The following is a 115,999-nucleotide window of genomic DNA, read 5'->3' on the forward strand; positions in this document are numbered from 1 at the left end:
GTAAACTGTCAATTGTATTTTCTGATTTTTGTCTGTAGGGATAACGTTCCTATCAATAATGTCTTTCAGGACACTTTCCTCCGTTTTATAAGCCGTCGAAAAGAATTTCCCGTAAAACAGTCTAATAGGAGGTACAAGTGTTGGGCTAGTTGACTGAAGACTAGGCACACATCATGAACACTATATAACGCCTGGACCTCTCGCGACAAGATCGTCGTGATGGTCAAATAGAAAGTAGGATTTGAAATTATTTTATATAATCCTGAAAAATAAAGATAAAACAAACCAATATTTCCTAGGCCTAGTATAGTTCATATGTACTATATTAGGCCTTAGATAGCGTGTATTAGGCCTTGGATGGTCATGTTAAGTTAGGTTTCATTAGCAACATATACAACGTTTCCGGTTTGTCCAAATTTAAGTAGTCTTAATTGTGTAGTAGTAGTCTTAATTGTGTAGTAGTAGTCTTAATTGTGTAGTAGTAGTCTTAATTGTGTAGTAGTAGTCTTAATTGTGTAGTAGTAGTCTTAATTGCGTAGTAGTAGTAGTCTTAATAAGGAAAGTTAGGTGAAAGTTGTTAGGTGACAGTGTTTCCGTCTTTTTCAGGATGAGGTGAGCACAGTACAGGCAGCGAGATGGGAAGCGGCAGTAGCAAGAGAAAGGAGAAGGGCCACCTGCTGGAGGCGCTACAGGAGCACAGAGACAGCATCACGTGTCTGGTGTTGTCGGAGGACGGCTCCCTCATGGTCACGGGGTCCTACGACACCACCGCCTGCATGTGGAGCACCCTAGGGGACTACACCGAGTGTCTCGGCGTCCTCACGTATGTTGCTGCTCGCACACTGTGTGGTCCTGGCCACTACTCACACAGTGTGGGGCTCCTGGCCACTACTCACACAGTGTGGGGCTCCTGGCCACTACTCACACAGTGTGGGGCTCCTGGCCACTAACATTAACTCTAGGGCCAAAATGTTAACCTTGCACCCTAACCGAGGGCTACAATATTAACCCTACATACTAATCCCACGCACACCTTTTAACCGTACACACTAACACCAGAGACCAAAATGTTAACCTTGCACATTAACTCCAGGGGTCACAATGTTACCCTCCGGTATACTCCCCCAGGGATCACAATGTTACCCTCCGGTATACTCCCCCAGGGATCACAATGTTACCCTCCGGTATACTCCCCCAGGGGTCACAATGTTACCCCTGTGGTATACTCCCCCAGGGGTCACAATGTTACCCCTGTGGTATACTCCCCCAGGGGTCACAATGTTACCACTGTGGTATACTCCCCCAGGGGCCACAATGTTACCCCCACTGTGGTATACTCCCCCAGGGGCCACAATGTTACCCTCCGGTATACTCCCCCAGGGGCCACAATGTTACCCCTGTGGTATACTCCCCCAGGGGTCACAATGTTACCCTCCGGTATACTCCCCCAGGGGCCACAATGTTACCCTCCGGTATACTCCCCCAGGGGCCACAATGTTACCCCCACTGTGGTATACTCCCCAGGGGTCACAATGTTACCCTCCGGTATACTCCCCCAGGGGCCACAATGTTACTCCTGTGGTATACTCCCCCAGGGGCCACAATGTTACCCCTGTGGTATACTCCCCCAGGGGCCACAATGTTACCCTCCGGTATACTCCCCCCAGGGGCGACAATGTTACCCCCACTGTGGTATACTCCCCCAGGGGCCACAATGTTACCCCCACTGTGCTATACTCCCCCAGGGGCCACAATGTTACCCCCACTGTGGTATACTCCCCCAGGGGCCACACGGGGAGGATCATGTGCGCCGCCACCAGCAGGACCTTCGTGTTCACCGGGTCAGAGGACGCCACCGTCCGCAAGTGGGACATGTGCTCCATGGAGTGTATCTTCACCTACGTTGGTGAGTCTCGTGTGCTGGTGAAGCACTTTACCTTGGTACTGGAGAAGACAGTAGGTACTGGGGAAGACAGTAGGTACTGGGGAAGACAGTAGGTACTGGTGAAGACAGTAGGTACTGGGGAAGACAGTAGGTACTGGGGAAGACAGTAGGTACTGGGGAAGACAGTAGGTACTGGGGAAGACAGTGGGTACTGGGGAAGACAGTAGGTACTGGTGAAGACAGTAGGTGCTGGTAAAGACAGTAGGTACTGGTGAAGACAGTGGGTACTGGGGAAGACAGTAGGTACTGGGGAAGACAGTAGGTACTGGGGAAGACAGTAGGTACTGGGGAAGACAGTAGGTACTGGGGAAGACAGTGGGTACTGGTGAAGACAGTAGGTACTGGGGAAGACAGTAGGTACTGGTGAAGACAGTAGGTACTGGGGAAGACAGTAGGTACTGGGGAAGACAGTAGGTACTGGGGAAGACAGTGGGTACTGGGGAAGACAGTAGGTACTGGTGAAGACAGTAGGTGCTGGTAAAGACAGTAGGTACTGGTGAAGACAGTGGGTACTGGGGAAGACAGTAGGTACTGGGGAAGACAGTAGGTACTGGGGAAGACAGTAGGTACTGGGGAAGACAGTAGGTACTGGGGAAGACAGTAGGTACTGGTGAAGACAGTAGGTACTGGTGAAGACAGTAGGTACTGGGGAAGACAGTGGGTACTGGTGAAGACAGTAGGTACTGGGGAAGACAGTAGGTACTGGTGAAGACAGTAGGTACTGGGGAAGACAGTAGGTACTGGGGAAGACAGTAGGTACTGGGGAAGACAGTGGGTACTGGGGAAGACAGTAGGTACTGGTGAAGACAGTAGGTGCTGGTAAAGACAGTAGGTACTGGTGAAGACAGTTGGTACTGGGGAAGACAGTAGGTACTGGGGAAGACAGTAGGTACTGGGGAAGACAGTAGGTACTGGGGAAGACAGTAGGTACTGGGGAAGCCAGTAGGTACTGGGGAAGACAGTAGGTACTGGGGAAGACAGTAGGTACTGGGGAAGACAGTAGGTACTGGTGAAGACAGTGGGTACTGGGGAAGACAGTAGGTACTGGGGAAGACAGTAGGTACTGGGGAAGACAGTAGGTACTGGGGAAGACAGTAGGTACTGGGGAAGACAGTAGGTACTGGGGAAGACAGTAGGTGCTGGTGAAGACAGTAGGTGCTGGTGAAGACAGTAGGTACTGGGGAAGACAGTAGGTACTGGGGAAGACAGTGGGTACTGGGGAAGACAGTGGGTACTGGGGAAGACAGTAGGTACTGGGGAAGACAGTAGGTACTGGTGAAGACAGTAGGTGCTGGTGAAGACAGTAGGTGCTGGTGAAGACAGTGGGTACTGGTGAAGACAGTGGGTACTGGGGAAGACAGTGGGTACTGGTGAAGACAGTGGGTACTGGGGAAGACAGTAGGTACTGGGGAAGACAGTAGGTACTGGGGAAGACAGTAGGTGCTGGTGAAGACAGTAGGTGCTGGTGAAGACAGTGGGTACTGGGGAAGACAGTGGGTACTGGTGAAGACAGTGGGTACTGGGGAAGACAGTAGGTACTGGGGAAGACAGTAGGTACTGGGGAAGACAGTAGGTACTGGTGAAGACAGTGGGTACTGGTGAAGACAGTGGGTACTGGGAAGACAGTAGGTACTGGTGAAGACAGTGGGTACTGGGGAAGACAGTGGGTACTGGGGAAGACAGTAGGTACTGGGGAAGACAGTAGGTACTGGGGAAGACAGTAGGTACTGGGGAAGACAGTGGGTACTGGTGAAGACAGTGGGTACTGGTGAAGACAGTAGGTACTGGGGAAGACAGTAGGTACTGGGGAAGACAGTAGGTACTGGGGAAGACAGTGGGTACTGGTGAAGACAGTAGGTACTGGGGAAGACAGTGGGTGCTGGGGAAGACAGTGGGTACTGGTGAAGACAGTAGGTACTGGGGAAGACAGTGGGTACTGGGGAAGACAGTGGGTGCTGTGGAAGACAGTGGGTACTGGTGAAGACAGTAGGTACTGGGGAAGACAGTAGGTACTGGGGAAGACAGTGGGTACTGGTGAAGACAGTAGGTGCTGAGGAAGACAGTGGGTACTGGTGAAGACAGTAGGTGCTGAGGAAGACAGTGGGTACTGGTGAAGACAGTAGGTGCTGAGGAAGACAGTGGGTACTGGGGAAGACAGTAGGTGCTGAGGAAGACAGTGGGTACTGGGGAAGACAGTGGGTACCGGTGAAGACAGTGGGTGCTGGTGAAGACAGTGTACACCTCCTCCCACAGGTCACATGCAGCAGGTGCACCGAATCATCTGTGCTGGTGACTTCCTCTTCAGCACCTCCTACGACAAGACGGCCAAGGTGTGGTTCCTGGCCGCCGACAGCAACTGTTCCCAAGAAGAGGCCTGCATCCGCACCTTTGAGGTGAGGCACGACACCCTCCGCCCCACCTCCCGGACCTACCACCAGCTTCCTGGTCTCGCTCATCACACCCTAGTGCCCCATTCCTTCTGTAGTTCCCCACTCCCACTTCCCTCACCACTCCCAGCACCCTCTTCCCTCACCACTCCCCAGCACCCTCTTCCCTCACCACTCCCTAGGACCCTCTTCCACCTCTCATCATCCTCTTCCCATGCTCGCTCCCGCACTCCCCCAGCAGCAGATGGATGTGTGGGTTGCTTGTTTGTGGTATGCGGTTCGAAGCTCCGATGGTCCAAGTGAATGAAGTCTATGCAATAATAGAATGTCAGTCTGTCTGTACATTTGCATGTGCATGTGGTCAAAGTCGTGAGCCACATTTAGACTCCCACCATACATCAGGACGATGTTAAGAACTGCTCGCCAGCTGCACAGTTAAATATTTTAAAAATAAAATTTTCAAATTTATATTTTTTGCTTACGGTAATATGTACCATTATTCACTGATATCGGGAAAATTAACAAAAGTTTACTGCTGTTGATAATTTGCCTGTACTATCAGATAACAAACTATTCTTCCACAGTTTCAAATGTTTTTCAAGCCACAGTTCTGCATCAGAGTAAGGGGTAACTATTAATTGTTTAGTATTTCTCGTCTCTGAGCTCCTCTCCCTGGCGACCACCAGTACATCAGACAATTACATCTATACTATATGAGCGAATATCTCTTGTCTGTCTGTCTAAGCCAATGCCAAAATGTCTGGACTTCACCTGCTGATTGTTACTGGAGAGTACAAACCTGGATATATATATGGGGCTGTCAAGACCCACAACCTGAAAACCCACTTCGATCATTTAACCTGTCCTCCTACAACGTCGCTTTTCGCTCGTATGCATTACTAAGGCCTAAAATTGTCGTACTAGAAAATGAAAGCGGCTCGCGAAAGTGACGTACTGTCCCGTTTTCTGTTTTGGGTCCTCTGGCTTGGTCTGGTAGGTTTGGAGAGGACACTTTAAATTTTCCGTTTTATTGACGTTATGAAACCTTAGGAGAGCGGGCTGCATCATCAGCCACATACCTATACGCCCAAGTACAGACTGGCTAAGTGACTCAACTCGTTATCAACTCCAAACATTCCACAAGCCTTAAGGCTCCAAAGGAGTTTGTTGACTTACTGCAAGGAGTCGCAGGCATCAGGAGTAAGAGCGGCTCTTAATGTAGAGTCGTTGTTTACCAATGTGCTCGTGGATGAGATAATTACAATGATGATAGACATATTTTATGGGTATCCAATCAAACCAATCATCTCATCTCAAGATATCCAGCTTGTACGCCCCTTGACATCCCAGAAGGCACACTCGGGAAGCTACTAGAAGCATGTACCTAGAGGCACCCTCCCTGAGCCCTGATGGGTGCATGTATAAACAAGTAATAGGCGTTGCTATCGGGGGCCCCCCTCGGAGGGGGTGGGGGTCCCCCCCTTGGTGTCGTATTTGCTAATTTTTACATTGGTATCGTCGAACATAACTTGTGTATACTGTAGATATGTAGACGATATATTCCTTCAGCACTACCTGATATTGAGCACTTGCTGCTGCTTAAGGATGCATTCGAACAAAGTTCAGTGCTAAAGATCACTTACGAGATTGAGAGTGGAGGAAGACTACCTTTCCTAGATGTAATGGTCTCGGAAAGGAATGCGGGCGTTAACACTGCAGTCTGCACTAAGGGAACTAACTTGGGAATGTACCGTAATGCTGAGAGTGAGAGCCCTGATAGATACAAGCAGAGTGTAGTCAAAGTTTGTCACCGGCGCCATCTCATACAGCTCCAGATGGAAGCAGGTTGACGAGGAACTCAGTAGAGTAAGGCAGGTCCTGATCAATAATGGATACTCTAATGGATGCCTCGATATACTTATCAACATGAAGGGGAGCTGCCATGTGACTTCAGATACAACAGACAACAGCACATCATCGGCCACCGCTATTAAAACACTCTACAGGAACTTCACGGCCCACAAGACAAAAGAGAGGGTCCTGGAAAACATTGATAGACATGTGACCCCTACTGACACCAACCTGAAGATTAAACTAATAATATACTATAAGAGCTAGAAGACTGCCAACTTTATCATGAAGAACTCTCCTGACACGAAACAAACCCCATGAAAGAAAAAAATGTTGCCTATGCCTTCACATGCCCACTTGGGGACTGTCATTCCCAACGAATTTAATATGATAACAGCTTCCCTTTCAAGGCGCCTAACAATACACATGCAGCAAGGACCTATAAGAGAACATATAATATCTATAATTAACCAGACCATCACCAGAGATATACTCACAAACAACACCAATATAATCGACAGATACAGCGACATCAAAAGACTGGACATCGGCGAGGTATTACACATCAAGCAAACCAAGCCACGCTTCAGTAGCCAACTACACCACATTACATTCTGCCAACGTCCAGAACACGACGGAACACACAGCATACTGCACTAGCCATCATGTAAACACCAGAGTGACAAGATTCAATGGACCTGTAAGTGAAGTGCTTCTTCATCTCATCCCTGTCACCTCACTACCTTTACCTCATCACATTTACCTCATCATCTTCATCTCATCACATTCACCTCGTCGCCGTCACTTCATCCTGTGGTACATTTAATGCATCATGACAATTTGAAATCATTTCAACTCTGCCTTTGACAAGGTTAACAAGAATTAACGGAACGCCTCTTAGCGTTAAGCTAAATAAAATGATTTTGAAGAGTTAATTTTTCAACTTTCTTCTCAAGTGAAGAAAAATGTAAGGAAAATAGAGAAGACTCGCGCTAGAATCATTGATCTCGCCCTTTCTGTCACGTTCAATATATATGCCTACAGCAAAGACTGCTACCAAAATATACTAATATAAATATATTTAACAGTGAAATGACAATGACGTGATATATCAATATAAATCATTTTGAAGCAATGGAGTGACTCGGACTCGCGACCTGGTGATTACCCGACGCCTGCCTTAACCGCTCTGCCACGGTGGTACGGAAGTTGACTAAACAAGAACTCTACAGAGTTGGCTGGGAGGTTCTGGACCCCGAACCAGAGCCTCATGCATGCATTAAAATTATTTTTATTGACATATTTACATAGCCTTCCCGGTTTGGTGCCTTCTTTTGATAATTACTTACTTACTTACTTACTTACTTACTTTATTGACATATTTGTGATTCATTGCGATTTGACAATTGCAAAAATTGCAAATGCAGAATTGTGATTCATTGCAATCTGACTGGGGCATAAGATGCCCCAGTCATAAGACCCTTCTGAAGATGTATTATTAAATACGAAAGTACTTACGGAAATTCCTGTTTCACTTCTCCCTCCGTGGTCTGACACTGTCATATATATGACAGTGTCAGTATACATATATATATATATATATATATATATATATATATATATATATATATATATATATATATATATATATATATATATATATATATATATATATATATATATGAAAAAATATGTGGGCAGGTGTTGAGAGACGGGTCTCCCACAGGGCCACAGCAAGGCCGTCTACCCCATCCTCTTCATCCCCGGGCAGGACACCGGCGGCCTCAACGAGGAAGGCCTCAATATCAACCCCGCTGACCTCGTCATCACCGGCAGCACTGACGCCACTGCTCGTTCCTGGTCCCTTGACCTCGGCGTCTGTATTAAGGTCAGGAGAACTCTGTCAAGGCCAGGAGGGCTCTGTGAGAGGTCAGGAAGGCTCTGTGTGGGGTCTGGGATCAGGAGGGCTCTGTGTGGGGTCTGAGATCAGGAGGGCTCTGTGAGGGTCATGTGTGCAGTGTGAGAGTTAGGAACAATTATGAGTGAGTTTGGAGGGCACTGTGAGAGCGGTGATGAGTCCAATGTCAGGGGTCTGGAGGGTAGAGTGAATCAGAAGAATAATATGAACGTCATGTGGTCAGTGTGGGTGGTTAGGAGGGCTGCAGTACGATGGTCAGGAGGGCAATATGAGGGGTCAGATAGACGTGTTTTTGTCAGCTGAAGTAAGATAGCAAGGGAATCAAAGGATCAGTAGCAAGTGATATGAATTACAGGTTCATACAGGCTAACGTACACTGGCCCTGCAGGTCCAGCTCACACTCACAACCTTCTCTCCCTCAGACCTTCAGTAAACACACTGGGCCCATATCGTGCATGGACACGGGCTCTCAAGGCAAGCTGCTCTACACCGGCAGTAACGACAGTACCATCAGGGTGTGGGACATCTCCAGCGGCAGGTGTCTCAAGGTAGGACTCTACAATGTGTGGGACATTAAGGTAGGACTGTACCATCAGTGTGGGACATTAAGGTAGGACTGTACCATCAGTGTGGGACATTAAGGTAGGACTGTACCATCAGTGTGGAACATTAAGGTAGGACTGTACCATCAGTGTGGAACATTAAGGTAGGACTGTACCATCAGTGTGGGACATTAAGGTAGGACTGTACCATCAGTGTGGGATATTAAGGTAGGACTGTACCATCAGTGTGGGACATTAAGGTAGGACTGTACCATCAGTGTGGAACATTAAGGTAGGACTGTACTATCAGTGTGGGACATTAAGGTAGGACTGTACCATCAGTGTGGAACATTAAGGTAGGACTGTACCATCAGTGTGGAACATTAAGGTAGGACTGTACCATCAGTGTGGAACATTAAGGTAGGACTGTACCATCAGTGTGGAACATTAAGGTAGGACTGTACTATCAGTCTGGGACATTAAGGTAGGACTGTACCATCAGTGTGGAACATTAAGGTAGGACTGTACTATCAGTGTGGGACATTTAGGTAGGACTGTACCATCAGTGTGGAACATTAAGGTAGGACTGTACCATCAGTGTGGAACATTAAGGTAGGACTGTACTATCAGTGTGGGACATTAAGGTAGGACTGTACCATCAGTGTGGAACATTAAGGTAGGACTGTGCAAGTAGAAGAAATGACGACGGAACGGCGCCGTTTTAGATTTTAGCAAATTCGTCGTTTCAGGTCATCAAAATTATGGTGAAGGGATACTTAAAGGTTTAAGGCGCCGTTCTGTCGTCACCATTCAAAGGGTCCCTCTCAGGTCAGGTCAGAGTATTAGTTCTGCTCTCATAAAAATTTGCGTTAATCTAAATAAGGACAGAGTTGTAATTTTTGTGTCGTCTCATTTCAGGGTCTGTCTTGTGTCTGGCACTGTCGGACGTTAATTCTTGGGTCCGCCTCTAGATGTTATGCGTTATAATTTCGTTATTAATTGTTCAAATAAAATAAAATTTTAAGCAATCTTATTTTGAACGAAGTATGAGGAAAGAAGCTAGTTCATGATCTCCGCTTCTAGCTTTAGGACCCAGTTCATCTTAGTATTTTCTAAGTAGTAACCTAGACAAACATACCCTGTGGATGAGTTAGGGTCAGTGGTAACTTAGACAAGTATAGCCTGAGGATAAGTTAGGGTCAGTTTCGACTTAAACTGTGTGCGAATCGCATAACTCTAATTGCTTTACTCACCGCAAATTCAAATCATTGCCATTAGAACTTAAACACTTTACATAACCTACCCTAGGCCTAACTTTTGACAAAATTATATTATACATTAATTCTAACTTATATTCAAGAAAAAATATCTTTTCAGATCACACGATAAAAATATGTGTGTGGGGTGGGATTTTAATAACTTTGTAACAGAGGTGGCGGCGTTGCAGGTGCTGACGGAGCACAAGGACTCCGTGACGTGCCTGAAGGTGGTGAACCGTCTGCTGTACAGCGGGAGTCAGGACTCCAAGGTGAAGTGCTGGGTGCGGGAGGTGGGCGACTGCACCCGTACCTACAAGACCAACAGGAACCAGGGCAGCGTCACCTGCATCAAACTCCACAGAGGCATCCGTATGTCTTCCCACCCTTGTCGCCTCTACATTCATTATACATGCATTTATTTGATTGAATTCAAATCGATACATTAGCATGTATAATTGAGTAAACTGGAATGACGTCAATATGCAATTGAACGCTTAAATTCCTAATGACCTTGCCGAGATGTATAATTTAACTTAAACCTGGATCCGATGAATTGCAATGAAATTATTTAAAAGTGATGCCAAGATACTAGTAATTCCGTTGGTTGCAGGAGGTGTTCTATCACTGATTCTGTTCGCTGTCTCTTCCTCTGTAACCATCTCCTCCTCTCTTTCAATGTCTACCCAATCCCCATCTCTATGTATCTCCCCCTGTATACATGATATACATGTGACTGTAACCTTACACAGCACCATGGCTGGGGAGCAGAGGCAGGTCAGAGAAACACACAGCATGTTGGGGAGACTGAAGGATGATAACACAGCTTGTTGGGGAGACTGAAGGAGGATAACACAGCATGTTGGGGAGACTGAAGGAGGATAACACAGCATGTTGGGGAGACTGAAGGATGATAACACAGCTTGTTGGGGAGACTGAAGGAGGATAACACAGCATGTTGGGGAGACTGAAGGAGGATAACACAGAATGTTGGGGAGACTGAAGGATGATAACACAGCATGTTGATGACTGGCTATTTTAGTCTATTCAGAGACCTGCTGAACAATATTTTATTTACAATCGAAGGTGGCGGGGGCCACATGGAGGATGACATGGAAGCGTGCAAAGAATTTCCAGGAAATCTTTAAGCTGGAATCTGGTCTGCTTCTGAAGCTATGACCCCTCGTAGAATGGACATTCCCACTTGAATAATTCACTGAAATCCTAGTGAGACGAAAAAAAGTAAGGAAGCAACTACAGGAATTGAATGCGATAAAAGCTATTGGACCAAGTATGATTGTATATTTATATACCACGACCTTGTATATTAAAAGAGGCACCGGAAGCACTGCATAGTTCCTTTGTTATATATTATATAATCCCACTCAAAGAAAAGGAGAGGTTCTAGACACTTGTAAAATAGCTAATATGGAAGAAAGGCTGGCGACTAAAAACCACTAAACAAGGATCTCGGAGAGAAACAAGGAATAAGGGAAAGAGACTTCTGGAACATGCTGGCACAACAAAATAGACAAGCTAAATTTCGTCTTCAAACAGGAGAGAGGGAAGAGCATATCGTTTATTCCTCGACTGAAGAAAGTATTTGATACAGTCCAACAAAAGGGACTCCTCAGACTGGAGGAGTGTCGTATATTGGGTGAGAGGGAGAGTACCTGTCAGGAAGGCAGCAAAGGGTTACAGTGATAGCAGAGATGAGTAAAAAGAGATTACGAGCGACACAAGGGGCCTATAATAGTAATTAAATTTTAGACGATGCAAAACTGAGAAGAGTCAGGACAGAGAGACTGTGGCGCCCTGTATACTGGACACACTATCCTGTATACAGAAGTATGCGTGTGTGTGTACTCACTTAGTTGTGTTTGCGGGCGTTGAGCTCTGACTCTGTGTCTGGGGTGGGCTGTGGGGGAGGGGGATTCGAGGGGGGTAACATCGCCAGTACCCCCGTGTAGGGTTACGGAGAACAAGAAGCAGTGGGCTGGGTGGTGGTAATCAGTCAGCCAGACCAGTGCTGACCCAGAACGGTGTCGTCCGCAGTGTTCGCTGGCTACACCGACAACGCTGCTAGGGCCTTTGACGCCAAGAGTGGCACCCTGAAGCGGATCTTTCAGGGTCACATCGATACTGTCAACTGCCTGGCCGTCTTGGGCACCAAACTCTACACGGCTGGCTCCGACGGCGCCATAATGGTCTGGGACGCCTCCAAGATCAGGTAAGATACAGCAGCAGCAATCCACCATCCTATCCAGAGCTGAGGTCTCCTCTGGACCTGTACACGCAGTGGGATAGGCACTGGCACCTCTCGTTAAGGCTATGGTGTCCTCTGGTTAAACTCTCGCATTTTCTATACACACAACTGTTAGTTTCTGCTCGAGTTCTCTGTGTAAACATTGAATATGGTGAGGATGCCTGGGGTGTGTTAGTGGCGGGGGTCACGTCAACAGGTATACCTGGGGTGTGTTAGTGGCGGGGGTCACGTCAACAGGTATACCTGGGGTGTGGTGTTAATGGATCTTTTTAATAGAACTTAATGGATCTTATTTGGATCTTATTTTTTTTTAATTTCCACAAATAGAGCAGTTGTCATGTGCGCCGTTGTTGTTGCTTTTAGTTATTACACGTGTTGGCCTTGCCTAGCGTTGCATGTGTTGGTAGCAGGTGTTGCACATACCCACGCACAGTGGGCCTCCAGTTGCATGTGCCCTGATATATATTGCTACAATAATAAGAACGTGAGTTGCGTAGTTTTTATGTTTTTTAAAAGCTGAAGTTTTCATAATCTTGTCAATCAAAGAGGCTTTTAATTTTTTCTTTCGGTAATGGTGGTTTATTTCGGCACTCGCGTCTACTAAATATTATTTGCTTTTTAATTGTGTTATTTTATTCTCTGTAGAATTCAACATTACAATTATGGTCATGTGGGAAGTTGTAGATAAAATAGTGAGTATGCAAGAGTTGGGTTAGTACCTAACACCTAGGAAGGAGCTCCTAATCTGTTAGAAAGCAGCTAACATTTAGGAGGCAGCTGCTCACCTGAGTTAGAAAGCACCTAGGAGGCAGCTGCTCACCTGAGTTAGAAAGCACCTAGGAGGCAGCTGCTCACCTGAGTTAGGAAGCACCTAGGAGGCAGCTGCTCACCTGAGTTAGGAAGCACCTAGGAGGCAGCTGCTCACCTGAGTTAGGAAGCACCTAGGAGGCAGCTGCTCACCTGAGTTAGGAAGCACCTAGGAGGCAGCTGCTCACCTGAGTTAGGAAGCACCTAGGAGGCAGCTGCTCACCTGAGTTAGGAAGCACCTAGGAGGCAGCTGCTCACCTGAGTTAGGAAGCACCTAGGAGGCAGCTGCTCACCTGAGTTAGGAAGCACCTAGGAGGCAGCTGCTCACCTGAGTTAGGAAGCACCTAGGAGGAAGCTGCTCACTTGACCTGCGGGGAAGATGGAGCCAACGTCGTCCTGCGCCTAAACCTCTCATTTTTGCCTCCTCAGCTGACGTGGTAGTGAAGGGCCCGGGACTGGCTGCCGTGTACGGTGCCATCCAGTGTTGCAGTGTGTGTGTTCTATGTCTAGCCACAAGGCCACTGCTGCCTCATTTCTGTAGTATATTATGGGGGGGTCCTTCTCCTTAATCACTCCACACATTATTTATATCGTACTTTTAGGTTCGTTTGACGTTGATCCAAAGTGACATTAAAGCCTCTTTAATGCAATTGTTGTGTGTGTGTTAAGATGTGACCCAGATCTGATCTATGCCTGGCAGTTGGCACTCTTCATTAAATGTAAACTTCATCATACTCAATTTAATGTCAAAATGAACAAATCTGCAAAACCCAGTATTGATGTTGAGCAGAGCCTGGAGCCTCCCTCTGTCTTACAGTACAGACGAGGAGATGTTCCACTTGTCTGCCGCCACAACCACAGTCAAACGATCATCGGTGAGCCCCATGCTAGGGGAGATGCGGTAAGTCGCCTCTCACCATGTGCTGGTAAGTCAGCTCGGACCCCACTCACCAAGCATTTACGAGGCCATTTGCGAGATATGAAAAGTCGTATCTCGATTGCGGTGCCTCAGTCGGACTTTCCTGGAGAGTTTACAAGCTCAGAAGAGCTAAGTCGTGTTCTACCCAAGACTGGCATGGAGGACTTGGTAGTGGCTCACGGCTGATAAACACTTGGGCAAGCAGCGAGGAAGCGGCCGTGGTGGAGATACGAGCAACAAGTCTCGCAAGTGGACGGGTAGGTGGTCTGTGAGTTCGGGCCGGAAGCAGTAGAGACGTTGCAGCGCCGTGTGTGTACTGAGCCCACATCACCACACCAGTTAACGTCTACATACTTCCCTGTTGACCATCACTCAGCAGGTCAACCGCATGTGTTGCATTAAGCTGTGTTCTGACATGTAGCCTCACTTGTAGTCTAGTTCGCTTATGCAGATGGATGAAGAACTCCAATTTGTTGACAATGATCTCAGTTACGTATAAATTATGTATAGCAATCTGGGTCACACGAGTAAAAAGTAAAAAAGAAAATACCTTCATGTTTCTATGGCGTTTACATTTTGGAATAAAAACTCAACAATATTTCACATTTGGCGAGCAAATAATCTTTTTATCTTTTTTCATTGCAGCGATGAATCGTCGACCACCGACGACTCCGAGGACGAGTTCCACAAAGTTGACTTGAACTTTGACCTTGAGCAATACTTGGCCGACGACGTCGATCCGACCAGCCGACCTGATGAGTGATCATAGCAAACTGGTAGAATAGTCGACGGCCAAGTGTACCCGACCTGAAGAGCTCGAACGAGGAACTAATACAATGTAAACCATTACAACGGACACGATGAACACATGACAGTCCCAAGGCACGGAACCCATGGCCGAGCACAGAGCCATCTACACTATACAGACAAGTAACCATTACATCATGAAATAAACAGTTTAAATGAAGGTTTATGTGTCTTAGTTTTAATAACTTTATTTGGGAGAAAACAAAACACTGGAATTCGTGTAAGCCAAGCTGTGTTAGCGCTAACTTCCAATACCACAGAAATTTCAATTGACAAATATTTATTAAGCTTTGCGTGTTAACATAGAGTGACTCCATGTCTCACGTTTACTAGAGGAGACCCGGGCCAGCCTTTCTATAAGGTCTGAGAAGTGTCAAGACTAGTAAATTCCTGCGTGTATCTGCTGGTGTTGAGTGACCAAGGTGGTGTGTCTGCTGGTGCTGAGTGGCCAAGGTGGTGTGTCTGCTGGTGCTGAGTGACCAAGGTGTGTCTGCTGGTGTTGAGTGACCAAGGTGGTGTGTCTGCTGGTGTTGAGTGACCAAGGTGGTGTGTCTGCTGGTGCTGAGTGACCAAGGTGGTGTGTCTGCTGGTGCTGAGTGACTAAGGTGTGTCTGCTGGTGTTGAGTGACCAAGGTGGTGTGTCTGCTGGTGCTGAGTGACCAAGGTGGTGTGTCTGCTGGTGCTGAGTGACTAAGGTGTGTCTACTGGTGCTGAGTGACCAAGGTGTGTCTGCTGGTGCTGAGTGACCAAGGTGTGTCTGCTGGTGCTGAGTGATCAAGGTGTGTCTGCTGGTGCTGAGTGACCAAGGTGTGTCTCCTGGTGCTGAGTGACCAAGGTGTGTCTGCTGGTGCTGAGTGACCAAGCTGTGTCTGCTGGCGTTGAGTGACCAAGGTGTGTCTGCTGGTGTTGAGTGACCAAGGTGTGTCTGCTGGCGTTGAGTGACCAAGGTGTGTCTGCTGGCGTTGAGTGACCAAGGTGTGTCTGCTGGCGTTGGGTGACCAAGGTGTGTCTGCTGGTGCTGAGTGACCAAGGTGGTGTATCTGCTGGTGCTGAGTGACCAAGGTGTGTCTGCTGGTGCTGAGTGACCAAGGTGTGTCTGCTGGTGTTCCGTGACCAAGGTGTGTCTGCAGGTGTTCCGTGACCAAGGTGTGTCTGCTGGTGTTCCGTGACCAAGGTGGTGTGTCTGCTGGCGTTGAGTGACCAAGGTGTGTCTGCTGGTGCTGAGTGACCAAGGTGTGTCTGCTGGTGCTGAGTGACCAAGGTGTGTCTGCTGGTGCTGAGTGACCAAGGTGTGTCTGCTGGTGCTGAGTGACCAAGGTGGTGTGTCTGCTGGTGCTGAGTGACCAAGGTGTGTCTGCTGGTGCTGAGTGACCAAGGTGTGTCTGCTGGTGCAGAGTGACCAAGGTGTGTCTGCTGGTGCTGAGTGACCAAGGTGTGTCTGCTGGTGCTGAGTGACCAAGGTGTGTCTGCTGGTGCTGAGTGACCAAGGTGGTGTGTCTGCTGGTGCTGAGTGACCAAGGTGGTGTGTCTGCTGGCGCTGAGTGACCAAGAGGTGACACTTGGATGACAATGTTACTTATTGAGTCCGCTGTTATGACCACCAGTTTGGGTAACGATCAGCTGATGTGCGGCCAGTTAGTGTGACCAGCAGCTGAAATAACGATCAGCTGGTGTAACAGACAGATGGCGTGGCGACCAGCTGGTGTAACAGACAGATGGCGTGGCGACCAGCTGGTGTAACAGACAGATGGCGTGGCGACCAGCTGGTGTAACAGACAGATGGCGTGGCGACCAGCTGGTGTAACAGACAGATGGCGTGACGACCAATAGCTTTACTTCCCTCTCCCTGTATGATGCTCTCCACACCGACTGCTGTCGTCAGAGGTCGTTGTAGTTCTCTGTGAGGTAAACTACCCGAGTAACAGAGTCTCGTGAGTCTCTACTTGTGTTAGAACAATTTGAAGAACATTTTGCTGAACTTGTTGAAGAGGATTCTTGTTCTCCATGATGAAGAACAGGGAGGACTATGATACAGAAGGTATGGAATGGTAGGTCTGGTCTAAACATGGCGCTGTTAAAGGTGTTGATCCTTACTGGTTCCCCGTCACAGTGGGGTTGGGTGTGACCCCAGGCGATGACTGCTCATCATCTTCTCAATTATCTTCTGCCGCTCCGTCCACTGTCCATCCTCTCCTCTTGAATAATTCATCGCATTTTGACGTCAAAATCCCCAAACGAACAAAGTAAGATTTACCATAAATCACAGCGGCTCACAAACATTCACGTTTTCTATGTGTGGGTCACTAGAGTACGTTATGTTGATTTCGGGTAATTAGGACATCATTTCCTGTCCATTGAGGCAATTTGAGAGGACGGGCTGTACTGTAACTGGCCAAGAGAGTTTTGAAAGCTGGGTAGTATGTGGCTCTTTCCAGAACTGGGTGGTGATGAGCAGTCACTAGCAGTGTTGTGTCAACAAGTAGTCTTGGATGACTCTTGTCCCTAGTGGTTGTGTGTAGGCTTAGTGCTGATTATACTCTGCTGGAGAGTTAATAACTTCCTGGTAGAAGAGTGTCTTGTGTTCCTGTGATTCATTTCATTAAAAATATTAATTGCCTTAAAGAAAAATTCATGATGTTCGGATGTTATATGTCTGTGTTTATTAAATAAATTCACTTTCTTTGTGAATTGAAAGTATTATTTATCCTTTAATTTTAGTAGTTAAATATATTCTGTGATAACTATATCTAGGAGTTTGTACCAATAATAACAAACTAACCTACTTAACTTACCTAACTTACCTAACCTATCATACCTTAGCCTATCCCACATAACCTACCTAACCTATCATACCTTAGCCTATCTCACATAACCTACCTATCTTACCAAATCTATCCTACCCTATCCCACATAGCCTACCTCACACCCATCTATCTTAACCTAAGTTTCATAACTTACCTAACTTAACATAATCTACCAAATCTAACCTAACAAATACAATCAACTATGAATACATGTCCACAACATAAGACTTATTCCACAACACTGTCAATACACTCCATCTACACCTGCCACCAGTGTACCTGATACACCTGCCACCAGTGTACCTGCTACACCTGCCACCAGTGTACCTGCTACACCCGCCACCAGTGTACCTGCTACACCTGCCACCAGTGTACCTGCTACACCTGCCACCAGTGTACCTGCTACACCCGCCACCAGTGTACCTGCTACACCTGCCACCAGTGTACCTGCTACACCTGCCACCAGTGTACCTGCTACACCTTCCACCAGTGTACCTGCTACACCCGCCACCAGTGTACCTGCTACACCTGCCACCAGTGTACCTGCTACACCCGCCACCAGTGTACCTGCTACACCTGCCACCAGTGTACCTGCTACACCTGCCACCAGTGTACCTGCTACACCTGCCACCAGTGTACCTGCTACACCTGCCACCAGTGTACCTGCTACACCTGCCAACAGTGTACCTGCTACACATGTGTTTATCAGTATATCCTTACACTCTCTACTCGTACTCTCATCTGGCCCGGTAAGTGCCATTATTTTCAACATCTGGGAATATTAACATTAAGAAACCTTTCCCTAACCCTCTTAGTTCTTCGTCTTGCTATTTATTACATGTAGTACATATGGTGTCAGGTACTGTGTCGGCCAGAACAGTGGTGTCAGGTACTGTGTCGGCCAGAACAGTGGTGTCAGGTACTGTGTCGGCCAGAACAGTGGTGTCAGGTACTGTGTCGGCCAGAACAGTGGTGTCAGGTACTGTGTCAGCCAGAACAGTGGTGTCAGGTACTGTGTCAGCCAGAACAGTGGTGTCAGGTACTGTGTCAGCCAGAACAGTGGTGTCAGGTACTGTGTCAGCCAGAACAGTGGTGTCAGGTACTGTGTCGGCCAGAACAGTGGTGTCAGGTACTGTTTCAGCCAGAACAGTGGTGTCAGGTACTGTGTCAGCCAGAACAGTGGTGTCAGGTACTGTGTCGGCCAGAACAGTGGTGTCAGGTACTGTGTCGGCCAGAACAGTGGTGTCAGGTACTGTGTCGGCCAGAACAGTGGTGTCAGGTACTGTGTCAGCCAGAACAGTGGTGTCAGGTACTGTGTCAGCCAGAACAGTGGTGTCAGGTACTGTGTCGGCCAGAACAGTGGTGTCAGGTACTGTGTCGGCCAGAACAGTGGTGTCAGGTACTGTGTCAGCCAGAACAGTGGTGTCAGGTACTGTGTCAGCCAGAACAGTGGTGTCAGGTACTGTGTCGGCCAGAACAGTGGTGTCAGGTACTGTGTCGGCCAGAACAGTGGTGTCAGGTACTGTGTCAGCCAGAACAGTGGTGTCAGGTACTGTGTCAGCCAGAACAGTGGTGTCAGGTACTGTGTCGGCCAGAACAGTGGTGTCAGGTCCTGCCCCAAGCTACGCAGCAATGAAGCCAGGTCTTGTGTGTCAATCAACAGCCTGGTAATGGTATCAAATCTTACCACAACAAGGTAACCTTGGAGTGTGAGGTTATGGTGGTGGTGGTGATGGGGAAGGGGTGGTGGTGGTGGTGATGGTGGTGGTGGTGGTGATGGGGAAGAGGTGATGGTGGTGGTGGTGTGGGGGGGGAGGGACTGTATTCCATGTGGTAGTCGCCTGGCTACCACACACAGCAAGGACGAGGGAGGGTGCCACCACCCGCCCCCACCACACACACACACACACACACACACACACACACACACACACACACACACACACACACACACACACACACACACACACACACACACACACACACACACTCACGAGTGTTGCTCTCGTGAACCTCTCGGCCAGCTCGAGAGCTCTAGTGTCTCTAGACCGTCACTACACACCGGAAGGTAAGCTGTTGTCTCTCGCACACCTGACTGCCACACCTGACTGCCACATCACACTTGAAGCTGAGAAACAAGCACAGATATCTCATCTCTCAAGTCTTCTCTACTGAGAGATATTTACAATTGGGACAAGATGACAGGTGTTGTGTCCGTCCCTACCCAGACACTCAGAGTGTCTTGCCCGAGCTATCTAAGATATTCTTGCCCGAACACACACACATACACACAGACTACATACACACAGACCACATACACACAGACCACATACACACAGACCACATATACACAGACCACATACACACAGACCACATACACACAGACCACATACACACAGACCACATACACACAGACCACATATACACAGACCACATACACACAGACCACATACACACACAGACCACATACACACAGACCACATACACACATAGACCACATACACACAGACCACATACACACAGACCACATACACATAGACCCCATACACACAGACCACATACACACAGACCACATACACACAGACCACATACACACAGACCGCATACACACAGACCGCATACACACAGACCACATACACACAGACCACATATACACAGACCACATACACACAGACCACATACACACAGACCACATACACACAGACCACATATACACAGACCACATACACACAGACCACATACACACACAGACCACATACACACAGACCACATACACACATAGACCACATACACACAGACCACATACACACAGACCACATACACATAGACCCCATACACACAGACCACATGCACACAGACCACATACACACAGACCACATACACACAGACCACATACACACAGACCGCATACACACAGACCACATACACACAGACCACATACACATAGACCACCCACACACAGACCACATACATACAGATCACATACACACAGACCACATACACACAGACCACATGCACACAGACCACATACACACAGACCACATACACACAGACCACATACACACAGACCACATACACATAGACCACATACACACAGACCGCATACACACAGACCACATACACATAGACCACCCACACACAGACCACATACACACAGACCACATACATACAGACCACATACACACAGACCGCATACACACAGACCGCATACACACAGACCGCATACACACAGACCGCATACACACAGAATGCACTGGGAAGTGATGTGGTGGCGGCAGACTCCATACATTGTTTCAAATGTAGATATGATAGAGCCCAGTAGGCTCAGGAACCTGTACAACATTTGATTGACAGTTGAAACCGGGACCAAAGAGCCAGAGCTCAACCCCCGCAAGGACAACTAGGTGAGTACACACACAAGAACACACAAGCAGGCACACACACACACACACACACACACACACACACACACACACACAAGAACACACACACGAGAATGTATCAGCAAGGCAGCACACTCTCCTGCTATGGTTACCAAGGTGTATACCACAACACCATTGATCGTCACGAGGGCAACCTTCACATAATCACATACACCACCCCACATATAGGGGGTCACATACACCACCCCACATATAGGGGTCACATACACCACCCCACATATAGGGGTCACATACACCACCCCACATATAGGGGTCACATACACCACCCCACATATAGGGGTCACATACACCACCCCACATATAGCGGTCACATACACCACCCCACATATAGGGGTCACATACACCACCCCACATATAGGGGTCACATACACCACCCCACATATAGGGGGTGACATACACCACCCCACATATAGGGGGTGACATACACCACCCCACATATAGGGGGTGACATACACCACCCCACATATAGGGGGTGACATACACCACCCCACATATAGGGGTCACATACACCACCCCACATATAGGGGTCACATACACCACCCCACATATAGGGGGTGACCCCTCACTTGCTCTAGTGCTGGGGTCTGAGCTGGTGGTGGAGCGGGTTAAGGCGTACCTGTTATGCCAGTTGCTGGAAGGCTTCTGTGCTGGCTAGGGTTCGAGTCTCCTGGTGGGAAAGTGTTCTAAAGTTGTATATATATATATATATATATATATATATTGGTGAAGGTGTAATTGCGTATTGTTTATCCCCCCTTCATTCCTTGCACTGTTACTTGTTACCGCCAATTCTTGATCTTACCATCGACTTTGGGTAGGATAAAGAAGAGGTTTAAAACCCGAACAGTTACTGGCTCAAGCAGGCCGTAATACACCCATATTGTTTTCTACTACTGGTCTACTACAGGTGGTCTTTGCAAGCATAACAATATCATGCTTTGAAATGCCAACATGTGATGGCATCTAAAAGAATTTGATTTCAAATCTGTGTTCTTTAGCAGGTAAAACATTCATTCGAATATAACTGACTATATTCTGGGTGTTACTATCTGCGTTCAATACCTGGAGTGCACTCTGCGAGTCACAGTATATAAGTCCACTGCCTTCGTCTTTTAACAATTCAGTGACAAGGTATAAGCCTGCAAGTTCGGTTTGAGTTGTACTTGCACAATCATTGACGCGCTTCATTGCTGTGTGTACGAGAAAAGATTAGTTAAATACATTACATGCACATCCGGTACATCTTCCACCTTATTCTCCTGAACCGTCGGTATAGCACTAATACACATCGTTACCCATAACCTGAGTACAGTGATGCTGTATAGTGTTAACTGTTGTAATAATGTGTACACTATCTTTCTTGGGTGCATTTACTAAATCAAGTGATAGATCCCAGATATACCTTAGATTAATTGGTTTATTGTTCATTAATTGAGTTGGGTACATATTTAATGTTTTGATGGGGTTGGCAACGTTGTAGAACTAAGGTATGGGCGTTCGTGTCCCCAGCAGCAGGAGGAGGAGGCAGGATGGGCGCCGCCGGTAGCAGGGACCTGAGGAAATTCCCGCAGGAGACACTCTGTGATCATAATGGTAGCATCAACTGCATGGCCGCCTCGGACGACGAGTCTCTGCTCGTCACCGGCTCCGAGGACAAGACTGCCAGAGTCTGGTCCGTTGGTGAAGACGACACTGAGTGTCTTGGTGTCATACGGTATGTCTGCCTCTGTGTCACACGGTATGTCTGCCTCTGTGTCATACAGTATGTCTGCCTCTGTGCCATACGGTATGTCTGCCTTGGTGTCATATGGTATGTCTGCCTTGGTGTCATACGGTATGTCTGCCTTGGTGTCATACGGTATGTCTGCCTTGGTGTCATACGGTATGTCTGCCTTTGTGTCATATGGTATGTCTGTCTTGGTGTCATACGGTATGTCTGTCTAGGTGTCATACGCTATATCTGTCTAGGTGTCATACGGTATGTCTGTCTTGGTCTCATACTGTATGTCTGTCTTGGTGGCAAATGTACGTGAACGCATCATGTGTTATACGTATGTGTGTTCAGTATATGTATGTCTTGGTGTCATCCAAATACTGCTATCAGGAGCCCCAAGTTATAAAGTCTGGGTACTGTTGTCAGGAGCCCCAAGTTATAAAGTCTGGGTACTGTTGTCAGGAGCCCCAAGTTATAAAGTCTGGGTACTGTTGTCAGGAGCCCCAAGTTATAAAGACGGTATCGTGCCCAGGGGCCCACTATCTTAACAATGGGTGCTTGTGACAGGGGCCACACAAGCTACATCACCTGCGTGACGGTCCACGACACCTTCGTCATCACGGGGTCAGCTGACAGCACCCTCAGGAAGTGGGACATTATCACCTGTGACTGTCTCTTCACCTATCACGGTACGTCACCAAGCCGTATTGTGCCTGATACTAAGCCCATGCTCCTCTCCCTTACCCATGCTCCTCTCCCTGACCCATGCTCCTCTCCCTGACCCATGCTCCTCTCCTTCAGCCACACCACCTGCCCCCAGCCACACTACGTGCCCCCAGCCACACCACCTGCCCCCAGCCACACTACCTGCCCCCAGCCACACTACCTGCCCCCAGCCACACTACCTGCCCCCAGCCACACTACCTGCCCCCAGCCACACCACCTGCCCCCAGCCACACTACCTGCCCCCAGCCACACTACCTGCCCCCAGCCACACTACCTGCCCCCAGCCACACTACCTGCCCCCAGCCACACCACCTGCCCCCAGCCACACTACCTGCCCCCAGCCACACTACCTGCCCCCAGCCACACTACCTGCCCCCAGCCACACTACCTGCCCCCAGCCACACCACTAATACAAGTCGTGGCACAGGTCACAATTCGCGAGTGACGCGGGTGCTGTGCACGGGAGAGTACGTGTTCAGCACGTCCCAGGACACCACCGCTAAGGCTTGGTACATCGACGAGGACGAGCTGGAGGAGCACGACGACACCTCCGTCTGCATCCGCACTTTCCAGGTATTGACCACGACTTGTCTTCCTCTGTCTACTACATATAATTTTCTTTCTAACACAAAAAAAAATCCTCAGGGGAATAGACAGGGTAGACAAGGATAAACTATTCAACACGGGTGGTACTCGAACAAGGGGACACAGGTGGAGACTGAGTACCCAAATGAGCCACAGGGACGTTAGAAAGAACTTTTTCAGTGTCAGAGTAGTTAACAGGTGGAATGCATTAGGCAGTGATGTGGTGGAGGCTGACTCCATACACAGTTTCAAATGTAGATATGATAGAGCCCAGTAGGCTCAGGAATCTGTACACCAGTTGATTGACAGTTGAGAGGCGGGACCAAACAGCCAAAGCTCGACCGTTCTCTTTAAGTGCATTCCATTTTTTCCTCAGGAATTAGATTAGGTGTTACGTCCACGCCCAGGTCTCTTTCTAGAGTCGTCACAGGTAGGCAGTTCCCCTTCAATGTGTACTGTCCCTTTGGTATCCTGTCACCTAATCCCATTTCCATAACTTTACATTTGCCCGTGTTGAACTCCAGTAGCCATTTCTCTGACCATCTCTGCAACCTGTTAAAATCCTCTTGGAGGATCCTACAATCCTCATCTGTCACAACTCTTCTCATCAGCTTTGCGTCAGCCGCGAGCATCGACATGTAGGATTCCTGTAAACATGTCGTTAACGTATATTAGAACTAGAATTGGTCCCAGCACCGATCCTTGAGGTACTCCACTCGTTACTGTTCGCCAGTCTGACTTCTCGCCCCGTACCGGAAGCCTGTGGCTCCTTCCTGTTAGGTAGTTCCTTACCCATGCTAGGGCCTTTCCGCTTAATCCCGCTTGCGTCTCAAATTTGAATAGCAGGCTCATGTGCGGTACTGTAACAAAGGCCTTTTGGCGGTCCAGAAATATGCAGTCTGCCCAACCTTTTCTGTCCTGCCTTATCCTCGTTATTTTATCATAGAATTCCAAAAGGTTTAGTAGGCAAGATTTCCCTTTCCAGAACTCGTGTGTGTGTGTGTGTGTGTGTGTTTACTAGTTGTGTTTTTGCGGGGGTTGAGCTTTGCTCTTTCGGCCCGCCTCTCAACTGTCAATCAACTGTTTACTAACTACTTTTTTTTTTTTTTTTTTTTTTTTTTTTTTTTTTTTTTTTTTTTTTTTTTTTCCCACACACCACACACACACACACCCCAGGAAGCAGCCCGTGACAGCTGACTAACTCCCAGGTACCTATTTACTGCTAGGTAACAGGGGCACTTAGGGTGAAAGAAACTTTGCCCATTTGTTTCTGCCTCGTGCGGGAATCGAACCCGCGCCACAGAATTACGAATCCTGCGCGCTATCCACCAGGCTACGAGGCCCCTCTGTGTGTGTGTGTGTGTGTGTGTGTGTGTGTGTGTGTGTGTGTGTGTGTGTGTGTGTGTGTGTGTGTGTGTGTGTGTGTGTATACTCACCTAGTTGTACTTACCTAGTTGTGTTTACGGGGGGTTGAGTTCTGGCTCTTTGGTCCCGCCTCTCAACCGTCAATCAACTGACCATACAAGCGTGTGTTTGTGGCCTAGAGCGACTAACACACCGGAGGCAGTAGTTAAGAGTAACGAGTGTCCTTGTTGTTGTGCAGGGACACACCGGGGGCATCTACTGCCTGGCCATCATCCCGGGGGACGACCAGATTAACGAGGTCAAGGGCCTGGGTGACGTCATCATCACCGGCAGCATGGACTGCACCGCCCGCTCCTGGTGCTTCACCAGCGGCACGTGTCTCAAGGTCAGTACCCCCCCCCTCGCCCTGGTGCTTCACCAGCGGCACGTGTCTCAAGGTCAGTAAGGGTGCTTCACCAGCGGCACGTGTCTCAAGGTCAGTACCCCCCCCCCCCGCCCTGGTGCTTCACCAGCGGCACGTGTCTCAAGGTCAGTACCCCCCCCCCCCGCCCTGGTGCTTCACCAGCGGCACGTGTCTCAAGGTCAGTACCCCCCCCCCGCCCTGGTGCTTCACCAGCGGCACGTGTCTCAAGGTCAGAACCCCCCCCCCCCGCCCTCGTGCTTCACCAGCGGCACGTGTCCCAAGGTCAGTACCCCCCCCCCCCCCGCCCTGGAGCTTCACCAGCGGCACGTGTCTCAAGGTCAGTACCTCCCCCCCCGCCCTGGTGCTTCACCAGCGGCACGTGTCTCAAGGTCAGTACCTCCCCCCCCCCCCCGCCCTGGTGCTTCACCAGCGGCACGTGTCTCAAGGTCAGTAAGGGTGCTTTTTTTCCATTAGTCATTCATGCACTGTTTGTCAGCCTTCTTGAGGAGGCAACTTCCTGTGACGAACACATGACCACATTACTATTGTCATTACCTTTTAGTGATTACTTTTAATATGCCATAATCTACCATTTACTGTGTGGGGTGTGTCTTACTGTACCAGAAGTTCGAGGGCCACACCTCCTGCGTGAGCTGCCTGGCCACCGACAACGCCGGCCGGCTCCTCTACACCGGCAGTGCCGACAGAACCCTTCGTAGCTGGGACCTCGCTACCGGTATCTGCTTCAGGGTAGGTGACTGTACAAACCCTCCTCTCCTGCCAGGGTAGGTGACTAATCCCCCCTTCCCTTGTCACCTGCTTCAGCATAGGTGACTGTACCCCCCCTCCCTTGTCACCTGCTTCAGCATAGGTGACTGTACCCCTCTCCCATCCTCACCCTTCTTTAATCTCTCGCCTTTCAGTCTGGTATCTGTTAATTAAGTTGGAGACGGAGGTGGCTGTCACAACTTTGTTTTCTCAGTTCGCTACAAGTGTTAACCATCTGTTTCCGTACATTTATTCGATTCCTTTGTGCTTTCTGCTTTCTCCTGTGTCCTCTTTTCCGTCCTTCAAATTAAGAGGCTGCGTTTGTCCACCTTGTTGCATCTCCATGAATGGTTTTATTTTTAAATTAACATAGTTGAACGATTACAACAGAGGGAATTGTGGTGTTAGGGAGTGTCGCTAGACAATGCAAACTCGTACCTTCTGTGTGCTAAGTTACCCTTAGACCCAAGAGGCCAGGTCTTGTGTGTTACATTTCATACCAGTTACCGCGACCTACTAATCGTATAACCGGGGTGGATCACCTGTGTCAGTATGCCTTGATATCGCCCTGCAACGAGCACTCCCCTAGTCTGTATTGATAGCAAGGTAGGCCCAGACTCTCTTAATGGGCACAGCTTAGTTCCTTGTCGCCAGTTAAATTGCGAAGCTCGCTTTGGATTTGGATAGACAAATTTAAGTCGGTTTTCTTGATTGTCATTCAGAGACCTCCAGACCTTTCCCAGCCCAGGTGGGGCCTTGGCCCCCCCTCCCGACACCTCGTTATCTTGACCCTTGTTGAGTGTAAGTGCAGTGTGGTTCTTATCAGATGTTTAGAAATGTCTGTCAGTCGTGTAGATATTTTTTTTAGTTCTTTCAACGATTCCCTTCATATTGAACATTTTGTAAAGATTACAAATTTATGTAATCTTTACATAAATATCAAGATTATTTGTGTTTAAAAAGTAATTTATGAGAAATATATAAATTAACCATTACTGGCGTTATCCAATTTAGCCTTGGATGAAAATTGTTGATCTGTTAAAACTATACCATACACCATCTATATGTTGAGCTGTGCAGAGTGAAAGGCGCTCACAGAATGTTACTGATTAGATTGACCACAAGCTTAATGTTATCACTACATACATAAAAAGGCTGAAAGATAATCATACTCTTGTCTATAAAGTTGACTGGATGATAGCAGCATCTCTTCCACTTTTAACTGTTTTCATACTCTTCCTCTTTCCTCTCTATCCTCTTCCTCTATGGTGTTTACCTCTTTACTTCTGTGTTTTGCACCCCTCCTCTCGGTCTACTCTTCTCATTCTGTGCTCTTCATCCTTCTACCTCCTTTCAAACTTCTACCTCCTCTTTTTTTTTTCCTTTCCCATCCCCTATCACACATCTCATTCATAACATTGCCTATTCCCTTCGTAACTTTTTAATTCTGTTCCTTCTCTCTTCTAGGGTTGAGATTTAAGTTCCATAAGCTTGTCTTCATAACTTAACCCTCTTAACTTAGAGAACTAAGTTTCAATTTTGTGCTTCATGAGGGTCAGATTGCATGCCGGTGTTAAATATTCTATTATTGGTCTCACATAGGTTGTTTAGATTAGAATGATAGAATACTTTCTTAAGTTCATAAATACAGTTCTTATGTTCACAGCACGTCACATGCTTTCAATATTATCCTAGTTATGTCAGCCAGTAAGGTCACTGCTGGCATTATAGTCATTCCCAAGTACTATCATCTTGCCTATCCCTGAAGTTTCATTCTCTTATTCATTTATCTTTATTTGAAGTTTCATTCTCTTGGTGTCGTCTCCTGCTTTCTTCTCACAAGTTCATTACCATAAACTTGTTGAGGTTGAACTCTAACAGCCATTTCTCTGCCCACTCTTGTTTCATGGTGATTGTATTACTTAACATGTGCTTACATAGTTGAGTCTACGGGGAGTAAGACCCAGTTCCCGAGCCCCACTTAATAATTATACAATGATATATACTTACTTCCCTGCTATACTCTAGACATATACTGCACACAAGTATCCCCCTTACATTTCCCTGGCTCATCTGTGTTCCACCTATGGCCCTCGTTCTATTGTTCCTTAACTGGATAAGTACTATCCACTATGCCTATTCTATTCATTATATTATATTAGTGATCCTATTTCCGCTTATCCTTCTCTTCCAATGTCGCTAGGTTTAGTTCATTCAGCCTTTCCTTGTAGCTCAGTTCCTAAACTCTGCAACCTGTCTTGTTGGCAATCTTTGGGCCATCTATATTTTCTTGTAATTTACCAAGTGTGGGTTGCATGCTGGCGCTGCATACTCTGGGACTCGTCTAACATATGTCGTCAATATCAATCTGAAATATACCTTAATCATTTTCTTTAAAGGCACACTTAGCTTAAGCGTCTTCTGTATGCAGTTAATGTTGCTCCTCAGGAGTGAGGGGCAGGTGTTGCACCCACTCCTTGGAGGCAGGTGTTTACAACAGGTGTTGCTGATGTACGTAAGATACACCAGTACGTAAGATAAGGAGGTGTTGTGATGCAGGTGTTCGCGGGCCACCAGCACCACGTAGTGTGTCTGGTGGTGCTGAAGCAGCTGCTCTACAGCGGTGATGGAGGCGGGGTGGTGAAGGGGTGGGAGGTGGGCGCCGACGACCACCTCCCCAGGAACCTCCACCAGCACAAGACCCTCACCGTCGAGGCCCTCAACACCTTCACTGGTCACAACAACACCGTCAACTGCATCAAGTTCCACAAGGGCATCGGTGAGTCCTTAGATGTGACTGGGTGTAGAGTGATGATATAGAAAGTGACTGGGTGTAGAGTGATGGTGTAGGAAGTGACTGGGTGTAGTGTGACTGACTGGGTGTAGAGTGATGGTGTAGGAAGTGACTGGGTGTAGAGTGATGTTGTAGGAAGTGACTGGGTGTAGTGTGACTGACTGGGTGTAGAGTGAGTGTATTGTACTCGCCTAATTGTGCTTGCGAGGGTTGAGCTCTGGCTCTTTTTTCCCCGCCTCTCAACTGTCAATCAACTGATGTACAGGTCCCTGAGCCTACTGGGCTCTGTCATATCAACATTATAAACTGTATGGAGTCAGCCTCCACCACATCAATGCCTAATGCATTCCATCTGTTAACTACTGACACTGAAAAAGTTCTTTCTAACGTCAATGTGGTTCATTTGGGTACTCAGTTTCCACCTGTGTCCCCTTGTTCGCGTACCACCCGTGTTAAGCAGTTTATCTTTATCTACCCTGTCAATTCCTGAGAATTTTGTAGGTAGTGATCATGTATCCCCTTGCACCTCACGACATTAGAAGACAGAAGAGTATTTCTCGTAGCCTTTCTTCGCAGCCTTTTCTCGCAGCCTTTCCTTTCTGATTGGGTGTAGAATGAGGTTATAGAGTATGGCTGAAGTGTAGTGCATGGCTGAGGGGATGTGGAATGAGGGTATAGTGTAGAGTAAGGGTATAGTGTGTAGCTAACTGGTTGAAGAGTGAGGGGGGATAGGGTGTGACTGACTGGGTGTAGAGTGAGGGGTATAGAGTGGGACACTACAGCCACACTTGGCCCCCCCCCCAGTGTACAATAAAGCCGGACTTGCTTCCAGAGTGTACAATAAATTATCACTTGCCTCTACAGTGTACACTGGATGCAGTGACAATCTGACGAGAGCATTTGACGCCACAAGTAAGCAGCTGCTGGCAGTGTACGTCGGCCACAAGATTGGTGTCAACTGCCTCATGATGTGTGGCACGAAGCTCTTCAGCGGCTCCACAGACACCACCATAATGGTCTGGGACCTCGCTAAGCGCAGGTAACCTTTCATCACCTCCATCATGGTCTGGGGGGGAAGGATGCACCAGCACCTTGACCAGAAATAATGAATATGCGTTCTATGCTTATTCCCCTTTCTCTCTCTCTTCATACCTGAGAATGTCTTTTTGTTCTGTGCAAGATTTGTATTGTTGAGACAAGCAGGCTACAGTATACAGCTGTGGTGTCTTGTAGCTGCTTGTTGTTTTATAAGGAACGCTGCCGAGTTGACATTGTAGCACAGACCTGGACACTTTTCCCATTATTTGTGCGTGTCATCTACTATCACCCTATAGTGAAGCTACGTATATCTACATTATATATATGATGCCTTCTTTTGATAATTACTTATATAATATATAATATGTGTATATATATTATATAATATATATTATATAATATATAATATTATATAATATAATATATTATATAATATATAAAAGCAATTAACATCCGTTTCAGTACTGAGCTCGATGATCAGGACTCCAGCGACGAAGATGACGACAGTGATGACAATAATGCCAATGATAATGAAGATAACAGTGCCAAATAAAGCCAACAGGTGAAAAACTTGCTGACACGGCGACCAGCTGGCCACAGAGGTCCGCACAAGCCAGGAAACACCGCGACACTATCTGTATATACATTGACACCGCGACGATCATTAGGTGGGAGTAAGGCACCCTGTACCCTGCTGTTTCCACCAGCACAAGGTATTCCTTTATTAAGCCATGCTGACACAACATTAAGACTCCTTATTGGCTACAATGTTAATCAACAGCAACAATGAACAATGGTCTTCAGTAATCCTGGGGTCATAACCTACAGGATGAAATTGAACGTATTGATCATAACAAACGTTAACGAGTTGTTGAAACAATCTGGTGAAGTGCTTGCCCCAGGCACATTTTATAAACTATTTTTTTATACTGCAGAATATACTCTTGACCACTATAGCTGCTGAACTTATACCTTTGACCATTGTAGCTACTAAATTTATATCTCTTGACCCAATCTTTGAAAAATGACGATTTCTGCGTGAAAATTACTGTGCATTCATTTTCACATTCAAAAACAGGTATTTAAACTACATAAATAGTTTGTTCCTAAAGAACAAAATAATTTAAATAAAAATAGCTTTTTCAAATAAAATTGTTAATGAACGAATTGTTTTCAATGATTATACATCTATTAATGAAATATATTTACGTATATTAAGCAAATAAATACATGTATTAAATATTTGTTCTTCAAAAACCCTAATAATTTTTCCTTTTATATATTTATTACTTTGTGCATTATTGATGAAGTAAGTAATTATCAAAAAGAAGGCACCAAACCGGGAAGGTTATGTAGCACCATCAAATGTGCGGGATAATCAGAGGGCGCTAAATATCACCAAGGATGACAATCGACTTGATAATGATCCAGGGGAGTTCCACCTGCGCTGCCGTTGAGTGAGGACGTGTCGCTTGTCCGCTCCGGCAGTTTGTGGTCGTTGCCGTTTTCGCCGGCAGGGGGTGTGGGGGTGTTTACCCTCCCTGCTGTTCCTGATGGTGGAGACGTGGCGTGTTTTGCGATGGGCGGCCCTATTCCCACTGTCGTGCGGTTAAACTCCATCGGATTGGAGTTTACTGGCCGTGCTGGTTACCCGCTGGTGAACGTGGTGTTGAGTGACATGCTTCGTGTCCCGGTTGGGGACGTATATGGCATTGAGCTGGTAACTGCTCACCGTGTTGTTATCAAGTTTGTGGGTGAGGCGGTGTACCGTGCTTTCTTACGGAGGTACGAGGGTCGTACTTTGCAGTTACAGGACGGCACCGGGTCTGTGACCATTTCAGACCGTAGTGGTGCTGTGACGATTGTCAGTGTTCATGGCGCCCCCATGGAGTTTCCTGAGACTCTCTTCCGGCGATTCTTCCAGAGGTACGGCTCCGTCGTCAGTGTGCGGATGAACTCCCTGTCGTCTGGCACGTATTCGGGTGTGAAGACCAACATTCGGACCCTCGGGATGCGACTGAGGTCAGACATACCGTGCTCTGTCCGGCTGTTGGGGTACTACGTGCGTGTGTTTTATGCCCGGCAACCCCGTACTTGCTTCCGGTGTGGCTTGTTGGGGCATCAGGCTGCCGGGTGTACTGCTGATCCGGTCGCTCCTGTGAACTTGTTTCGTGAGGAGGATTTCCCGCCGCTCCCTCTGGAGGAGGACTCCGGGGGTGAGGAGGTGAGCGTCCCGTTCGCTGCTGCGGCTTCCCCGGCGGCGCCTGCCGTTCCTCCGGTTGTTGCCGTCCCTCCTCCGGTTCTTGAGGTACCGTCGGTTGGTCTGCCTGATCCTGTCGCTGTCCCAGCTGCTCCCGTGGGCCTTCCTGGAGCTCCCTGTGTGACGTCGCTGTCTTCTCCCTCGTCTTCTGATGCTGCGCCTGGCCCTGTGTCCGTGACTCGGGTCCCGGATGTGCTTGGTGCTGGGGTGGCTGCGGAGCCTCCTGCTGTGTGTGGCCCGGTTTCCCCTGTGGTAGAGGCTGCTGCCGTCCTGACGTCGGTTCCTTCGGCTCGTGGTACCCGTGTTTCTGGGTCACTTACCGGCTCTGACGATATCCGGCCGGTGCCCAAACGTTCCCGGCGTTCGTCTTCTTCCTGGGCCGACGCTGGTGATTTCAGTGACTGTGGGGCTTCGGATGTTGACAGTGTGGATACGGATGCGTCGATGTCTCCGCGGTTCGTGGTGGCGGAGGTTCATGTGCCTGCTGGTGCTGGTGCCTGTGTCTCGGACGTGCCTTCGGTTCTTTCTCCGCCGGGGAACTCTCCACAGTGGGGGGTGGTGGCTTCCGCTGCCAGGGATGGTGTGGACTCTGGTGCTGGGCGTGGCCTGGTGGTGACGTTACGGAAGGATGCGCGCCGTCCGGGTTCCCTGCTGTCGTCTGGTGGTGTGCCCGGGGCCGCGGGTACCCCTGTGGTGCGGGTGCGCGTTGGGGCCCTGGGGGACGTGTTGCCGGCGTCTGTGATGCCGCCGGGTCACTGGTCGAAGATTGCCGAGTTACTGCTGTCTGACGGACCGGAGTGTTTTCGTGGGGGGCAAGTTCCCTTCCTGTGGGGGCGAGGGGCGACTTCTCGCCTCATGAGTTCTACCATCTGGATCCCCAGTTTGCGGGCGTTTGTTGCCCCGGTTCCGGAAGTTATGGCGTCCCCGGTGGATGGACGAGACCCTTGGCAATGGGTGCTCTGGGAGGCGTTCAATGTAAGATTCCCGCGGGCCAAGTTCCCGGGCAAGCATGTCCTCTGATTTCTTGTGTATTTGCTCTGACATGCTGTGTGCCCTTCTGGCTGTTTGTTTGCCCTGTTCTATTATGTGCTTCTGCCTTTCCCTTTGTGCGTAGCTTTGCCGTGTGGCATATATACATATATATACATATATATACATATACATTATATATACATACATATACATGTGTGTATATATATATATATATATATATATATATATATATATATATATATATATATATATATATATATATATATATATGTCGTACCTAGTAGCCAGAACTCTCTTCTCAGCCTACTATTCAAGGCCCGATTTGCCTAATAAGCCAAGTTTTCCTGAATTAATATATTTACTATAGTTTTTTTCTTATGAAATGATAAAGCAACCCTTTTCTCTATGTATGAGGTCAATTTTTTTTTATTGGAGTTAAAATTAACGTAGATATATGACCGAACCTAACCAACCCTACCTAACCTAACCTATATTTATAGGTAAGGTTAGGTTAGGTAGCCAAAAAAAGCTAGGTTAGGTTAGGTTAGGTAGGTTAGGTAGACGAAAAAACATTAATTCATGAAAACTTGGCTTATTAGGCAAATCGGGCCTTGAATAGTAGGCTGAGAAGTGCGTTCTGGCTATTAGGTACGACATATATATATATATATATATATATATATATATATATATATATATATATATATATATATATATATATATATAATTAAATATGACCGAAAAAGTAAGATTAATAATTCTAACACGAATTTTCTCAATCTTTCGTACATTTCTTTTCACTGTTGGTGGTAATTCAAAAATCAATTCTCCAAAATTCATTTTTATTTCTAGTCTGACGCGACACTTGAGCGCGTTTCGTAAAACTTATTACATTTTCAAAGACTTTAGTTAACACATACACAACTGAATAGAACTTACACATCTCCGATTTTGTTTATATCTACATTTGAGTGAGGTGGATGGGGTGAGGTGGTATTTAATAAGGTATTAATTTCATCAACACAAGCCAGAACATGAAACAATGGGTATTGAATAGAAGTGATTGTAGAAAGCCTATTGGTCCATATTTCTTGATGCTTCTATATTGGAGCGGAGTCTTGAGGTGGGTAGAATATAGTTGTGCATTAATTGGCTGTTGATTGCTGGTGTTGACTTCTTGATGTGTAATGCCTCGCAAACGTCAAGCCGCCTGCTATCGCTGTATCTATCGATGATTTCTGTGTTGTTTACTAGGATTTCTCTGGCGATGGTTTGGTTGTGGGAAGAGATTATATGTTTTACCAGAAAATATTCGAAGGAAACTACTCCAAGCTTGTACTAAAGAGGCACCCTTCTTGAGCCCGGATGGGCACATGTATAAGCACCATCATAGCACCATAAGACATCACCTCAGCACTGAAACAAGGATTATCAAGAAACTAACGTTATATGGAGGACCTATGGCAATTCCACGACCAAGAGATGGCTTCTTGAACCTTGCAGGAATCAACCTCACTGAGGACCAAGTCACTCTCCTAAATCTGGGCATAAACTGTCACGTTATGTCCAGACCAAGTGAGATGGCCCGGAAAGTGGAGTTGGAAATGCTGCTGGACGACATATTCGACCTCGAGACACAAAAGAAGGTCACTACCAAAGATACCTTACAAGCAGAACTTATTGCGGAAGGAGGAAAGAATCGAGGCAATTACAGAAGCACCATACTGTCCCCCGAGCTCAAAGCGGCAGCCAAAAGCCTTCGTGAGAATAAGGAGATAGTTGTCAGACGAGGTGACAAGTCGCCAATATACGTCACTTAAAAAAGACGAATATCTGGCGAAAATGAACCTCATACTCTCTGACCAAACTAAATTCCAAAGGGTAACGAAGGACACTACAGCCGAATTGAAAGCAAAGGTCAACAGACTAATCGAAACTGTGAACGCCAAGAAATCAGGACTCCACCTGGCAAAGATTATTGGGGAATATAAACCTGGATATGCGTATGGAAATGTCAAGACACACAAGCCTGGAAACCCACTTCGGCCAATCATTAGCCAGATACCCACACCCACGTACATACTAGCGAAGCGACTCAACGGCCTGCTGACTCCTTATGTTCCTTGCGCCTTCAGCCTAAAGTCTCCAAAGGAATTTGTTGACTTACTGCGGGGCACACGGGCCACAGGAATAAGAGCCTCGTTGGACGTAGAATCGCTGTTCACTAACGTACCAGTGGACGAGACAATCGGGATGATAGCCGACAGAGTGTATCGTGATCCAGCCTGTACTCCTCTTGACATACCAGAAAATATCCTAAGGAAACTACTCCAAGCTTGTACAAAAGAGGCACCCTTCTTAAGCCCGGATGGGCACATGTATAAGCAAGTAGATGGGGTCGCCATGGGTTCTCCCCTAGGTGTCCTGTTTGCAAACTTCTACATGGGTACCATCGAGCAAAAAGTCTTAGTCGACATGAACATGAAACCGGCCATATACTGCAGGTATGTTGACGACATTTTTACACAGGTACCTGATGTCAGACATCTGCAGGAGTTGAAGGAGGCATTTGAGCGGAGTTCCGTGCTGCGTTTCACTTACGAGATGGAAAAGGATGGGAAGCTGCCCTTTCTAGATGTAACAGTCATGGAAAAGAGCGGAGGTTTCCACACTGCAATCTACACTAAGGAAACGAACATAGGAATGTGCCTAAATGCCAACAGCGACTGCCCTGACAGGTACAAGAGGAGTGTTGTTAACGCATATGTCGACCATGCTCTCAGCCACAGCTCAGAATGGAAGCAAGTCGACGAAGAACTCTGTAGGGTAAGGCAGGTCCTAGTCAACAACGGCTTCTCCAATGGTTTCGTCGAAGACATCATAAGAAGGAAAGTGAAACGCCATGCAACCTCTGAAGAGACAACCAACACAACACCTATACCCCCTATTAGACTATTTTACAGGAACTTCTTTTCCACAGCTCATAAAACGGAGGAAAGGGTCCTGAAACATATTGTTAATAGAAACGTTATCCCTACAGACAAAAATTAGAGGATACAACTGACGATTTACTATAAAACCAGCAAAACGGCCAGCCTACTAATGAGAAATTCTCCAGACACAAAACAGAACGCTTTAAAAGAGACTAACGTCGTCTATGCCTTCAAATGCCCTCTTGGGGACTGTAAGCTCCAAAAAACCCAGTATATAGGCAAGACAACAACATCTCTTTCTAGGCGTTTAACGATGCATAAACAACAGGGCTCCATTAAGGAACATATAATCTCTTCCCATAACCAAACCATCGCCAGAGAAATCCTAGTAAACAACACAGAAATCATCGATAGATACAGCGATAGCAGGCGGCTTGACGTTTGCGAGGCACTACACATCAAGAAGTCAACACCAGCAATCAACAGCCAATTAATGCACAACTATATTCTTCCCACTTCAAGACTCCGCTCCAATATAGAAGCATCAAGAAGTGTGAGTGTCACCAGTGTGAGTGTCACCAGTGTGTCACCAGTGTGAGTGTCACCAGTGTGAGTGTCACCAGTGGGAGTGTCACCAGTGGGAGTGTCACCAGTGTGTCACCAGTGGGAGTGTCACCAGTGGGAGTGTCACCAGTGGGAGTGTCACCAGTGCGTCACCAGTGTGAGTGTCACTAGTGTGTCACCAGTGGGAGTGTCACCAGTGGTAGTGTCACCAGTGTGTCACTAGTGGGAGTGTCACCAGTGTGTTACCAGTGGGAGTGTCACCAGTGGGAGTGTCACCAGTGTGTCACCAGTGGGAGTGTCACCAGTGTGTTACCAGTGGGAGTGTCACCAGTGGGAGTGTCACCAGTGGGAGTGTCACCAGTGTGTTACCAGTGGGAGTGTCACGAGTGTGTTACCAGTGGGAGTGTCACGAGTGTGTTACCAGTGGGAGTGTCACCAGTGTGTTACCAGTGGGAGTGTCACCAGTGTGTTACCAGTGGGAGTGTCACGAGTGTGTTACCAGTGGGAGTGTCACCAGTGTGTTACCAGTGGGAGTGTCACCAGTGGGAGTGTCACCAGTGTGTTACCAGTGGGAGTGTCACCAGTGGGAGTGTCACCAGTGTGTCACCAGTGGGAGTGTCACCAGTGTTTCACCAGTGGAAGTGTCACCAGTGGGAGTGTGTTACGACCTCAATGGGACGCAACCGGGTTCTTTTCTTGTATTTTACGTTCTGGTATCCGGCCCCAAGTTAGTAGAGGCTTTCAAGGGGTGAGCTCAGTAATGGAAGTAAAACATAGGGGGAGGTACATTAAATACATCAATTCATCACTTTATCCATGTATAATTATTTTCCCATCACCATATATATATATATATTATATATATATATATATATATATATATATATATATATATATATATATATATATATATATATATATATATAAACTTAAAAGGAAGTATTACTACACAATATGTACACCAACGTCTCTCTCAGAAGACACTAAACACTCGGCGAAGCTCAATCGATGCAGTCTTGTACCGTGTTTCCTCATCCGTGGTACTACCCTCAGCAGGTACCAGGAAACAACAATGAGTCTACCCTGGCCACGGGCCAGCCAAACCACAATCTCACTAAGTGCCTCTTCGTGAAGGCCCACAACCACAGTCCAGCCTGTTGCTGGCAGGTACCAATCAGCGTCGCGCTGCTGGGCCACTTCACTTGCAGATACTAGGGTAGCGGGCCCTAGGCAGGAGCTTCGTGCAACTAGCTGGTTACTCTCCTCTTCGGCACCACAGTCAGTTGTCTCTTCTACTAGCCAGCCCCGGGTACGGCGAATCCCGTAACTGCCACTCCACAGGCAGACAGTAGAACACTTCTCTTCTCTTCCGGCGGCGGCTCAGTGCTTCCTCAAAGCAGACTGGTGTAGAGACCTTGGCAGTCTGGGGTAGACTGCCTGGCCTTGTATCACAGCAGCCCTACGTTGACTCTGTGAATACAGACACGTCATCAGTACACTGGGACACTACATGGGATCACTAGGAAACATCACTTACTGGCTTAGACACATACACCCAACTCCGCTTATGACAGATGGCGCTGCTTTTCTTAACACCACCTCACCAGGGGTCAGCACCAGCTACCTCACAAGCCGACTAGGACGGAGTTTTAAATATATAGAGTACACAAGAGAGGATGTGCAGTGACTTAATATCTAACATATTCAGAGAGTTGAGTAAGGGTAGCGAGTGCTGTCTGGGGTCAGTGTTAGATATTGTTCTAATAGCAGCTTTGTGTTGGGTAATTAGAGGACGTAAATGATTTTGGGTAGTAGAACCCCAAGCACAAATACCATAGTTGAGATAAGGATAGATGAGAGAGTAATAGAGAGTCACCAGGGCAGGGCGAGGAACTTAATATCTGACCTTAGAAAGAATGCCAACAGTTTTAGAAACCAAGTTCCATTTACCATAAACTTTACTACTATTTTTGTATATTGTTTATTCTTAGATTAATTTCAGTTGAGGATTTATTACCAAACAAAATATAGAAAGATTTGTCAATGTTAAGGGTGAGTTTGTTAGCAGTTAGCCAAAGATGGACTTTATTTAGTTCAGTATTCACTGTAATATTTAGAGTAAGAAGGTCAGGACTGGGGAAAATGAAAGTTGTGTCATCAGCAAATAAGATTGGTTTGAGGTATTGAGAGGCATTTGGAAGGTCATTAATGTAGATGAGAAAGAGGAGAGGGCCAAGTATGCTGCCCTGTGGAACAGGGCAGCATACCGATGTTTATGGGTTGTGTATAAGAAATGGAATTATTCACAGAAACATACTGGAGCCTGTCAGTAAGGTAAGACTGAAGGTATTGCAGGGAGTGACCTCTGACTCCATAATGATGTAATTTAAGAAGGTTATGGTGGTGACAGTGTCAAAAGCCTTACGTAGGTCCACAAATATCCCAACAGGGAATTCATTTTATCAAGAGCTGCATGTATCAAGTTAATCATACTAATAAGTGCATCGTTAGCTCTTTTATTGGGTCTGAAACCATATTGGCAAGAGCTAAGTATATTGAGTTTGGCTAGATATGAGTAAAGCTGCTTGTAGATTAGCTTTTCAAATATTTTTGACAAGGTTGGCAGAATTGATATTCAGTTCTAGTAAGAAATCATATCAATGCTATGGCAATCACAGACCTGCCTAACTGTGGTGAGAACGTCGAAATTATGAGAGTTAATCTCACTATGAGGAAAAAGGAACTCAATGCTGTCCATCTTCAATGTATACAGGAACTATAGAGAACACGACATGGATCTCTCAGCAATCTTTGAAATAGCAGTTACTACACCTACTATCATCTCTGGTGACTTCAGCGCTCATAGTGTATTACTACTTGATTCACCAAGAACCGACGCCAACGGAAGACATATTGAACACATTTTGGATGAGTTGCCTGAAATCAGTCTGCTTAACTCGACGGAACCAACCCACACTGGTGGGGGAAAGCTTGATCTCACGTTTGTCTCCACCAGTATTTATGAGTTGTGTCATTCGTCAGTTGACTATGTTCTGACTAGTGACCACTTTGCTGCAAAAACAGTTATTAAATATAGCACTACCTCCCAGACCTCCAGCTCCCGAGCCCGGATGGGACTTTATCAAAGCAGATAACTAAACTATTTATAGTTAATAATCATTAGCTTAAATTTGCGTATGTTTATTATTCAATTTTTTTCTTTGATTTCATTTATTACCTAGGTTGCCTAGCCTCGCCATACTCCCTTACTCCATTGTACCCCTGGCTTTGCCTGTGTCTCAAAACGTGTACCTGAGAGTACTTGTAAGCAATCTACCTCATTTTTCTTTTTTTGTTCATTTTGTGATTGTTTTGTATAGTCTTGTTTATATATTTTTTCCCCCTTTTATATAACAATTTTATTTTGTATTTGCCATTCTTGCCTTGTTTTCCTACAGCCAGCCTTTTTATGCAGACAAGTATAGACCCAGAACTAAACCTCTTATCCACTATCTATGACAATCATCACTTTAATAATCAAAATTGCAGATATTTTATAGCACATGATGTAAACAATGTATTAACACATAATCACAATATCTCTGTAATCAACTTGAACGTTAGATTCCTAGGTAAACACTTCGATGATGTTAGTACCTTGATTGAAACTATTGACAACAAATTCTCTTTTATTATACTTACTGAAACGTGGTTAAAAGAGGATACTACTCAACTCTTTAACATGCCTAACTACTCAGCAATTCACAACTGTCGTCAAATTCAGAGAGGTGGTGGTACTGCTCTTTACTACCACCAAGAACTAACATGCTTAAAAGTAATTAGAACTAGAGACTGCTGTGGGGAGTATATCTTCGCCAGTTTCAGAGACAAGGGTGCTGAGTCTATCCTGTCTGTGGGTGTAGTCTATAAAATTCCTAATACTGATGTGTCCGAATTCAACTCAAACCTAAGAAATCTAATACTAGATAACAGACTGAATAAAAACCATCTAATTATCGCAGGGGATTTTAATATTGACCTCTGCGAGCCTGAACACCCTACTGCTGTTAGCTTCCTCAACTGTATGAATTCCTGCTTCCTTATACCCTTCATCACTAGACCTACTAGAATCACTTATAGTACTGCCACGACTCTAGATCACATCTGGACCAACATAACCTCTCTGCTTACTTCAGGTATAATCATCGATAGCACTACAGACCATTACCCCACATTTCTGTTAACTAACATTAACAAACCACCTCTAGAGACAAGGGAGTTAAGCTTTAGGCTGCACAATGAAACTGCTATAGGCAATTTTATAACTGCTGCTGCTAATGTCAACTGGGAGTCCGAGTTAGGTAACATAAGGGACATCAACCTAGCAGTGCAATCTTTTCTTCAAAAAACTCTCAGCCTTTATAACACCCACTGTCCTATGCTAACGAAACCAGTCACAACCAAAAGACTAAACAATCCTTGGCTTACAAAGGGAATACTTAAATCCATTAATAAAAAACATGACCTTGAGAAGAAGTATAGGTTAGGAACCGTCTCCAAAGAATTCTCAAAGAATTATTCGTTATTGCTATCTAAAATAATTAGAAGAGCCAAAACTAAATACTACGAAGATAAATTTACCAAAACAAAGAGCAACATTAAAAAAACATGCAGCACAATTTCACAAATATTGGGATCAAAGAAGATTTTAAATAACAAACCAATACTCCTGTCCAATAACGATGGTCAGCTTTCAGCCTCTGATACTGCTATTGAGTTCAATAGGTTCTTCTCTTCCATTGGGTCATCCCTTGCAAATGATATTCCATCTTCCAGTAATGATGTTAAGGACTATCTTACAGCTAACTATCCACAGTCTCTGTACCTAAAGCCTACAAATTCCACTGATGTTAATGAGATAATCCTTTCCCTTAAAACCAAGTCTAGTGCCCTTGAGGAGATACCAACTTTAATTTACAAAAAAGCCTCCAGATCTTTAGCCCCTGCTGTTGCATTGCTCTTTAACAAGTCACTTGAACTCCAAACCTTGCCAGGTATTCTAAAAAAAAGCTAGAGTAACCCCTGTCCACAAATGTGGTGATCTCACAGATGTTAACAACTACAGACCTATATCAATCCTGCCTAACTTGTCAAAAATATTTGAAAAACTAATCTACAAGCAGCTTTACTCTTATCTAGCCAAACTCAATATACTTAGCTCTTGTCAATATGGCTTCAGACACAAAAAAGCACTAACGATGCACTTATTAGTATGATTAACTTGATTCATGCAGCTCTTGATAAAAATGGAGTTCCCTGTTGGGTTATTTGTGGACCTGCGTAAGGCTTTTGACACTGTTAACCACCAAAACCTTCTTCTTAAATTACAACATTATGGAGTCAGAGGTCACTCCCTGCAATACCTCAAATCTTACCTTACTGACAGGCTCCAGTATGTTTCTGTGAATAATTAAATTTCTCTCACCCTACCCATCAACATTGGTGTTCCTCAGGGCAGCATACTTGGCCCTCTCCTCTTTCTCATCTACATTAATGACCTTCCAAATGCCTCCCAACACCTCAAACCAATTCTATTTGCTGACGACACAACCTACATTTACTCCGGTCCTAACCCCCTTGCTCTAAATGTCACAGTGAATACTGAGCTAAATAAAGTCCATCTTTGGCTAACTGCCAACAAACTCAACCTTAACACTGACAAAACTTTCTATATTCTGTTTGGCAATAAATCCTCTAATCAAATAAATCTCAGGATAAACAATACCCAAATTTGTAACAAAATAGATGGCAAATTCCTTGGCCTTCTCATTGACCACAAGCTGAATTTCCAGGGACACATTCTAAATATATCAAAAAAGTTTCAAAAACTGTTGGCATTCTTTCTAAGATCAGATATTATGTACCTCGCCCTGCCCTGGTGACGCTCTATTACTCCCTCATCTATCCATATCCCAACTATGGTATTTGTGCTTGGGGTTCTACTACCCAAAATCATTTACATCCTCTAATTATTCAACACAAAGCTGCTATTAGGACAATATCCAACTCTGGCCCCAGACATCACTTGGTACCTGTATTCAAATCTCTGAATATGTTAGATATTAATTAAGTCACTGCGCATTCTCTCATGTGTATTATACATATATAAAACGCTGAACTGTAATGCCAATCCTGACCTCAAAAGCTTCCTAGAAGGTTTTAACAGAACCCATGAGCACCACGCCAGAAACAAATACCGTTTTGATATTCCTAGAGTACGACTTAATCAAACTAGAAATGCTCTACAAACCAAGGAACCCAGAATGTGGAATGACCTTCCCAATCATGTTAAAGACTGTACCTCTCTCAACCAGTTTAAGATAAAAACTAAGCACTACCTAATAAATTCCCTGTAACCTACCTTACCCCTATATTGTCAACCTATGTCTGTTATTTTTAAACAATGCTGTTTGTCGACCAAATTGTATTTTTTCTGTCATGTTCCCCCTTTTTTATTTTTATATTTTCCCAACACATTTTACACTTTAATCTCAATTAGTATTATATTTTAGTCTTTAGTGTTTTTCCTGCCTGAAACGCTTTGCGTAATAGTGGCTTTAGGCATTGAATGTACTAGCTCTATCTATAAATTCATCAATATTTGTATCACCTCTTGTATGTATGTACTTTACCTGAATAAACATTTGAATTTTTGAATTTTGAATTTTTTTTGAATTTGTAGTGGGATTGAAGGCAGCACAGAGTAGTGGGAGTGAAGAGTATAGTCAGCACAGAGTAGTGGGAGTGAAGCTTACCTTACCTTGAGGTTACCTTGAGGTGATTCCAGGGCTTAGCGACCCGCGGCCCGGTCGTCGACCAGACCTCCTCGTTGCTGGACTGGTCAACCAGGCTGTTGGACTTGGCTGCTTGCAGCCTGACGTATGAGTCACAGCCTGGTTGATCAGGTATCCTTTGGAGGTGTTTGTCAAGTTCTCTCTTGAACACTGTGAGGGGTCGGCCAGTTATACCCCTTATGTGTAGTGGAAGCTAGTTGAACAGTCTCGGGCCTTTGATGTTGATAGAGTTCTCTCTCAGAGTACCTGTTGCACCTCTGCTCTTCAACGGGGGTATTCTGCACATCCTGCCATGTCTTCTGGTCTCATGTGATGTTATTTCTGTGTGCAGGTTTGGGACCAGCCCCTTTACTATTTCCCACGTGTAAGTTATTATGTATCTCTCAGCACATAGGGAGAGCATAGTCAGCACAGAGTAGCGGGAGTAAAGAGCACAGGCAGCACAGAGTAGTGGGAGTGAGGAGTAGAGGAGCACATAGTAGTGGGATTGAAGAGTAGAGGCAGCACAGAGTAGTGGGAGTGAAGAATAGAGGAAGTGAAGAGTAGACGAAGCATAGTAGTGTGAGTGAAGAGTAGAGGCAGCATAGTAGTGCGAGTGAAGAGTAGAGGCAGCATAGTAGTGTGAGTGAAGAGTAGAGGCTGCATAGTAGTATGAGTGAAGAGTAGAGGCAGCATAGAGTAGTGTGAGTGAAGAGTAGAGACAACATAGAGTAGTGTGAGTGAAGAGTAGAGGCAGCATAGAGTAGTGTGAGTGAAGAGTAGAGGCAGCATAGTAGTGTGAGTGAAGAGTAGAGGCAGCATAGTAGTTTGAATGAAGAGTAGAGGCAGCATAGAGTAGTTGGAGTGAAGAGTAGAGGCAGCATAGTAGTGTGAATGAAGAGTAGAGGCAGCATAGTAGTGTGAGTGAAGAGTAGAGACAGCATAGAGTAGTGTGAGTGAAGAGTAGAGACAACATAGAGTAATGTGAGTGAAGAGTAGAGGCAGCATAGAGTAGTGTGAGTGAAGAGTAGAGGCAGCATAGTAGTGTGAGTGAAGAGTAGAGGCAGCATAGTAGTTTGAATGAAGAGTAGAGGCAGCATAGAGTAGTTAGAGTGAAGAGTAGAGACAGCATAGTAGTGTGAGTGAAGAGCAGAGGCAGCATAGTAGTGTGAGTGAAGAGTAGAGGCAGCATAGTAGTTTGAATGAAGAGTAGAGGCAGCATAGAGTGGTTGGAGTGAAGAGTAGAGGCAGCATAGTAGTGTGAATGAAGAGTAGAGGCAGCATGGAGTAGTGAGAGTGCAGAGTAGTGAGGAGTGAGTGCGAGCGTGAGGTGGGGTGACCTTGGGTGTGTGGTATCACTGCCCCCATTAAGTCCTGGGAGGGAGCAGGGATGGCGACGTTACTCCACCTCAGACACGCTCTCCACCGCTCCTGCTGGGCCTCGCTCTCCCGACCTTCACCCCAACTGACCAGAACCATGTCCATTAAGGTATGGCGCGCCCCGTAACCCATCTTCTCGGGTCATAAGCAACCAGGGTGGCAGGTCGTGACATGTCCTGGGAGTGCCGGTATGGCAGGAAATGTGATATGGGGCAAGGAAGATTTAGTAGGTGCTATTCATCCACAGTCACGAGCTCTTGAGATAAACATACAGGGCCTGTATTAACCTGACACAAATATTCATTTTCTAGAACAATCGTACTGGAAATTATATATAATTTTCCACTGAAGTAATAATGCATTTCTTTTGAACCTATTGTGGAATTGGTATTATGGAGACATTACTGTATTCCGTTTGTATTTATTTAGTTACCATTTTGATAAATTATATAAGTTGTGCCAAGTTTAGTATGAGGAGAAGCATCATCATTTCCACTTTCATTTCATGAAGCCATAGAGCCCCTGCACTAACATGCCTACTATACTGTATGTCTACTATGGTGGTTGCCAGTCAGAGGTCTGTGGGAGAATTTAAAGGGTGCTTGGAACTAATCAAGTCCTATGTACTGTATTAAGGATAATAACAAATTTGAACCACTTGTTAGGTGGGGGGGAGGGAGTCTCATAGTACTCTTGGCTTAGTTTTCGATTCAGTCAATTCGATTCATTCATCCTGGGTTCAAATCCTGGATGGGACAGAAATGGTTGGGCACATTTCTTTCACTTAATACCTCTGTTCACCTACAGTATTAGTAAATAGGTACCCAGGAGTTAGGCAACTTTTGTGGGGTTGTCCTAAGGAAAGTCAGTAGTCAGTAGTTTAACTTTAGGGGTGACCTCGATACAAGCCTAAAGTGCAGGTAATCTGAAGCTCTGAACTGTAATGTCAATCATGACCTTAAAAGCTTCTTAGAAGGTTGTAACAGAACCCATGAGCACCACACCAGAAACTATTGGGTTTCACACCATATTGGATATCACACCAGAAACAACTTGGGATATCAAACAACATGATCTATTTGATATCCCAAGAGTACGACTTAATCTAACTAGAAATGCTCTACAAATCAAAGGACCCAGAATGTGGAATGACCTTCCCAATCATGTTAAAGACTGTACCTCTCTCAACCAGTTTAAGATAAAAACTAAAAATTACCTAATAAACTCCATGTAGCCTACCTTACCCCTAAATGTCAACCCACATCTTACTATTGTAATCATTGCTGTTTGTTGACCAACTTGTATAATTGCTATTCTCTGCCTTGTTCCCCCTCCCCTTTTTTATTTTTTTAACACAATTTTTACTTTCATTAAGCTCAATTACTACTGTATTAAGTTTTATCTAAGTGTTTTTCCCCCCATCACCTTGCCCGAAATGCTATACGTACTAGTGGCTTTAGGTATTGTATGTACTATCTCTATCTTTAAATCTAACATTATGTAACTCAATATATGTACCTTTACCTGAATAAAAAATCTAAATCTAATCTAATCTAAATCTTATATGCAGGTTTCCTGTCCCCTGACAAAACAAATGAATCATTATTATGAGTGGATTGAACTAAATGTTTCCTGTTGTCATTTACATTCAGGTTTAGTTGAGAACAATGAACAGCTTCGGACATAATATTCATACTTAATAATTCATTGTCAGCAGACAGGTACCCAGTATATATATACATGTTAGGCTTATATCAAGATCCTGCCCCAAGATCGAACTACTGACCATTCCCAGGATGCAACTCCACAAAAAGGTAAGTCCTGGGTACCTATTTAATGCTAGGTGAACAGGACCATTAGGTGATAGGAATCGCACCCAACCATTTCTGGTCCACCTGGAGTTCGAACCCAGAATTGTTTCAATTGAAAATTCTGTTAAGAACGAACTCGACTGTGCATATAAATGTATGCAATTTGCCCCAGCAATTGTACTGTAAATTTTGCTAGTTCTGTTTTTATTGTAGGGGGTTCAGAAGTGAGAACATGGTTCTAGGGGTTCACAGGTAAGTACTCAGTAATAACATTTATTATTATTATTAATGAATGTGGAATTAATGAACAAAGAACATGGTTGTAGGGGTCCAGAGGTGAGAGGGTTTTAGGGGGTTCCACAGATAAGAACATGGTTGTGGTGTCCACAGGTGAAAACATGGTTGGAAAAATGGGGGTAATGAGAGACAAGAAGTTGGGAAGCAATGGTCTACTACCTCACATGTGAATAATGTGGCAGTAGTGTATTGGTGGTTCTAGCAGTGGATGACTTAAGATCTGTATTGAATTTGATCAGTGTTGTGATGACAACTGATGTTAGAACACATGATACAGTGTCTTCATACCTGTGCAAGTGATAGTTTTCATGTTTTTCTGATTTTTTTTTATGACAAGATTTTGTACTGTTTTGAAGAGGCAGTTGGACAAGTTCCTGCTAGTTTTATGGATCTTGTGGCATAATCTTCAGCACAGCAGATTAGAGCCATAAGGTCCAAGGTTCAATTTCTATGGCAAATTGAATACTGTAGTTGAATATAGTATATGGCATTTATACTCTAGTAAATTCACCTGCGAACATTTTGACACCAAATTTATAGGTACATGTAAAACTAAAAAATTAACCGAGAAAATATACAGTATAAATATTTTGGGCATCACTGAGCGGGACCCTGAGATGGCTGGAAATGTGCCGATGGACTGGAATATTAAAGTGTTAAAAAAAGAAGTACTGTATTATTGTTTATAATAATTTATTATTCATCTGCTTTCCTTTGTGAGGCAGACTCGCAAGACACAGGCACCGACTTTTTCTGCCTTTATAAATACAATGTTAACTAATTACCTAAGTGTAGTTACAGGATGAGAGCTACGCTCGTGGTGTCCCGTCTTCCAGCACTCTTTGTCATATAATGTTTTGAAACTACTGACGGTTTTAGCCTGCACCTCCACCTCACTTAACTTGTTCCAACCTCTGGCTGGTCCCCAGATAAGCTATTCATGCACTATGCTCAAAAAAAAAAAAGGTGATTTTTCAGTAATTTTGAGATGGATGTTGTATTTTAGCATCACCAGAATGCTTACTCTCAGAATACAGATGATGCATTTTTAGCATAATTGGAACATTAAAAAGTATTAATTACTGCAATGAAATTTCTAAGAGACAAGCATAATGGCTAAACAATATATCTGATTTGATGAAAACTTTGTCTCTGAGAAGTATAAAGCTCTATAGGTAGAAAAAGAACAGTGACATGTGAGACATTGTATCACCTAAACAATATTAAATTTTGTTATACATCATTTTAATTTGTGAGGGATTGGAAACCAAGAAATCAATGTGTAAATGTTCAGAACAAGGTTAATAGGGCAGTAGGATTCCCATCAAGAACCTTTCTTAGAATAAACAAAATATAAACTATGGAATCAAAATAATGGATTGAAATTGGATAAGTTTAGAGTTATAAAGTTAATAAGTAAGTGATTTGGAACTGGGAACTACTGTTTATGGGTTTCCTGAAGTTTCCTGTATAATACAGTAAGTACTTTATTCTTATGTTCTAAAAGTTTCAGTAGAAATGAGTAACACTTAGTAGGCCAACCCACTATTATTGGTTAATATTATGCATATTAAATATAGTTTCTAAAATGATTAATATGGAAAATTTAATCTTAATGTTCATAAATACAGTACTGTACTGTGAAAAATAATCAATGAGGTTAATAAACAAATCCACAAGGGCCGTGACGAGGATTTGAACCTGTGTCCAAGAGCATCCCAGATGCTGCCTTAATCGACTGAGCTACAACATGGTCAAACTCATGAGGGGAATTGTGTAAAACCCTGGTTTGTGCCTCGGAGAGGCTGCAGAATCAAGTAAGTTTAGTAGAACTTCGGTTTCAACTCCTTTTGACCATGTTGTAGCTCAGTCGATTAAGGCTGCATCTGGGATGCTCTCGGACGCAGGTTCGAATCCTCGTCACGGCCCTTGTGGATTTGTTCATTTGATGCATCACGCAATTGTGATTTCTGTGTGTAATGAAGTAAGGGTGAAGAGGGAGAACGGCCTATTGACATAGCTCGAGTGCATGGGGGAGTTGTGTAAAACCCTGGTTTGTGCCTCGGAGAGGCTGCAGGATCCAGAAAGTTCAGTAGAACTTGGGTTTCAACTCCTTTTGACCATGTCGTAGCTCAGTCGATTAAGGCAGCGTCTGGGATGCTCTCGGATGCAGGTTCGAATCCTCGTTACGGCCCTTGTGGATTTGTTCATTTGATGCATCACGCAATTGTGATTTCTGTGTGTACATGTAATGAGGTCAATATTATTTTATCCATTAAAATTATTTTTTTAATTGCATTTGCTCTTTCATTAGTAAGCTATATAAAAATTAAATCTTGACAGGTTGGAGATGAAATCCCCAGTGTAGACCTATTTGAGGAGACTCCAGCCAATAATGTCAACACTCGTGATCTGTGTGCTGGACGCAAAGTGTTGATATTTGCTGTCCCCGGAGCTTTTACACCTGGCTGTTCCAAGGTTAGTTATGATACTTTATGTAGCTGTATTTTTGGGTGTTATAATTTGAGTAGTTTAACCCTTAAGTTGTGTAATTAGTTTTCAGAAGTGAATTATTTTGAGAAGAGCACTTTTGATATTGGAAGCAAGGGAAGTTCATTTTAGCAAAAGCTCTCACGCTTTCAGTTGGTCTCCCTGTGTTGAGGACAGACTTTTAGGACAGGATCACTCATCTAATATTCACTTACCAGCAAGTAAGCTATAAGAAACAAATTTTGTGTAATGAGTTTTGTAAAATATTGCCAAGTTTTCATTGACAACCAAGCTTGAATCTTCGTTTGATAAAAAGTTAAACTCTAAGCAGCTTAACTCAGTGCATCAAAACAGTAGGCTAAACACTTATTGTACTATGACTGATAAATTTAGTAATTTTTGAAGCACAAGTTTATCTCATTGTGCAGTCTTCAGCAGACACTTAAATGACATTTAAGTCTTTGATACTTAAGAAATAAGTAGGCAGACTAAATGCAAAATGTGGAGTAAAGGATCTACATTCTAAAGATTACTACCATCTTTTGTGTGATTAATTTTAGTTTGTCATGTACTATATTACAGTACTTACACTGGCTTGTAATTACTCAATGGTTCACCACCAATAGGCCATTTGAGGATGGTATCTATTTACAGTGGTACATTATCCATACATTATCCATTCTTAATCCATTAAAAAAATACAGCTACTGTATAGTACTGATAAAGCTTTTAATTTCAATGACTAAACAATGCAGGAACATGGTCCATATTTTCATTTAGCTCCTTTAGTTACTGTAACAATGCAAAGAGAATTTCAAGGATGTTTGCACCATGATCTGATATGTAGACTACATAATTATGGTTCCTATAGTTCATTAACTATTACAGTACACATATTATCTTACCTAGTTATTTGTTTAACATTACAACTTTTTCTGATCTCTGTGTATTTTTCAGACACATCTACCAGGTTATATATCTAAAGCTGATGAGATGAAAGACAAGGGCATTCAAGAGATTGCTTGTGTGGCAGTAAATGATCCATTTGTAATGGCAGCATGGGGGGAATACAAGGGTGCTGGAGATAAGGTAATGGCAAAAGTATTTCTTCGTTAGGGAGGAAAATCTTATTTTGAAATGCAATTCTTAAGTTTTTTCTAGGGGAAGCCCCTTCGGCTTCCCGGAGCTAACCGGGTTGATATGAATGTATTAGACCCTGGCATCAGTCAATGCACATGGAGTTGTAGGCCAACTGGTAAGGTCGTGCGCCTCTGGCTCCGGTGTTTTCCAGTTCTGTGCTTTGTGGTGTGGTCCTGTCTAATAGGTGGTGTGCGAGCCAGGAGTAATTTTGCAAGTACTCAGGCTGCATACGCCCAGGGTCTTCTTTCCTAGGTGCCCCTGTATGTACTACCCTTGGGGCTAGGGGCCAACTTCTACAAGTCACCTTGGAGTCTACCTCTGCAAGGTCTTTTGCTGCTTGGTGATTGACTGCCCTTGGAGTCAGCTATGGTGTTTCATGCACCATTGTTTGCCTCGGGGTAGAGGGTAGTTTCATCACGGGTTTGGGTGCAGGGTATTGTGCAGCTAATTGTCACCTCTCATAGCAGCCGGCTCTGTTCCACCTGGGCACGTTGTCCTCTTGCAGGGCTTTTCTTTTGTTTTCCTGCCAGGTGGGGGGTCTGCCCCTTGGTTTTGGTCACCCTCAGTTATATCTCGGTAGTCTTCCACTAGGCCCCCGTGAGTGTACATGTCCCGGGGGTTCAGCTTTAGCAGTTTGCTTGGTAACCTTGGGTGCCGGTTAGCAGTACCCTGCCTGGGCTTCCTTTAGCGAGATATGCGACTAAGGGCCCTGGGAAACCCTACGGGGGCTCTTTGGTCCGATGGATGCTATCCCTGGGTCCCCTCTCGCTTCGTGTGAGTTTGAAGGTTGCTCTGTACCCATGTCTCAGGGTGACAATCACCGGTTGTGTGTCTGTCATGCTGCCTGTTGAGTCTGTGACACCTTTGACCCAAAGTCTTGCCAGTGGTGATGCTTGCATGTTCTCCAGGTCACCCAGGCTACTGATCTTGATATTCGGGTGCAGGTAGCTTCAACGTTGCATGCTCATTTTAGGTTGCTGCAGAGCGCTAGGTTGGTTGCTACCCCGGATGCCTCGAGACTGCCCCATTTTGGATATAGAGATTCCGGACCTGGGGGGTATTAGATGCTTCGACTTTGGTTAATTCTGCCCCCCTCCCCCTTGTCCTTTCATTTTTGTTGTTCGTCCTGGTTCTTTTCCCCTGCTTCCGGCTCCAAAGTGCCTGAGGGTTTCGGAGTTAGGGCAGGATTTAGTTGGTGTTGAGATTCGGGCGGTTTAGGAGTATGCCCTTTCCGGTGAGGCAATGGAGGCATTGAGCATGTTCCTTCAGCCGGAGCTTCTGAATCTGACCAGTGGGCCCCCCTTCGTTCCTGCTTTCTCGGCTGCTCCTGCCTTTTCTTCAGAGGCAGGGGGTTTGGAAAGACAGCTCAGCTTTGGATTTTTATTGGGAGGTTGACTTAGGGGGGAGCCTTGGGCCCGATGAACCCTGCTTGGGTTTTTGTACCCTCCAAGTTGTTGTTGCAAAGAGTAGGGTTTCCTGTTCCTACGTCCTTGGATTTGGCGTCTACCCCTCCCCGGGTTCGGTTCCGTGCTCCCTTTGGGGTTCTTTGGTCCAGTATTTCCGGAGGTTTTCGGCCTCCTGCATCCTGCCTCATGAGGTGTGGGAGGCCATCACAGCTTACCTCTCGCGTGACGGATTATGCCTCCATAATGGATCCTTCTTCTTTCGCGTTTGAATCTTCTTGTCCTTACTGGGTTCGTTAGGAGGTTCCAAAGTCGTCCTGGCTTGCGGACTACCCTTTCTAATTGTTGGAGGCATGGCATTTGTTCTGCCGGTCCCGTGTACTTAAGTGGCACGAGGCTCATACAGTGGTCCAGGTTTTTCAGGGGGGGGGGGGGGTGGAGGGCGACTTTCAGCACCTCAATGCGGGCTTGTTCGCCCCTGCCCTTCTTCAGGATGTCGGCATTGTACAGCTTCACGTGCAGGTTCCCTCCCTCTTGGCTGAGCTAGTTGCTGAGAACTTGCGCGCCCAGGGCCTGTTGGCTTTGGTCTTGTGGTTCTTTTCTCTTCTCGAGTTTTCTTCACACTGGCTCGAGGAGGATGTGGAGGCGTTTGGGGCCGGTCATGGGTTGGGTGTGTTGGTTCGGCGGTGCGTGCGCTGTCTGCTCTTTTGAAACTGTTTATGCCGATCCTACGGGATGCAGTGTTTTTTCTTCCAATCTCAGAAGTTGGCAGGGGGGTGCTTGCTTCCTCTGTGGAATCCCCATGGGCCCTGGCTCTTAGGTTGTCTTTGCCTTTTTGTCCCTTGCTGTTTGCGGAGTCTGCAGTGGTGCAGGATCCGCAGGCGGCTTCTTCCAGTTGTCGTCCTATGCCAGACTTCTTGGTTCTCCGGGGGATCCGTTGGGGTTCCTCCCATCGTGGTAGGCCAGTGGTGCCAATTTCGGAGCCGGCGCAGCCTTCAGAATCATCTCCATCAGGTCGGCACAGTGATCGTTCTGTGTGGAGATCGGGTTCTCGAAAGGGGCGTCAGGCCTTTCACTGTTCTTCCCATTGACGAAGTGATGAGGAGGAGGCTGGCTCTGTTTGCTGTTGGGTGTCGTTGAAATGACCTCGTCCCTCCTGTGGGTTTCCTGCCCGTTTCCGGTTCCGAAACAAATCCTACCTCAGTGGTGAGGGGGATGTATTTAGGGGATAGGAAAACAGCTAGCCTCTATCCCAGTCAACATTTTTAGGGAGTGTCGGGTGCGGTGAGTTGACTCTCCATCCCCCACCTCTGATACCACCAGACTTCTGACACCATCCCCCACCACCCCCACCACTGACACCACCAGACTTCTGACACTGCTCCTCAACATCAATATGAAATTTTATAATATACACTATTGTTGGAGGCATCCGAGAAGTTGTGAGAACCAGCGCCAGAACGCTAGGAAGCACCACATGGTTTTCTCGTTAACTGTGCGGAAACTTGTCAATCGAGACAAATTTTCTGCGAGTGGCTCGCTTGTTACCTGAAATGCTCGTCGATGGGGCTGCTTGTCACCCGAGGTTCCACTGTACTTCCAGGGCACCAAGGGAAGAGAACCCTAAGCACATGCAGCCCAAAGTACAAATTTCTCCTGGCTACCACACCACCCACACAGCAGGCACAATCACAAAGGCAAAAGCTTGACAAGAGAATGAGGCTAGAGGAGACAGCCTCAGCCGGCATCAGTAGACAAACTGATCGGTGAGCAGCCGGCTTGGGTGAGTGCCCCCCCCCCCCCCCTCATACCCCGCACAAACAAGCAGCTCGTCGGTTTGATGATGCTTTGCTTGTTACATTTTTTCCTTGGGGGTGGTGTTCTTGGACTCTGTTCGGTCTTGGGCTGCAATGTTCTACCAGTAGGGGTTTGTTTTGGGATGCCTACCTTTCTGGGTGCCTTTCCCGGTTGATGGCATACATGAATATACTCTCAAAGAGTGAAGTTTTCAAGGGCATTTCTCCCTGCACCTCTGAGGGAACCAGGTTCGGGCTCGTGGTTCCCAGTAGGCAAGGACTCTATGTGACTGATGCCCCAGACTAACATAGCATACATCAGTCCGATACCTCCAGGGAGCCGACGGGACTCACCACAGAAAAAAAAAGAGCACTAACATTTTAGGCATCTTTGAAGGGTGCTCTGGAGAGCCCTAAACATTTTGCATCAGGAATGCAGGATGACACCATACTGCTAGTTTTAAATAACAAATTTAACAAAAATTTTAATATTAATCTCTATCAGCTTGATAATCCACTAGTTACTAGCATCCTTAACAGTATGAACTGTTGCATGCTAATACCCAAGATAAAGGATGGAAATCGAACCAGCATTCTACATAACCCCAGATATGTGCCTTAACCCCATGGGCCACGGGCCTGCCTTCCTCCCTCCCCGACTGCCTCCTTCCCTCCCTCCCTCCCTGCCTGCTTGCTTGCTTGCTTCCCTCCCTCCCTGCCTGCTTGCTTGCTTCCCTCCCTCCCTGCCTGCTTGCCTCCCTCCCTCCCCGACTGCCTCCTTCCCTCCCTCCCTCCCTGCCTGCTTGCTTGCTTCCCTCCCTCCCTGCCTGCTTGCTTGCTTGCTTCCCTCCCCCTCCCCCTCCCTCCCTCCCTCCCTGCCTGCCTGCCTGCCTGCCTGCCTGCCTGCTTCTCTCCCTCCCTTGCTCCCTCCCTGCCTGCCTGCTTCTCTCCCTCCCTTGCTCCCTCCCTTGCTCCCTCCCTGCCTGCCTGCCTGCCTGACTCCCTCCCTCTCTCCCTGTCTGCCTGCCTCCCTCCCTCCCTCCCTCCCTGCCTGCCTGCCTGCCTGCCTGCCTGCCTGCCTGCCTGCCTGCCTGCCTGCGTGCCTGCTTGCCTGCCTTCCTCCCTCCCTCCCTTCCTCCCTCCCTTCCTCCCTTCCTCCCTCCCTTCCTCCCTCCCTCCCTCCCTTCCTCCCTCCCTCCCTCCCTTCCTCCCTCCCTCCCTTCCTCCCTCCCTCCCTCCCTCCCTCCCTCCCTCCCTCCCTCCCTCCCTCCCTCTTTGCCGGCCTGCCTACCTCCTAGCATCTCTTCCTACCTCACCCTCCCTCTCTCACTGGCTCCCCCCCCCACCCATTCACCCACCAGCCAGCCGTCACTGATGCAATGCGTGCATTTGGAGCCGACATGGTGCACGGATGTTCTTTGATTGTGCAGATATGTAAAATGAAGTCACGGAATGAACACTCATGCCTCATGACAAATCAAAACAATGGGAACAATAGGTCGTGAATCTGTGACCTCATAGGGTAAAAGGCACTCTAGAGTGGTGGCGCCCAACACAGTCAATGAGCAAACTAGGCCATCTCCCACCCACCCAACACTCCAGGCAGGCGCGACGCTTGGCGGACCTCTTCCTCACCCGAACTTAGTTCGTGTAGTGTGACTCCCCAACCCCTATCGGGAAACCGGAACTTTCGGATAACTTAAGTTCGTAAACCAAGTGGCTGTCTGTATATCCATATCAGCCTGGATTGCTCCGGGGAGCCGACGGTGCTTCCCCCAAAAAGTAGCAATGATCCTTTAATTATTATGCTTGACTTCATACATGTAACTCTTGAAACAATGAGTACCCCACAGGTCTATTTGTTGACATGCATAAGGCCTTTGACACCGCTAACCACAATAACCTCAAACTGCACCACTTCAGAGGGTCAATTCCTTAAATACTTTCAGCTACATAGTCTTCTACACAAGTCTTCTACACAGTCTTCCTGACTTGGTACCTTTTGATAATTATTTACTTCAATACTTTTGATCTTACCTCTGTGAAAATTTGTATTGGTAAACAATGCTACTTCTCCCTATGTAAACAATGCTACTTCTCCCACCCTGCTAATTAACACTGGTGTTCCACAGGGTAATATAATTAGTTCACTCTCATCTACATCAGTGACCTAAATGCCATGCAACACCTTATACCAATTCCATTTGCCGATGATACAATCTTCATTTTCTCTAATGCTAATCCACTTATTCTGACAGTGAATGCAGAACTGAAAGTTCATTTATTGCTGACTACTAACAAATTCACTCTTGACATTGATAAAATGTATTACATCTTACTTGGAAACAAGTTAAAAAACAATCATAAAAATCTAACAATACAAATATACAAATCAATCAATACAAATATACAAAATCTAACAAAAAAGTTTGCAAAATCATATTGGATTAACCTTCTCTAATTCTTGTGTAATCTGTTATAAAGTTTTCTTGCACAGTTACTGATGCCAATGTTCAGTATGCACTTCAGTCTAAATAATAATCCACTATTTCTATTAATACAGGTTCGCATGCTGGCTGATACTAATGGTGAATTTACCAAAGCAGTTGGACTTGATCAAGATTTGGCTGTTTTAGGGGGCTTAAGGTCAAAACGGTATTCTATGATTGTTGAAGATGGTAAAGTTGTTCAACTCAATGTGGAACCTGATGGAAAAGGTCTCACATGTTCACTGGCAGAAAACACTTTAGCCAAATTGTAGATTACTGTACTTGTGTAATTACTATCTCCATTTTCTGATAAATTAATGTACTTCCAACAAAATTGAAAGTACAGTATAGCATTATAGACTTTGATTATTCTTAGACCTATCTTTGATTATCTGTATTGTAGGTGTCTTTTTCATTCTCCTATTAAGAGTTCTATCAGACATTATTGACATTGATTATCTACCAAATATTACATTGGAACATTAATATTTGGTTGTAATTCTTTAGCCATAACCATGTTTCTATTTCTTTCTTAGTACATTCACCCTAATAATAATTTGTCTTTAAAAATTATTGTTACAGAAATGCATTAATATATTTAATTTGGCATACACTCGTACTGTCTATGTATTTTCTATAAGACTTCATAACTTTAGTGGAAGTGTGCATGTTATTTCCCAATCTTTCCTATTTTGTAAAGTGCAGGGAATTTTGTTTCATATGCTAATAAATTAAGAGAATGTAAGCGGTTATATCTTTATTAATTTTATAGTAGTACAGTATACATCTGTCTGTGACACTTGCCAACACCAGTAATTGTTTTATTAAACTTGAATTTAATGTGCATAAAAGGAAAAAATAAACTCGCTAATCTTGCTTTGTTTATAATGTGATTTACGGTAATTGAAAAACACAGTAACTATTCATATACAGTATATTGAATTATGAATAACAGATTTATGGAATTGTTGGCAGATTAAACTACATCTTTTAAAAAAGGCAAGAGATATAGCTGTTATAAAAACTCATTCTCTTTTAGCATATAATGTTATTAACTTGAATCATGTTCAAGAGTTAACCAAAGCTACCAATTTTGAAACATTGTAAATATTGCTAAGAAATATCCTATCAATTGCAGGAGAGAGTTTGATTTGTATTTTAGAAATATTGCTTTTGTATATTGATTTCACTGGAATGATGTTAACCATGTCAATGCAGAAAGAGATACTCCTCATGTTATAAATCTTACTGACTATGGAACATCTACATGTTTAAATCAATTATTTTTTTATTTTGGTACCCAAGGGATATTTATCCTGGAAACTTGCCTTGCTGTGTACAAAATCATATTACATAATGCATAAAACTGGATAAAGTTCACTTGATACTAAAATGTATTTTTATGGAATTCAGGAAAGTGTACTGTAGTATTATGTTAATAAATACTGAATTCAGTTACCATTTGGTTTTCTCTCGTTAAACTTCTTAAGCAAAATATTAGAATACAATATATTTACACTTGGTAATCTTTGTTATTTATTTTTCCAGTAGTAAGTAAATATAAAGACACTAATAGATAAAAATGTACAATATTTAAAAAATGTGCAAGTACAGGTAATCTTAACTTGACAAGACTCCGACTTCCTGTCCTCATTGAGGCCACTAGTGTTAGTGGCCCTCAGATAAATTCAGGTTTAAATTTAGAACTTTTATTAAACTGATTTGCTGTGTTCCAGTTATATAATGCAGGTTATTTTAAGAACTAATTTTGGGATGGAAGCCAAGAGAACCACACATTGTTTTAAAGAATAGGGTGCAAGGAAGGTGAAGCTGTCCACTTAATGTAAGCTAATTTGCTTTCATGAAAAACCTCTTATCGGGTAGTGACAAAATTGTTTTAGGAGGGTGTCCTACCCAAGTGAAAACTACCTTGTTATTTCAGGGGAAAAAGGCTTACACCACTGAACCAGAGGGCAGTTGTGTAATTACCCAGGTGTGGTTACAAAATAAGAGCTACGTTTGGAGTGTCCCATTTACCAGTATTTTTTGTCATATGGTGCTTTGAAACTACCAACATTTTTGGCCTTCACCACTTAATCATTTAACTTGTTCTGACCGTCTGCCATTTTGTTTGCAAAAATGATATTTCAAATTTTTTTTGGCAGCTTTGTTTTCTTAGTTTAAATCTATATCCTCCTGTTCTCGAAGTTGCCATTTTCAAAAATTCTTCTTTGTCAATTTTGTCAATTTGTTACTATCTTGTATGTTGTGATAATCTTTAATTGCTCTCCACAGGCACCATCTTATTGAATTGATCTTCTACACAAGATACCCAACATGAACCCTAGTCCTGGCTTTGTTGCTCTTGATTCTTGCCTTTCTCAGTGCATAGTTAGATGCTCTGCTTAGCACACATGAACCGACTTAGCTATCTGCCTTTCTGTCCTCTCCTGTGTTTTCTGCCATCATCTCTTTGTATGTCTAATTTTTTCCTTTTATTTATTTACTTTTTGTGCTTACTTTCAATCCTTTCTCTGTCTATTTTGTTAGTTCTTTTATCTAGGAAGCTGCCTTTAGCTCCATTTTCATTTTTATTATATTGTTTACCCTCTTACACCTCACCTACTCTTTTTGCCTTATATTGGCTGCCTTTCCCTGTAGGAGACAGGCTCACTATAGACCGTACTACATGGACATTTCGTTCTGAGTAGCTAAATCTAAACAACAACAACCTGTATGTCTCTGTACATCTCCTGTGCCAGGTGAGTATGACGGGTGCTTGGAACTTTTTGTTCAGAGTAGCTGAATCTAAAACAACAACCTGTATGTCTTAGTCCTCACTTAATAAGTGTCCATGATAGGCAAAAATGGCATCACTTTCTTTTCATTTCATATGTGGGTTGGGTTATTTAGTATAACTACAATTCAAATAAAATTAATGCAATAGTAAGGCTTTGGAACCTCAACCCAGTAAGAGTACCATGTTTTAACAGGTTTAACCTGGTTGGCATCCCATGCCTACTCTTGGACGATTGTTTAGCTAACAACTTGAAAAAACAAAAAGATAAACGAATATTGTATAATGACATTACCTCAGGCTTTTTCCTTAAGATGTCACTTGCCCAAAGCCATAACTATCTTGGTGTTTACCTATCAGTGCTTATCTATCAATAACAATTGGGGAGTGAAATCTAGCTCTTTATGCCCTCCTAGCAATTTATACCTGACATGCTAATTACCTCTCTCAAGCACTGTGGAGAAATGCCCGACAGACCACTGGAACATTATCTAACACAGTGCACAGTTACAAACCCATTAAGATTTCAACTTAGATTCAACAGAGCAGAAGAAGTTGTTAAACACATATGGCAAAATCTTACTGAAGCGACCATACGAGTAATAAATACTCATACTCCGCCCAAGTAAAACAGAAACAAGCAACACTTAGTGGGCCAGCCAGAGGCTTAGGGCCCGCGCAGGAATATCCCTGAAAAAAAAAACAAAAAAAAACATCAATATTTTTATCATAATTCTAATTAAAGTGTGGATAGAAATTGGCTTCAAAAAACCTCTTTCAATGCATTCCACTTGCCAACCACCTGTACAGGGCACACAGAAATCACAATTGCGTGATGCATCATCGTTTGATGCATCACGCAATTGTGATTTCTGTGTGTAATGGAGTAAGGGCGAAGAGGGAGAATGGCCTATTGACATAGCTCGAGTGCATGGGGGAGTTGTGTAAAACCCTGGTTTGTGCCTCGGAGAGGCTGCAGGATCCAGTAAGTTCAGTAGAACTTTGGTTTCAATTCCTTTTTGACCATGTCGTAGCTCAGTCGATTAAGGCAGCGTCTGGGATGCTCTCGGACATAGGTTCGAATCCTCGTCACGGCCCTTGTGGATTTGTTCACCTGTACAGGGGATGAGAACTTTCTTACATCTCTTTGCTCAACTGCATGTCCAGCTTCCAACAATGTCCCCATGTTCTACCTCTTTTAAATTTAAATAGGCTTCCTTTATCCACTTCATCTATTCACCTCAAGATCTTGTACTGTATGTAGTTATCATATCTACTCTGTTTCTTCTTTTCTCTGAGGTTGCGAAGGCAAGTTCTGATAACCTGTTCTCATGGCTGAGGCCTATCAATTTTGGCACTGCTCTAGTTGCAAACCTCTGAACTTTCTTAAGCATCTGTTTATGCTTCACAAGGTGTGGGTTCCATCCTGGAGTAGCATACTCAAGTCACGGTCTCAAATAGACAGTGCGTATGGACCTGCAAGCTTCCTTGTTTAAATTCTTAAATGATGTTATTATGTTTGCTAACTTCCCATATGCTGCTGCTGATATCCTGTTCACACGAGCTTCTTGTGTTAGTGTTGAGATATGTCTACTCCCAGGTCTTTTTCCTCTTATTGTTTCTTGTAATTGCCTTCCCCTTATGATATAGCTAAATACAGGTCTCCTATCTTCCTTACATATTTTCATTACACTTACTTGAATTGAATTTCAGCAGCCTATTTATTGGGACGATTGATGGGGACGATATTTTGTTTTTTTTTAGCACAAGTGTCTTATACGGGTTCAATATATGAAAAGTTTGAAGTTTGGTATACAGACTACTTTGAGTGCAACTATAAACCCGGAGCACTTTCAACTTTAATTTTTGACGATCTGACATCGATTGCTAATATATAAGAGAATTGTATAATAATTTGATGACATAATATTTTATAATTTGCTAATAATTAACAAATAACAAATAATTAATAATAACAAATAATTACAAAATAATGACAAGAAAAACACGCGAATAATGTAATGGAATACTGGAGAGTTTCCTGTGATTTTAATGTTAGTGAAAATATACAACTGCAGAGATATGAAAGTAAAACTTTTGCCTGAAAAAAACTCATTTATTAAAAATGTTGAAAGTTACAGTACAGTGATACATTCAGGTAGTGACAATAAAGAACTTGTTTTCTGATAAAATTGACAGTCTATAATGTTGACTTAAAACAACAGGCAAAAATGCTGTGGCTAACACTATATTCAATGTAAAATATCGCTAATTATCAATGCTACAGCTATACAATTTTAAGTTGATTTCTTGAATAATTATAGTTTAATTTAAGGTAAATTTTAAATTTAGGATATTCGGTAGTAACATATATGAAGATTAAATCATGAAGAGTAGACAGTAGGGAACATCTTAATTTTCGAGAGCACAAACCACAGTGGAATAAATGATACTTGACTAGACAACTACGGACATGAGGCTGTCCGGGTAATCCTCGTTCCAATTTGTCCACTAATGCTTCTCCATTTACATTATAATGCTTGTACTTCATTTAACAAATCAAAGTAACAATAAAATCTTAAAAGAGTAGACATTTATACTGAAAATACTGTATAAAATATATTATAGCTAAAAATACTAATATTGGTTAACTTTATATCTTTCATCCAACACTTGCAAAGTAATAACCCCCCTTTAAAGATGTCCATTGTATAAGGGATAATAAGACATGCATCAAGGGAGCTATAACAAAATGTAATTTTAAATACCTGTTTAAAACTCCTCACAGAGACTTCATGCAGGAAACACTCAATAATATCCAGACCCTAATAAACGGCATCGCTCACAATAACATACGTTTCTTAGTTAACATGTATAGCTTAATAAGTTCTAGCATGGATAATACGGAGTGAATAGATTATAGACGTTGACCAGGACGAAGGTGGTGATGGCCCCTATGGCCGAGCCCGCCTGTGTGACGGCGCCACACCAGAAGAGTGCTCGGGCACCTTCCTCTCGCATCTGATTGGCAATCTCCACGCGCACGTAGGTCATCACTCCTGTGAATACGACCCACGCCAATACCTGTATTGTGAGTGACAAGGTTCATGTTAGTATGTCTTTAGGGATTCATAAATATGGAATCATTAAAGGTCATCGTTTGATCGTGCTAGAAGCGTTTAGCTGCTTAGCTCAGCTGACGCATTATGAGGTTAAGTATGATTGGTGATTTCATTCGTATGTAATTACAAAAAATGTGAAGGGTACAAATTATCTAGAGCTTCTGATAATGTAAGTGTACAACAAATTTATCTGTAAGTCACCCACTGTTGTATAATTATTTCAAATTTCTTTTAGTGATGAAAGAAATGTTACGTTTTAAAAATAACACATTGAAACCGGTCTTTCATGCCGTAATTTTCTCTGCCTCTTTTCTGTTCAATTCTTTAGTTTGACTGAATATTTTTCGTATGTCTTATCCCTTTCCATTTAAACATTAATGTAATTAGACAAACCTAATTCATTGTTGATGCCTTCCAAATTATTGAGCGATGAAACATGCGATGAATTCAGCGACGAAACATTACAAAAAAGACATTGAGATCAACATAAATAATTATTTTATGTTAATATGAACTCTCATTTTTTCAGGTAGGCCTATTGATGTGCCCCGCACACCATAAATGGCCTGAGAGTGTAGACCTAACTCAAAAACATGCTTAAAACTAAACTGTAAGATTATAATACTGTACTTACCACGAGAGCCTCTCCCGCCTTGGTACCCATGAGGGGCGGGTTGGGACTGAGGGCTGCAGTAGCTAGAATATAACCTGCCACCAGTGACCCAAAGGTGCCAAGCACCAGCAGGAGCCATGCTCGTGCCCTCGGCAGAACCAGCGTCACCAGTGCCGCCAACGGGTTAGCCAGAGACGACAGCGTGACTGCCAAGTGGTAGGCTACATTGCCGTACGCCCCACAGGAATACGACTGAATGGAGGGTAGAGCACCGTTGGTAAGGCTGCAGGCCCAGGCTTGACCTGCCAGCATGATCCAGTAGAGCTGCGAGCTCATGCCCGTGTCTTGCTTTCTGGACTCTAAGGTACTCATCAATTGGGTGTTGGAGTGTGAAGCTTCTAGCGCAGCCACACTCTCAGAGTTTGAGGGCGGGATTGCTCGTTCATTTTTTATGTTAGGCAAAAGCTCTAGCAGGGTGAAGGCCAGGGCGCTTGCAATCATCATAGACATGAGGATATAGAAAAAAACTGTTACAGTGAACCTCGGGCTGAGAGAGACAGGTTCAACGTCTATGTAAGTGGTATTGCCTTCTTCAGTTATGTTCCAGATGGTAATGTTCATACACTTGGAGTTACCTCCAACGCCCTGAGCGAGGGCCACGAGAGCAGGCAACAGCCCAGACAGCCCTTCCCCTATTAGGTAGGAGGGCAGGTAGATTTTCCGCCAGACAGCCATGTAGGGCATGAAGAGCACCGATGAGGTACAGTCGACCAGCGCCAGCAGGAAAACTAAGAGCAGGAGCGCTGTTGAGTGCTGCATTCCACCCACCCATGACGTCTTATCCCACAGCATCGACATCGCAAGGGAGGCAACGCAGCCCACAGCCAGTACCCCGTACACCACCGGCGCTGGACGCAGTCCTGGCCGGAAGGCTATCAACACAGAGTACGCTATGGGACCAATGTTTGCGATCTGAAAAGCAAGGGGAAAGGTCCTAAAGTTGACGATATGAGTACAATAAAGATATGTTCATACCGGTGATCCGAAGCGCAAGAAATCTTTATTTCACAGAGCTATTATTGGTGATAATAAACCCTCGAAGGCGCAAAAACACGTAGAGGAGAACTTTCTTGGATGTGTGAGAGAAGACCAACACACCTGGATGATAACTGAGAGGTACGACGGGAGGTTCCATCCCTCCGGCAGCTTCTCCACCAGCAGGGGCAGCTCCACCCACAGGCCGTTGACGGCCACCCAAGCGCCCACGCCGAATACCGCCGCCAACACATCGACCAGCAGGTTACGGCCCAGCATGATGGACCTTCGGAAGGGACTGTGTACACTTTTTCTTCTGTTGTTGATGAACTTGAAGCTCAGTAAGGGTACTTGTTCCTCCTGCAACACCGTGGTAGTGCAAAGTCTTATTGGGGGTGCCTGGTTATCGTTCGTAGATGGCCAAAAGTAATTGACAAAACAAAATATATTGGTCTGCTCTCGAACAAATGAGCTTCCTGTCCTAAAAATATAGTCATACTCACTGGCATACTTGATAATAATAGTCATACAGTGTAATAAAATATGGTGTCTTAAATAAATATTATTATTTAGAATACAATTTTTTAAAATAAGCCTTCGAGGGTGAAATATTTAGATTTTAAAGATACCCCTCACAGGACCTGTGCCTTGGAAGCCCCCCCCCCACCCCCCCGCCTCGCAGCAGTCCACAGGACACGTAAAACGTGATACATTTTATGAATAAAATTTACAAACAAGAAAAACTTATATTATATTTTTATTTTCGTGCAGCAGTTATTATTGTTTACGGACTGTATAGGAAAACTGGCCGGTTACTGTATTATAATAGTTTGTTGAGCAGTAGCTTCCTAGCACTACACCCTGGGCTAATACGCCCACCTGTTAGGTGACGTTACCTCATGTTTCGTTAGGGTAGGTTTGGTTACCTTACTTAATTAAGGAGGTACTGGAAGTCCTAATTTATTAACTTGAGAAAGACGATTTGAACTTTTGTATCTAAATAATATTCTGGTGAATTCTATTTAGATCAAATATGTCCAACTGTTTGTTCCATAATACAATCTATCCTTTATGTCAAACACACGTAACAAAAGGAAGGAATGTTATCTTTAAATATGATTACCGTGATCACTTTTACTCCCAGACATGATCATTAACGATCATAATGGGGATTTGCTTAGACTCAATTACCTGTGTTTTCCCGAGAGCCATTAACACTAGGAGTCTCGACGAGGACGCTATATGTTATATCGAATGTATTGATGGCGTTTATTGCACAATGGGTCCACCTGTTGGTACTGGACGCTCTTCTGTCCCGAGTTAGGGCTCCAGTGAATATATCTTTAAGTGTACTGATCTAGGTCTAGTCAATATCTTGGTCAGCATGCATGCAGCAATCCATTTTACCCTTATTTCAATTTATGTTAGCTTGGTTTCTAGTCTTAGATTCAGTATTTTAGTCCATCTGGGAGCTCCTGTTATGACTCGCATTGCATAATTTCGAATAACCTCAACGTTGGCCCACTGGCCAGGAGAAAGAGTGAGTAAGGCAGGCGCTGCATAATCAACTAGGGAACGAACGGCGTGTATGTAAAACATTCTTAACACTTTCTGTCCCGCTCCTAAACGAAGCCCTGTGATTGCTCTGATTATATTCAGTCGTGATTTTGCTTTCTCCTTCAGGTATTGAATTTGCTTATTGAATGTTATTTTAGAATCTATCCACACTCCGAGATATTGATATTGTGTAACCCACTGAAGGTTAATGTCTTGAATGCGTAGGTGCCTGTCTGGAGTGTTCCCACCTAATCTCATTACCTTAGACTTCTGTGCAGATATTTTTAGCCCTAAAATGCTGCATTCAGCTGTTACTTTATCTAATGCCCCTTGTGCTTTATTTATTAGTGAAGGACCTGTGACTACTAATGCTATAACATCAGAATAGCTTAGCAATGTAACCTCTTCTGCACATGTCACGGTAACGAGGGTTTCCAAAGGATGTTAAAAAAAGACTAGGACTGAGGACTCCTCGTTGTGGAGTCCCATTCTCTTGCAAGTGGTAGTCCGACATTTGTCCTTGCAACTTTGTTCTGACATACCTGTGACTTAGGTATTCTTGAATCTATGCTAGCATATTTCCTTTTAAACCTTTTTAAGCCCTACCTTCAGAATGTGTTAGATGGGCCCCTGAATCTGAAAGTAACATCATCTCACAGTGCATAAAACCAAATAAGAAAAAAATAAAAACGTATTTTCTGAAGCCATGTTGTTCACGCAGCCCTTATCATGTTCACACAGTGAAAAATAAGAAAACGCCATGATATAGATATAGTGCAGATCAGTGTGTATCTACAGATATACGTGTACAGATGTAATTAATTTCATAACCTATTTGCTTGCAGCTGATTTGTTATTGGGATATCTATAAACTTTAGCGAAGCTTTGTCAGGTAGCCTATCCTTGTTGCTGGGTCCTGTGACGAGGCGCTGGACTGTATAAAGTGAGTAACCCCTCACGTGTTGGAGCATGAAGGGGCTGCAACACCTTGCAAGTCGTGTTGCACAATATTCTCTCGATATAACCACGAACTAATGCAGTGAGGCTAGATTCAAGACATGATTCATTTCTCGCCATATGTGACTCATTTCACGCCATATGTGAAATTTGTGTTAACCTCTTAAATCCAACATTACACAAAAATATATTCTTAAGCCTTAGTTAATATTGTTAAACAACTAATTACCTAAGAAGCAGAGAATGACGCGAAAGAATATCATGGACCACTTTTCAGATCTCGCATAACTCATACAAAATGGTTGATTGACATATGTATGATTACCACAATACAAACTGTGGTTTGCGAATCAGTGTACAGATGAATACAAAAACAAATTTGGCATCTTGACAGCTTCACATACTTCACAGACGGATCATTAGCCTAGCAAAGACAAAAGTCTGGAGCTGCTGCAGTTAAGGCAGGAAATTCTGGAGTTAGTTGGAGACTCTCAAACAGGTACTGTACTGAACTTTACAGAGATGCTAGCCATTCAAAAGGCTTTGGGACATACTCTTGCAGAACACCAACAATACGTTGTCACACATACTTATTCGAGAACTGCCGCTAAAACCTTTCAACAAGAATACGTGACAACATCCATCTGACCACAAATGTTATAGCATTAATGCAGACACTTAAACATCAAGGTCGTCGAATGTTTATCAACTGGGTGCCAAGTCATGTAGGAATACCAGTGAATGACATTGCAGATGAAGCTACAGAACATGCAACTAAGAGGAGGAATGTGAACATTTGCATATGACAGCCTAGCACACATTAAGAAAATAATTAGAGACAAATCAATGCAGAAGATGTTCAGTGACCATTATGCAGCAGCTGTAGCATCAGGATCTGCATGTTGGTCTAAGAACTAAATCAACTACGAAACACTTATTTTGATGACAGGAAGCAATATAAAAATAGAAGTGTACTTACATTGAATCAGGCTTGGATACCCATGTGCATTTGGAATTTAATGATTCCAAAAGTTGAGAGAAAATGTCAGCACTGCGAAGTGCCTGACAGAACACTAAAATATTATCTAACAGTGCACAGTTACAAAGCAAATAAGATTTCAACTGAGATTTAACAGGCAGAAGAAGTTGTTAAACACATTGGACATAAAGGTATTGAAGCGAATATAGTCATAAATAATCATCCACCGCCTAAGTACAACAGGAACGAGTAACACTTAGTGGGCCAGCCAGAGGCTTTGGGTCCGTGCAGGAATATCCCTGCCAAAAAAAGAATATATATATATATATATATATATATATATATATATATATATATATATATATATATATATATATATATATATATGTGTGTGTGTGTGTGTGTGTAATTACCTAAGTGTAGTTACAGGATGAGAGCTACGCTCGTGGTGTCCCGTCTTCCCAGCACTCTTTGTCATATAACGCTTTGAAACTACTGACGGTCTTGGCCTCCACCCCCTTCTCACTTAACTTGTTTCAACCGTCTACCACTCTATTTGCGAAGGTGAATTTTCTTATATTTCTTCGGCATCTGTGTGTGTGTGTGTGTGCGCGCGCGCAACCCATTCTCGCACTTCCTTACAGTCAATATTGACGTATTAAATACGTGCATAGTGCATATGTGACATACTAAACATACTAGTTTACCTTGTAAAGCTTCATAGAAAACACCGACCTTACCTAACCTTCTTAGTATGTTAAGATAAGCATCTTATTGCTTTGTAATTACAATTATTACTTAACCTATACCTATAATAGGTTAAGTAATAATTGTAATTACGAAGCAATAAGATGCTTATCTAAACATACTAAGAAGGTTAGGTAAGGTCGATGTTTTCTATGAAGCTTTTCAAGGTAAACTAGTATGTTAAGTATGTCACATATGCACGTATTTAATAAGTCAATATTGACTATACGAAAGTGCGAGAACGGGTTGGTGTGTGTATATCACAAAAGTAAACACGTGATTAAAAATGTGACAATGTCAGACCACGGAGGAAAATTGAAACGGGAATTTCCTTAAGTACTTTCGTATATTAATATATCTTCAGAAGGACTCCTTCTCTCTCTATATATATATATTATATATATATTATATATATATATATATATATATATATATATATATATATATTATATATATATATATATATATATATATATATATATATATATATATTAGTATATTTTGGTAGCAGTCTTTCCTGTAGACATATTTTATTAAATATGACCGAAAAAGTAAGATTAATAATTCTAACACGAATTTTCTCAATCTTTCGTACATTATGCTTCACCGTTGGAGGTAAATCAAAAATCACTTCTCCAAAATTCATTTTTATTTCTAGTCTGACGCGACACGGGCGCGTTTCGTAAAACTTATTACATTTGTGAAGTCTTTGAAAATGTAATAAGTTTTACGAAACGCGCCCGTGTCGCGTCAGACTAGAAATAAAAATGAATTTTGGAGAAGTGATTTTTGATTTACCTCCAACAGTGAAGCATAATGTACGAAAGATTGAGAAAATTCGTGTTAGAATTATTAATCTTACTTTTTCGGTCATATTTAATAAAATATATATATATATATATATATCCTGGAAAGTCGATCGTCACTGATAACTGTCCTATCACCAAAATATCTTGGCACCATACTCGTTACAACACTACAATCACAAGCATTGACGACAACACCTTTTTCACACAGCAACTACGTAATTATGTGTCATTACTTAGAAAAAAACACTGCATAAGAATGTCAGATATATCTATCCAGTTGTAAACATGCAACGGGAGAAGCTTATGTAAGAGAAGAGTAAATGATGAACCAGTACTGAAGCCGTCAACATTACACCACTCATAAACCTACAGTTATCACACCTCCGCCGCTACACGTGCCGAATCCAAACATTTGCTGCAAATGGCGACACTGCCGCTGCTGACAGGCGCTCGCTCTACCAACGGCCGCAGCTTAACTCAAGCAACACTCGCCACCAACACATGGAACCCACTAGCAAGAGGAAAGTGAGGTAAGAGGCGTTTTACCTTCACTATCAGCAGGTGACCCCGTGCTCAGGTCGGGGTCGCCCGGCATGCCATTTTACGAGTTTGCTTTTATTTTGTTTTATTTACTTTATTATGTGCCAAAAGGCTAACCCGTGAGAACATTGATCAGTGAGGCACATAATGGGTTGAGGAGCAACAGCCGGCGGGTCTCTCACATCATGACCGAGGTAGTGGTAATGATATGGTTACAACGTTTCATTATCATCTTAAATTTTAGTCTTTTTCTCTCGTCATGGATGCTCGAACGGACTCGAAGTCTTGTCTTGTGGCTGGCCCAACCTCCAGGTCGCGAGTTCAAGTCACTATTGTCTTAAAATGATTTTCATTGATACAGCACGCCATTGTGATTATAATTATATATATATATATATATATATATATATATATATATATATATATATATATATATATATATATATATATATATATATATATATATATTTTAAATACATCTTCAGAAGGAAGATGTATTTAAGTATTTAGATGATTCCTTCTGAAGATGTATTTAATATACGAAAGTACTTAAGGAAATTCCTGTTTCATTTTCCTCCGTGGTCTGACATTGTCACATTCTTAATCACGTGTTTATTTTCGTGATATACACACACACACATATATATATATATATATATATATATATATATATATATATATATATATATATATATATATATATATATATATATATATATATATATATATATATTATATATATATATATATATATATATAATTATATAATGGGGAGAGGGAATGGGAAAGTAAAGGGAGACACACCTGTCCGCCAAGGAACCATTACCTCAATGTGTCAAAGATGAAGGCCGTAAGGAACACATCTTGAGTGCGTCAAGTTTATTGGAATTATTCACTAGTTAGAGATGATTGGCTTTGGTTTCATAGGTAATTATCTAAATTATATTATATATAAAATACAAAAGTTCATCCTTCTGGTGGTTTTTCACCGCACATTGGTACTTTCCACCACATGGTTCCTGTAAGTACTCTCAGTTTGGGAAGATGTGTTGATATATGAGCAGTAGATGAGGCTCGTGGCTGTGACCTATGGTACTCTTCCCTCACCCTCCCTCTCTCTCTCTCTCTCTCTTCCCTCACCCTCCCTCTCTCTCTCTCTCTCTTCCCTCACCCTCCCTCCCTCTCACTCTCTCTATCTCTCTCTCTTCCCTCACCCTCCCTCCTCCTCTCTCTCTCTTCCCTCACCCTCCCTCCCTCTCACTCTCTCTATCTCTCTCTCTCTCTTCCCTCACCCTCCCTCCTCTCTCTCTCTCTCTCTCTCTCTCTCTCTCTCTCTCTCTCTCTCTCTCTCTCTCTCTCTCTCTCTCTCTCTCTCTCTCTCTCTCTCTCTCTTCCCTCACCATCCCTCCTCCCCCTCTCTCTCTCTCTCTTCCCTCACCCTCCCTCCTCTCTCTCCCTCTTCCCTCACCCTCCCTCCTTTCACTCTCTTCCCTCACCCTCCCTCCTCTCACTCTCTCTCTTCCCTCTCTTCCCTCTCCTCCATCTCCCGGTCTCTCATCGGGGGAGATTGGTAGAGATGGAGGAGAGAGAGACTCTCGTCTCTCTCTCCTCCATGCCCCCTCTCCTACCCTCTCCACTCTATCTCCCGATCTCCCCTCCTCTTTCACCTCTCCCCCTTTCCTCTCACTCTCCCATCCTTTCCACATTTTTCCTTGCTTCCATCTCTCTGCTTCTCCCAAAGAATACAAAAATATGAAGCAATAAAAAACAGTCCGCGGAAAACATATTACCGAATTGAGACGTCAAGAAAATCGCAGAGGTCAGTATAGCCGGAGATATTTATTAAACGATAACACTTGGGCCTCCACTCCGACTGGTCTATGACACTGGCGGCGAGCCTTAAGCCTCTTGACTCCTGCTGTAAACAGTCATCCTGTTTTATATACACTGACCAATTCCCGGAAAATATTCAATAAATCCATAAAATGCTTGAGATGAACTTGTTACATTCTATTTATTATTTGCATATCATGGAATCGAAACCGGTTCCGAACCCATTATGTGATCCTGTGACCTTTCAGCCACCGACTACACGAGAGGAATGGGGTCAGTGTCACACACACTGACGCCTGATTAATACCCGTTGACCCCTCTGTGTTTTGTTTTATAAAAGTGGACACAGCAGATGTATTTTGACTTTTAAGCAGGCTCCAAGCTTTTCCTTCCCAAAGCTCATCGTAAGTCTTATCATACTCGGTGGCCCCTCGAACACGACCTCCTGATACACACAGGTCCCCAGATACTGCTGGCTGAACACTGTTTGAATACATAAGGGTCGGTGCTTACAGTATGAGTGTGGGGTGCCCAATAACCACTCACAGTATGAGTGTGGGGTGCCCAGTAACCACCACTCACAGGACAAGTATAGGGTTTCTGGAGCACTCTGGGGGATTCGAACTAGCGTTCTGGTTCACCCCAGTTGTGCGCATCAACACACTGGACCACAATCACTATTAAGTAATTAATGTTACCTGGAATGATACTGAATCCACTCAGGATCTTGAACCATCGAACTGATACCAGATCATGCTTTTACACATTACTTCCATACGCTCTGGTGCGGGTATAGAGCCCCCCCCCCTACACTCTGGTGCGGGTATAGTTCCCTCCCCCCCCTACACTCTGGTGCGGGTATAGTTCCCCCCCCCCATACGTTCCCTTACATTACACACCATGTAATTAATCACAATGGTATGATATCATTTAGGCGCGTGGCTGGAGAGACTCGGAACATTGATTTGAATCCTCGGAATGTTCCAATGATTTTTACATAAGAATGAAAGTAACTGCAGAAGCCCTATTGGTCCATACGAGGCAGCTCCTATCTATAACCACCCAATCCCACTCATATACATGTCCAACCCACGCTTGAAACACTCAAGGGACTCCATCTCCACTACGTTACGGGGTAATTGGTTCCACAAATCAAAACCCTGTTACTGAACCAGTATTTACCCAGGTCTTTCATAAATCTAATAAATAGGCGATGAGTTAGCGGTGACATGATAGAGGTGTACAAATGGATGAATGGACATAAAGAAAATATTAATAGTGTAACAAATCCACAAGGGCCGTGACGAGGGTTCGAACATACGTCCGAGAGGATCCCAGACGCTGCCTTAATCGACTGAGCTACGACACTGTAAAAGAATTGCAAATGGAAGTTCTACTGCCAAAACTTGGATCCTGCAGCCTCTCCGAGACACAAACCAGGGTTTTACACAATAAACAGGAACTTAACAATATGCCTTCAGCCGAACAAGTCTATGTGGGTGGGGACGAGGACAGGTTGACTAGTTTAGCAGTTACCAGGGAGGATGTAATTAAACAAGTAGTTAAACTCAAACCAAACAAATCCCCAGGGCCGGATGAAGTGTTTGCCAGGGTGCTTAAAGAATGCAAAGAGGAGCTTTGCGAGCCACTGTCTACCATATTTAATAAATCAATAGAGTCAGGTCGAGTGCCAGAGTCATGGAAGGTTGCTAATGTTGTACCAATTTTTATGAAAGGAGATAGATCACTTGTGTCAAACTATCGGCCAATTAGCCTAACGTCTATTGTGGGAAAGTTACTTGAATCGATAATTGCAAATAAAATTCGTCTTCATCTTGAAAAACATAAATTAATAAATGAGTCGCAACATGGTTTTACAAATGGCCGTTCATGTTTAACATGTTTGTCAAATTAGTTATCTTTTTATTCCAGCATCTCTGGCAAAGAGATATCATTTTGCAAAATGATATAATTTTGCACAATGACATCATGCCATTGTGATTTCCTAAGTAAAAAAATACCCTGTGCAAGACCCGCATATGTAGATCATGTGTGTTTATGGCCTCTCCGTTCATAGCTACTGATTGATTGATAAAGATTAAGCCACCCAAGAGGTGGCACAGGCATGAATAGCCCGTAACATAGCTACTCTATCATACATCTATATACGCATGACCACGTCACTTCCCAGACTGTAAGACAACACAACACAGACCTATGGTAGTAATTTGTATTCTCACGCAGCATACACCTCAGTGTACATCCATAACTACACCATGCGACTTAATTAAGAGTGTAATTATATACAACTTATGCTCAGTTTCCATTACAATACTAAATTAACAAGCAAAGTATAAACTCACAATGAGTCTTGAAGGGTGTGATGAGACAGTGAGTGACGGACGACCATGCCGGGTGCCAACCTGCTGACGGGGAGTGCCAATGTGGCCCTCACTCACCTGATCTAGCACATTGTCATCCAATGTTCTCTGCCTCAGCCAGCCACCACCACCACCACAGTAGCTACCCGCTGCTTACCTATCAGTGACTGTGGGGCAGTGAAGTCTACCTCTTTATGCCCCGTCTACTAGCCTACTGGGTTATAATTTAACTATCCTGGCGTTCAAATTCTTTGTCGAATCTGGCCATAAAGATCTGGATGGAGGTGGCTTCCACAACTACTTCTTTCAGGACATTCAATGTGTCGATCACCCGTGCAGGGTACGAGTACTTCCTTACATTCCTTCGGCTCATTTGCGTTTCAAGTTTCCACCTGCGTCCCCTTGTCCTACCTTCTCTCAGTTTGAGGAACCTATCCTTGTCAACCTTATCTATTCCCTTCATTATCTTGTATGTTGTGATCATATCCCGTCTGTTCCTTCTATCCTCTAGGATTGTGAGATTTAGTTCCACTAGCGTATTCTCGTAGCCTAACCTTCTTAGTTCTGGCACCACTCTTGTTGCAAACCTTTGTACTTTTTCAGTTTTGGTTTTATGCTTCACAAGGGGCGGGCGGATTCCATGTCGGTGCTGCCTATTCCAGTACTGGTCCAACTTATCTTATGTAGACTGCCTTGAAGGAGTCCTTGTATTGCCAGCGTCCCATATGCTGCCGATATTATCCTGTTTATGTGTGCCCTCTGGTGTTAGTAATGGAACTTTATCCACTCCCAAATCTCTCTCTCTCCGATTTCTGAAGTTTCTTTTTCCCTTAGGGAGTAGATGGCTTCTGGTCTCCTCTCTTCCTTTTCCATCTTTAATACCTTATATTTCTTAAGATTGAATTCCAGCAACCAATTGTTTGACCATTACTGGAGTCCGTCTTGGTCCTCCTATAAGTTCCTGCAGTTCTCCTCCATGTTTACATTCCTCATCAGCTTTGTATCATCTAGAAACATTGATATGTCTGAGCTCACTCCCTCGGGCAGGTCGGTCACATAAATTAGGAACAGCAGTGGTCCCATGACAGAGCCTTGTAGGACCCAAGTTGTTACATTCCTCCAGCTTGAAACCTGCTCTCTGACTGTGATTCTGTTTTCTGTCCTTCAGGTACTCCCTTACTCAGTCAAGTGTGTCCCCAGTTATCCCAGCCTGCCTCTCCATCTTGTACACCAGTCTTTCACGAGGAACCGTTTCAAATGCTTTTTGACACAGAAAATACAGTCTATCCAGCCTTCTTGTTTCTGTCTTAATTTAGGAACCTTGCCATAGAATTCAACCAAGTTTGTCAGACACGACTTTCCCTTTTAAAACCTATGCAAACCTTCCGTCACATAGTCGGTCCTCTCTTGCTGGAGCATAGTTGCTCCACCATTCTCAACTTGACTACTGTCTCCAGCACATTACATGGAATACTTGTCAATGACACCAGTCAGAAATTTAGTTCCTTCTTTGTATCCCCTTTTTTGAATATTGGGATTACGTTTGCTATTTTAGATTTCTGTGATATTTCCTGTCTCAAGCATTTTATTAAAATTTTTATATAATGGGTGACAAAGTACTTCTGCAGTATCCTTCAGCAACCATGGCGAGATTAAGTCTGGTCCCATTGACTTTGGCATATACACTTCGTCCAGATATTTTGTTACATCTTCTACAGGAACTGCAATATCATCCATTGTTTCTTCCAGCCTTTCATCTTGCAACTTTGGTGTTCACACTGGTTCTACGGTAAAGACCTCCTAAAATCTTTTGAGTGCTTCTACATACCTTATTATCATTTTCCGAGAAATGGTGCAGATGGTGGTGTAGTGTAATGTAGGGGTTGTGCAGTGTGGTGGTAGTGGTGTAGTATGATGGTGATAGTGCAGTATGATGATGATGATGGTGTAGTGTGATGGTCGTGAAGTGTGATGGTGTAGAGACGTATAAGGCGAGAATGACTTACGTTTTGTGGAAGGTCGTGTCCAGTCACTCCACTCCTTTCTCCCGTAATTTGAGCCAATAATGAAGTAGTTATCCCGTTCATCACAATGTTGTCAAGGAGAGGCGTGGTAACCAAGAGAAGGGTAAATGTCTAAGGCATAGTATCAAGATATCTGAATGGTAAACATTCATCTGATATAACAACAACGTCATCTACGTAGTATCAACAAAATTCCAATAAGCTTTGAGTTTACTTTACATTTCGAGTTGAATCACCACCCTCCCCCCCCCCCCAAAAAAAAAAGCGTCAAGCCAAAAGGAATAGGCTCTGTGATCCTACAGAACGAGAGAGTATTCTAATATAGAGCTTCGCAATGGCAAAATTAACCTTAGTTCGTCAGAGCTTACAATCCTCCCCACAACTCGAGAATGTACCGTTCGAAGAGGGTCTCCTTGTAAATTTGACGCCATCTTTGAACTGTATCTCAGATGTATCACACCCAAAAGAAGACAGAATTTTTAGCTTCTCACAGACGAATATTTTTGATAAGGGCAACAAAATAATCTTACCCAACGCGGTTTGCAGGACTAAGCTATAGCTAATGGGGCTCTTTCCTGATAATAGTCGGTCGTCTAATGCAAATATCTTGCGGCTCTATTATTTTTCAAGTATGTTGAAGATGAAGGGAACATTACCCTTCTTAAATGTCCCTACATTGATGAAGTATTTTCTCACATACTGGTGACCGATCTGCATGTCTAGATTATTGCACGTCTTCACGTTGTTACTATTCAGCCTAAAACTCGTATATTTTAAATCAGTAACTGAATATTTTGCATATTTTGATCATGTCCACCTGCATTTCTCCTTCCTTTCAGTGCCATTTGAATCAGTCCACTCATTATATCACAGTTCAGTCCCCTTAAACCTCTGAAGTTTTAAATATTGTTTTGTTTTTTGTTGTTGGGGTTACTGGTACTGCATACTCTAGCACTGATCGGACATATGCTGAGTATAGCGTTTGAAAATGCTTAGTCTACATTCCTAAGGGATGTCCTGATGTTTGCTAGGTTAACATATTCATTCCAAGTGATTCTATTCAAGTCTTCAGTAATAAGTCTGATGTTATATAACCAAGATAATTTTTCTCACACTGATTCTTGTTCTCAGGATAGACATCTCAGCTCTGGGTACGGGAGGTCCTGGCTCTTCTCCGAACTACGTTAAGGCCACGTTTCACAACACAAGTATCTTACATTAACACTTAAGTGTAAAGAGTGTCTTGCAGAGTCACGGAGTGCGTGCTAACCAGACTCTCTGTTGAGGCTGTTACAGGAACGTTCCCCAAAACACTTACCCTTGCCAGCTTATTACTGTGATGTTGATTTTCTTTGCTAAATATGGAATTTGTTAAAGAAGTAACTGTTTTGAACGTTATGTTTAAACACTTTCAGCCACATTCTACGTCAATAAATTTGACACTTGATATCGCCGAGCGCTCAGTGTAAACAACAGATTCAGACTGCATCAATCCACTGTGGGATAAAAGCTTCTCCAGTGTGGTTCAATTGTCTCCAATCATGAGCCTCGTTAGTTCAGTGGATCCTTGGAATTTCTTAATCTGTCCATCTGGAAGCTGTTATTAACGCTGGCCCTGTCCAGTCTGTAGTCAAGCCACGAGCACGTCACTGAGACACTCCAGAGGCAACACACTGATCCAACCTAAGTGTCAGGAGGAGTGCAAACTGCAGCCTGCACACGACCTTGGACCCGCGGTCACCCTCCCCAAACACCATGTTAACGCATATATATATTGTCCTCCCCAACCTCGAAATGATGAAGCATATCACTACTGAAATCCGCACTTTACGGACCAGGAAAGGTGACGACATTCGACCTGAGCCTTTGTACAGTGAAAACTGGTTTTCATGGCCTATTATAAAGTCAAAACTGTTCGTCGTGAGCACATGGAGGGAGGGAGGGGGAGAGAGAGAAGGGAGAGAGAGAGAAGGGAGAGAGAGAGAAGGGAGAGAGAGAGAGAAGGGGGAGAGAGAGAAGGGGGAGAGAGAGAAGGGAGAGAGAGAGAAGGGGGAGAGAGAGAAGGGGGAGAGAGAGAAGGGGGAGAGAGAGAAGGGAGAGAGAGAGAAGGGGGAGAGAGAGAAGGGGGAGAGAGAGAAGGGAGAGAGAGAGAAGGGAGAGAGAGAGAAGGGAGAGAGAGAGAGAGAAGGGGGAGAGAGAGAAGGGAGAGAGAGAGAAGGGGGAGAGAGAGAAGGGGGAGAGAGAGAAGGGAGAGAGAGAGAGAAGGGAGAGAAGAAAGTGAAGAGAGAGAGAGAAGGGAGAGAAGAAAGTGAAGAGAGAGAGAGAGAGAGAGAGAGAGAGAGAGAGAGAGAGAGAGAGAGAGAGAGAGAGAGAGAGAGAGAGAGAGAGAGAGAGAGAGAGAGAGAGAGGGAGAGAGTGCGAGAGAGAGAGAGTGCGAGAGAGCGAGAGAGAAAGAGAGAAAGAGAGAAAGAAAGAGAGAAAGAGAGAAAGAGAGAAAGAAAGAAAGATAGATAGAAAGAAAGAAAGAGAGAAAGAGAGGAGAGAGAAGAAAGAGAGAGAGAAAGAGAACACACACACACACCAATGAATAACCTCGTCGTTACAGTTCCACACAAACAGCTATTCAATCAGGTCTTATCAAATGATAGAGTTCAGGTCAGTCAAGACATGATCATCCCGTCACAGCCACCAACAATCAACGCGGGTCACCGGAGCACAGTAGCTACCACAGTCGGACACACCCAACTGGGTTTTAAATAAAAATTTTGCCGCTCGGGACGTGATTGTTGCGGGGCGCTCACATTACGGTGCCGGGTATAAGGCCTTGCGATGTCGATTGGGTCTTGTTTCGTTCCCCATGCAGAGCATAACGTTTGGGAGCACATCCTTACACCTGATGCCTCTGTTCACCTAGCAGAAAATCATCCAGAGGCTAGGCGACCACTGTGGGTCGTCTGATTAATGGACAATCGTTGGATAGGTAGGATCTTCGTAAGCCTATCAGGATTCTTGGCCTCGACAGTGATAAACCAATAACTTTTTGTCAGAGCCACGACGACGAGTAGGAATTTGCAATTCATAGAATTGCAAATTCCTACTTCAGTGCAAGCAGTTTGTTTCAAGCTATCATTATACTTATATGGTGTACTGATCTATTGTAAAAGCTAATGTAAAATATATACTGAAGTCTGATTAAGACCTGTTGTGCCCTCTGTAACCCTTTTGCGCTGGCGCTCACAGGATGGGTATGGGGTGCACAACACACTAACCTTCCAGGCAGTAAAATCAAACACAAAACATGGGGGGGGGGGGGGGTACAGGCAACATGTTGAGTCAAGCGTCCCATCAACAACACCTTTTGTTGACTCAATCAACAAGTTAAGCGCTAAGCACTACACTTCCCAGACAAAACTACGCTGACTGTAACAGCTTTGGAATTTCAGAAATATTATGGCTAGATCTGGCAGCATCGATTCTTGACCGAACTTTAAAGGACAGTGTTTAACATTACTGAAAAATCTTGAAGGTAGAAAGCTTTGTTGTGTAGCTTTGAAGCCTCGTGAGAACAGTTCAGTCAAGAATCTGCGGGAACAGTTTGACGACACCTTACCTCTCGAGTGCCGTCGGCAGACTGATGGAATCTGTCGCCACAAGTGCTGAGAATCTCGGTGTTGAGTAGGGCCTCCCATGCCCCTCCTCCCCTTCCCTGGTTCCTCCTCCCCTTCCCCTGGTCCCTCCTCCCCTTCCCTGGTCCCTCCTCCCCTTCCCTGGTTCCTCCTCCCCTTCCCTGGTCCCTCCTCCCCTTCCCTGGTCCCTCCTCCCCTTCCCTGGTCCCTCCTCCCCTTCCCTGGTCCCTCCTCCCCTTCCCTGGTCCCTCCTCCCCTTCCCTGGTCCTTCCTCCCTATCCCTGGTCCCTCCTCCCTATCCATGGCCCCACCTTTCCTTCACTTTCCCTCCTCCCCCTCCTCTCCCATCCCAAGCCTCCCCAACCCCCCCCCCCCCAACCTTATCACATGGACACCAGTAAACGAGGAAATAACCACTATTTTATGACATTAAAAAGATAAAGGTTCCTATTTGTTTTGAGGGACAAAAATTGTGGCTTGTACAGTTGTCTTGTACAAATTATGGGTAACTTTCTATTCATTATAATTTACAAGCCACTACAACCTATCGGGGCGAGGTGTGGTCAGACTCCTGCTGGCCTTCTTGGCTGACCCCAACACCTGACACGTCCTGCACAGTAGGATGAAAATAATTGCAATAACTAATGAACATTTGACTTGGACCTATTAAATTTTGCTGAAATTCTTGGCATATTACTGCCCTCGTAGGCAATATAACCTGATAAGATAATTGCATTTTATTTTGTTGATTATGTTGACCAGACCACACACTAGAAATTGAAGGGACGACGACGTTTCGGTCCGTCCTGGACCATTCTCAAGTCGATTGAATCGATTCAATCGACTTGAGAATGGTCCAGGACGGACCGAAACGTCGTCGTCCCTTCACTTTCTAGTGTGTGGTCTGGTCAACATACTTCAGCCACGTTATTGTGACTCATCGCCCGCTTGTTGATTATCTAAATAGCACTCCTGTGAACGAAGATTTTGGCGCTAAAATGGCCGGTCATCATATAACTAAGCAATTATAAATATATGTGTATGTGAATTTTTAGTGTACGCGTGTACTTACATAATAGTGGTTATATAATTGGGGTCGAGGTGTAGCTCTCTAGGGATTTGAGGATGCTGACAGTTTCATATAATACTGTCCCTATCTACTTTTGTTTCATTTTCGTTTTATGCTTCTTCGTAGACACTCCGGTCTGTGTTCGCTGATCCCGGCATCCATGTGGCTCTTCTGCGTAGCAACTGGGAACAAAAAGTTGCAAATAGCACAGGCTATGGTGAGCCCGTGGTGGACTTACCTATCACAGGAGCGGGGCTGTGTGGCCTGGTTATTCTTTTGGTGTGGGCCTCTGGTGATAGACCTCCAGGTATGGCCACTCCCAAGTCTTCCTCTTTTTCAGAAGTTGGAAGTTGCCTTCCCTTCATTCTATTCTTCCCTTCATTCTCGAAGTTCCAGGTCTCAGGAAGTCTTCCCTACCAATTTTATCAATTCATGTTACTATCTTGTACGTAGTGATTATATCGCGTCTTTTTCTTCTATCTTCTAGTTTTGGCATATTTAATGCCTCTAACCTCTCCTCATAGCTCTTGCCCTTCAGTTCTGGGAGCCCTTAGTAGCATATCTTTGCATCTTTTCCAGTTTGTTGATGTGCTTCTTAAGATATGGGCCCCATACAACCGCTGTATATTTTGTGTGTGTGTGTGTGTGTGTGTGTGTTTGTGTGTGTGGAGGAGAGAGGAGGCGGGGATAATCACTGGTGATGGTGTTAGCACGAAGCACCTGTGGTTGTCGGGGCACCTCACCAAACTTCCGACCAGTTACAGGGACAACTCCAGGCCCACGACATAAATAATACAACTGGCGTTAGCTTACCTGATCTATGGAAGACACCTGCCACTACGACAGCTTTGATCCACAATGACACGGCTGTCCTTTCTTCGACGCATGACACCTGTTGCTACTGCCGGCATACTCGACACATAAGACAGCTCCGACATATGACACTCGACCTATATATTGCCTAATCAAAGCCTCTAAAAAAGGAAGTCTAAAAACTAGACTTTCAGGTGTGCGCCCGTCCAATGTACCGGTGGCCAGTACAGATTATGACTGGTATCTTTAGTCCAATCTTCATTATCTAATCTTTCGACCTTCCCTCTATTCTTGCCTCCCTCCTCACACCCTGTTCATGACCTTGAGCCACAAGGGACGCTCCTCGCTTATCTCGGCTGAGCTCATTGAGCTCATTTGAGCTCAGGAGCGCGCCGCTGCGAGTCAGCTCATCCTCCCGAGGGGCATTACAAATACAAATATTTTTATGAACACAGTACGTTCAACGTTCTTGCGTTCGGTTACCAAATATCCGAACACTACGTGACCCAAACATGACCCTCTCTGTGTGGACTGACGTGCTTTGTCTGTGTACCTGTTGCTGTGTTGAGGACGGTGTTACCTGTTGCTGTGTTGAGGACGGTGTTACTTGTTGCTGTGTTGACGACGGTGTTACTTGTTGCTGTGTTGAGGACGGTGTTACTTGTTGCTGTGTTGAGGACGGTGTTACCTGTTGCTGTGTTGAGGACGGTGTTACTTGTTGCTGTGTTGAGGACGGTGTTACTTGTTGCTGTGTTGAGGACGGTGTTACCTGTTGCTGTGTTGACGACGGTGTTACTTGTTGCTGTGTTGAGGACGGTGTTACCTGTTGCTGTGTTGAGGACGGTGTTACTTGTTGCTGTGTTGAGGACGGTGTTACCTGTTGCTGTGTTGACGACGGTGTTACTTGTTGCTGTGTTGAGGACGGTGTTACTTGTTGCTGTGTTGACGACGGTGTTACCTGTTGCTGTGTTGAGGACGGTGTTACTTGTTGCTGTGTTGACGACGGTGTTACCTGTTGCTGTGTTGAGGACGGTGTTACCTGTTGCTGTGTTGAGGACGGTGTTACCTGTTGCTGTGTTGAGGACGGTGTTACCTGTTGCTGTGTTGACGACGGTGTTACTTGTTGCTGTGTTGAGGACGGTGTTACCTGTTGCTGTGTTGAGGACGGTGTTACCTGTTGCTGTGTTGAGGACGGTGTTACCTGTTGCTGTGTTGACGACGGTGTTACTTGTTGCTGTGTTGAGGACGGTGTTACCTGTTGCTGTGTTGACGACGGTGTTACTTGTTGCTGTGTTGAGGACGGTGTTACTTGTTGCTGTGTTGAGGACGGTGTTACTTGTTGCTGTGTTGAGGACGGTGTTACCTGTTGCTGTGTTGAGGACGGTGTTACCTGTTGCTGTGTTGAGGACGGTGTTACCTGTTGCTGTGTTGACGACGGTGTTACTTGTTGCTGTGTTGAGGACGGTGTTACCTGTTGCTGTGTTGACGACGGTGTTACTTGTTGCTGTGTTGACGACGGTGTTACTTGTTGCTGTGTTGAGGACGGTGTTACCTGTTGCTGTGTTGAGGACGGTGTTACCTGTTGCTGTGTTGAGGACGGTGTTACCTGTTGCTGTGTTGAGGACGGTGTTACCTGTTGCTGTGTTGAGGACGGTGTTACCTGTTGCTGTGTTGAGGACGGTGTTACCTGTTGCTGTGTTGACGACGGTGTTACTTGTTGCTGTGTTGAGGACGGTGTTACCTGTTGCTGTGTTGAGGACGGTGTTACCTGTTGCTGTGTTGACGACGGTGTTACTTGTTGCTGTGTTGACGACGGTGTTACTTGTTGCTGTGTTGACGACGGTGTTACCTGTTGCTGTGTTGAGGACGGTGTTACGTGTGAGTGGTAGTGGACCCATACCCATCCTGTGAGTGGTAGTGGACTCATGATTGTCTGGGGCGTGTGAGTGGGGCTACCCACCGCACAGGTTCGAACCCCGGGCAGGACAGAAATAGTTGGGCACATTTCTTGTCACCTAATGGTTCTGTTCACCTAACAGTAAGTAGGTACTGAGGCGTTATTCAGCTTGTTTTGGGGTTGCATCTTGGGCCTGGTCAGCAATTTGACGGGGGGGGGGACCTCGATATAAGCCTAACGTGTATGAATACACTCTGACTTCCTGTCCCCCGACACAATGAACTATTATGATTACATCACATAGGTACAGAACCCTAACAGTAAATAGGTACCCAGGAGCGAGGCAACTGTTGTGGGCTGCATCCTTGGTAAGGTCAGTCGTTGAGCGAGGCTCCTAGAGGGACCTGGATCAGGGGAGCAAAGTTTAAAGACCCACCCTGGGAACCAAACTATGGCCTTGTTTCAAGGCAATGCCCCTAAACTTTTTTTTTTTTGCAGGGATATTCCTGCGCGGGCCCCAAGCCTCTGGCTGTCCCACTAAGTGTTGCTTGTTTCTGTTTTACTTGGGCGGAGTATGAGTATTTATGACTCGTATGGTCGCTTCAGTAAGATTTTACCCCATGTGTTTAACAACTTCTGCTCTGTTGAATCTATGTTGAAATCTTAATGGGTTTGTAACTGTGCACTGTGTTAGATAATGTTCCAGTGGTCAGCCGGGCATTTCTCCACAGTGCTGACATTTCCTCTCATCTTCCGGAACCTGTAAGTCTATTTCCCATGCACATGGGTATCCAAGCCTGATGCTTGGGATACCCTAACTTGGACCCCTAAGCTGAAGCTTTACCCGCGGTAATAATAATAATAATAATAATAATAATAATAATAATAATTATTATTATTATTATTATTATTATTATTATGAGAAACCCATAATTTTTATGAACAAATCTTAATTTTTGTGATAAAAATATAATAGTTAAGCATGTGTTGTAGTTTTCTTTTATAATGCCCAAGAAGAGGAGCAGAAAATGGCTCCTCTTTACTGTAGGTAAACTAATCCATTTGAGGTCGCTGCAAACTTGTTTGGCTTAAATTTGACGGCATTTTGCGATATGGCGTATTATTATCAAATTAAAACCGGAAGAACACATATTGAATAGTAACCTGTGTGATTGTCACGTTACTATTTAACGTGTACCTACTTTCAGGCCTTTTTTTTGTTATTAACAAGCTAAGGCCAGCAATGTGCTGCTAACCTATTCAAATTCAAATTCAAAAATTCTATTCTATATGAAAGACTAGCTGTACCCGGCCACGCGTTGCTGTGGCTCAGCAACACATGCACATTGCTGAGCCACAGAAACCCTCCCCTGTCCCCCTGTTCTTCCCACCATTTCCCCCTCCCCCTCGTCCTCTCAACCATCCCCCACTCCCCTGTCCCCTCGTAATCCCCACCATTCCCCCTCCCCCTCCCCTCGTAATCCCCACCATTTCCCCCTCCCATCCCCCACTCCCCTGTCCTCCCCCACCATTCTCCATTCCCCCATCCCCTCGTCCTCCTCACCATCCCCCACTTCCCTATCCCCTTTCATCCTCCCCATCATTACCCCTTCCCCCCATCCCTTCATCCTCCCCACCATTCTCCACTCATCCGATGCATTCCCAAATGATCTGATGTTCCCATCACTGAAAAATAAAAGGAGTTAAAAAATAAAAAAGAAAAAATGAACAAATAAAAAAAAATAAACTATACTCACAAAATGAACGGTATGATAAACGACACAATTCAATTCCAATGCAATGTCACTCAAAATAATTAAATCAAAATGAAAATGAATCGAAATCTATGAAAATTCCATTTATCAATGCAATTAGAAACATTGAAATGGAATCATAACTATTTAGTATAGCGTGTATTGCTTTTACGAGCAACAGTAAAAAGTGTTGTTTTTTTGCTGTTTTATAAAAAAAACATGTTTTTACCTGTCACAAGTATGGCAAGTATATAGTAGGTATATAAAAACACGCGTGTATTCGAATGCAACGTTGTGTCAAAATTTCAAAGCAATCGGTAAAAAGGTTTGAGATTTCCCTCACATGAAAACTCACATAAAAAACAGTAAAAAAAAAAACACATGTTTTTTACCTGTCACAGACGTGACATCTATATAGTAGCTATATAAAACACGCTCGTATGCAAAGGAACGTTGTGTCAAAATTTCAAAAGCAATTGGTGAAGAACTTTCGTAGATTAGCGATTTTGGACAAACGAACATGTACATTTTTATTTATATAGATTACACAAAGATTTCACAATATAGATAAAAAAAAAACTGGCTATAAGTTCATTTAATATTCCCATCTCACAGAATGGTTAGTCATACATGGCATCGGGGAGAAAATACCTTCATCAATACAAAAACAAACTTTCGGACCATCACAAATATCTAGATAACTATCCTGGAAACACAAACCGAAACTCTTTCTTTTTTCCGCTTGTTACAACTTGTAATAAAGTTGCTATATCTTGGCTTAAGGTGTTTATGACGTATTAGAACGTTGTTACAACTTGCTATATTGGTTGTTATAACTGGTTAGGAGGTGTTAAAACTTGTTCGAACGTTGTATCAACGTCGTAGTTTCGGTGTGTGTTTAGCGGGTATCCAGTTAGTTTGGTAGGGGGGGGGGGTTTCTCATGGTAATGGGTTTGCTCTGAGGACCAACTCCACAAGTATTGACGTTTTCTATGCACTTTTTTTCAAAACGTTAGGCGGGTTGCTTGGGTTCGTACTTCTCTGATTATGATAAAATGTTACATTTGTAAGGAGTGGCAAATAGAGAAAATGTGGTGCCGTGGATGTGATATCAATAGACTATTCTTTTAATTGATGGAATTTAGAGTTTCCCAGTACAGAGAAAATAGGATAAAAACTCTGGTATATTCTACGGCATTCCTGTCATTATCTGGCTTCCCTTCTAAGCCAGAACAATCTGTCGCTGGTATTATCTAAGGGAATTCTGGATAGAGTCAAAAATACTTCTTACTGCCTGGAAAAGTATGTTTCAAACTTTCAAATAAACAAGAAATTCACTGGAGAATCTTTCAATTTAACACATTAACCTATTATTTATGACGTATGCTTAGAACACAGGAGAGAGAGAACACTTACGGATGGGGACAGGGAGCCGTACCTTCATCCAGATGTCATCTGCAGGGAAAGAAATATTTAGTGCATAATTGCGGGTCTCTGACCGTTCAATAACAACCCATCCTGCTGAAATGATAGTACTTATAGTACCTATATGACGGAGAGTAAAAATGTCGTGATGGACCACCAGAAAGTTCACGTTTTGTTGTTTTAATTTTATAGAGTCCGGAAAAAATAAAGTTAAAACCAAACTTAAATATTCCTAGGCCTAGTATATCACATATAAGTACTATATTAGGCTAAGCCAGCGTGTAATAGGCCTAGGATTGCTAGGTTGAGATTATTTACATTGCGGTTAAAAACGTTTCCGATTCGTCCAAATACACTAACACAACTGTCAACATTCTGGTGGTCCGTCACTACATACTGGTACTTTCCACCACATAATTACTGTCAGTACTCTCATTGTAGGAGGATGGGATGAAATATTTGGTGTGTGTGTGTACTCACCTAGTTGTGCTTGTGGGGGTTGAGCTTTGGCTCTTTGGTCCCGCCTCTCAACCGTCAATCAACTGGTGTACAGGTTCCTGAGCCTACTGGGCTCTATCATATCTACATTTGAAACTGTGTATGGAGTCTGCGTCCACCAATCAATGCCTAATGCATTCCATTTGTTAACTATGACAATAAAAAAAAAGTTCTTTGTAATTCCATATGGCTCATTTGGGTACTCAGTTTCTGTCTGTGTCCGCTTGCCCATATACACCACCGGTGTTAAATAAGCTGTCTATCTTCCCTATCAATTCCCCCGAGAATCATTTATATGGTCATCATGTCTCCCCTAACTCTTCTGTCTTCCAGCGATGTGAGGTATAGTACCCGTAATCTCTTTCCTCGTAGCTTATACCTTTCAGCTCGGGTACTAGTCTGGTTGATACCTGGTTGATGGGGTTCTGGGAGTTCTTCTACTCCCCAAGCCCGGCCCGAGGCCAGGCTCGACTTGTGAGAGTTTGGTCCACCAGGCTGTTGCTTGGAGCGGCCCGCAGGCCCACATACCCTCCACAGCCCGGTTGGTCCGGCACTCCTTGGAGGAATAAATCTAGTTTCCTCTTGAAAATGTCCACGGTTGTTCCGGCAATATTTCTTAGTCTAGTGGCATACCTTTGAAACTTCTCCAATTTATTCTTGTGCTTGACTAGATACAGACTCCACGCTGGAGCTGCATGCTCCATGATTTGTCTGACGTGTAATATGCAAGGTCCTAAATGTTACGCAAGTTTCTAAAGTAGTAGTTCTTATGTTGGCCAACCTAGCATTTGCCGATGATGATTTCCTCTTTATGTGGGCTACAGGGGATGTCTGGCTATCAACCCCCAGGTCTTTCTCTTCCCATGATTCTTGAAGGATCTCCCAAATGGTACCTTGTATCTGGCTTCCCGATCCCTACACCTATCTTCATTACTTTACATTTAATTGGGTTAAACTCTGATAACCATTTGTTGGACCATTCCTTCAGTCTGTCCAGGCCACCTTGTAGCTCATCTGTCCTCCTCTGGCTTAATCCTTCTGATGAATTTGGTATCATCAGCAAACATTGAGAGGAATGAGTCTATAGCCTCTGGAAGATCATTTACGTATATAAGAAACAGAATATTTCCTCCACTCTATTCCTCGTTTATTCATTTAATTATTTTTTACTCTTTGCTCCTCACTTCTTTGTTGAGATCTTCCCTGTGCTTCCCAACCATCTTTATCAGCGCCACTGTTCCTTCGTCGGCTGGCCCCTGTACTGCCCCAGTGCTCGTCAGTCATGCCTCCTCTGAAGGCAACGCTGCGATGAACAAATCCACAAGGGCCGTGACGAGGATTCGAACCTACGTCTGTGAGCATCCCAGAAGCTGCCTTAATCGACTGAGCTACGACATGGTAAAAAGAGTTGAAACCGAAGTTCTACTTTACTTACTGGATCCTGCAGCCTCTCCGAGACACAAACCATGGTTTTACACAACTCCCCCATGCACTCGAGCTATGTCAATAGGCCGTTCAGTCGATTAAGACAGCGTCTGGGATGCTCACAGACGTAGGTTCGAATCCTCGTCACGGCCCTTGTGGATTTGTTCATTGATGCATCACGTTATTGTGATTTCTGTGTGTAATGCTTCGATCATTACCTTTCTTTTCTGCTCATTCTCTTTTCTCATATCCTTGCTCAGTCTCCTTCCTCGCGCCCTTGCCCACTCTTGCTAATGTTTGCTCCTCTAACTGCCCCGGAAATTTGATTATGACATTGTTGCTCTCTTGCCTCTCCCACACGCAGTCCACCGTCGTGTTTACATACATCCGTGGAGCTTTTTGTCGGTGCCCGTTGGACCTGGGTGCGTACCGCTCCCTCTTGGTCCATGGTATCAACGCTCTCCGCTTTGCTGCTCGGCTGCCCGGGAGTGTCGTTCATAACTTTCTGAAACCTATTCCTTGTTGACTCGGCCTCTATGCCCTAGTGTGTGTAGTGAAGGATTAGAGAAGGTCCAACTCTTGTACGAGTACACATAAAGCGTTTTGTCATGTTAACGCGCTCAATATTTCAACCAAACACTTAACACGAAAGAAAATGTAAAAACATTTATGAACGACGAAAACCATAAGATATTCTTACTGGTGATATTTAATATTATTATTATTATTATTATTATTATTATTATTATTATTATAATGGTGAAAATAATACTAATGCTGACAATAACGTTAATAATAAAAGCAATATTATATTAAGAATTAAAACAATAAGAGTTTGACGAGCCAGTAGACAAGATAGAGGATTATACTGTCTATATAGGCCAAACTTGGCAGCCCGCCGTGCACAGACAGCAGGAGAGAGACCTGCGTGTCTTACGAGCGTTGACTAAATCAACCAGAATGTGTCTCAAGTGATGATATGCCAGAATACAATGGCCCTCTTCATCTCAGCCGCGACCAAACAATGGAGGTAAGGGGCATGGGAAGGTAGAGGATGGAAGGGAATGCGACAGAGAGGGGAAGAAAGGGTGGGGTGTAGAGGGGGAAAGTGTACTGGATAATATACAAAAGTGCCGCCAAACCATAGACAAGAAAGACAAATAGCTTGGGAAGCAGAAGTGGCTTGGCCAACAGGAGTGGCTTGGCCAACAGGAGTGGCTTGGCCAACAGGAGTGGCTTGGCCAACAGGAGTGGCTTGGCCAACAGGAGTGGCTTGGCCAACAGGAGTGGCTTGGCCAACAGGAGTGGCTTGGCCAACAGAAGTGACAAGAACAAGACAAAGTCGCGAAGTTGTGGGTCACATCACGCCGGTTAGGTTAAGGTGTAGGTGTATCAAGCCTGGCTTAGATATCATTTTTTGTTTTGTAAATTGTTTAATGTCATTCTTATTAAAAAAAGTATTTTTAAATTTTTGTTCTCTATGTCTTATCCTACAGTTACCTCAACGTGAAGATTCAACTTGCAGTCTAACTTTTTTTCCTTTTTTTTCCTTTTTGTTTTATGTGACTGGCATTCCATCTGGCCTCTAGAGACTGTGCTAACATCCATTTTCTCGTCATAGTGGGACAGACTGGAGTCATTGTTGTTCCTCTTCCATCTTTACTGGTTCGTCTGGGGTCATCGGCAGGACGACCTGGGTTCTACTGGGATCCCGATGGCAGTGGGACGTCATCCTCTGGGGTCCAGTATGGTTGTACCGGAGAATGGCGACAGACAACTTGGGGTTCCATGTTGGCCAAACCGAGAGGCTGCATCTTGGGGTCGCCCAGGGTGGCGATGGACCCATGATGTAGCCAGGTAGAAGGCTGGACGCGGTGGTGGTGAGGATCGCCCTTGAGTGTGGTACCAGGCAGCCGTCTTCGTCTCCTGTATTTGCACGCCTCTCCTCTGGCTCCAACCTGGGGGATGGACATAAAGGCGACAATATCTGTGTTCCCAGAAATGTTGTGTGACCCTATAAGTGTAATAGGGTTCACACAGATCAATCATAATGCTCTCCTCCAGGCAATGACTCACAAATTTAATAACTAATAATTAATTGCAACCAATAAATGGACCTGACTTGGTGGAACATAAAAACAGTACCAGATTAAAGTTGGGAAGAGAGAATAAGGTCGTTACTACTTTCAACTTGTCACTAAAAAAACAATCACCACAATAAAATATTGATGCCCCAAGAGACATAAAACCCTAGCCTGACCTAACTGTACTGTTCCTAATTTAAAGTACTTAATTAGCTGTTACTTCCCCACTTAAACTACACCCACCTACGTGACCCAGAACTGTTTCCCCTCGAGTCCTTGCAGGTACACAGCCCAAAACGTTTGTCTCAACTGTGACCAGACTTCAAACGCCAAGCGTCCCTAGACGTGAGTCAAACTGACACACTAGGCTCCCCTAGCATGCTGTACAATACCAGTACTACTCAGGTTATTGCGGTCAAAGGGAGTAAATCAGTCAATCGCGATAACCTGAACAGAACCACCGCCTAAACCTACTAGCCTCCACACGACACCAAAAGCAATCCTACTCCACTCAAACGCAATCTATTGCGGGATTACCATCAAACTCCGGCTGTGGGCCCTCAGCTAAGCCCCCCCCCCCATCCCTACCATACCCAGACCTGCTCTCACAAGCATGGAATGGACACACAAATATACTGGGGAATATGATATGAAAAGTCTTAATCATTAAACACAATAAAATAATATGCTAAAAAAACTATTACTTCCTTAAAAAACTACCCCTATTTCCCTATAATTACTGCTACCCTAATTAATGAAACTCTACTACTACACCACACCTGTCACTCTACAGCTGACCTGTATACCAGCGAGGCTGGGTGTCCCTATGAGACACAGCTGGACACCTCACTTACTCAGCTGACCTCCACAAACTACCGCCAACTGCTAAGTTTCAAAATCACCATATATTACCACTAACATAAATCTCACTACACACGCAAGTTCTGGTGAACATTCCCTGAACTTCACAACCCCCCAAAATTACTAGAATATATCGCCAGAGAATCACTATCTGCTAACCCGAAAAAACTTGCTAAATCACTAATATTAAAGACCTGTCAGAGTCTTCCTGATAGCGCCTGAGTGGTCAAAGACACGTGGAACTGAACAATGTTAGATAACACAATCTACATTAAACACTGCTCAACACTGCTGCCATCATTGTAACGTATAAAAGAAACGAATAGAAAGAAAAGAATAATGAAGTAATGTGTGAGGGTTTGGAGGTAGAGAGGGAGATGGGAGGAGGAGAAGACAAGGAATGGAACTTGTCTGTACCATAAAATTATCAAAGATGTTCGCATGTATCATCTGTAAACACGTACTCGTATATTAAAATCTTCAAACCAGTATTCTCAGAGGGCTGTCTACTCTGGCCTCAACTGACAAGGGTCTAGAGAACAAAAGTAAAGACAATTTAAACAATAAATTCATCAATTATATATTTTAACATGAAAAGTATCATAATTCAAGCCATTTAACTTAATGTTCACAATGTTAAAATCTTCAAACCAGTATTCTCAGAGGGCTGTCTACTCTGGCCTCAACTGACAAGGGTCTAGAGAACAAAAGTAAAGACAATTTAAACAATAAATTCATCAATTATATATTTTAACATGAAAAGTATCATAATTCAAGCCATTTAACTTAATGTTCACAATGTCAAGATTAACATACAATGCGAGTCACCACACAAGACACTGAGAACACTACGACTGTCCGCCCCTGACAATCACACAACACCTCCAGCTGGAGACACCCAAATTGTCACCTTACAGTTCAACTCACCAAGTGTCTGCGCCTAAGTTGGATAGAGAGGGGATGGAGGGGGTTGACAGAGTCCCCCCGTCCGCCCGACAGCCTGGTCTCAGCTGCTGTTCAATCATCCAGCCTCTCTGTGTCTGCTCTGTTCTCTGCTGATGCTCTCGAATGTACTGTCCCATGGGTATTTATAGGGGGACCCTGGAGCCAGCTCCGCCTACTAAGTAGATAGCCTCAGACCATCTACCTACCATGCCTGGACAGCGGCTTGTTTGATGGAAAGACACCACCAGCCGTCTGCAATTATCAGCTTAGCAGAAGTAAGGTCAATTCACACGACCTGACCCCTGGTCAACTTGTGGTCATTAACACTCTAGAGGTGAGACTTATTAATTACTACAGGCGGACAGTCTGACAGGATCTTGTCTGGCTGACTCATGTTTTATGTAACATAAAATATAATTCAACTAAACACCTTTATGGTGTTACACACGCTCCTGACCCCAGTGCCAGGTGTGTCAGAGTGCCACGCTACTGACCCCAGTGTCAGGTGTGTCAGAGTGCCACGCTACTGACCCCAGTGCCAGGTGTGTCAGAGTGCCACGCTACTGACCCCAGTGCCAGGTGTGTCAGAGTGCCACGCTACTGACCCCAGTGCCAGGTGTGTCAGAGTGCCACGCTACTGACCCCAGTGCCAGGTGTGTCAGAGTGCCACGCTACTGACCCCAGTGCCAGGTGTGTCAGAGTGCCACGCTACTGACCCCAGTGCCAGGTGTGTCAGAGTGCCACGCTACTGACCCCAGTGCCAGGTGTGTCAGAGTGCCACGCTACTGACCCCAGTGTCAGGCTCAAGCACAGGGAAGGCTTTCCCCAGTATTCTGACCCCCGACGTGGGTAATTTAATCTAGTATTTGGCTTCCCTATTGGTGCCCCCGGGTGAGGGGAGTGCTGCCCCCGGGTGAGGGGAGTGGTGCTTCCCTGGTGAGGGGAGTGGTGCCCCCCTGGTGAGGGGAGTGGTGCCCCCCTGGTGAGGGGAGTGGTGCCCCCCGGGTGAGGGGAGTGGTGCCCCCAGGTGAGGAGAGTGGTGCCCCCCCCCCCGGGAGTATGGCACTACACGATGCCAGCAAGGGGGGAGGGGGGGTTCTTATTCTAATTATTTTTCATGTAGACATTGGCATTGTGCCTTCCTTCTCTGATGCCTGTGCCAGTGTCACTGCCAGAAGGGAGGGAAGTGAAAGACAGGAACGACGGGGGAATGGACAGGATAGAGGGAGGGAGGATGTGAGAGACGGGATGAGGGGGGGGGGGTGTGACAGGTGGGGGTGAGAGACAAGTGTACAAGTGCGAGAGGATGACTGTCCCCGGCACGACTGGGGACCCGTATATCCCCACATTAGCCAAACACACCGTCCAACATGGTAAACACTAGTTAATTACACAACCTAATGTAACCACCAGCGCTAGAGAGAGAGAGAGAGAGAGAGAGAGAGAGAGAGAGAGAGAGAGAGAGAGAGAGAGAGAGAGAGAGAGAGAGAGAGAGAGAGAGAGAGAGAGAGAGAGAGAAAGTGAGAGTGAGAGAGTAAGAGAGAGAGACAGAGACAGAGGCAGAGAGAGAGAGAGAGAGAGAGAGAGAGAGAGTGAGAGAAAGTGAGAGTGAGAGAGAGAGAGAGAGAGAGAGAGTGAGAGAAAGTGAGAGTGAGAGAGAGAGAGAGAGAGAGAGAGAGAGAGAGAGAGAGAGAGAGAGAGAGAGAGAGAGTGAGAGAAAGTGAGAGTGAGAGAGTAAGAGAGTAAGAGAGAGACAGAGAGACAACGACAGACAGAGAGACAACGACAGACAGAGAGGCAGAGAGAGAGAGAGAGAGAGAGAGAGAGAGAGAGAGAGAGAGAGAGAGAGAGAGAGAGAGAGAGAGAGAGAGAGAGAGAGAGAGAGAGAGAAAGTGAGAGTGAGAGAGTAAGAGAGTAAGAGAGAGAGAGAGAGACAACGACAGACAGAGAGGCAGAGAGAGAGAGAGAGAGAGAGAGAGAGAGAGAGAGAGAGAGAGAGAGAGAGAGGGGGGGGGGGTAGACAATCGTGGGGCAGGGGGTGGCAGTTGGGCAGATCACATCAGACACAACCAGAGTGGCTCTTAAATACAACAATTCCCGGTAGTAATTACCTGCAGGACAACTTTGGAGGAATCATTGGTTGGAAGCAGCTTCCGGATTCTAAAGCCCCAGCATCTTGTCTTGACTGACAGACTACAGCTACCTGCACGACCACAATAACACTCAAGATTGCTATCCAAGTCGATAATACTTCAAAAACGTAAACAATGACATGCATAATCTGTCAACCCCTGACCTGGCGCTTCCACCTTTGTTCCTTTGGTAAGTGTTCTTATCTGATCTTTGTGCGGTGAACTTTACTTCACACACACACACACACACACACACACACACACACACACACACACACACACACACACACACACACACACACACACACACAAACACACGTGCCCCGGGTATTTGGAGTCTGAGATGTCTGTGAGAGTGTAGGGGACACAGTCCAGCTGTGTCTCTGGGGGTGAAGATGCCTCCCGTTACTCAGACACTCACCTACCGTCCATATGTATCCCTGGACGGCAGACCCTAGGCCCTCACCCTAGGCCCAATAGGTCGACCTAGGGTGAGAGCTCTAGGGGCCTCCTTCAGCTCCTGGGACCCGCCAGTCTCTAGTCTTCATACAGTCATTTTCTAGTTACCATGTCTAGTCCATAGGCCTAACTAGGGAGATGTGGGAAAGGAGGAAGGCAACAGTAAGGGAGAGGTTGAGGTCAATGCAGGGAGGGTGAGAAGGGAGAGGAGAAGAGGGGAAGGGCAAGTGAAATTATCAGGAGAAAGGGAAGGGTAGGAAGAGGGGGTAGGGGAGAGTGAAGAAGGGGAGAGGTGTGGGTGAGGCAGGGCGTGTGGGAGGCATTATGGGACAACGTGTGATCTCAACGCCAACAACCATGTAAGGAGAACATATAAGATAATCAGTGGCACAAGGAAGAGGAAGAAGGGAGAGAGGAGGAGACCTGCAGGGTGTGAAGAGAGGAGACAGATGGTAGTGGAGGATGACTGGAAGTAATGAACTTGATAATCACTCATAACTTACTTAAGAACGTGGGAGAGGATGGTCCAATTACTTCACTAATAACCCCGTGAGAAGTGACTCGGAGGCTGGGGGTGTGGGGTGTGGATGGGGGTGTTGGTGGGGGGGTGTTGGTGGGGGTTGATGACTGAGGGTGTTGGTGGGGGGGGGGGGGGTGATGACAGGGGGTGTTGGTGGGGGTGATGACTGGGAGTGTTGGTGGGGGATAAGATGGGTGTACTACGGGATTGTTAAGAGGTGTTGAGTGGGGGAGGCAGAATAATGATGCATATTACACAATGAAGAGGAAAAGGTGAGAAGGAGGGAAGGTGGTGGGGGAGGACGGAGGGGGGGGGGAGCTCATGGCCGCGTGATATTTCAGCTTTGCCAGCTGGCTGCTGCTGCTGCTGCTGCATCAAACACACGAGAATCATGTCTCTGGCAGTCCCTGTGTAACCCCCCCTCCCCTCTCCGCACTCGGCCCAGTCTGACCCCATGTTAGGGGCCACTTTGGGGCAGTAACCAGGTTCTTGCTGTTAATGTATCTTATAACCTCTTCGTCTTTATCCAACCCCAAGTTTGTGATAAGTTATCAAGAACTGGCTGTGGCAAGTAGTAGTCAAAGAATAAAGGGGGATAAACCATACACAATTACACCTTCACCAATATATATATATATTATATTAAAGTATTACTACACACATATTTACAAAGTGTCACTTCACTCAGGACACTGTACATCGGCAGTGTTCATCAAATCCCTATGAATGCACTTTCCAGGTACACGTTGTCTACACTTAATGGCAAACATCGTCGAGTCGACATTCTTCAACATGGACCAGTCCACACACACAGAATCGTCACGGTGTGCCAATACCCCACCTCCACCTCCACCCTCCAGATACACACACTGGCAGAGGGTTTCAGCAACACACTGGCAGAGGGTTTCAGCAACACACTGGCAGAGGGTTTCAGCAACACACTGGCAGAGGGTTTCAGCAACACACTGGCAAGGGTTTCAGCAACACACTGGCAGAGGGTTTCAGCAACACACTGGCAGAGGGTTTCAGCAACACACTGGCAAGGGTTTCAGCAACACACTGGCAGAGGGTTTCAGCAACACACTGGCAGAGGGTTTCAGCAACACACTGGCAGAGGGTTTCAGCAACACACTGGCAGAGGGTTTCAGCAACACACTGGCAGAGGGTTTCAGCAACACACTGGCAAGGGTTTCAGCAACACACTGGCAGAGGGTTTCAGCAACACACTGGCAGAGGGTTTCAGCAACACACTGACAAGGGTTTCAAGTAATCTAACCCGTTCTCGCACTTGCTTATAGTCAATATCTTGCTTATGAAGAAGTGCATATGTGACATACTAATTTATTGTGAATATTTGAGTTTACCTTGAAAAGCTGAATAGAAAACCATAACCTAACCTAACCTTCTTAGTATGTTAAGATATTACAATTAGTACTGAACCTATATTTATATTGATATTACAGTTTTATAAGAATAATAAAACAAAACTAAAATATTTAAATAAATTTTAAAGTAACTCAGGATATTGTCAAATTTTGTATAAAATCTCTATTGTTTAATAAAACAGAGAAAAAGTTAGTGCCTTAAAGAAAAAATTATGGCTTGGAATGTCACATATATACTTATTTATAAACGAAATAGTGACTATAAGTAATAAATCATATATGTGCTGTCTTGTGTGAGAGCAGGTTGCAACATCACATACAGGGGTAGCTAGCACTCTGGTAGAAGTCTCTTAACAGCTCACTAGCGGCACTTCTCTAGAGACGCACCACTATCATCTTGTAACTCTTCCTTGCCAAATCCCGGGTATGTCAGTCCACACAACTCTTCATAATTCCAGCAGCTAACACACTGCTATAACCGACGGCGGCCACTTTGTCCTCTCACAGGCCCAAGTCAAGAGTTCTGGACTGCCCAAGGTGAACTGCCCCTCATCAGCGCAATCGCCTCCTTACGTCACCTCTATGAACATAAAACACTATTAGCTAAACGGACAGTATACTGGGTGACCTTACGATATCACCCATCCACCGGGGATATGAAATTGTAATCGGAACCTAGATGGCGTTGATCTCGATAAGCCACCTACCAGAGGTCATCTCTCATCGACCTCACCCAACTGAGGGAAGAAACCGGAGCCTTTCGCCGATACCACGCCACCACCAACAGGTTATCTTGAGGTTATCTTGAGATGATTTCGGGGCTTTAGCGTTCCCGCGGCCCGGTCCTTAATTAGGCCTCCTTTTTATTACACCCCCCCCAAAGCAGCCCGTAGCAGCTGTCTAACTCCCAGGTATCTATTTACTGCTATGTAACAGGGGCATCAGGGTGAAAGAAACATTTTGCCCATTTGTCTCCGCCTCCACCGGGGATCGAACCCAGAACCTCAGGACTACGAATCCGAAGCGGTGTCCACACAGCTGTCAGGCGCTCAGATAGGTGGCGTTGTCTGTTGCACCAAATAGCAGGAAGTTGGAGTGCAGATCAATAGATGGCGCATAAATCGCCACGCCACACTCAACACACACACTCGATACCGCAACACCCCACAACCCCAGCCACACACACGGCCCTGGCTGACCCCACAACCCTAATCCCCACCCCCGCCCACGGCCCTGTGTGACCTCACAACCTTAACCACGCACACGGCCCTGTGTGACCCCACACCCCTGAACACCCCCGCTCGCCCCCCCCCCCACGCCCACGCGCATACCTGACAGGAAATTGTTTGTGGGCGATGTGAAAGATACCTTTCAAACAGATCTGGACATCCTCCAAAACTGTTCTGAAAAACGGCTGCCAGAACTTTATTCAGCCAAATGCAAAGTCACGAAGATGGATCAGCAGGAGATAATCAATACAACAGAGTCAGGTGAAGGGCAGACATATTCTTGAACCAGAAAAGGAGAAAGACCTGGGAGAAGTCATAACCCCAAATCAAATAGGAAACATTAGAGTTGTGTCTGGAGACAAGCACACACCATATGATAAAGAGACAACGACGTTTCGGTCCGTCATGGACCATTATCAACTCGATTGTGATAATGATCCTGGACGTCAAGTCACAATCGACTTGATAATGGTCCTGGACTGATCAAAACGTCGAAATGGCATCTGAATCTTTGCTGGGTATAGAGGGGGGGGGGGGGAGTAAACTTAAGAGTGGATCCATACCAGTAGAAGCGGTCAGTTATATGTTGACATTAAAGGAAAAGCAAATGTTATAAAATGCTTATAATAGCTGCATATTTGGCATTTATTATTGTAGTTTACAAAATGCCCAAGCTTTTATTATTTGTAATTTATTATTAAATCCGCCAACAAAAAATCCAAATCAACCTGAAAAAAAAATTTAAATTTCTCAATAAAAATCAAAATCCACCAACAAAAAGATTCCAAATTCGGAAAAAAATCCAACTCCGTAAAAAAAAAAAAATTACTAACTATAAATTCCAAACCCACCAATAAAAAATTTCAAATACGCAAAGAAAAAATCCAAATCCAGCAAGAAAATAAATCCAAAAATCCAATCCAAATCCAAAATCCAAACACGAACCAATAGTTCGTGTTCCTTCACGAACAAAAAATTCTAAATCCGCAAAAAAAAGACAAATCAACAAACAAAAAAGATCCAAACTTCGCCAATTAAAAAAAAAAAAAAACTCCGCTAACAAAAAAATTCCAAATTCACAAAAAATCCAAATCCCCCCCCCCTCAAAAAAAAAAAAAAAATTTGCCAACAAATTTTTTTTTAAAATCTGCCAACAACCAAAAAATTATAAATTCACTAACAAAAAAAAATTATATATATATATATATATATATATATATATATATATATATATATATATATATATATATATATATATATATATATATATATATGTCGTACCTAGTAGCCAGAACGCACTTCTCAGCCTACTATGCAAGGCCCGATTTGCCTAATAAGCCAAGTTTTCCTGAATTAATATATTTTCTCTAATTTTTTCTTATGAAATGATAAAGCTACGCATTTCATTATGTATGAGGTCAATTTTTTATTTTTGGAGTTAAAATTAACGTAGATATATGACCGAACGTAACCAACCCTACCTAACCTAACCTAACCTATCTATATAGGTTAGGTTAGATTAGGTAGCCGAAAAAGTTAGGTTAGGTTTGGTTAGGTAGGTTAGGTCGCCGAAAAAACATTAATTCATGAAAACTTGGCTTATTAGGCAAATCGGGCCTTGTATAGTAGGCTGAAAAGTGCGTTCTGGCTACTAGGTACGACATATATATATATATATATATATATATATATATATATATATATATATATATATATATATTGGTGTATACTGGCAGCAGGTTTTCTTTCAAACATGTTTCATTGAATATGACCGCATATTCTGTATTTATTATTTTCTGGTTTAGGGCTTCTATCCCTCTAACTATTTTCTTAGCATCAGGGCTTAATTGAAATAGGAGTTCTCCAAAACTCATTTTCGTACTTTTAAGGTGAAGAAAAGAAGTGATTTACTATAGAGTGTATTACACTTATTTGTATAATTTGCACGACGTTTCGAACCTCCATGGTTCATTCTCAAGTGAACAGATCTTACAATACTAGTTGATTTTATACCCGCATTAAGTCAGGTGATAATACAATGAAGGTGAAAACATGGGGGGATACATAAGGGATAAACATAGGGGCTGCAGAAGGCTTATTGGCCCATACGAGGCATCTCCTATCTAAACACAAAGATTAATCCAGTGTAATTGGCCTGTTATGTTGGACATTGTCTTCTGTGTTGGCATCGATATGTTCTTGTCTTGTCCTTACTCTCATGGTGGGTAGAGTAAATAGTTCCGTGATTTGGGTGTTCATGGTAGGTCGCTCTATTCTTATGTGAATTGCCTCAAGAATTTGTAATCTTCTTGAATCTTGGGTTTTGTCTATTATGCAAGTATTCTTGTTCAACATTTCTCTTGTTAGAGTAATGTCATGGGCTTGTCTCATGTGATTCCTAGGGGCACCAGATTGAAGATGGCATGTCAAACGCCTCGTCAGCTTGGTCCTGCCTCGTCAGCGGAAATAAACGCTGCTATAAGAAGACACTTGGACCGTTGGTATAATTCAGAACCTAGAACAGAAACCACAACACCCCCGATAAAATTATATTACAAATCAACCATGCACAGTGAACATATAAAAGAGGAAAGAATAATGAAAGAAATAATCCGTAAAGGAGTAAAAAGCACTACTCCTAACCAAAACATAAACCTGATAATATTCTACAAAACCAAGAAGACTTCCGAACTCCTTATCAAAAACAGCCCGAAGCCGACGGAGAACCCTCTACAGCAGTCAAGCGTCGTATACATGTACACTTGCCCCCACGAAGGATGTAACCTTCAATGTAAGTACATAGGTATGACGTCGACCAAGCTGACGAGGCGTTTGACATGCCATCTTCAATCTGGTGCCCCTAGGAATCACATGAGACAAGCCCATGACATTACTCTAACAAGAGAAATGTTGAACAAGAATACTTGCATAATAGACAAAACCCAAGATTCAAGAAGATTACAAATTCTTGAGGCAATTCACATAAGAATAGAGCGACCTACCATGAACACCCAAATCACGGAACTATTTACTCTACCCACCATGAGAGTAAGGACAAGACAAGAACATATCGATGCCAACACAGAAGACAATGTCCAACATAACAGGCCAATTACACTGGATTAATCTTTGTGTTTAGATAGGAGATGCCTCGTATGGGCCAATAAGCCTTCTGCAGCCCCTATGTTTATCCCTTATGTATCCCCCCATGTTTTCACCTTCATTGTATTATCACCTGACTTAATGCGGGTATAAAATCAACTAGTATTGTAAGATCTGTTCACTTGAGAATGAACCATGGAGGTTCGAAACGTCGTGCAAATTATACAAATAAGTGTAATACACTCTATAGTAAATCACTTCTTTTCTTCACCTTAAAAGTACGAAAATGAGTTTTGGAGAACTCCTATTTCAATTAAGCCCTGATGCTAAGAAAATAGTTAGAGGGATAGAAGCCCTAAACCGGAAAATAATAAATACAGAATATGCGGTCATATTCAATGAAACATATATATATATATATATATATATATATATATATATATATATATATATATATATATATATATATATATATATATATATATATATATATATATGCGAACAAGCCTGAATGGTCCCCAGGACAATATGCAACTGAAAACTCACACCCTAGAAGTGACTCGAACCCATACTCCCAGAAGCAACGCAACTGGTATGTACAAGACGCCTTAATCCACTTGACCATCACGACCGGACATAATGAGGTGATAGCCTAAGCTATTTGAACCACCCCACCGCCGGCACTCGGATAGTAATCTTGGGCATAGCATTTTACCAAATCACCTCATTCTTTGGGGCACACGTGAGGAACACAAATGCGAACAAGCCTGAATGGTCCCCAGGACAATATGCAACTGAAAACTCACACCCCAGAAGTGACTCGAACCCATACTCCCAGAAGCAACGCAACTGGTATGTACAAGACGCCTTAATCCACTTGACCATTACGACCGGACATAATGAGGTGATAGCCTAAGCTATTTGAACCACCCCACCGCCGGCACTCGGATAGTAATCTTGGGCATAGCATTTTACCAAATCACCTCATTCTTTGGGGCACACGTGAGGAACACAAATGCGAACAAGCCTGAATGGTCCCCAGGACAATATGCAACTGAAAACTCACACCCCAGAAGTGACTCGAACCCATAGTCCCAGAAGCAACGCAACTGGTATGTACAAGACGCCTTAATCCACTTGACCATCACGACCGGACATAATGAGGTGATAGCCTAAGCTATCACTTATATAGCTTAGGCTATCACCTCATTATGTCCGGTCGTGATGGTCAAGTGGATTAAGGCGTCTTGTACATACCAGTTGCGTTGCTTCTGGGAGTATGGGTTCGAGTCACTTCTGGGGTGTGAGTTTTCAGTTATATATATATATATATATATATATATATATATATATATATATATATATATATATATATATATATATATATATATATATATATATATATATATATATATATATATATATTGCCTAATCATGATACACGGAGCGTGCCGCTGGTATCTGAAGTGTATGCTCATGTAACCGGACGTCTTGGGCCACGACAACAGAGGAAAGTGCTACCTACAGCCCTCATCTCCTTGTCGTGCTCATGTCTGATCAGATTTATGTCTGATACGCTGCACGACCTCCAGCCCTAAGGGGGCGAGTGAACAAAATACTCGAATTGATTGAGGTGTCACACAATATATATATTAATCTTAAATTTGTACACGGCCATATTGTAACATTTCGGCAGGCTGTTGTCGGGACTACACAAGAAGCGAGACATCGTCGTGCATGTTGGGGTGGCGTCACCAGAGAGGCCACACCATTAACCCAGTGAGCTAGTGAGCTAAGTCATAACTCATACAGTCAGTATTATTACTGTACCTCTTGGTGAAGTAAATTATAACAAATAATTTGTATGTGTATCCTCTCTTGAGCTCAGAATGCGTATTATAAGCCAGGCACTGAATATATTTGACCAGGGAAAGTGAGAGTTTGCCGTGTGAGTTGCCATGGTAAACCTTCTACCATCAGAGAGTGAGTTTACGACAACAGAACATTAGGATAGTCGTCACTAGAGTAGTCGTCACTAGGATAGTCGTCACTAGGATAGTCGTCACTAGAGTAGTCGTCACTAGGATAGTCGCCACAAGGATAGTCGTGTCACGCAAGGGACGACGTTTCGCTCCATCATGGACCGTTATTAAGCCGTGACTATCTAAGTGTCCATGACGGAGCGAAACGTCAACACTGCCGTCCATTTCACATGGAAGAACTGCGTCACGTGACGTACCTCACCTTCATGTTCACTCGTTCAAACGACGAGACCATAAATAATCTCTGAACTGTGAACATGTCACACGCCATCAAACATTACTACATTAAAAGTTCCTTATATTTAATGCAAATCAAGGTAACACTACATTAGCAGTACAATATATCAAACAGCAGATTTAAACAAGAGAATCTGCAGCAACAGCATCCACCCCATACCACACATACACACACACACACACACACACACACACACACACACACACACACACACACACACACACACACACACACACACACACACACTCACGAAGCATTAATGGCAATAACTCAAAGAGATAATCCTAGAGTCACCAGGGCGTGATAACTACACAAAATGGATCTTTCAACACCACGTTCATCTTACACAGATAAATGGTCTAGTGGGTGAAGAGTGGTGGTCATTTGCTGGTCTGCGACACCAAACCGCCCTCCCATCTTCCTATATCAAAGACTAATTTTTCAATATTTATTGGTCATTTGAGTTGCAAAACGAGGTGAAATGACGCTGGTCAGCGCCTGTAATGTTGATATATCTCTGTTAAATCAGCGGGGAATTGCCAAACAGGAGGTGAAGGTGCACTCTGAGGGGAATTGTGGGGAGGGGTGGGGGGGGGGGGGGGGCGTTTAGGGGAAGGGGGCTTGGTTCAAGCGTTGCAGGTTTGGTTCGAGGGTTTGCAGGTTCGGTATAAATGTTGTAGGTTTGGTACAAGGGTTTGCAGGTTTGGTACAAATGTTGCAGGTTTGGTACAAAGAGGTGCAGGTTTGATAAAAGTGTTGCAGATTTGATACAACTGTTGCAGGTTTGGTACAATCATTACAGGTTTGGTACAAGTGTTGCAGATTTGGCATAAGCATTGCAGGTTTGGCACAAGTGTTGCAGATTTGGTAAAAGCATTGCTGGTTTGGTACAATCATTACAGGTTTGGTACAAGTGTTGCAGATTTGGTATAAGCATTGCAGGTTTGGCACAAGTGTTGCAGGTTTGGTCTACGAAAAAAAAGTTATTAAATAGAAAAAATCCCAAACAAGTCCCCCATGGCCAGATAAAAGAATTTGCCACGATGCTCAAGTTTAAACAAATAATTCAGTAAGCCCTTGCCTTGCAAATTTAATAAATCATTAAATTAGTCGAGCAGAATACTGGAGTCATGGAGGTTGGCAGATGTGGTGTCGATTTATTAAAAGTGAAATAGATCACACATTTCGACCAATCATACAATTACCTTAACGTTTATTTTAGGAAAACTCCATAAATTGATAATAACAAAAGCTGTTTGTTCACACGAAAAAATCATGAATTAATAAAGGATTCACAACATGGTTTTACTCTAAGGATCGCTCATGTTAAGTAAATTTGCTTTCCTACTTTTCTAGTCGGGTTTTAAGTGGCTGATAGCACAAAGGATGGTGCTGTCAGAAATAAATGATATGCCAGAGGTCCTTGGAATTAGGGATTTATTTTAAGTCAGAGTTAGAGACTGTTGTAAGTGCCTCAGGGCTCTATCCTGGGACCTTCTGTTGTTTAGGAGAGGCCACAGTGCCAGGAGAGGGGCCACAGTGCCAAGAGGGGGCCACAGTGCCAGGAGGGGGCACAGTGCCAGGGGTCACAGTGCCAGGAGAGGGGCCACAGTGCCAAGAGGGGGCCACAGTGCCAGGAGGGGGCACAGTGCCAGGGGGCACAGTGCCAGGAGGGGACGAAGTGCCAGGAGGGGCCACATTGCCAGGAGGGGGCCACAGTGCCAGGAAGGGCCCACAGTGCCAGGAAGGGCCCACAGTGCCAGGAGGGGCCACAGTGCAAGGAGGGAGCCACAGTGCCACGAAGGGCCCACAGTGCCAGGAGGGGCCACAGTACAAGGAGGGAGCCACAGTGCCAGGAGGGAGCCACAGTGCCAGGAGGGAGCCACAGTGCCAGGAGGGAGCCACAGTGCCAGGAGGGGGCACAGTGCCAGGAGGGGGCCACAGTGCCAGGAGGGGGCCACAGTGCCAGGAGGGGGCCACAGTGCCAGGAGGGGGGCCTACAGTGCCAGGAGGGGGCCACAGTGCCAGGAGGGGGGCCACACCACACTGACGTCAGCACACATGTACACAAGGTATCTCTTGCGGCACGCTGACGTTAGCCCTCACCGAGTACGTGCTTGACCGCAAGTCCTCACGGTAGCCTGCGGCCGCCAGGTCTTCACGCCGGGGCGCCAGGTCTTCACGCCGGGGCGCCAGGTCTTCACGCCGGGGCGCCAGGTCTTCACGCCGGGGCGCCAGGTCTTCACGCCGGGGCGCCAGGTCTTCACGCCGGGGCGCCAGGTCCGCAATAAGCATCCCGACCATGTGTTTGGGATACTGCAAGATCAAAGCTATTTCCTATTTGTTCTGGTATACTAGTTATAAATATCCCAACTAGGGCGTTAGTAAGTAAAACATTGAGAGAGAGAGAGAGAGAGAGAGTCAGTTGAAGGAAGCAGTCAAGCAGACAGATATTTAGGTAGTGCTCCTCCAGCTCCTGGGGTCACACACGTGTCCCAGCTCCTGGGGTCACACACGTGTCCCTGCAGCTCCTGGGGTCACACACGTGTCCCTGCAGCTCCTGGGGTCACACACGTGTCCCTGCAGCTCCTGGGGTCACACACGTGTCCCTGCAGCTCCTGGGGTCACACACGTGTCCCTGCAGCTCCTGGGGTCACACACGTGTCCCTGCAGCTCCTGGGGTCACACACGTGTCCCAGCTCCTGGGGTCACACACGTGTCCCTGCAGCTCCTTGGGTTCACACACGTGTCCCTGCAGCTCCTGGGGTCACACACGTGTCCCTGCAGCTCCTGGGGTCACACACGTGTCCCTGCAGCTCCTGGGGTCACACACGTGTCCCTGCAGCTCCTGGGGTCACACACGTGTCCCTGCAGCTCCTGGGGTCACACACGTGTCCCTGCAGCTCCTGGGGTCACACACGTGTCCCTGCAGCTCCTGGGGTCACACACGTGTCCCTGCAGCTCCTGGGGTCACACACGTGTCCCAGCTCCTGGGGTCACACACGTGTCCCAGCTCCTGGGGTCAACAGCCTGAGCCATGACAACCAGACACCCTCTGACGAGGGGAACCAGACAGCCGTGTATAACCCCTCATGATGGGGCGCGTCGAGGGGAACTTGGCAGGAGGGTGGTGGTGTCTTAAGAGGGGAGGGTGGTGGTGGTGGTGTCTTAAGAGGGGAGGGTGGTGGTGGTGGTGTCTTAAGAGGGGAGGGTGATGGTGGTGTCTTAAGAGGGGAGGGTGGTGGTGGTGTCTTAAGAGGGGAGGGTGGTGGTGGTGTCTTAAGAGGGGAGGGTGGTGATGGTGTCTTAAGAGGGGAGGGTGATGGTGGTGTCTTAAGAGGGGAGGGTGGTGATGGTGTCTTAAGAGGGGAGGGTGATGGTGGTGGTGTCTTAAGAGGGGAGGGTGATGGTGGTGTCTTAAGAGGGGAGGGTGGTGGTGGTGTCTTAAGAGGGGAGGGTGGTGATGGTGTCTTAAGAGGGGAGGGTGGTGATGGTGTCTTAAGAGGGGAGGGTGGTGGTGGTGTCTTAAGAGGGGAGGGTGGTGGTGGTGTCTTAAGAGGGGAGGGTGGTGGTGGTGTCTTAAGAGGGGAGGGTGGGTGTGGTGTCTTAAGAGGGGAGGGTGGTGGTGATGGTGTCTTAAGAGGGGAGGGTGGTGATGGTGTCTTAAGAGGGGAGGGTGGTGATGGAGGAGGGAGAAAGAAAATGGGGGGGGGGACAAAGGGGAAGCGGGTGATAATGAGGGAGAGGGGAGGGAGAGACAGAGGAAGAGTGGAGGATGAGTACGACGTATACACTGTTCGCAGCCATCCTCCCCTACCTCTTCTTCCTAACCATATAAGTATGTGCTGATTTCCCCTCTCCCTCCATGTATGCGCTAATTTCCCCTCTCCCTCCATGTATACGCTGGTTTCCCCTCTCTTTCCCTCCTCCATTTATACACTGCTCCCCTCCCTCACTTCCCCCCCCCCCCCACATCCCCTGATTTGGAGATCTGTAACCACAGATAACCACAGATAACAAAGATATCATACGACCAGCTGGACGAACAAAAACCCTTATGTACCCATATTAATAGTAATTATAAAGTACACTACAGAGAAGGACCACTTACATCGGTCTATAGTTACTTGCCGAGACCTACTGGGTCTGGTCCATAGTGTCAACACTGTACACAAGACCAGGTGCAACACTACACAAGACCAGGTGCAACACTTCACAAGACCAGGTGCAACACTACACAAGACCAGGTGCAACACTTCACAAGACCAGGTGCAACACTACATATTTGTCAAGCGGCCAAACTAGCCTTACAGGACAATGTTATTGTGAATATTTTTACTTCCCAACATTACCTCCCAACACGGTACTCGTCTATATGTGTAGCGACCTTGATGGGTTGACTGTGTTCTTGTGATGAGTCGGTCCCAGTGACCTTGATGGGCTGACTGTTCTTGTTGTGATGAGTCGGTCCCAGCGACCTTAATGGGCTGACTGTTCTTGTTGTGATGAGTCGGTCCCAGCGACCTTGATGGGCTGACTGTTCTTGTTGTGATGAGTCGGTCCCAGCGACCTTGATGGGTTGACTGTGTTCTAGTGATGAGTCGGTCCCAGCGACCTTGATGGGCTGACTGTGTTCTAGTATGATGACTTTGATCATGTCGTCCTGTACCCGCGATGATACCACTCACCTCACTCCGTCCTCCTAAGGTTCCCCAACGTCAAGAAAACGGTCACTGTAAAGTGCCCTTATCCTAACCTACCAGAGGACGCGGAACAGAAAACGGGACAGTACGTCACTTTCGCGAACCGCTTCCATTTTCTAGTACGACAATTTTTGGTCTTGTGTAACGCATACGAGCGAGAAGCGACGCTTTTTGTAAGAGGACAGGTTGGGCAGCTTCAGGTGCCTTAGTATGAGACCAGCTCAGCAGTCACATTCAATGGGAAAAATTTCAAACCATGCTGTAGTCTGGATAGTTTCAGACCATGCTGTAGAGTCTGAAGAGTTTTGGACCATGCTGTACAATCTGGAGAGTTTAGGACCATGCTGTAGAGTCAGATCATGCTGTAGCGTCTGGAGAGCTTCAGACCATGTAGAATTAGATGATTATAGAGCCAAAATATACCGTGAAAGAACAAGTCAGTGATCTTTGGCATCACTACAGTCTGGCTTCAGGAGATGGCTCGTCTGACTATCCAGGTGCACAGTGTGCGCCTACCACAGCTCTGATCTACAGCGCTAATCTGTTAACACTCAGAGCTTATCCCAGCAATAATTTAGATAAGATACTAAATGAATCAGGCAAGGTCAGCAGGCCGAATTTAAACCGAGACAATACAAATTATCTTAGTTTGTTTTAACAAGATAACATGACATGGTGATAGCTGGGAACGTAAACGAGTGAAATGAAAATTTAGGAACCACTGGATCCCGGGTCGGATAGTCAACAGTTGGAGTGCACTGAGAGAAGTTGTGAAAGCCACCTCCATCCATAACTTTATAACCAGAATCGATAAAGAATTCTAACGCCAGGAGCGGTAACACGCGAGGGATACAACTAGGTTACCTTCCGGTGCATGAAGCTATAGAGCACACTCTCTCAGCTACCATCATCCTCAGCCCCATGTATACACTACTATCATCATCCTCAGCCTCATGTATACTCTACTACCATCATCCTCAGCCCCATGTATACACTGCTATCATCATCCTCAGCCCCATGTATACTCTGCTACCATCATCCTCAGCCCCATGTATACACTGCTACCATCATCACCCAGCCCCATGTATACATTGCTACCATACCCCAGCCCCATGTATACACTGCTACCATCATCCAGCCCCATGTATACACTGCCACCACCATCACCCAGCCCTATGTATACACTGCTACCATCATCACCCAGCCCCATGTATACACTGCTCCCATCATCACCCAGCCCCATGTATACACTGCTCCCATCATCACCCAGCCCCATGTATACACTGCTCCCATCATCACCCAGCCCCATGTATACACTGCTCCCATCATCACCCAGCCCCATGTATACCCACATCCCAGCTCCCCGAGTATGCCTCCTGCGCCACAGTCTACATCACGCAGCAGTATAACTCTGCCCAAGATGATGGGGCTAGATTATTTTACAAGTTTAAATATTTGTACCGGTGCTGGAGATGCGTGGGGGGGCGGAGGGGGGGGGGGCGCAAGATGGCGGCATGACACTCTTACCCTCCCCTCGACCTACGAGGTATTTGGCACCTCCTTGCCCAGCGTAGGGTAGAGGGGGCAAGGACGAAGGGGGAAGAGGAGGAAGCAAGGCGGGAGAGGGGTGAGTGATGTGGGGGAAGGGGTGAGAGGGAGAAATGAGGGGGTCTGGCATGATGAGGAGGGGGAGGGGGGGAGGAGTGGGTGGCATGGTGAGAATGGTTCAGGCACGCAGCGTGGGGGGGGATGTCAGGGGGGGGCACTAACTCGCCATACGGGGGTCGGCGAGCCCCCGTGAACAAGTCTGGGAAAGATAGAAGTAAAAAAAAAACACTAATGGCGGAAAGGAAGAAGCTAGTGTACACGGAAATAAGTGAACAGGGAAGTGAACCGGGAAGTGAACTGGGAAATAAGTGAATCGGGAAATAAGTGAAGAGGGAAGTAAGTGAAGAGGGAAGTGAAGAGGGAAGTAAGTGAAGAGGGAAGTAAGTGAAGAGGGAAGTAAGTGAACAGGGAAATAAGTGAACAGGGAAGTAAGTGAACAGGGAAGTAAGTGAAGAGGGAAGTGAAGAGGGAAGTAAGTGAAGAGGGAAGTAAGTGAAGAGGGAAGTAAGTGAAGAGGGAAGTAAGTGAACAGGAAAGTAAGTGAAGAGGGAAGTAAGTGAACAGGGAAGTAAGTGAAGAGGGAAGTAAGTGAAGAGGGAAGTAAGTGAACAGGGAAGTAAGTGAAGAGGGAAGTAAGTGAAGAAGGAAGTAAGTGAACAGGGAAGTAAGTGAACAGGGAAGTAAGTGAACAGGGAAGTAAGTGAACAGGGAAGTAAGTGAACAGGGAAGTAAGTGAACAGGGAAATAAGTGAACAGGGAAATAAGTGAACAGGGAAGTAAGTGATCAAGGCAATAACTTAAAAGTGAAATAAGTCCACAGTGAAACATTTTAAACTGTTTGATGACGCAAGAGTTGAGGAGCACGAGCTGAGTCAGCGACACCAACACGTGACCCTCAGGCCAGGAGGAAGCAAGCAAATAAAGACGATGGAACTGGAGAAGCAAACACAGAGCGGTAGACAGAGACAGACAGACAGGAGAGAGAGAGAGGAGAGAGAAATCAGGTCAATCGACCACATGAAGGCTCTGCCACACATATGGTTCATTTTGCTCCTTACATGACAGTTACTTAGCTTTAAATTTAGTTTATTCCCAATAGAAACGATTAGTACGTTCATCAAACAAGGTTGTTAAGGTTACCAGGCCCCACGCACACGTGGAGAATGGTGTTCCCCATCTCCCGCCCCATCAGGAGAAGCAAGCACTTCTTGCATCTTCTCGCAGAAGGAAGCAGAGATATGTCTTCACTCTGGGTAGGCCTCTCCCGTAACCCACCGAGACATTCTTACCTTTAACCCCAAACCTCAAGTCCTACACTCGACATTAATGACGTGCTTCTTATAAGAGCTTCCCAATCGGTCAGAAGGCGGTCATTATGACACAAGACGTTCAGCTATTAGTAATTTCACAAGTAATGTCCTTTATAATGAAGCGTCACCATCGACACATCCCAACTTGTATTTGGAAAACATTCTCACAAGAACCATATTCGAGAAATTTCGTAGATTAAAGTTTTGTCTCGGAGAATTTAAAATGAATTGATTTAAGAACCAGAGCTCCAAAGTTGCAACTACACGTAACATCACCAGATGTTTATTGAAACATGTAAAGAAAAGGTGCCTCCAGAGCCTTAGAACGAACGGGTGAGCATGTGTGAGGTTGGGAGGGGAAGGAGGGGAGAAGGAAGGGAGGGAGCAGCACGGAAGAGGGAAGCAAATAAGCAGTAACTCACGCAAAAGATATCCGACTCACGGCACCAAATTAGCTCCGAGCCCCTCCGTAAAAGGAATCAAAATCTATCTGAAACTCTTTTACGAAAGTTTATAGAACGTGAATGTGAGGAAAGTGAGGGAGAGAAGAAGAGGGGGGAGGCGAGGGAGAGAAGGAGAGGGAGGAGGCGAGGGAGAGAAAGAGGAGGCGAGGGAGAGAAGGAGAGCGAGGAGGCGAGGGAGAGAAGGAGAGCGAGGAGGCGAGGGAGAGAAGGAGAGCGAGGAGGCGAGGGAGAGAAGGAGAGGGAGAGGCGAGGGAGAGAAGAAGAGGGAGGAGGCGAGGGAGAGAAGGAGAGGGAGAGGCAAGGTAGGGGGTGAAAGGCAGAAGGCGAGAGAGAGAGTAAAGAGGTGAGGGAGAAGAGCAGACACAGTGCTTTGTAAACCTTATCTTGCGATGATTTCGGGGGCTTAGCGTCCCCGCGGCCCGGTCCTCGACCAGGCCTCCTGGTTGATGGACTGGTCAACCAGGCTGTCGGACGCAGCTGCTCGCAGCCTGACGTATGAATCACAGCCTGGTTGATCAGGATACAATACCTCAACGAGGTATTGTATTCGAATCTTAACGTATTATACAACCAAAAATTGTATTTTCTATAATATATAATAATGTATTTTACAAATTTGTGCACAATTAGGCCTAGAATAGTTTAGGTTCGGTGTTTTATGTATGATGGTAAATATCCGTATTCTCAGTACGTGCTTGAAGCCTTAAGTAATTCGACCACGGGAAGAGAGCGAATCACTGCTCAAGAATAGTCAGGTGTGAGTCATGTGTGAAGTATTTCTCATTCACAAACACGGTGGAGGCGGCTGACTTAACGAGTATATGGCCCATGTTTATGATGACGGGCTGGGATCTGCACATTAAACCATGTGCCAAACTCAATATTCAATATTCTGACTCAATATTCATAAAGATGTATAAAGTACCACTAGCACGAGCGCTCAGAGTAATGTGGAGAAAAAGCTGGGATACAGAGGTTCCAGAAGCACTTTAATCAGCAGATGTAGCGCCACTACAGCAGGGATAAACAGCGTCAACATTAATATAGAAATGAGGGACAGTTCCTTGTTCTATACATAGACAACAGACTTCAGTACTCACACCACATAGGCAAAAAAATAATCTAGAACTGCCGGTATCCTTTCAGTCTGCTCTTCTCCTACTAATTAATCTATCTCTAATTTACGGTATCTGTACATGGGGATCAACCGGTGCAACCCACCTCATGTCCATCATCACCCAGCAAAAATCAGCTATCAAAACTATTATAAATGCTATCTTCAGACAACATACAACCCCCCTTAAGTACTAATATTTTACATTGTGAGTTTGAAGCACAACGTAGGAAACAATAAGGATCAAATTAGGTACTCATTGGTTTTACTTTTGAATAGGGTATAGGGTGGAGAATTTTTTAATTCATCGGGGAATGAGTTCCATAGACTAGATCGTTTTATTTGCATGGATTGTTTGCACAGATTCAGAGTGACTCTGGGGATATTTCATTCTCTTGTGCTACAAAACCTTGTACGTACATTCTCTTGTACGTACAAAACCATATGCATAAATGTAATCCTGTTTTGAAACTCTTCCTTAATAGATGTAATAGAACTCATGATCGCAACATAAATAAATATCTCTAAATTCCCAGTCAGACTGAACCTATACAAACACTCCATGCGGCGTGATATCTGGAAGTATTCCATTAATTATTGCATCTTGCTTACGGGCTTTAAAGAAAACGAATTAATATCATTTGGTACTTTCATGGTAAACTATTAATAAAGTTGAATAAATTCCAGCTCTCGATAGTGAAGTTTACCTCTAAATACGCGCTTAACAAGGAAGATGAATACTCTTTAAAAATTAAGGTTACATGTTGAAAACCCTTGCCAGCGGTTTTGCTACTTCGGAGTATCTTCACAGGAGGCCTAAGTTTGAATAATATTACTTTGTAACAGGGTTGGTGTAGGTATGAAAATGAGTTCCCAATTGGTCTCTTCATTGACCTGAGAAAGGCCTTTGATACTGTAAACCATAACTACCTCTTACTTAAACTTCACCACTATGGTATCCGAGGTATATTACAGCTCTGTAGTCAGAGAATCCAGAAGCCCAGTATTAAAAATGTTCGAACAGTCAAAAAGCCTGGAGTCCTGGTATCTTGAATAAAAACCTTTGAACATTGTAGTTTCATTATCAAAAATTTACGTTTATGAAATAATTCATGTCGTGAATTGGTTAATTCAAACGTGTTGGTTTGATACGCATTCTTAAACAGAATGTTTTTTGCCACTGATACAGTCCTTATCAGTGGTACCATACTGTTATATATTAAAAATTTACAGATTACAACACAGGTAAAGACACAAGTATACTGTACTGCTGTCACCTGACACCTTACCAATCTTAGGGTTTATCTTTCTGTAACACATTACACCTCACTTGTTTTCAGGCTTTTCGTTACCAAGTCTTACTTTTCAGTTATTTTCAGTTACTTTTCTTTGTGTAAACATGTCCATAAGTATAAAAAAAATCCTCAGCTGAAACAAAGCTTGCTGGTAACCTACTGAGCATTATCATGAAGACGCAACTGAAGCAGAGATTGCCGGTAATTAACGACCGAGCTCTATCAAATATCGATATCTTCCTCTCTGATCCAGTGTCGACTGAGCGGACGAAGAGAGCGATGGTGCTATTATGCAGGCCCGTGCCTAATGATTGTTGATTGTGTCGTTAGATACAATACGGCTGGATCAAACCAGCCATGTTGTATCAGTTTAACATTGTGTCCCTCCTCTGACTACTGTTCAAGAGCGACTGCCTAATTGTGCTGTCCTAAATGGCAGTCCATCCTCCTAAAATTTAAATACCTACAGTAACTCTGTGGTGGAAAGTACCAATATGTTGTAATGGACTACCCGATAGTTTACTTTTGTATTAATGAATTTGGACAAACCGAAAACTTATTTTTAACCGCTTGGCCCTTTGTTTGGAATATCTACTTCAGGCCTGTGCTGACGAACGTACTCTAACCTTTACATATGATAAAGCAGTAATACAACTGATATAAAACTCATTAATCACAAACTAGCAGCAATATCTGGGGGAAGGCGATGTCAAGTCACATTTGCAGCACAAAAAACACAGGCATTGATGATAGCAAGATTGAATGATATTGCAATTAATAAAATTGATGTATGCTTCTGGGGACGAGGGCCGCTGCTTTAACCAGCCAAGTGTGAGGACGGGCTGGTTTAATACGTCAGGCTGCAAGCAGCAGCGTCCAACAGCCTGGTTGAGCAGACCACTAACCTCGAGGTCTGGTCAGAGACCGGGCAGCAGCGGGGACGTGGCTCCCAGGAACCACCACAAGATAAGGTACCGTAGCATCTTCCCGACGTAGGTGCCGGATTGATCTTGGAAACATAACGCACAACACCTGACAATCGTAAACACACTGAAGACACCCGAGTGTTGTCAGGACGCTCGCACAACACTCGACGTCAACACAAACTCTCAGCCACCAGGAAGTGCAACAGCCGTCGTCAACGTGTGATGACTCCAGTGAGGACAAACACCACCCAGAGATGGCGCTGGTGCTCGCCATCTACCTGTATTAAGATTGTTGATTCATAAGTTATTGTTTGCAGCTCTACCCGCATTCTTCCTGCTTATTGGTTCATTCTAAATATATAGAATTTTTCACAGGATTCCCTGAAACTATTTGTTTACTAATTAATACTTTAATTATGCGCTCTGTAATTTGTAAATAAATATAATTAAGGTTAGAGCTTTATTTTCGAAAATGTGATGTTTAATGAACATACATATTTATCTGAATTTACCTGAGGGCCACTAACCTGAGGATGAGTACAGGAAGCCGGCGGTTTGTCGAACGTCCCTCCATTTCCCTTGATGATCTTTCCGATTTGTACTTTAAAATTTAACGAGTTTAGCATTTACGGCTCGGTGGGTAGGTGGTTCCTTGGTTAATAACACTATGGGTGAAAAAGCATCTCCTGTTCTCAGTCCTACATTGGGATTTGTTGAGCTTGAAACCGTTGCTCCTTGTTTGTGTTACGTTTGACCTTTTGATGAAATTTTCCGAATCACCATCCTCTAAACTATTCAATATTTTAGGTCACGCCTGGTTTGTAGTGTTGTTAGCCCTCTGGCCCATATATGTTTATATACATGGGGCCATGTGCTCCATATATATATAAACATATATGTATCTTCAAATGAACCCATTATGCGTGTTTATTATTCACATATATAAATATGTGA

At 44.6% G+C, this 115,999-nt stretch overlaps 4 protein-coding genes across 16 annotated transcripts in view; 3 read left to right on the plus strand and 1 right to left on the minus strand.

The window, feature by feature from the left end:
• Nucleotides 1-14,866, plus strand: part of LOC138365860 (WD repeat-containing protein 86-like) — a 24,769-nt gene extending 9,903 nt beyond the window's left edge. For 3 of the 4 annotated variants that reach the window (XM_069326448.1, XM_069326447.1, XM_069326449.1), the window contains exons 2-10: nt 607-823; nt 1,785-1,906; nt 4,199-4,338; nt 7,910-8,071; nt 8,524-8,649; nt 10,091-10,271; nt 11,955-12,129; nt 13,790-13,873; nt 14,537-14,866. In XM_069326448.1, coding sequence (XP_069182549.1) covers nt 636-823; nt 1,785-1,906; nt 4,199-4,338; nt 7,910-8,071; nt 8,524-8,649; nt 10,091-10,271; nt 11,955-12,129; nt 13,790-13,873; nt 14,537-14,654 — 1,296 coding nt within the window. In that variant the 5' untranslated portion in view covers nt 607-635 and the 3' untranslated portion in view covers nt 14,655-14,866. The remainder of the gene's footprint in view (nt 1-606; nt 824-1,784; nt 1,907-4,198; nt 4,339-7,909; nt 8,072-8,523; nt 8,650-10,090; nt 10,272-11,954; nt 12,130-13,789; nt 13,874-14,536) is intronic. The other variant, XM_069326450.1, reaches the window with a different exon arrangement.
• A 4,622-nt stretch (nt 14,867-19,488) lies between these two features.
• LOC123754218 (WD repeat-containing protein 86) lies at nt 19,489-31,544 on the plus strand. Of its 4 annotated transcripts, none has more exons than XM_069326642.1 (9): nt 19,495-19,570; nt 22,458-22,659; nt 23,227-23,348; nt 23,813-23,958; nt 25,574-25,720; nt 26,363-26,488; nt 29,066-29,285; nt 30,165-30,339; nt 30,801-31,543. In XM_069326642.1, the coding sequence occupies exons 2-9, from the start codon at nt 22,475-22,477 to the stop codon at nt 30,889-30,891; spliced, it is 1,212 nt and encodes a 403-aa protein (XP_069182743.1). In that variant the 5' UTR covers nt 19,495-19,570; nt 22,458-22,474; the 3' UTR covers nt 30,892-31,543. The 4 variants fall into 4 exon arrangements, with proteins under 4 accessions (XP_069182745.1, XP_069182743.1, XP_069182746.1 ...); XM_069326643.1 differs by having other exon boundaries at nt 19,550-19,570; nt 22,461-22,659; XM_069326644.1 differs by lacking the exon at nt 23,227-23,348 and having other exon boundaries at nt 19,489-19,570; nt 30,801-31,544.
• Nucleotides 31,545-45,239: 13,695 nt separating this feature from the next.
• Prx5 (Peroxiredoxin 5) lies at nt 45,240-58,186 on the plus strand. Its single transcript, XM_069326456.1, has 4 exons — nt 45,240-45,410; nt 49,753-49,887; nt 50,857-50,988; nt 56,802-58,186. The coding sequence occupies exons 1-4, from the start codon at nt 45,312-45,314 to the stop codon at nt 56,997-56,999; spliced, it is 564 nt and encodes a 187-aa protein (XP_069182557.1). The 5' UTR covers nt 45,240-45,311; the 3' UTR covers nt 57,000-58,186.
• Nucleotides 58,187-61,626: 3,440 nt separating this feature from the next.
• Rift (Riboflavin transporter) lies at nt 61,627-115,154 on the minus strand. 7 transcript variants are annotated; one of them, XM_069326451.1, is made up of 5 exons: nt 115,025-115,154; nt 86,719-86,735; nt 64,418-64,654; nt 63,281-64,231; nt 61,627-62,608 (listed from the first exon to the last, which is right to left on the minus strand). In XM_069326451.1, exons 1-5 carry the CDS (start codon nt 115,137-115,139, stop codon nt 62,414-62,416), a joined length of 1,515 nt encoding a protein of 504 aa, XP_069182552.1. In that variant the 5' UTR covers nt 115,140-115,154; the 3' UTR covers nt 61,627-62,413. The 7 variants fall into 7 exon arrangements, with proteins under 7 accessions (XP_069182552.1, XP_069182554.1, XP_069182555.1 ...); XM_069326453.1 differs by lacking the exons at nt 86,719-86,735; nt 115,025-115,154 and adding an exon at nt 81,630-81,854; XM_069326454.1 differs by lacking the exons at nt 86,719-86,735; nt 115,025-115,154 and adding an exon at nt 79,732-79,776.
• Nucleotides 115,155-115,999: the final 845 nt, after the last annotated feature.

This window comes from Procambarus clarkii, chromosome 18 (assembly GCF_040958095.1).
Source record: "Procambarus clarkii isolate CNS0578487 chromosome 18, FALCON_Pclarkii_2.0, whole genome shotgun sequence".
NCBI lineage: Eukaryota > Metazoa > Arthropoda > Malacostraca > Decapoda > Cambaridae > Procambarus > Procambarus clarkii.

Excerpts from the sequence above, each read along its gene's own strand:
- Prx5 (XM_069326456.1), top strand. The coding sequence starts at position 45,312 with ATGGCGACGTTACTCCACCTCAGACACGCTCTCCACCGCTCCTGCTGG. Across the intron at positions 45,411-49,752 it reads CCAGAACCATGTCCATTAAG|GTTGGAGATGAAATCCCCAG; the intron begins GTATGGCGCGCC and ends AAATCTTGACAG. Across the intron at positions 50,989-56,801 it reads ACAAGGGTGCTGGAGATAAG|GTTCGCATGCTGGCTGATAC; the intron begins GTAATGGCAAAA and ends CTATTAATACAG.
- Rift (XM_069326451.1), bottom strand. The coding sequence starts at position 115,139 with ATGTTTCCAAGATCAATCCGGCACCTACGTCGGGAAGATGCTACGGTA. Across the intron at positions 64,232-64,417 it reads ACCTCTCAGTTATCATCCAG|ATCGCAAACATTGGTCCCAT; the intron begins GTGTGTTGGTCT and ends CTTGCTTTTCAG. Across the intron at positions 62,609-63,280 it reads AGGCGGGAGAGGCTCTCGTG|GTATTGGCGTGGGTCGTATT; the intron begins GTAAGTACAGTA and ends CTCACAATACAG.
- LOC123754218 (XM_069326642.1), top strand. The coding sequence starts at position 22,475 with ATGGGCGCCGCCGGTAGCAGGGACCTGAGGAAATTCCCGCAGGAGACA. Across the intron at positions 23,959-25,573 it reads TCTGCATCCGCACTTTCCAG|GGACACACCGGGGGCATCTA; the intron begins GTATTGACCACG and ends GTTGTTGTGCAG. Across the intron at positions 25,721-26,362 it reads CCAGCGGCACGTGTCTCAAG|AAGTTCGAGGGCCACACCTC; the intron begins GTCAGTACCCCC and ends TTACTGTACCAG.